Source organism: Eleutherodactylus coqui, chromosome 3 (assembly GCF_035609145.1).
Source record: "Eleutherodactylus coqui strain aEleCoq1 chromosome 3, aEleCoq1.hap1, whole genome shotgun sequence".
NCBI classification, from domain to species: domain Eukaryota; kingdom Metazoa; phylum Chordata; class Amphibia; order Anura; family Eleutherodactylidae; genus Eleutherodactylus; species Eleutherodactylus coqui.
The window spans coordinates 24,475,084-24,615,210 of record NC_089839.1 but is presented as its reverse complement, the minus strand read 5'-3'; the positions used below and the strand labels follow the sequence as shown (position 1 = coordinate 24,615,210).

The following is a 140,127-nucleotide window of genomic DNA, read 5'->3' as shown; positions in this document are numbered from 1 at the left end:
CAGTGACAATGGGACTCCCCGCGGAGACGAAGACATCCTCTGCCACAGCTGTGGCAGAGGATTGCTATGTTCTCTCATTGAATTCAATGGAGCCTGCAATACAGCCGGCTCTATTGAAAGCAATGGGCTGGCAGCAAGCCCTGCAGTGATTTTCGGGGAAGGGCTTAAAATATAAGCCCTTCCCTGAAAAGCATCCCAAAAATGTGTAAAAAATGTAAAAAAAAAAAAAGTATACTCCCCTCTCTGCAGCTGACGGGGCTCAGGCGCGTCCAGTCGGCTCTTCTCCTGCAATGCTATGAAGAGCTTTCAGCAGGCGGGATTTAAAAATTTTTTTTCGCCACGCGGAAAAAGCCTGTGTGACCGAGCCCTTAAGAGGATCCAATAGTAAATGACATTTGTGATACATTTGTTATACGGCAGGTTTTCTTCTGATCAGACCGTCTCTACTGATTTTTCTTTACATTTGCTTGATAATTACAATAAGGTTTCAGGGTTCAGGCTTTACAGTTTTCACTATCTAAGGCCGCCTGCAGAGAATTCTCGCAGCGGGGCCCGACGCGAGCATCTGCAGAGAGCAGCGTGGCACTCACCCGCTCCCGCAGCTCTGGTTCTTTCATGTGTCGGCTGCTGGGCAGCCGGCGCATGCGCAGAGCGGAGCCAGCGGCCGGGGAGTGACATTTCTGCGAGCCCCGCACGGAAATAGAGCATGCCTAACGCAATCCTATGGCAGTTTCCAGGGGCGGAAATTCCGCTGGAAATCCCACCGTGGAATTTCCGCCCGTCTGCAGGCGGCCTTACACTTATTTACAATAAAAGTGCCTTACAGCTTATAACATGGAGGGCAGGATCGACTTATATAACATTATATCGCTTTATTTCAGGCTTTTCATATTTTCAGTAGGGATTTCAGTTACATTTTATTGTATTTCATGATTTGATGTAATTTAGTGGATTGTTTTGTGTTTGTACAACGTGATATCAGCGCAGGAGACGTCACACCGCACAGGTAACAGTTGTATCTGATGTAAGGCACAGTTATCCGTTCTTCCATATTACAGGGAGATGTCTGCTGTAAATAGACTAAAGAATAGTTCTTCATCCCTCCAGTCCTCACACTGCAGACCCCATACAAGATACAGCTCAGGAGCGCCCCCCGCTGGCCGCTCTGCACGGATTAGTCATGTCACATCTACAATACAGGGATACAATGCTCCCTGCACCTTACGTTCCTGCGTGAAGAGGGTGAGTGGGGGTTGGGTTATTTGGGGACCCCCGATAGTGATGCCAGGAGACCATGAGACTAATGAGGGGTCAGTAAGCCATCCTTGTGCAGCAGATATTTACATCAAGGATGTGCGAATTGTACTGAATTATCTTTATATAGAAACCTGCACATCGGCTTGTTGGACACGACATATAGTTGTATTATGTGTCTCCTGTGAAGGAACAAGCTCAGGTTGGGCAGGACGGGGGCAGTTCTGGTCACTAACAGTGAGTCGTGTTCAGAAGTGCATGAAGACTTCTACAAACATGGACACAGTTTTCATGGACGACCGCCATGTTTTCGGGTCATTCCATACATCAGTGCCAAGAAATTCATCCATGTAGCTGCCGTCTTAAGGCCCATTCAGACACAACGATTATCGCTCAAAATTCACTCAAAAGCCATCTTGTGAGTGATAATCGTTGTCTAACTGCACTGACATGGAGCCATTTTTGTTAGGCAGTCGCTCATCGTTGTCTTTCAGCATGCTGAAACGATGAGCCTTATCATGGATTCACAGCGGGATACAGCTGATACTATTGTTTCAGTTGTGTCCCGCTCCCTGAACACAGGCATAGTATGAAGGACACAGCTGTCCAGCTGCGTTCTTTAAAACCCCGGCTCGGAGCACTCGGCCCCGCTTGTCTTCTGCATCCACCTTGCGCTGTAAATGAACACAACAATTATCGCTCAAAAGTTTGTTTTCACTTGTTGCAGAAAGCGATGTCAGTCAAATTAAACCTTGCTACATCTGTAAACAGGATGACAATGTAAGCGCTGCTACTGGGCGGGTCTGAAATAAATCCATCTCACAGTATTTTCTCCTTACTGACCTTTTATTGATTAAATCTATCAATAAAGTACATTTGGACAAAGATCTCACCTGTTGTCTTCCTGGCGCTGCATAGTGACTAATGCTAGAAGTCTGGCCAATTAAGTTGATGAACTGTAAGTAATAATATCTGAGAAACTACGACATAGTGGGAATAACTGAGACCTGGTTGGGTGAAAGCTGAGGCTGGGCAATGAATTTACAGGGTTACAGTCCGTTCAGAAGCGATTGTATAAATTACCTGAAAGCGCTGCGGAATAAGTTGGCGCTATACAAATAGCAAGATTTTTCAGAGCCCTGTGTGTTGCAGAGTGTTATGGCAGCAGAATGCAGTTCTAAGCTCTAGCTCACAAACTGAAAGTCGCGAGTTCCATCCCCGCGTGGTTTAGAAAACCGTCTGAAGGTTGACTCGCCCTTACATCCTTCCGAGGTCGGTAAAAGGAGTACCCAGCTTGGTTGGGGGGTTATAAATTACCTGAAAGCATTGTGGAATAAGTTAGCGCTATACAAATAACAAGATTTATTTTTATATTTTTTTAAGACTTTGAAAGGGGGAGGAGTTTGTTTTTATGTTAATTCCTGTTTAAAATAAATACTATGGGAAGATAAATGCGAGAAGATAAACGGGGAGTCTCTATGGGTAGAAATACATGGAGGGCGGGGGAAACAATAATATAATCCTCATAGGGGTTTGCTATAAGCCACCAAGTATGACAGAATCTACGGAAACCCTATTACTAATGCCCCTTATAGACAAGACGATTCTCGTTTGAATGATCGAGTGATGTCATCGCTAACTCTTTTGCACTCGGGGAGCCTGTTTAGACAAGCAGATCATTGTTGAGAATTATTCACTTCTCGTTCAGTGTTTCACATTCGTTTCACATTCTCAAGCGGGGAATGTTTAAACACAACGAGAAGTGAATGAGCGAAGAATGATTTTTATGCTGGCTGAAACGGAAAGACGAACGAAAAGTTGGATTCTTGTTCAGTCGTTGGCTCGGGTTTAAACCTAACAATTATCGTTCACTTTCGTTTGGAACGATAATCTTTACGCCAAAACGCACCTTAAGACAAATTGATCGCGCTGCAAAATGAGGTAATTATTATGGGGGACTTTATCTGGACATACAAGTAAACTGGGAAACCGAAACCTGCGGATCGCATAAAGGTAACAAGTTTCTTTCACTAGCTAAAAGATAAGTACCTTTCCCAACCTTTGCAGGACCCAACTAGAAGGGCGTCCATTTTGGGCTTAATATTAACCAACAGACCTGACAGAATAACAGGGGTGCGAGTCGGGGGGCTCCTGGGAGAGAGTGACCATATCATAAGAAATTTGGTTTATAATGAAGTTTTTATTAAGGTTTTGAGGCACATTGACATGGCATCATACCCTGAACATATTGCTATACTTACTCATTAACAAAACTTTGTAGAAAACATTAAACCAGAATCCTCTGTTACTCAAGGTATAAACTAACTGGTGGGAGGGTCTGCGGTTAAGACTAATAATCCTACCAATATCAATTAACAGCTGAATGAGCCCGGGGCAAGTCATGAGCTTTTAGAATAATAAGAAAATGAAAGGAGGGTGTAGAAAGGATAGGGAGAGTTAACAATGGATAGAGGAAGGGATAGGCTTCAGCGGCAGAACAGGAGTACAGCGTTTGTTGCAACACAACATAGTAGAATTGGTTAAAGGGGTTCTCCCGATGTCTGCACTTCTGTATGGCCATTACAATGCACTTTGTGTTGACGATCCCGTTGTCCCTGGATACGACAAAAGCTTGGCGCCGGGTTCTTCACCTGTCGGGCATGCGCAGAAGAGATCGTCGGTCCGTGAACGAGCCTGTTGTACTTCACGCATGCGCAGTTTCACGCTTCACTCCTTTCACAGCCGCGGCGAGGATCAGAAGCATCTAGCTGTGACTCAAGCGGCGGAGGGTAACTATAACTGTTGCGTCGACTGGTGGGTAGTGGTTGGTGCTGTCAATATGTTGAGGTAGGGGGGTACTGTCGCATTGGGGGTGCTGTCAATGTGCTGACAGGGATCAGGGGGGCTATCAATGTACTGGCCGGGGGAAGGGGGGGATGCTGTCTGTGTAATGGCCATGGGGGATGCTTTCAATGTAAGGGGGGGGGGGGATGCTGTCAATGTAATGGCTGTAGGGGGGGGTACTGTCAGTGTAATGGCTGGGGGGATTACGGTGCTGTCATTGTACTGGCCGGGGGGAGATGCTGTCAATGTACTGGCATGGCCAGGGGGTGTCGATGTACTGGCCGGGGGGGGGAGGATGCTGTCAATGTAATGACGGGGGGGGGCTGTCAGTGCAGTGGTCAGGGGACAGTGGGGTTTCATAACTTGTCACAACTTTTGGCTGAGGGGGTCTGTCATAACGTGTCGCACAGGGGTGAGGTGGTTGCCATAACTTGTCACAGGGGTGGCTGTCATAACTTTTTGCGGGGGGGTGGTGGGGGGTCTGTCATAACTTATCGCATGGGAGTGGGGGTCGGAGAGGGAAGTAGTATTACTGGCACTGCCACCGACTGACCCAGCCAGCCACCATACCCACCTAGTGTAATCCTGCCTGTGCAGGGAGGTGAGCTGTGACTATTGTGAATGGTGGGTCATGTGTTCTCTACATATAGGTGTCTTCTCTCCGTGTAGTCCTGCCTGTGCAGTGAGGGAAGGAAGTGAGCTTTGACTATTGTGAATGGTGGCTGCTGTGTTCTCTACATATAGGTATCACCTCTCAGTGTAATACTGCCTGTACAGGTAGGGGAAGATTTGAGCTGTGACTATTGTGAATGGTGGATCCTGTGTTACCTATATATAGATGTCACCTCTGAGTGTAATCCTGTATGTGCAAGGAGGGGAGCTATGACTATTGTAAATAGTGGATCCTGTGTTATCTACATATAGGTGTCACCTCTCAGTGTAATCCTGCCTGTGCAGGGAGGGGAGAAGGTGAGCTGTGACTATTGTGAATGGTGGCTCCTGTGTTCTCTACATATAGGTGTCTCATCTCAGTGTAATTCTGTCTGTGCAGGGAGGAGAGGAGGTGAGCTGTGACCGTTGTGAATGGTTGGGGTGCCAACAACTAGTCGTCATGTGCGGGTTGGGGTGCCGACAACTAGTCGCCATGCGCGGGTTGGGGTGCTGACAACTAGTCGTCACACGCACATGTCGTGTTACATGTCACGCTGGGGGGCAAGGGGGGCTGTCAGTGTTACTTGTCACGGGGGGAGGAGGGGGGCCTGTCAAGCAGGTATCCTTGTTTTAAAGCGGGACAGCTGTAGGAGATTACTCTCCTCGCTCTCCCCGCCCCTTTCTATTCACTTTACACAGCGGCTGTTCAGTACTGAACGGCTGCTGTTTACACTGAACTCTCATGGTTCAGGATTTTATCCTGTGTGTATAGACAGTCTCTCCAGGCCCCGCCCCCTCTAAGTACACTGTACAGCAGGAGAACATGCTGTACTGTAGAGGGACTTAGAAGGGGCGGGGAGAGACTGTAGATTAGTTCAATAGAGGTGGGCGTGTTGTGGGCGGGGCCAGAACAGGAGCTAAGCGAGGCCCCGAAACCCTGCTTTTTCATCTCTGTGTCTTGCTGTCATCGGGAGCGCGCACACAGAGGGGGGAGAGCGCAGGGCATTGTGGGAAGGCAGCACAACGGCGCCATCTTTGAAAGCTGCATTGAACATCAGATATCAAAGTAATAAACAGACATTACAGCTAATCTGCCTGCCGATTTGAGACCCTGTATGCTGTGTGTTACGATGCTTGGTGAAAGGGAAGCATCTTTTTTTTTTATTATTTCACCCTGTGTGGTGGGACAACCCCTCCGAGTCTATGCAGGTACAACACCTGTTTGGAGCCAGGTTTTCAGATTACTCGAGTTATGAAAGAGTATCCAAGCCGTCCAGATAGGAGAATTGTTTGATTTTGTTCTCATCATTTGCAGCAAGTTCTTCCATTTGAGTTATATGGTAGATGGTTTCCAGCCACATAATTCTCGTGGGGGGGGGTGAGGGGGATCTCCACAACTTTGGGATTGTCTGGCACATGGTTATAAGGAAAAATGTAAGTTTTTTCCCCTTTATTTTTAATATGGATAGTAGGGCAGCTTCTGATGTGAGGACTACTGAGTCCCTAAAGACCGCATTATATAGGCTGGTAATCTCCTGCCAGAGGGAAAAGAGCAAAGGACAGAACCACCAAATGTGTAGAAAATTACCTCTCCCCTGCGAACCTCTCCAGCAGGTGTCTGGGGTCTGAGGATACATCCTGGCTAGCCCTGAATGGGCCCAATACCATTAGCACAATATCTTGTATTACAATATCTTAGTTTCTTGAAATTTAGAGTAGATTGCAAGTGAATGCGTCAGTGTGAAGCACTTAGCCCAAACCTCCTCTGGGAAGGATTTCCCAAACAGTTCTCTACGCACCTCACCGTGTCAATACAGGTCTCCACTGCCAACAAAAGGTGACACAACACAGAGATCCCTGCCACTATGGACGTAGAGGACATACACAATTGTTTGAACTGGAAGATAGGAGAAGAGTTAAGGGCCCTTGAGAGCGAATAAAATGTCTAATTTGTAAATATTGAAACCATGCTCCAGTCCGGCTGTCCCCCCCCCCCCCCCCCCCCCACCAAATATCTCACTTAGATGGCGAATTCCCAAAGCCAAAACAATGTTTCTGATTCGTAAAGGAAAAGAGCCCCCCCCTAATCCCGGCAGGAAGGAAGAACCTCCCATAAGTGAGGTTGGATCCGGGTTTCCGACCAGAGGGGTAAGAATACCTGTTTGAGAGACCAGCCCGAAGCTGGTGGCAAAACTATTCCAAATGTCCAAGAGCTGACGCAGGTAGGGGGTCATCATTGAGATTTTTCGAGACACTGTAGGCAGAAGCCAAAATGAGCCATTTAGATGAGCAAGGGTGCTCTCACACTTTAGCTCAACCCAAAGTTTGGCGAGTCTGTTATGGAGGATGTCTAAAATGCAATCGCATATTGCAGCCTTGTGATATAAGGAGAAGCTGGGTAAGCCTCCCCCGTTTCCCTTCTGATGTATAAGGGTTATATTAAATCTCACCCTGGGCCTAGAACCTACCCACACGAAGTCAAGAGATAGTTGATGGATCCTAGCAAAATATGATTTGAGGAGTCTCCATGGTAGTGTTTAAAACAGGTATAAGAACTTGGGAAGGGAGTCCATTTTTAGTGTGTTGATTCTCCTAAACCACAATATGGTGAGAGGGCGCCACTTTTTAAGGTCCCTTCCAAAGCTGACAAGCATCGGTTTGAGGTTCAGGTCAAAGAAATTGCTAGGATCACTGGTAAGATTAACCCCTAGGTATTTAATGTATTCGCTTTTCCACTTCAAAGTGAAAGATGCTCCAAGAATTGAGGCCTCAGCAGGCAAGATTGCTATATTGAGGATCTCTGATTTATGGGCATTAACTTTGAAATGACTGACTCTACCAAAGCTCTCAAACTCCGCTAGAGCAACCAGGAGGGCAGTTCTAGGGTTTGTGAGGTATATCAAAAGGTCATCCGCAAACAGGACAAGTTTATGCTCGGACGTTTCTGTCCTTAACCCCTGAATATCGAGATTGTTCCTAAGGGCATTGGCCAGGGACTGCATCACCAGAACATGCAGAAAGGGGAACAGTGGGCATCCCTGTCTTGTTCCATTGTTGATTTTAAGAACAGAGGAAAGTGAGCCATTCACCCTCACCCAGGCCGTCTGGTTGTTGTATAGGGCCATAATCCAACTCAAGAATCTAAGGCTCAGACCGATCCTCCGCAGGGTTGACTCCACGAATCCCCAGTGAACCCTATCAAATGCTTTCTCAGCATCAACTGACAGTAGGCACATGGGTTTTCCAGAGACCCGAGCCCGCAAGATCAGGGAGACCGATCTGATTGTGTTTTCTCTTGCTTCTCGGCCCGCAACAATGCCAGATTAAGGCCGTAAAAACGGTTTCAGACGGGATGCCAGAATTTAGTGTCTATATTAAGGAGTGAGATAGGACGATAATTAGTACAAGGTGCAGGGTCTTTCCCTGTGATGGGGGATCACTGTGATTATAGCTAGTAAGGCTTGATATGGGAATGGGCACGATCTTGAAATTGAGTTAGAGGATTTCGATAGAAGGGGAACCAAAGGGTTTCCACGCACACCAGTAATTTTTAACGAGCTAGAAATTTCCAAGCTCTCCGGGATCTTTAAAGCAGTAGCAAAACACCTCTTCACAGTCTCAAATGAGTGAAACGCTTTCAGAGACCATTTAGAAGAAAAGGAACCTTTCTCCATCATATCCATCAAAGGTTTAACCATCTCCGAAAATCCACATATAAACTTTCAATAATAATTAGTGAACCCCAAGAATTTTGGAAGCGCCTTCAAATTGTCAGGCTGAACTCAGTCCAAAACAGCTCGGACTTTCTCTGGATCCATTTTAAACCCATCTGGGGTTATAACACGCCCCAGAAAGGTAATCTCCTGTATGGTGAAAATATACTTATCCTTTTTGGCAAAAACGTTGTTTTCATGGAGAGCTTGTAACATCTGTCTAACGTGCAAAATATGACAATCATAATGGGGGGAAAAAGAATATCATCCAGATAAACTAACACAAAATCCAATGAACTTCTGAAGTGCTTCATTTATGAAGGCCTGAAACACTGCGGGAGCATTAGTCAAACCGAAAAGGCAACACAAGATTTTCAAAATGCCCATCACGAGTGTTGAAGGCTGTCATTCATCCCCTTCTCTGATCCGTATTAAGTTGTATGCCCCACACAAGCCCAACTTAGAGAGCCAGCTGGCACCCATTAACTGGCTGAATAAGTATGGAATGAGTGGTAATGGATAAGGGTTGTGCTTAGTGATCTTATTATGTTCTCTAAAAACCAAACATGATAGAAGACCCCCATCTTTCTATTTAACAAAGAAGAGACCGACGGCTACTGGCAAATTGGATGGATGTATATGTCCCTTCCTCAGGCTGTTGGCAATATAATCCTTGAGGAACTGTCTTTCTGGACGAGCCAAGTTATACATGCGACTCTTTGGTAACTTGCAATCCAAAATGAGGTCAATAGTGCAACCCCCTCCCCATGATGTGGGAACTTATCTGCTGCTTCCTTAGGAAAGACGGCAACACATTTTTTGATGAATTCAGTCAATTCTTCAGCGGCAATATTTACTGACCTGCAACTCTGTCTACAGGAAAGCTTCCACTTAACAACGTCCCCCTTCTCCCAGTGCACCACCGAGTTGTACAACTTCAGCCATGGCAATCCCAACACCCCCTGAGTAGGGAGACTCCATGACACACAAAACTATTTTCTCCGTATGAAATAATCCAATTTTTGAACAAACATCAGAAACAAAAAAATGTAAATGTGGTTTATTCTGATTATCAGCACTTGGCCAAAAACGGTTGTTTTCTGCTGCAGTATTACTTTTAAGAGCAAACCAATCCCATCCATGTCTGTGCCTTGTCATATGTGTGTGTGTGTATATATATATATATATCCATGTCTGTGCCTTGTCATAAGTATGTGTGTATATATATATATATATATATATATATATATATATATATCCATGTCTGTGCCTTGTCATAAGTATGTGTGTGTGTGTATATATATATATATATATATCCATGTCTGTGCCTTGTCATAAGTATGTATGTTATAAGTGTGTATATCTATTCATGCCTCTTCAGATCTATTCCATTTCAGCCTGATGAAGAGCCCAGGAGGTTCACAAGCTGCTATAACATCATGTATTTTTGTTGGCCATTGAAAGGTATCATATCTATAAGATTACTTGGTTTCTCTTGTTGGGAACAATTACATTATGCAGGAAACTACAACTCCCGAAAACCGCCGCAACCCGGAAGTGCCTGCCGCCGCTCATTGGTTGTTAGTGTGACAGTTCGGACTTTCATTGGTTGTTAGTATGACAGCCGCAGCCGTGTGAAGGGGCTTGTTGTGATAGTCGTGAAAAGGATTGGCTGAAAGTGTGACAGAACGGACGGTGATTGGTTGTGGATGACAGTGTGGATTATTCTTCACCGACAAGAACTTTACTGATACTAAAAATTTTTAAACTTTATTGATATCCATTAAAAAAGAGCCAAATGCATATATGCAAAGAATGAGTCTTAAAAAACACACCTATCTGTCCCTGCGTTACTAGGACAGAACTGAAATGGCTATTATTAGAGATGAGCGAACGTACTCGTCCGAGCTTGATATTCGTGCAAATATCAGGGTGTTCGGGATGCTCGTTACTCGTAACGAGTACCACGCGGTGTTCCGGTTACTTTCAGTTTCCTCTCTGAGACGTTAGCGCGCTTTTCTGGCCAATTGAAAGACAGGGAAGGCATTACAACTTCCCCCTGTGACGTTCAAGCCCTATACCACCCCCCTGCTGTGAGTGGCTGGGGCGATCAGATGTCACCCGAGTATAAAAATCGGCCCCTCCCGCGGCTCGGCTCAGATGCCTTGTGAGTTAGCTGAGGGACAGTGGTATCGTGCTGGAGCTGCTGTAGGGAGAGCGTTAGGAATCAGTGTAGGCTTCAAGAACCCCAACGGTCCTTCTCAGGGCCACATCTAATAGTGTGCAGTACTGTGTTAGCACTGTAATTTTTTTTTTTTTTCAAAATTGGATCTGCAGAGCATTGCGCCCTGCAATAGGGACAGAAGTGGTGGTTAGGCAGGGAGAGTGTTAGCAGTGAGTGTAGGCTTCAAGAACCCCAACGGTCCTTTCTAGGGCCACATCTATCCGTGTGCAGTACTGTCCAGGCTGCTGTTAGCAGTGTTGCATTTTTATTTTTTTTTCTCAAAACCGGCTGTGCAGACCATTGCACCCGGCATTAATACTACAGGGATAGAATTGTGTAGGCAGGGCCAGAAGACATACATTATTCATTGAATAGACGCAGTGTGGCTTGTCCTTTGAAAAACAAGGGAAAAAATTATATTTCGCCTGCCTCTGACAGTCCTCAGGGCTCTGGGTACGTGTGTGCTGCGTGCAGAACGTTAAAAATAATCAGACGCAGCCAGCTACGTTTTACTGCAGGCTTGCGCCAATTTTTTTCCTGCATGGGAAATCCCTGATCTACTGTAGCGAATAACTTTGCATCACTGCAGTTCTCTGACACATTTGCAGGGCCACAACACAGTTATTAAACTTAGTAGTATTCATTGAATACACGCAGTGTGGCTTGTCCTTTTGAAAAACAAGGGAAAAAATTCTATTTTGGCTGCAGGCTTGCGCCAATTTTTTTCCTGGCTTGGAAATCACTGGTAATACAGCATGCTGAGGGGTAGGGGTAGGCCTAGAGGACGTGGACGCGGGCGAGGACGCGGAGGCCCAAGTCAGGGTGTGGGCACAGGCCGAGCTCCTGATCCAGGTGTGTCGCAGCCGACTGCTGTGCGATTAGGAGAGAGGCACGTTTCTGGCGTCCCCACATTCATCGCCCAATTAATGGGTTCACGCGGGAGACCTTTATTAAAAAATGAGCAGTGTGAGCAGGTCCTGTCGTGGATGGCAGAAAGTGCTTTGAGCAAGCTATCATCCACCCAGAGTTCTGCGCCGTCCAGTGCTGCAAATCCGAATCCTCTGTCTACTGCTCCTCCTTCCTCCCAGCCTCCTCACTCCACTACAATGACACATGCTCAGGAGCGGGAACACTCCCAGGAACTGTTCTCGGGCCCCTGCTCAGATTGGGCAGCAGTGGTTCCTCTCCCACCAGAGGAGTTTATCGTCACTGATGCACAACCATTGGAAAGTTCCCGGGGTTCGGGGGATGAGGCTGGGGACTTCCGGCAACTGTCTCAAGACCTTTCAGTGGGTGAGGAGGACGATGACGATGAGACACAGTTGTCTTGCAGTGAGGTAGTAGTAAGGGCAGTAAGTGCGAGGGAGGAGCGCACAGAGGATTCGGAGGAAGAGCAGCAGGACGATGAGGTGACTGACCCCACCTGGTGTGCAATGCCTACTCAGGACAGGTCTTCAGAGGGGGAGGCAAGGGCAGCAGCAGGGCAGGGTGCAAGAGGCAGTGCGGTGTGCAGGGGTAGAGGCAGGGCCAGACCGAATAATCCACCAACTGTTTCCCAAAGCGCACCCTCGCGCCATGCCACCCTGCAGAGGCTGAGGTGCTCTAAGGTCTGGCAGTTTTCCACAGAGACGCCTGACGACCGACGAACAGTGGTGTGCAACCTTTGTCGCGCCAAGATCAGCCGGGGAGCCACCACCAACAGCCTCACCACCACCAGCATGCGCAGACATATGATGGCCAAGCACCCCACAAGGTGGGACGAAGGCCGTTCACCGCCTCCGGTTTGCACCGCTGCCTCTCCCCCTGTGCCCCAACCTGCCACTGAGATCCAACCCCCCTCTCAGGACACAGGCACTACCGTCTCCTGGCCTGCACCCACACCCTCACCTCCGCTGTCCTCGGCCCCATCCACCAATGTCTCGCACCGCACAGTCCAGCCGTCGCTAGCGCAAGTGTTGGAGCGCAAGCGCAAGTACGCCGCCACGCACGCGCACGCTCAATCGTTAACCGTCAACATAGCCAAATTTATCAGCCTTGAGATGCTGCTGTATAGGGTTGTGGAAACGGAGGCTTTCAAAGCTATGATGGCGGCGGCGGCCCCGCGCTACTCAGTTCCCAGTCGCCACTACTTTTCCCGATGTGCCGTCCCAGCCCTGCACGACCACGTCTCCCGCAACATTGTATGCACCCTCACCAGCCCTCACCAATGCGGTTAGTGGCAAGGTCCACTTAACTACGGACACGTGGACAAGCACAGGCGGGCAGGGCCACTACATCTCCCTGACGGCACATTGGGTGAATTTAGTGGAGGCTGGGACAGAGTCAGAGCCTGGGACCGCTCACGTCCTACCCACCCCCAGAATTGCGGGCCCCAGCTCGGTGGTGGTATCTGCGGCGGTGTATGCTTCCTCCACTAAAGCACCCTCCTCCTCCTCAACCTCTGTGTCGCAATCTAGATGTGTCAGCAGCAGCAGGACGTCGCCAGCAGTCGGTGTCGCGCGGCGTGGCAGCACAGCGGTGGGCAAGCGTCAGCAGGCCGTGCTGAAACTACTCAGCTTAGGAGATAGGAGGCACACGGCCCACGAACTGCTGCAGGGTCTGACAGAGCAGACCGACCGTTGGCTTGCGCCGCTGAGCCTCCAACCGTGCATGGTCGTGTGTGACAACGGCCGTAACCTGGTGGCGGCTCTGCAGCTCGGCAGCCTCACGCACGTGCCATGCCTGGCCCACGTCTTTAATTTGGTGGTTCAGCGCTTTCTGAAAAGCTACCCACGCTTCTCAGACCTGCTCGTAAAGGTGCGCCGGCTCTGCGCACATTTCCGCAAGTCCCACACGGACGCTGCCACCCTGCGCACCCTGCAACATCGGTTTAATCTGCCAGTGCACCGACTGCTGTGCGACGTGCCCACACGGTGGAACTCTACGCTCCACATGTTGGCTAGGCTCTATGAGCAGCGTAGAGCTATAGTGGAATACCAACTCCAACATGGGCGGCGCAGTGGGAGTCAGCCTCCTCAATTATTTTCAGAAGAGTGGGCCTGGTTGGCAGACATCTGCCAGGTCCTTCGAAACTTTGAGCAGTCTACCCAGGTGGTGAGCGGTGATGCTGCAATCATTAGCGTCACCATTCCTCTGCTATGCATCTTGAGAAGTTCCCTGCAAACCATAAAGGCAGCCGCTTTGCGCTCGGAAACAGAGCCGGGGGAAGACAGTATGTCGCTGGATAGTCAGAGCACCCTCCTGTCTATATATCAGCGTGTTCAGGAGGAGGAGGAGGAGCATGAGGAGGATGAGGAGGAGGGAGAAGAGACAGCTTGGCCCACTGCTGACGGTACCCATGCTGCTTGCCTGTCATCATTTCAGCGTTTATGGCCTGAGGAGGAGGAGGAGGAGGAGGATCCTGAAAGTGATCTTCCTAGTGCGGACAGCCATGTGTTGCGTACAGGTACCCTGGCACACATGGCTGACTTCATGTTAGGATGCCTTTCTCGTGACCCTCGCGTTACACGCATTCTGGCCACTACGGATTACTGGGTGTACACACTGCTCGACCCACGGTATAAGGAGAACCTTCCCACTCTCATTCCCGAAGAGGAAAGGGGTTCGAGAGTGTTGCTATACCACAGGACCCTGGCGGACAAGCTGATGATAAAATTCCCATCCGACAGCGCTAGTGGCAGAAGGCGCAGTTCCGAGGGCCAGGTAGCAGGGGAGGTGCGGAGATCGAGCAGCATGTACAGCCCAGGCAGTGCAACAGTCTTTAAGGGCCTGGACAGCTTTATGGCTCCCCAGCAAGACTGTGTCACCGCTCCCCAGTCAAGGCTGAGTCGGCGGGAGCACTGTAAAAGGATGGTGAGGGAGTACGTAGCCGATCGCACGACCGTCCTCCGTGACGCCTCTGCCACCTACAACTACTGGGTGTCGAAGCTGGACACGTGGCCTGAACTAGCGCTGTATGCCCTGGAGGTGCTTGCTTGTCCTGCGGCTAGCGTCTTGTCAGAAAGGGTGTTTAGTGCGGCTGGGGGAATCATCACAGATAAGCGTACCCGCCTGTCAACCGACAGTGCCGACAGGCTAACACTCATCAAGATGAACAAAGCCTGGATTTCCCCAGACTTCTGTTCTCCACCAGCGGACAGCAGCGATACGTAAGCAATACGTAGGCTGCACCCGCGGATGGAAGCTACGTTCTCTCTCACCATCCAAAACGGGGACATTTCTGCTTCATCAATATGTGTCTAATATTCCTCCTCCTCCTCCTCCTGAAACCTCAGGTAATCACGCTGAACGGGCAATTTTTCTTAGGGCCACAAGGCTCACTCATCTAATTTGTCTAAACAATTTTTATGTTTCAATGCTCTTAAAAGCGTTGAAACTTTAACTTGAACCAACTTTTAGTTAAACTGGGCTGCCTCCAGGCCTAGTTACCACTTAAGCCACATTAACCAAAGCGATTAATGGGTTTCACCTGCCATCTTGGTTGGGCATGGCCAATTTTTACTGAGGTACATTAGTACTGTTGGTACACCAATGTTTTGGGGCCCTCACCTACAGTGTAATCATAGCAATTTCTATGTTCTTCACCTGCACTCATGGTACAGAAGTGTGTGCGGGGTTGGCCTACACTTTAGCTACATAAATGTAACTTGGGCCTTGGCTATACTGCAGCTACTGAAATGGAACTAAGACTGCGCTCCCACTATACTGCTGCTTCGGAATTGTTCCTGGGGCCTGTGTAGGCTGCTACAATGACTTAAATGGAACTAAGACTGTGCTCCCCCTATAATGCTGCTAGTGATATGTTAGTGGGGCCTGTCGCTAATGCTACGGCTGAAATGTTACTAATTCTGGGCTCTGCCTATACCGCTGCTAATGGTATGTCTCTGGGGTGTGGAAACAGAGGCTTCCCAAAGACATGATGGCGGCGAGGCCATTTCCCACCAACGCTGTTACTGTTAAGGTGCATATAACCACGGACACGTGGAGAGGACACGTAGTGCCTCCAAAACATCCCCCGCCACGGCCCACTTAATCCTGGCCACATTCCGAAAACCAACAAAATAAAACCGCGCTACTAGGTCCGCAGTCACCACCACATTACCACCAACGCGGTTACTGTTAAGGTACATATTACCAGTCTGACTGGGGCATGCAGTGTTGGCCGGAGCCCACCTGCATTAAGCACGACATTACTACCTCAGCTGTGTTGGGCAATGCAATGGGATATTTCTATGTACCGCCGGTGGGTTCCAGGGAGCCACCCATGCTGTGGGTCCACAGGGAATTATAAATGCATCTGTTTCCACTTGTAAAGAACCCCAGTCAGACTGGGGCATGCAGTGTGGGCCGAAGCCCACCTGCATTAAGCACGACATTACTACCTCAGCTGTGTTGGGCAATGCAATGGGATATTTTTGTGTATCGCTGGTGGGTTTCAGGGAGCCACCCATGCTGTCGGTCCACAGGGACTTCACAATAGGGAGTTGGACATGCCTGTGTCTATGAATTAAAAAGCCCGGTCTGACTGGGGCATGCAGAGACACCTTGACAGAATGAATAGTGTGTGGCACATAGGTTCCCCATTGCTATGCCCACGTGTGCAGCTCCTGATGTAGGTGGCACAGGATTGGATTTCTCATTGCTTCTGTACAGCATTGTGGGCTATCGCCCCGCCCCTTTTAAAGAGGGTCGCTGCCTAGCCGTGCCAACCCTCTGCAGTGTGTGCCTGCGGTTCCTCCTCATGGCAGACGCACTTCTAAATAGACATGAGGGTGGTGTGGCATGAGGGCAGCTGAAGGCTGCGCAGGGACACTTTGGTGTGCGCTGTGGGGGGGAGGGGGGCGGTTGGGCAGCATGTAACCCAGGAGAAGTGGCAGTGGAGTGTCATGCAGGCAGTGATTGTGCTTTGTTGGAGGTAGTGTGGTGCTTAGCTAAGGTATGCCATGCTAATGAGGGCTTTTCAGAAGTAAAAGTTTTTGGGAGGGGGGGGGGCCCACTCTTGCCGCTATTGTGGCTTAATAGTGGGACCTGTGAACTTGAGATGCAGCCCAACATGTTGCCCCTCGCCTGCCCTATCCGTTGCTGTGTCGTTCCCATCACTTTCTTGAATTGCCCAGATTTTCACACAAGGAAACCTTAGCGAGCATCGGCGAAATACAAAAATGCTCGGGTCGCCCATTGACTTCAATGGGGTTCGTTACTCGAAACGAACCCTCGAGCATCGCGAAAAGTTCGTCCCGAGTAACGAGCACCCGAGCATTTTAGTGCTCGCTCATCTCTAGCTATTATCATTACTTCTGTATATAGCCCAATCGTTTTTCCTTTTTCCAATACCCACACTAATTAGAGGTGTTATAGATAAATCAATTCTGATACACCACGTTGTGTTCAGAAATTTTGCTCTTATGTCACACTGAACCAGTGAGGTAATGTTATATTCATAGGGTATAAGCACTTGTTGTTGTGCTATGCAGGTATCAACAGTATCACACTTATTCGGAAGCCTGTATGTTTATTATTTTTGCAATCAGTTTTGCTTCACACGACTATGAGATTTTGTTTGTTTAATTCAATCCACAAATCTCTTAGCATCCAATAAATCCATCGACGCGTTTCTATGACATTGCATCAAAGTGCCATTTCATCAGGATGGACTAATCGTGTATATTTCAATTCGTACACCTGCTTTATTCAGATTTGATATATAACTTGATTTTGCTCATGAAACCCCATAGACCTGCACTGATGAAGTCAAGTCAAAATAATGCGCATCGGCATAAAGTAACTCGCAGATGCCTTATTAAACCCAATCATGTGGTTACTAAAATTCAATTGCGCTTCAGCATAAAGTAACTCGCAAATGCCTTGATGAACGCAGTTTTGCGGTTACTAGAGCTCAATGCTCCCTACTTCTCTTAATAAACCCGTTTTTCTTGGGTAGATATAAGTGTCCACACTTGATGACAGTGGACAATGCGTATATCAGCCCCTGCTTGTGAGGTTATGACATCTACAAGCAGTTTAGGCTGAGCATGCATCCGTTTTCACAGCAAGACAGCCCACATTTATGGGGCATAAGTAATCAGTAAAGAAGCCCACAGAGCTGCTCTGTCTCACTATGGTCAGGTTGGCCGCACGTTTAACATCGCAGCCAACGTGGCTTTAATCCTTTTCTTTGCTCCGTAAATGTGGGCTCTCTAAACTTCTCTGCCCCGTAAATGTGGACGTTATCAGCACTATCTACCGCTCAATTGGCGGTGCTAGGGAATTTTAGCCACATTAATAAGGGCTTTATCTGATTCCTTATGCCCCATAAATGTGGGCTGTCTTGCTGTGAAAACGGATGTATGCTCAGCCTAAACCGCGGGGTACCACATGGTGCACATAATATTACTGCACAATGCTTACATTATTACACTAATTTGTCCAATACTGCCATACTGGACCGCCTTAGCTCTGTCATGGCCTGCAAAATAGTGTTATATAGTGAACACATATTAGTGCCATATAGTGCACAAATAATACTATTACACAATGCTGAAATAATGACACTATAATATACCAAATAATGACCATAGACTAGCCATATACACCTACACAATACTACCTGCTGTACCAATTATCACTCTCATCGCCTGCAAATTACAGCCGCATAATAAACACATATTGTCATATGGTGCACAAATAACCATAGGCATTGTGCAGTAATATCATTACATCCCAACATGCCAACTAATAGTACCATACAGTGCCCACATAATAGTGCCATACTGTACCGCTGTAGCTCTGTCATTGCTTGCACAACACATAATAATGTCATATGGGGCATAATGATTCTACTGCACAGTAATTACTCCATTAGGTGATAAACAATAGTGGCATACACTGCCCATATAATACTGCCATTCAGTGCCTACATAATACTGCCTCACACTGCCCATATAATACTGCCATTCAGTGCCTACATAATACTGCCTTAGGGTTCTTTCCTATGAGTGCGTGTATGGCAATGGCATTTTTACATTTTCACGCCCGCTCCGTATAAGCGCCTGAATTGGCATTTTTCCACGATCACCGCCAGCGTTTTCTCGTCCATTCATTCAACCGCGAGCATTGTTTTTAGAAAAAAAATAGGCTGCACCCCGGAAAACCCTCGCTCTGCCAAAATCCTCGGGATGCCTTCCAGTGCCTATATAGAGGAACCAGTGAGCTTTTCGCAGTAAGCTTTTGGAGCTAAGCACCCACCCCATCCCCGCCCTTTGTTTATAGCAGCAATGGGAGGGGGCGGAGTGGATCTTAGCTCCGCCCCTGTTCTGCCACTCCCATTGGAAAGAGACGGAGGGGAGGAGAGAAGGGGGAGGGAGTTTAGCAGTCACGTTGCTAAACTCCCTCCCACCTCCCTTCTCCGGCCGCTGTCATTGGCTCCCATAGGAGTCTATGCAGCCGCTGACATATTCCGGCCGCGAAGATAGTTCCAGGACCATCTTTGCGGCCTGACGTAAAAGCGCCCGGCGCTATATTGGCCCGGCCGGGTGCTTTCACGCCAATCCAATGCATCAGATCGTAGTGTATATTGGCCAGTTGTGAGAACAGCGGCCAATATAGGCTCCTGGGAATAAAGCCTTAGGGCTTATTCACAGGAGCGTATATTGGCCACCGTTTTCATGCCCAGCCGATATACCCTACTATCAAATCTGTCTTCCCTCCCCCTTGCCTGACTCTCTGCCTCTCTCCTCCCCTCCGGCTGTTTGCAATGGGAGGAGGTGGAGCTTAGCTCCGCCCTCTCCCACCCCCTCCCATTGCTGGCTGCGGACAAGGGCGGGGTGGGGCCCTCACTGTGCAAATTTAGCTTTCACTGCCTGCAAATTACAGCCACACAGTGAGCCTATATAGCCATATGGTGCACATAACATTACTGCACAATGCATAAGTTGTTACATTATAGTATGGCAAGTAATACTGCCATGCTGTGCCCACATAGCACTGCCATTCGGTACCACCTTAGCTCTGTCATTGTCTGCAAAATATGGCCTGAAGTGAATACGTAATAGTGCCTTTAGGTGCATAAATACTACTGCACAATGCCAAATTAATTCTGCTATAATAGTGTCTTACACTGCCCATATAATGCCGCCATGCAGTGCCTCTGTAGCTTACATTTGTTGCAGAATAGTGCAATAATGCACAGATAATAATATTACTCCATAAGATGCCCACCTAATTACTGCCATTCAGAGCCTACATAATACTGCCATACTGTGCAAATATAGTTCCTTCATTCCCTACACATACTAGTCGCATGGGCTCATATACTACACAATGGAATAAATTACTTTCCACCCCTCCACCCCCCTTTGGGGTTGGCTACCTGGCTCAGTATTGGCAGAATTGCACAGTCATAACGGCGGCATAACGGCGGCATAACGGTGTAATGGTGGTTGTCTATAGTCTTATGGCACAGTTTTGGCTTTGTGCTGCAATTATGGCAGAATGGCAAAAATGGCGGGGTGGTGTAGTGAGGGGAGGAATGGCACAGGGATGGCGGGGTGCTGTAATGAGGGGGGTGATGGTACAGGGATGGCGGGGTGCTGTAATGAGAGGGGGGATGGTACAGGGATGGTGGGGTGCTGTAGTGAACGGGGGATGGCACAGGGATGGTGGGGTGCTGTAGTGAGAGGGGGATGGCACAGGGATGGCGGGTTGTTGTAGTGAGAGGGGGATGGCACAGGGATGGCGGGTTGTTGTAGTGAGAGGGGGATGGCACAGGGATAGCGGGGTGCTGTAGTGAAGGGGGGCGATGGCACAGAGATGCCATGTGTACGCAGCTCCCTGCAGCAATGTGGTCACAATCTGGAAAGTCAATGCAGACCTTCCTACCATGGGGACAGTAAGTGACGAGAAGTACACGATACAATATGAGTCACAGGGCGCTTTTTCTGGAGGCACGGTTACGTAGATAACTGCAGGTGATGGTATATCGGTGACAGTACCGCTCCTGTCCAGTAGATAGCAGTGCTAGACTGTATAATGTAGTTGTATGAAGTTCTGGATGTAGCAGAGCTGAGTCTGTCATTGCACAATGTATACTAGTTGTAATATCATCCTTCTGTGTCTCCAGGTTTCCATAAAGCCATGGAGGGGATTCATCGTTTGGTGGAGCTGGGGGGTACAACCCCGTGAAGGTGAGAATCCTGCAAGACCCAACATTAATACACTGTGATAGCTGCAGGCTGCCGTCATGTCACAGTGCGCTTTCTACGTTTTTCTTTAAGGAGTATTCCTATCTAGGTCCGCCGTGGCTGAGATGAGAATACTCCTTTGCACGCTGCGTCCTGCTAGCTGGGTCTATGACTCCTGACCGCTGCATACAGCGGGATAGTCGGTGGTCAGGCTTTCCTCCATCTGGTCTTGTTCTCCGGACAGTGCAGATTTTTCTCTGTTGACCGTGGAGACATATATACATCTGTGTCACACTTTGGATATAGAAGTGGCCGGAGCTGGAGACTGTCCCTACTGAGATAGCCAGCACCTCCAAGGTATGGGGGATGCCTTTATTTTTAGCTCTTATTTAGTGTGCTTTTACTTAAAGGCACAGTAACCCCTTTTATTGAAGATCAATAGATGTATGTATTTGCCGGGGTTATTTATAGTCGTCTCTTCACTCCTATAGATGACCTATATCGCGTCCTGGGGCTCCTGGTAATGAAGGTAATGATAGAACTATAGTGAAAACTGACACACAGTCAGATGAGTGGACATAACTAGATGGCATAAGCTTTTTGTTAGTAGTAAGCAAGGTGACCTACAGGCTCTTCATCAGTTGACATGTAGGTCACTCTTATTTTTCAGATCTACAAGGTTCCCGGCTTCCAGGGGTAGATCGGGCTCATCACATCCATGTCTGATCACTTCTACGGATCCTGTAATCGGCTGATGGGAATCTCAAGGTGTTTGTTTGTAGAGTCCTATGAATTTTTGAATGCAGATCTGGCTGTGATCAGAGTATATGAATTGTTCATGCAGATCTAGATGTAACTGGAGCAGAAGGAAAGTAAATGCAGCTCTAGTAATGTAAGAATTGTGACTGCAGCTTTGGATATTCCTTAAAGTGCTGATGCAGCTCTGGATGTGACTGCAGTGTAAGGGTGCGTTCACACGAGCGTAGGCGTATTTACGTTCGCACGAGCGCAGCGTATAATCGCCGGAAAGAACATTTTTCGCCGATCACGACCAGAGCTAGAAAGCGTATTTTCGTTTCTTCCTACTTTTCAAACGGTCTTTTCGGCCATCGAATATTCGCTGGCACGTATTTCGGCCGCGTATGTTCTGTTTTCTGCGGGTTGCCGTTTTTACGTGCCGTAAAATCGCCCATGTGAACGAATACATTCGAAACCATTGCCTCAGATGGTCACGTATATACGTTTGGTCGCAAAAACGCGCCATTTATGCGCTCGTGTGAACGCACCCTAAGAATAATGAATGCAGCCTTGGATATGCATGAGGTCCAGCATCTGATAGAAGTGTAATATTTGTAAATGCAGCTTTGGGAGTAACTAGAGTATAATACCGTATGTTAAATACCTTAAGAGAAGCAAGGCAACATGGTTGTTAAATTACTGGAGTTGAGAGAATGTGGATGCGACTCTGATGTTACAAGAATATAAGAATTGTGACTGCAATTCTGGCTACTACTTGAGCATATAAATTGTTGATGCAGCTCTGGATGTGACTGAAGTGTAAGAATTATAAATACAGCTTTGGATATGTGGTGTTAATGCAGATCTGGATGTAACTGGAGCTTAAAAGTTATTAACGAGGACCAGGATGTCATGGGAGTGTAACATTTAAAAATTGCAGCTCTGGATGTAACTAGAGCATATGATGTGATCTACCTGAAAGGACGTAAAGTAAAGCAATTTCTCATTTACTGGAGTGAAAGCAATTGGAATGTTATAATAATGTAAAAATTGTGACTGCAGCTCTGGATGTGACTGCAGCATAAGGCCTTAGTCAGACGGGCGTTTTTTCGCGCGATTTGCGGATCGCATGACGGATGCGCATCCGCAAATCGCGTGACCGGTGCGCGCAAGTCGCCCGCAAATCGTCCGAAAATCTGCTCCTAGCCGCGTTTCATTAGAAACGGGCCGGAGCTGTCCAGCGCATTGCATTCAATGGAGACGGCAATACAGCCGTCTCCATTGAAAGCAATGCGCTGCGGGCGAGCCCGGGATGAATTGTCGGGAAGGGCTTAAATATATAAGCCCTTCCCTGCAATTCATCCTAAAATGTGTAAAAATAAAAAATATATATATGCTCACCTTCTCCCGGCAGCCGGAGCTCCGCGCGGCCGTCCTGCAGTGGGTGTGAGTCAGACCTGTCCCCTGATTGGCTCAGCGCTGAGCCAATCAGAGGCATGTCTCACTCACACCCATTCATGAATTCATGAATGGATGTGAGTCAGACCTGCCCCTGATTGGCTCAGCGCTGAGAGGCAGCAGTCACTCACCCATTCATGAATTCATGAATGGATGTGTGAGTGAAACCTGCCTCTGATTGGTCAGGGCTGTGACCAATCAGAGGCAGATCATTCAGCAGGCGGGGATTTTAAAGCCCTGCCGGCTGAATAGTGCCGAGAAGCAGTTCCGGAGAACTGACAGCGGCCGCGGCTGGACTCCGGCTGCAGCGGAAAGGTGAGTATACAATTTTTTTTTATTTTAACACATTTCTGGATGAATTGCAGGGAAGGGCTTATATATTTAAGCCCTTCCCAACAATTCACCCCGCGCAGCCCATTGCTTTCAATGGAGCGGCTGTATTGCCGGCTCCATTGAATTCAATGGGCAAACATCGTTCTTCTCTGCCACAGCTGTTACAGCTGTGGCAGAGAAGAATGATTTGTCTTCTATATGTTCTCAATGGGGTCGGCGCTGCTGCCGCCGGCCCCATTGAGCGCATATAGAGAAGAGAACAGGAATCGCAGATCGCACATAGGTGCGATCTGCGATTTTTTTGTTCTATAATTTATCGGACGAGCGCATAAAAAGCGCTCATGTGTCCGATACCATTGCAAAGCAATGGTTTTATAAAATCACCGGACGCATGCGCATGCGCAAATCGCGGCTAAAAACGCCCGTCTGACTAAGGCCTAAGAGTAAAATGTGATTGTTCCCAGCAAGAGAAACCAAGTAATCTTGCAGATATGATACCATGGGAGGGGCGGGACATTAAGGGGTGTATTTTTTTAAATAGGGTTATTTGTGGGGGTATCTATCATTCTGACACCCATGAGCCTTTGCAATCTTGGCTTGGTGTAGGAAAACAAAATGTTCCTCAAAATATTAATAATTAATGTTAAATTTGTACGTCTCCTAAATGGTTTAAAAAAACCTTTTCCCAATGTGCTTCCAGAATAAAGCAAATGGATATATACCGTATATACCGGCGTATAAGACGACTTTTGAACCCCGAAAAATCTGCTCTGAATCGGGGGTCGTCTTATACGCAGGTAATACAAAAAAAAAAGTGTCAAAAAAAAACATCATTACTCACCTCCCCCGGCGTTCTGTCGCGCTCCGGCAGGCTGTCGCTCCCTCCTGGTCCCTGGCAGAGCATTGCTTTCTGAATGCGGGGCTTGAAATCCCCGCCTCCAGAAAGCTAATACACACGCCGTCAGCCAGTTACAGCCATTCAATGACATCATTGAATGGCTGTGATTGGCTGAAGGCGCACGTGTGTTAGCAATCACACCCATTCAATGATGTCATTGAATAGTGTGATTGGCTGAAGCCACGTGTGTTTTAGCCAATCACAGCCATTCAATGATGCCATTGAATGGCTGTAACTGGCTGACGGCGTGTGTATTAGCTTTCTGGAGGCGGGGATTTCAAGCCCCGCATTCAGAAAGCAATGCTCTGCCGGGGACCAGGAGGGAGCGACAGCCTGCAGCTTCGCCGCAGAACGCTGGGGGAGGTGAGTAATGATTTTTTTTTTCTCCACTGTATTACCGGCGTATAAGGTGAAAGTTGGGGGGTCGTCTTATACGCCCCGTCGCCTTATACGCCGGTATATACGGTATCTCATCACAAATGTGTACAGTATGTTTGCACATATTGGACATATTGCAGTTGAAAATGTGAAAAATTAAAAATTTGTATTTATTTTTTCCCAATTTTGGAGCTTTTAACAAATATACACAAATTCCAGTAAGCAGATTGGGGATACAATGGGTATGTTTCTGAACACAGGACAAACAGGGGGATCCATTTTGGGGTGAAAGTCATTATTCATATGTGTGCTGTTAAAAAAAACTGTTTTTAAATTGACACAATTGCCAAAAAATGAAGATTGTAATTTTTTCCTTCTGTTTTGCTTAACATTCATTCAAAAACTGTGGAGTCAAAATACACAGTACACCCCCAGATGAATTCATTAAGGGGTCTAGTTTTCAAAATGGGGTCATTTGCGGGGGTTCTCGATCGTTTTCGCTGCTCAAGGGCTCTACAATTGGGCAAGGGGCAAATACTCATGACATCCCTCAGTGAATACATTAAGAGGTGTAGTCTTTAGAATGGGGTCATTTGTGGGTTTATCTATCACTCTGACACCTATGAGCCTTTACAATCTTGGCTTTGTGTAGGAAAACAAAATGTTAATAATTAATGTTACATTTGTACATCTCCTAAGAAAAAACTAACGTTTTTCAAATGTGCTTCCAGAATAAAGTAAACAGATGGAAATATATATCTTATCAAACATTTGTTCAGTATGTTTGCACATATTTGAGATATTGCAATTGAAAATATGAAAAAAATGAAAAAACTTTTCAAAATTTTCCCAATTTTGGCGCTTTTAATAAATTTACACAAATTCTATCAGTCTATTTTTACCACCTAAAAGAAGTACATGTGGCGAAAAAACAAAGTCAGAATCACTTGGATATGCAAAACCTTTACGGAGTTATAATATGTTAAAGTAACAAATCAGATTTCCAAAATTTGGCTCCTTCACTAAGGGGTTAAATCTACAAATGGTGACCTAACTGTATGGGCTTCCCTTTGATAGCCTTACCTCTCCTGATGGTGAGGGGCGCTGCGGAAGGGGCCTACTGACATAAATAGCCTCCCTGGAAATTCTGATAATGGATGGTGTATGGTGGGGGGGTTTGATGGTACTTACCCCTCTTCAGCGATCGCTTGCTCTCTTTCTCCCCAGGGATCAGCACCGTCACTCTGCTGTAGTAGCAGCAACTCGCCACACGGGGTCTGGTGACTCTCCTGTTGGTTTCCTGACAGGAACCTGCAGGGCTCCGGACTCCTCCGACAACAGCTTTCACTGCTACTAACCATCTCCTCACTATCTGACGACTTTCTTCCGCCGGGCTGAAGAAAGGAGATCCGGTCGCGAAGGAGGACAGATCCGCAGCGTCCTGAGAGGTAAGTATATGGGATTTTCTGACCCCATGTCTGCAAGAAAGGAGGGACCCGCTGCGGGATTCTGCATGGAGAATAAGCACTGCCTGAATTTCCCCGTGGACATGAGGCCTAAGAGGCCAGCGGTCACAGACTACATTAATGGACCATCATACTCTCTAAACCTGTAAGACGAGTCCCACAAAGTGTCCCACAAAGAATCCGCGACATTTATGTACAAACATTCCGCAGTGAAATCCGCAGGTGATTCTGTTTCAGATTTATCCGCAGATTTCACGGATTATACTGAAAGGAATGAAATCTGCGGTGAAATATCTGCAGCAAATATAGCGCCTTCACACGGGCGGCAGAATCACGCCAGTCTCGCAACACACAAATATGAAACCTATTCTTTTGAATGCGGTCATACATGTCAGCGATGGTTTCCTGCATGACACAGCAATGTGATACGGGAAACATATGGCGGCGTGTTCTATCGTGTTCGTGCTCTCACATCGCAGCGCCCATTGGTTTCAAAAGCAATGGGGGAAACTGCGCGATTGTCTGCCGCGGAGGACTGCTTCTTCCCCGCAGTGATGCGACGCTATTTTTACATAAAAGCGCCCCGCATCCTTTGTGAATTGACATGGCGGGGAGCGCAATGTGAGGGCGGGATTCAGTTAGCCTAAGGGCTTCTTCACACGAAGTCCTTAGGCTAACTAAATCCACGCAAAATCTGCTTGCGCAGAGAATAGCGACGCGCTCTATCTCTGTGTGCACCAAAGGCCCCATAGGAGTCTATAGGGATACGCACCCGCCACCCGCGCAAAACTCTGTGATTTTGCAGGCAATTTGAAAAACCAGGCACTAATTAGGCTGCAGAGCCTTTTAAATCACAGCGTGGGTGTGTCCCGCGCCAATGTGAGCGGTCCCTGGCAGCGCAGAAAGTACAGTAAAAAGCGCTGATATGTGCGCAGTAGAGCAATGTTCATTGCGCAAAAAGTTGTGCTTTCGTGAGCGTTTCTGCGGTTACATTTTTGTGAAGAAGCTCTTAAGGCTCATTCACACGAGCGTATGCGCACTGAACAACGTTTTCTTTACATGAGCGTATTGGCGTATTTTACAGTATATTTTCCGCCCACAGGGCGTGTCCATTTGTGCGCAGCAAACAGACGCACCTCTTGAAATGTCTAATTAGTCTAATGAGTTCCAGATGTGTTCTCTTTCATCTCCTTGCACATTGTCCGCGCATTTGTGCTTCCGCATTGACACTGAAATTGCTGAAAAGTAGAGCACGCCACTTTTTTTTTTTGGCATGCGCAAAATATAGAAAAGTGAATGAACCGATGGAAATCAATGGATTCTATCGTCTTCATATCGCACGCGTATATTTTGTGCACGCTGGTACGTACGTGTGAATCTAGCCTTAGTGGAAAAACATCGGGCCTCATATTAAAACTGTGTAAAAGAAAAACTGTGTTTGCCCCTAGCAACCAATCACAGCGCAGCTTCAATATTACCAGAGCGGTTTCAGAAACTAAAACTGAGCTCTGATTGGTTGCTATGGGCAACAAAGACAGTTTTGTGAATAGACAGTTTTGTGAATAGACAGTTTTGATAAATGAGGCCGGTTGTTCTGTACTTAGTTGCAGAATGCTGGTGCGGCGCTCAACTGATATTCAACAACTAGTACACATCGTGTGACACCGGGCTAAACTACGTGAGATTCCAGGAATACTACAGAATCGGGTTGGTAACTATATGCAGCTATATGCCGCTACTGATGGATACATTTATGTATTGTACAGTGGTGGATATATGTTACTGACACTGGTAAATGTAAGCTTATTTCCAGTATCATATCTATGTAGTGAACTCCTTTCTGGTACTGTATCTATGAAGTAAGCTTGGCTCTGGTACCATATCTATGTAGTTAACTTTATTTTGATTTTGTTTTTATGTAGTAAGCTCAGTTCTGGTACTCTTTGTCTATGTTTTTGGCCCCCTGCACACGGGCAGAAATTCCGTGGCGGGATTTCCCGCAGAATTTCCGCCCGTGGAAGCTGCCATAGAATTGTGTTAGAAATGCAATCCTAGGCAGACGGCCGCGATTTGTCTGCGCGAAATCACGCGCAGAAAACAAAACGCGGTCTGCTCTATTTCTGTGCGGGGCTCGCAGAAATGTCACTCCTCGGCCGCTGGCTCTGGTCTGCGCATTCACCGTCAGCCGGCACATCACAGAGCTGGAGCCGTGGGAGAGGTGAGTGCCGCGCTGGTTCTTGCAGGGGCTCGGGTCGTGTCCCATTGCGAGAATTCTCGCAGCAGGATCCGACCCGGCTGTCTGCAGGCGGCCATAAGCTCAGTTTTGGTACTGCATCTATGTAGTAAGCTTAGTTATGTTATTGTATGTATGTAGTAAGCTTGGTTCTGATATTGTATCAATGAAACTCGATTCTGTTACTGTACCTATGCTGTAAGCTCAGTTTTGGTACTGTATCCATGTAGTAAGCTTAGTTCTGTTTTTGTATCTATGTAGTAAGCTCTTTTCCGGCATTGTATTTATTTAGTAAGCTCTGATTCTCTTGCTGTGCGCTTCTCCTCAATAGAAATCCATACAGTGTATGGGGTCAGGGGTATAACTATGAGAGATGCAGAGGATGTGGTTGCACCCGGGTCCAGGAGCCTTAGGGGGCCCTTAAGCTCTCTCCTTCCATACAAGAAGCCCAGTACTATAAATAAAGTATTATAGTTGGGGGCTCTGTTACAGATTTTGCATTGGGGCCCAGAAGCTTCAAGTTACACCTCTGTACGGGGTTGTTGGGGAAGGGAAGGGGGGGGGATAGCTGTCGATATTAAAGGGGTTGTCCCGCGGCAGCAAGTGGGTCTATACACTTCTGTATGGCCATATTAATGCACTTTGTAATATACATTGTGCATTAATTATGAGCCATACAGAAGTTATAAAAAGTTTTATACTTACCTGCTCCGTTGCTAGCGTCCTCGTCTCCATGGAGCCGACTAATTTTCGCCCTCCGATGGCCAAATTAGCCGCGCTTGCGCAGTCCTGGTCTTCTGCTTTTCTGAATGGGGCTCCGTGTAGCTCCGCCCCGTCACGTGCCGATTCCAGCCAATCAGGAGGCTGGAATCGGCAATGGACCGCACAGAAGAGCTGCGGTCCACGGAGGAAGAGGATTCCGGCGGCCATCTTCACCGGTAAGTATAGAAGTCACCGGAGCGCGGGGATTAAGGTAAGCGCTCCGGTAAGCTTTCTTTAGGTCCCTGCATCGGGGTTGTCTCGCGCCGAACGGGGGGGGGGGGGGGGGGTTGAAAAAAAAAAAAACCCGTTTCGGCGCGGGACAACCCCTTTAAGTGTTGGGCTTACAGCTATCTGCAGTGTATGGGGAGAAGTTTAACCTGACTCACCAATAGGGGGCGTGAGCACTAAACCTGCCTAGGACAGCATGAACCCTACATACGCCTTTATTTATCCATCGGCGGCGCTCTATGAGGGCTTATTGTTTTTTTGTGTGAGAAGTTGTATTCTTCAATGGTATTATTTAATATGCCAAATAATTTAATGAAAAAAACTTTAAAAAAATTGTAAGTGGAAAGAAATGGGAAAAAATGACATTCCGCCATCCTTCGGTGCGTCTTCTTTCTACGGCGCACAAACTGCAACAAAAGTGACCTGATAGCTTTGTTCTGTGGGTCAGTACGATTACTACGATATCAAATTTATACAGTTTTTAGAGTTGAGCGAACGTACTCTGGCGAGCTTGATGCTCGTTCGAGTATTGGTGTAGTCGATGAGCTCGTTACTCGAACGAGGAACATGCCGTGTTCGACCCCGCCCCAGTTGGCTCCTCCCCGCTGTGACGTGCTTGTTTTGGCCCCTCCCTGCCGCAGCAAATTTTTTGAGAGAGAGAAGGGAGGAGGAGGCCCACATACAAAAATGCTCGAGTCCCCCATTGTAGTCAATGGGGTTCGTTGCTCAGGTAGAGCTCTCAAATTTTCCGAAAAGCTCGACTCGAATAGCGCGGACCCGAGCATTTGGGTGCTCGCTCATCTCTAATACTTTTCTTTTTGCTGTATTACGTGTATTATTTTCAAAGAAATTTAATTTTTTAAATTATTTTCTGCCACCATTTTCTGCGCCCGATAGTTTTTTTATTTTTCCGTTGACATAGTTGTGCGAGGGCTCATTTCTTGCGGGACGTCCTGTAGTTTGCGTTGGCATTATTTTGGAATACATACGACTTTTTGATCATTTTTTAATTGCATTTTTTCTTGGAGACGGGGTGACCAGAAAAGCGCATTTCTGGCGCACTTTATTTTTTTCTTTCTGAAGACATTCGCCGTGCGGTAAATAATGCGTTACTTTGATAGATCGGACTGTTATGCAGCGATACCACATATGTATTATTGTTTAATTACTTAGATTATTTTATTACAAGTATGGCAAAAGGGCTTTTTTCTTACTTTTATTATTTTTTTTAATAATTAATAAAACTTTATTGTTCTAATTTTTCCTTTTTTTTCAGTTCCCAGAGGGGACAACAGCTTTTGCTACTTTTATCGCTTCTGCAATATGATGTAATGCCATAGCATTGACAGCACTGAGGCCTTTCAGAAGGCCCCCGGCTGCCATGACACCCTCACGGCTCCCTGCGATCTCATCGCGGGGGGCCGTACGGGACACCCAAATACCGTTTGGTGGATTTAAATGCCGTTGTCAGAATTGACAGCGACATTTAAAAGGTTAACAGCACCGCCGTACGGCACCTGGGATGTATGAAGAAAGATCGCCCTGCGATCTCTCCTCATATATAGACCGCTGACACAGGCCCTTAAAAGGCGTGTCGGCGGTCACGAAGGGGTTAAAACGCTCTCATTCAGCTTCTACTTTGTGCCCAACCCAATATTTTCCATGTTCTGAATGGGGACACTTTTAGAGTTTTCCAGGGCTGCTTTAAGTTCCCAATCCGCCCAGCAGAATACACAGGAGGTGCGGATCCTTCCATCATACATTCTCTCTGTAGGTTCCCCTCCGGGTTTTTGGCTCATAAATACGGATTTAAAATCCTGCCCAGAATCCGGCTGTGTGACAGCGGCCTTATGGGTAATTCAGCAGGTCGGCCATTATTATACTTGTGCACCTAATAAAGGCTGATATCTGCTGATATACTCATTTTGGGTGAGCAGCAGTATATCTGGATGTGTTTCTCATGCTCAGCACTAAACCTTCTGTCACACCCAGAATGTAACCGTTGCTATTGGTGATGCCCCTGATTAGGGTGAATGCCCATGGCCAGATTTTTACAGTGGTTCCCGTGAATTCCGCAGCCATTAGCTTCTATTGAACCTAATAGCTTTCTGCTGCCAATGCAGACATGGGAATTCTACCGTGAATTTCAGTGAGTGGGAAAACATGCAGTGTGTTCTATTTTCCACTATTAATATAACATTAATGTAGACCGCAGAAATCTGTGCGTTTTTCGGTTGCGGGCATGAGTCCTTAGCCCAGTTGTAAGCTGCCCCATAGCCCGGCCATATAGTGCCCACATAACGGCGCCACCTGTCAGAGTTTTCTTAAGTAATATACAATTCTCCTAACCGCTTTTGTGAAAAAAAGACATATAAAGTGTTAACCATTACAGGCCTATGGCTGCAGTGTCCCCATAACATTGATGGATGCCCTGCAGGTGGCTATGGTTTCCAAGAGCCTGACACAAAAGCTTTAGGGCGACTGACAAAAACACCTTTTTCCATCCCTGCCCCCCTCACCTGATTGCCTACCACACTCTGGAGGTCTCCTCTGTGTATTCCAGTCACTTCCCTGCAGTGCAGCCCCCTGTCTGATACTTATCAGGCATCATCTTGAGGCTGAGCTTTTCTTACTTTCAATCAATCCCATGATGCATCAGCGCTACATTGGCTGAGACTATACCATTTGTGTCTGCAGGGGTGATAGTTTAATTATCATTTATTTTGTATATTCACCTAAATACGCTACACTGCACAAGTATACAGACAGGAGGATGAGCTGTGATCTCCTCTATTATAGCTGTCTGGCAGGAGCTGTGTGATCTTCATCAGTAACTGTGGCAGGAGTCAGAGGCGTAACTATAGGGGATGCAGGGGATGCGGTTCCACCTGGGCCCAGGAGCCTTAGGGGGCCCATAATGCCTCTCTTCTCCATAAAGGGAGCCCAGTACTATGACTAAAGCATTGGAATTGGAGTCCCCATTACAAATTTTGCATTGGGGCCCAAAAGCTTCAAGTTATACCTGTGACAGGAGTGTTTGTGTAGCAGTGCCTCCTGTGGTAGATCCATGTAACAGCATCACACAGACTGAGAATCTGACTAGAACATGAACCCATAACCCTGAGTAGATCTGAGCGGTCAGAACTGAGATCACATGACCATCTGGGGAAAGAGAGTCCTGGAGCTTCAGAAAGAAGGAAATAACTAACCAAGGTAACACCAGGCGACGTGTGTATATATATATACTGGGGGATAGCTGCAGCACGAATTCATTTTTAAAAATCCCCGGAGTGGCCCTTTAAATCCTGACAGCGATGAGTAGTGGCGCTCGCTCAGCTCAGCTGGGATCCACATATATTCTGGCAGCGAGGAGTAGTGGCGCTCGCTCAGCTCAGCTCGGATCCACATATATTCTGGCAGCGAGGAGTAGTGGCGCTCGCTCAGCTCAGCTCGGATCCACATATATTCTGGCAGCGAGGAGTAGTGGCGCTCGCTCGCTCAGCTCGGATCCACATATATTCTGGCAGCGAGGAGTAGTGGCGTTCGCTCAGCTCAGCTCGGATCCACATATATTCTGACAGCGAGGAGTAGTGGCGCTCGCTCAGCTCAGCTTGGATCCACATATATTCTGGCAGCGAGGAGTAGTGGCGCTCACTCAGCTCAGCTTGGATCCACATATATTCTGGCAGCGCGGAGTAGTGGCGCTCGCTCAGCTCAGCTCGGATCCACATATATTCTGGCAGCGCGGAGTAGTGGCGCTCGCTCAGCTCAGCTCGGATCCACATATATCCTGGCAGCGAGGAGTAGTGGCGCTCGCTCAGCTCAGCTCGGATCCACATATATTCTGGCAGCGAGGAGTAGTGGCGCTCGCTCAGCTCAGCTCGGATCCACATATATTCTGGCAGCGAGGAGTAGTGGCGCTCGCTCAGCTCAGCTCGGATCCACATATATTCTGGCAGCGAGGAGTAGTGGCGCTCGCTCGGCTCAGCTTGGATCCACATATATTCTGGCAGCGAGGAGTAGTGGCGCTCGCTCAGCTCAGCTCGGATCCACATATATTCCGGCAGCGAGGAGTAGTGGCGCTCGCTCAGCTCAGCTCGGATCCACATGTATTCTGGCAGCGAGGAGTAGTGGCGCTCGCTCAGCTCAGCTCGGATCCACATATATCCTGACAGTGAGGAGTAGTGGCGCTTGCTCAGCTCAGCTCGGATCCACATATATTCTGGCAGCGAGGAGTAGTGGCGCTCGCTCAGCTCAGCTCGGATCCACATATATCCTGGCAGCGAGGAGTAGTGGCGCTCGCTCGGCTCAGCTTGGATCCACATATATTCTGGCAGCGAGGAGTAGTGGCGCTCGCTCAGCTCAGCTCGGATCCACATATATTCTGGCAGCGAGCAGTAGTGGCGCTCGCTCAGCTCAGATCCACATATATTCTGGCAGTGAGGAGTAGGGGCGTTCGCTCAGCTCAGCTTGGATCCACATATATTCTGTCAGTTGATTCCCATCAGCTAAACCCTCACTTCTGTCAGCATCACCAGGGCCGTATTTACACCGCCGATAGCGAGTTGTGTCCGGGATTCTTGTACGCGACTCGCATCACACGGCACACGGACACCCCGTCTCTGTGCTGCGCCATATGCGGTAGACGGCACAGTCACACCTATTATTATCATACGAGACTCACAAGACAAGAGGGGGGGGGATGGGATTGTTCAGTCTGCAAGAGAAACATCAACCCTGTAAGGAGCCCCATTGTAAATAATGGGGGCTGTTAATGAGCGTCTCGCAGCGCGTAAAACTTGTGTAATCAGCCGTGTAAATACACCCTCAGGCCGGGCTCAATGCGATGGGGCGGATACCACATGCGGATATCTGCAGCGGAAGACCAGCGATCCATCGTAAAAAAGTAATCACGAATGGTTGCAGAAGATGGCGGATGCGTGCGCTATTCCACACGTATGCACAGCGCATAGTCCATGCGAAAAAAAGATTGCAGACATGGAAACGACACCAGAAAGTAGTAGCACATCCCTCAGATGAGATAGCACTTGCTATTGGGTGACTTGGATGCGCATGCGCAGTAGTATCCATATGACGCTAGGGCTTTGATATTCCTGCGTAACTCCTGCAAGATCTGGGGGTGATTGCGCATGCGCAGCAACCCATTTTGACATCGGGATTGCGTCACCAGACGGGGGGGGGGGGGGGGGGGGAGGTCTTGTGTGAATAGGAGGATCTCGCAAATGCGTGTTAAACACTGTGGGAAGCCATGATGAGGAGCCTGGAAGTTACTAGGCTCTCACATATACCACATCCTGCCAATTGATGAACTGAGCGGAGAGACCTGGTACAGCTGAATATGGGCGTGTTTAGCAGGTGTGTAATAATATGTATACTTTATGTACATATATGGGATGACGTGTATGTGTGGTAAGCTTCACAAAGATCTTGGTTGGGATCTAAACGTTGCTGCGATGGACCTGGGGGAATAAAGTCAGTTTTATGTGACTAAGCAGTGCGGACGCGGCCTTTCTTCTCTTCACTTTTGGATGGTATGAAGGATCTGCGTCCAATCCTGTCAGAGGCGTCCGTGTACCACTGCGCCCGAATGTATGTTACATGGGAGTGCTGCAGGCGGACATTCCTAGGGCTTCTGTCCTCACAGATACGTCACATCCATCATCATTCCCCTTTATCATCGGTCAGATATCGCTTGTTGTCGCCGGATGGAACCGCGGAGCTCGCCGCGCCATTCTGTCCTCCACAGAGCAATGAGAAGCTGATGAGGAGAGCGACACAATGGTGGACAGAGGCGTTATTATTACACATCACCATGGTGATCACAGCGGCCCCCACAGACCCAGCAGACCTCCCTGGCCGGCTTACTCCTCATTATCAGCTCCTCACACCTCACAGACCCAGCAGACCTCCCTGCCCGGCTTACTCCTCATTATCAGCTCCTCACACCCCACAGACCCAGCAGACCTCCCTGCCCGGCTTACTCCTCATTATCAGCTCCTCACACCTCACAGACCCAGCCGACCTCCCTGCCCGGCTTACTCCTCATTATCAGCTCCTCACACCCCACAGACCCAGCAGACCTCCCTGCCCGGCTTACTCCTCATTATCAGCTCCTCACACCCCACAGACCCAGCAGACCTCCCTGCCCGGCTTACTCCTCATTATCAGCTCCTCACACTTCTCTACAAATCTCCATTATTTCCGGAAAATCCCAACATCTTACTTTCACTTTCTCCGCCGTCTAACCTCTCCGGCCTCACTCTGCCCGGCAACTGATGACCAGCCGCAGATTTATTTTACTATTGGTGGAGAGGATACCTTCCGTCCAATCAGAGCTGAGCTCCGCCTCCAGTCTGCGGAGTCACTGACTGACGGCTCCAGGTGTTTGTAGAAGTTCTTTATGTTCTCGTCACTCGGGGTCTACAATGTATCAGGATGAGGAAGATGTTCCCCCTCATTGTGCTTCTCCTTCACTTATCTGCGGTGTATTCTGGTGAGTATGGAGGAGATCAGTTATTATATCACTTATCTGCTGTGTATTCTGGGGAGTATGGAGGGGGTCAGTTATTATATCACATATCTGCAGTGTATTCTGGTGAGTATGGAGGGGTCAGTTATTATATCACTTATCTGTGGTGTATTCTGGTGAGTATGGAGGGGTCAGTTATTATATCACATATCTGCAGTGTATTCTGGTGAGAATGGAGGGGTCAGTTATTATATCACTTATCTGCAGTGTATTCTGGTGACTATAGAGGGGATCAGTTATTATATCACTTATCTGCGGTGTATTCTGGGGAGTATGGAGGGAGGGCAGTTATATGACTTATCTTCAGTGTATTCTGGGAAGTATGGAGGGAATCAGTTATTATATAACTTATCTGCAGTGTATTCTGAGGTATGAAGGAGGATCATTTATTGTATCACTTATCAGTGGTGTATTCTGGGTAGTATGGTGGAGGTTAGTCACCGAGACAGAAAAAATTCCCTGAAGGGAAATAAGTGTATCACCGAGGGAACCACTAAATAATACGTAAAATATAACTTTTATTACTGCACAATTAAAATATTATAGATAAGAGCGTGGTCGAATCTTTGATAAGTATTGTGCCTATAGTGACCACACGGCACCATATGTTAAGATATACTCCTTGGATAAATAGGAAAATTCATAAATTGTACTGACATATGTAAGTAACACGGTGTCAATACCACTATCAATAATATCTTAGTGCGTATACACCGTGTATATGTATCACCCGCTTAGTACAATAACTTACTTCAATCTCACACACTGGTAATGGGATAATTTGTATCCAATATGTGAAAGAGGTAACAATAAATAGCACACCATAAGGTGACAGGGTAAGTTAGATACACCCTTATAGTCACTTACTTCCAATAAATCTATAGTCCTCTATTGCATTCCCGATTGACAAAAACTATATTGGGTCATATGCACCAAACGATATTGGGTGATATATAGTTGCAAACGCCGTGATACGTGAAAGCAACAAGAGGACGTGTATGCTGTTCTTTCCTTATAGAGATATAGTGAAAAGGAATGGTATATTCATGTACCAATTGTACCAAACTTGAAATCCATCACTAGAGGTGTGAGTGATTCAATATTGGGGTTTAAACAAAGTAATTATCCAAGGTGTCAGTTCACTAAACCTTAGATCACTGACAATACTAATACATCATGCTGCTTACGAGTGCTTATACTTATTTTTATTATTTTATTTACAGCAGTAAAGCACTGTATAGTTACAACAGTGGTAACCTACAGTCATGTCCCTATAATTATACGGACAGACTAGGTCAATCTTACTGTTTGACAATCACTTTAGAAGGAGTGTCATGTATAAGGCAGGACTGGTTTGTAGTCCTAATATGCCTTAATGACCAGTCTCCTCACAACTATGCCTGATACTTGATTGCATCATAGATAATTTTAGCCCATCAAAATGCACTATAGTGTGCAGACCTCGGCTTTCTGCCTATTGAAGGTCGCTTTATTAAGTGCTAGATCACATAAGTCACCATCAGATCACATAAGTCACCATCAACGCGTTTCAACAGCTCATGTAATTAAGCTGTATCATCAGGATGGTATTAAGCACAGCAATCACAAAGTGAATTGCATAAAGAAAAACTGGCTAAGTATTAGTGCAGTCATTGATGTTTGAGACCACACCACTCAAACACTTGGCAAAGTATTGGTGCAGTTCTTGATGTATAAGACTGCACCACTAGAAAAATTGGCTAAGTATTTGTGCAGTCATTGATGACTAAGACCGCACTATGAAGCTATGTAGCAGAGTGAGCAAAGTGAACAGCCTGTCAGGCTGAACACAAATGAGCAGCAATGGTCAGTAGCCCGTTGACAGGGCTTATAAAGACCAAACCACGCCTTCCTGTATGGAGGGCTCGTCCCGCTAAGCCAATCAGCTTGATGTATCATCCGGCTCCGTTTAACCGAGATCTCGCGATAGTTGAGATCCCGCGCATGCGCAGATCCGCAGAGCGTCCATGATTGCCAACCAGAACACCGGAAGACGCAGCGGCATCAGGATACAATGCCAGACCTGTGCACGTAGTGCACAAGACAATACGGGGCATAGATCAGCCCAGAACAGGACAATATCTATTTAGGTGTTAGGTAAATAAAGCTTTTGGGAAATGGATAAGATATATAAAGAATGTATACCAGACATATCTTGTATGAAAGAAGGTAAGTATGTTACAGGACTAGTTACAATGCAACATGAATACTAACCGTTGGCAACATATAAGTGGAATATACTTTGATATTATATGTATACCACGAACCCATAACTCTGACACTACGGATGTTCTTAAAAAATTGGAGGATAGTTCTATCACCAAATACGAAACTGGCAAGCCTCGACGTTGAGGCTTTGTACAGTTCGATACCACACAATGGTGGACTTAAAGCCGTAGATTACTATTTGAACCAGAGGGGCACACATCTGAAAGAACATAATAAGTTTCTCATGACCCTGCTGTCCTTTGTCCTCACGAAAAACTACTTCCTGTTTGAGGGGAGGTACTTCCACCAGCTCAGGGGTACGGCTATGTAACCCCATACGACCTCCTAAAAGACTCCAAAATCCCGAATTCTTAAAGAAATGGGAATTGAAATCTACGCAGTCGTCATTACGCCTGATTAATCTCCTATTGGAGGAGGAAAAATCCACCCTAACACATAACCAAAAACGGTTGGAGGACCAGATAGAGTCTGTAAAACGCTTTCAGTCTGATCCGGAATTTTCAAACAAAGAGAAAAATCTGCATTCAAATATCGAAAAATTCACGAATCAGATAAAAGAAAGAAAACACCTTCAATTTAGTCGTGATCTCCTGGATTTCAAGGAGAATCGCGCATATACTGAACAAAACTCCAGATCGGAGACTGATATCAGCTCTTCTGAACAAGAACTATCAGAAAGCGACTATACATCCTCCAATCGCCCATACCAACGAAAGAATCGAAACCGATACATACATATATATATACATATATATACAAGTACTGTGTATCGGTATGTATATATATATATATATATGTATTTAAATATACTTCTTTCTGTGTCTTATAACTAACAACCAATAAATCCTCACTAAACGCATTCTGTATATTCTATGCTGTAGCATCTAATTAATCTGCACTATATACATCCCAGTCTCACTCATGTGTCTTCTGGGCAGTGCAGATCACATGACCGCTATTGCCATGGCAATCTACATTGCTTCTAATAAGCTATTCTTTTGAATGAAGCCGTTCATGTGACACAACAGAACGTCAGGACGTACCATATCACATGACTGACGTGATGACGTCACAGCGCTGCGCGCGCGTGCGCAATAGCGGATCACCGGTAGCGATCTTTCTAAAGTAAAATTTAAAGATCCATGTGTACATACGGGCAATCAGACTATGAGGGAGGCTGCTGCAACATTTGTCCTCACTAATACACCCAGTTTGAGCCAAACAGCAGATTATAAACGGACTTCTTTTCCCTGTTTTCCCTTAGATCTGTGGAGTTGTCCTAACCCCTCCCACTATAACATCTGATTGGCTGATTTTCCACACCAACCCCCTTTAGGGGAGGGCTTCTTGGTATATCAGTAGCAGCACTCTGGGCTCACAGACATAATGCCTGAGCTCACCATCAGAGCTCCAGGCTCTACCACTTTTGTTATTTTATCTGAATGTGTGTGTGTTGGATGCAGGTCTCATATCTAGGCAGCAAAGACACCGCTCTGCTTATGCTACTATGCGCTGCCTAGAGACCTTGATAGAATGAAAGGGATCTGAAAAAAGCTCTATGTAGCCTAGAACTCTATTTCTTTTTTGATAGACTAGTCCCAGGCTACTATATATCTATAGAGCTTATTATATGAACAAGTTGCAGACCGCTATTATTTCGCTATTTAGCGACCTTGTTCAAAGATTGGATGATGAACTAAGTATGGGTCCTGAATAATCCCCTACTTTCTAGTTCTGATCCCATTTCAATTCTTTGAGGTTAGTTGATGTGCAGTATTTCTCTATAAATCAGTATATCTCCTGCACATCTCCTAACTAGCCTGCATGACCACACCAACAAAAATCTGACAGAGATTATATAACCCTCTATGTCCCAATACACGATTGTGGTACTTTCTCAAAATCTGGCAGAAAGTAATTAACCCTTCGTGTCCCAAAACACGATTGTGGTACTTTCTCAAAATCTGACAAAGTATTTAACCCTTCGTGTCCCAAAACACGATTGTGGCACTTTCTCTTAACTCTTTGTGTCCCAAAACAAGATTGTGGCACTTTCTCAAAATTTGACAAAGTATTTAACCCTTCGTGTCTCAAAACACGATTGTGGTACTTTCTCTCTCTTTCTCTTGAGTTTTCAACTCAATGAACCTGTCATATCGTATGGCATAACTCATACAATTGCTCCTGATGAACTACCAACAATCCTAGTAGGGAAACGCGTTGAGCAGTAATTATTCCTGAGCAAGTAATCATATTTCTACGAGCAGTAATTATTCCTGAGCAGTAATCACCCTTTCACATAAAGAGAGGTCATCCATTCTTCTCTCTTGAGTTATGAGTTGTATATTGAGCTATACTTATACTAAAGAGAGCTTACCGTTCTTTCCAAATGATATGGACTGATACTACTCTGAGCCAAATACTTGAGGCACTTTTATGGTTTCCTCAAATCATATTATTGGCTAAGTAACTATCAAATCCTGTGATCATCAACCTATCCGAATGTGACCACTTTGTTACAGACGGTCGCTATACTGATGCGTGACACTTTTCTTATAGTTTATAGGTACTGGGGCCCCACTTTAGTGACCATTGGATTAATTAATCGCAAGTGACGACTAAACCAGTGCGATCTCCATAGGTTTTTTGAGCAATTTTGCTCCAGTACCAAAGTGTTCTTAGACTTATATCTGATACCCGTGGTTCTACTCATTAAATTACGGACTATCTGATGCATCACTAGCGACTCTTCAGTCTCGTCTTTACCATAGCCTAGGTGGGGTGATTCTAATAACTCCAATTACCCACCTATCTGTAATATTCTCTGTCTTTATGTTTGTCTTGTTCTTAGCCCAAGTCATTATTTTATGTTAGTCTTGAATAAAAGTTATATTTTAGTCTGTCTGTCACTGTGAAGGGCTCCAATTTGATTTAGTCAGACAAAGTTCTGCCCCTGTGATTATCATAAGAAATTTGGTTAATAATAAGTAAGTTTTTATTAAGGTTTTGAGGCACATTGACATTGTATCATACCATGAACATATTGCTATACTTACTCATTGACAAAACTTTGTGGAAAACATTAAACCAGAATCCTCTGTTGCTCAAGGTATAAACTAACTGGTGGGAGGGTCTGCGGCTAAGACCGATGACCCCACCAATATCAATTAACAGCTGAATGAGTCCAGCGCAAGTCAGGAGCTTTTAGAATAATAAGAAATGAAAGGAAGGTGTAGAAGGGATAGGGAGAGTTAACAATGGATAGAGGAAGGGATAGGCTTCAGCGGCAGAACAGGAGTACAGCGTTTGTTGCAACACAACATAGATAGTAGAATTAGTTAAAGGAGTTCTCCTGATGTCTGCACTTCTGTATGGCCATTACAATGCACTTTTTGTGTTGACGATCCCGTTGTCCCTGGATACGACAAAAGCTTGGCGCCGGGTTCTTCACCTGTCGGGCATGCGCAGAAGAGATCGTCGGTCCGTGAAGGAGCCTGTTGTACTTCACGCATGCGCAGTATCACGCTTCAGTCCTGGACAGTTGCGGCGAGGATCAGAAGCATCTAGCTGTGACTCAAGCGGCGGAGGGTAACTATAACTGTTGCGTCGGCTAGGGGGTAGTGGTTGGTGCTGTCAATATGCTGGGGTATGGGGGTACTGTCGCATTGGGGGTGCTGTCAATGTGCTGACAGGGATCGGGGGGGCTGTCAATGTACTGGCCAGGGGGAGGGGGTATGCTGTCAATATAATGGCCGGGGGAAGGGGGGGGGGGGATGCTGTCTGTGTGATGGCCATGGGGGATGCTTTCAATGTAATGGGGGGGGATGCTGTCAATGTAATGGCTGGAGGGGGGGTTACTGTCAGTGTAATGGCTGGGGGGATTAAGGTGCTGTCATTGTACTGGCCGGGGGGAGATGCTTTCAATGTAATGACATGGCCAGGGGGTGTCGATGTACTGGCCGGGGGGGGAGGATGCTGTCAATGTAATGACGGAGGGGGGCTGTCAGTGTAGTGGTCAGGAGACGGTGGGGTTTCATAACTTGTCACAACTTTTGGCTGAGGGGGTCTGTCATAACTTGTCGCACAGGGGTGGGGTGGTTGCCATAACTTGAAGCAGGGGGGGGGGGGCTGTCATAAGTTATCGCATGGTAGTGGGGGTAGGAGAGGGAGGTAGTATTACTGGCGCTGCCACCGACTGACCCAGCCAGCCACCATACCCACCTAGTGTTATCCTGCCTGTGCAGGGAGGTGAGCTGTGAATATTGTGAATGGTGGGTCATGTGTTCTCTACATATAGGTGTCTTCTCTCCGTGTAGTCCTGCCTGTGCAGCGAGGGAAGGAAGTGAGCTGTGACTATTGTGAATGGTGGCTGCTGTGTTCTCTACATATAGGTGTCACCTCTCAGTGTAAGCCTGCCTGTACAGGTAGGGAAAGATTTGAGCTGTGACTAGTGTGAATGGTGGATCCTGTGTTACCTATATATAGATGTCACCTCTGAGTGTAATCCTGTATGTGCAAGGAGGGGAGCTGTGACTATTGTAAATAGTGGATCCTGTGTTATCTACATATAGGTGTCACCTCTCAGTGTAATCCTGCCTGTGCAGGGAGGGGAGGAGGTGAGCTGTGACTATTGTGAATGGTGGCTCCTGTGTTCTCTACATATAGGTGTCTCATCTCAGTGTAATTCTGTCTGTGCAGGGAGGAGAGGAGTGACCATTGTGAATGGTTGGGGTGCCAACAACTAGTCGCTGTGCGCAGGTTGGGGTGCTGACAACTAGTCGCCGTGCGCGGGTTGGGGTGCTGACAACTAGTCGTCGCACGCACATGTCGTGTTACATGTCACACTGGGGGGAAGGGGGGCTGTCAGTGTTACTTGTCACGGGGGGAGGAGGGGGGCCTGTCAAGCAGGTATCCTTGTTTCAAAGCGGGACAGCTGTAGGAGATTACTCTCCTCGCTCTCCCCGCACCCTCTCTATTCACTTTACACAGCAGCTGTTCAGTACTGAACGGCTGCTGCTTACACTGAACTCATGGTTCAGGATTTTATCCTGTGTGTATAGACAGTCTCTCCTGGCCCCACCCCCTCTAAGTACACTGTACTGCAGGAGAACATGCTGTACTGTAGAGGGACTTAGAAGGGGCGGGAGAGACTGTAGATTAGTTCAATAGAGGTGGGCGTGTTGTGGGCGGGGCCAGGACAGGAGCTGAGCGAGGCCAGGAAACCCTGTTTTTTCATCTCTTTGTGTCTTGCTGTCATCCGGAGCACGCACACAGAGGGGGGAGAGCGCAGGGCATTGTGGGAAGGCAGCACAGAGGCGCCATCTTTGAAAGCTGCATTGAACATCAGATATCAAAGTAAGAAACAGACATTACAGCTGATCTGCCTGCCGCTTTGAGCCCCTGTATGCTGTGTGTTACGATGCTTGGTGAAAGGGAAGCATCATTTTTTTTTTTATTTCACCCTGTGTGTCGGGACAACCCCTCCGAGTCTATGCAGGTACAACACCTGTTTGGAGCCAGGTTTTCAGAATACTCGAATTATGAAAGAGTATCCAAGCCGTCCAGATAGACGAGAATTGTTTGATTTTGTTCTCATCATTTGCAGCAAGTTCTTCCATTTGAGTTATATGGTAGATGGTTTCCAGCCACATAATTCTCGTGAGGGGGGTGAGAGGGATCTCCACAACTTTGGGATTGTCTGGCACATGGTTATAAGGAAAAATGTAAGTTTTTTTCCCTTTATTTTTAATATGGATAGTAGGGCAGCTTCTAGTGTGAGGACTACTGAGTCCCTAAAGACCGCATTATATAGGCTGGTAATCTCCTGCCAGAGGGAAAAGAGCAAAGGACAGAACCACCAAATGTGTGGAAAATTACCTCTCCCCTGCGCACCTCTCCAGCAGGTGTCTGGGGTCTGAGGATACATCCTGGCTAGCCCTGAAGGGGCCCAATACCATTAGCACAATATCTTGTATTACAATATCTTAGTTTCTTGAAATTTAGAGTAGATTGCAAGTGAATGCGTCAGTGTGAAGCACTTAGCCCAAACCTCCTCTGGGAAGGATTTCCCAAACAGTTCTCTACGTACCTCACAGTGTCAATACGGGTCTCCACTGCCAACAAAAGGTGACACAACACAGAGATCCCTGCCACTATGGATGTAGAGGACATACACAATTGTTTGAACTGGAAGATAGGAGAAGAGTTAAGGGCCCTTGAGAGCGAATAAAATGTCTAATTTGTAAATATTGAAACCATGCTCCAGTCCGGCTGTCCCCCCCCCCCCCCCCCCCCACCACCACCACCACCAAATATCTCACTTAGATGGCGAATTCCCAAAGCCAAAACAATGTTTCTGATTCGTAAAGGAAAAGAGCCCCCCCCCCCTAATCCCGGCAGGAAGGAAGAACCTCCCATAAGTGAGGTTGGATCCGGGTTTCCGACCAGAGGGGTAAGAAATCCTGGTCGAGAGACCAGGCCGAAGCTGGTGGCAAAACTATTCCAAATGTCCAAGAGCTGACGCAGGTAGGGGGTCATCATTGAGATTTTTCGAGACACTGTAGGCAGAAGCCAAAATGAGCCATTTAGATGAGCAAGGGTGCTCTCACACTTTAGCTCAACCCAAAGTTTGGCGAGTCTGTTATAGAGGATGTCTAAAATGCAATCGCATATTGCAGCCTTGTGATATAAGGAGAAGCTGGGTAAGCCTCCCCCGTTTCCCTTCTGATGTATAAGGGTTATATTAAATCTCACCCTGGGCCTAGAACCTACCCACACGAAGTCAAGAGATAGTTGATGGATCCTAGCAAAATATGATTTGGGGAGTCTCCATGGTGGTGTTTAAAAGAGGTATAAGAACTTGGGAAGGGAGTCCATTTTTAGTGTGTTGATTCTCCTGAACCACAATGTGGTGAGAGGGCACCACTTTTTAAGGTCCCTTCCAAAGCTGACAAGCATCGGTTTGAGGTTCAGGTCAAAGAAATTGCTAGGATCACTGGTAAGATTAACCCCTAGGTATTTAATGTATTCGCTTTTCCACTTCAAAGTGAAAGATGCTCCAAGAATTGAGGCCTCAGCAGGCAAGATTGCTATATTGAGGATCTCTGATTTATGGGCATTAACTTTGAAATTACTGACTCTACCAAAGCTCTCAAACTCCGCTAGAGCAACCAGGAGGGCAGTTCTAGGGTTTGTGAGGTATATCAAAAGGTCATCCACAAACAGGACAAGTTTATGCTCGGACGTTTCTGTCCTTAACCCCTGAATATCGAGATTGTTCCTAAGGGCATTGGCCAGGGACTGCATCATTAGAACATACAGAAAGGAGGACAGTGGGCATCCCTGTCTTGTTCCATTGTTGATTTTAAGAACAGAGGAAAGTGAGCCATTCACCCTCACCCAGGCCGTCTGGTTGTTGTATAGGGCCATAATCCAACTCAAGAATCTAAGGCTCAGACCGATCCTCCGCAGGGTTGACTCCACGAATCCCCAGTGAACCCTATCAAATGCTTTCTCAGCATCAACTGACAGTAGGCACATGGGTTTTCCAGAGACCCGAGCCCGCAAGATCAGGGAGACCGATCTGATTGTGTTTTCTCTTGCTTCTCGGCCCGAAACAATGCCAGATTAAGGCCGTAAAAACGGTTTCAGACGGGATGCCAGAATTTAGTGTCTATATTAAGGAGTGAGATAGGACGATAATTAGTACAAGGTGCAGGGTCTTTCCCTGTGATGGGGGATCACTGTGATTATAGGTAGTATGGCTTGATATGGGAATGGGCACGATCTTGAAATTGAGTTAGAGGATTTCGATAGAAGGGGAACTAAAGGGTTTCCACGCACACCAGTAATTTTTAACGAGCTAGAAATTTCCAAGCTCTCCGGGATCTTTAAAGCAGTAGCAAAACACCTCTTCACAGTCTCAAATGAGTGAAACGCTTTCAGAGACCATTTAGAAGAAAAGGAACCTTTCTCCATCATATCCATCAAAGGTTTAACCATATCCGAAAATCCACATATAAACTTTCAATAATAATTAGTGAACTCCAAGAATCTTTGAATCGCCTTCAAATTGTCAGGCTGAACTCAGTCCAAAACAGCTCGGACTTTCTCTGGATCCATTTTAAACCCATCTGGGGTTATAACACGCCCCAGAAAGGTAATCTCCTGTATGGCGAAAATATACTTATCCCTTTTGGCAAAAAGGTTGTTTTCATGGAAAACTTGCAACATCTGTCTAACGTGCAAAATATGACAATCATAATGGGGAAAAAAATAAGAATATCATCCAGATAAACTAACCCAAAATCCAATGAACTTCTGAAGTGCTTCATTTATGAAGGCCTGAAACACTGCGGGAGCATTAGTCAGACCGAAAGGCAACACAAGATTTTCACAATGCCCATCAGGAGTGTTGAAGGTTGTCATTCATCCCCTTCTCTGGTCCGTATTAGGTTGTATGCCCCACACAAGCCCAACTTAGAGAGCCAGCTGGCACCCATTAACTGGCTGAATAAGTATGGAATGAGTGGTAACGGATAAGGGTTGTGCTTAGTGATCTTATTATGTTCTCTAAAAACCAAACATGGTAGAAGACCCCCATCTTTCCATTTAACAAAGAAGAAACCGGTGGCTACTGGCAAATTGGATGGATGTGTATGTCCCTTCCTCAGGCTGTTGGCAATATAATCCTTGAGGAACTTTTTCTGGACAAGCCAAGTTATACATGCGACTCTTTGGTAACTTGCAACCCAGAATGAGATCAATAGTGCAACCCCCTCCCCATGATGTGGGAACTTATCTGCTCCTTCCTTAGAAAAGACGTCAACAAATGTTTTGATTAATTCAGGCAATTCTTTCCTGTCTACAGGAAAGCTTCCACTTAACAACGTCCCCCTTCTCCCAGTGCACCACCGAGTTGTACAACTTCAGCCATGGCAATCCCAACACCCCCTGAGTAGGGAGACTCCATCACACACAAAACTATTTTCTCTGCATGAAATAATCCAATTTTTGAACAAACCTCAGAAACAAAAAAATGTAAATGTGGTTTATTCTGATTATCAGCGCCTAGACAAAAAGGTTGTTTTCTGTTGCACTATGACTTTAAAGTGCAAACCAATCCCATCCATGTCTGTGCCTTGTCATAAAGTATGTGTGTGTATATATATATATATATATATATATATATCTCCATGTCTGTGTCTTGTCATAAAGTATGTATGTCATAAGTGTGTATAAATATTCATGCCTCTTCAGATCTATTCCATGTTTAGCCTGACGAAGAGCCCAAGAGGTTCACAAGCTGCTATAACATCATGTATTTTTGTTAGCCATTGAAAGGTATCACATCTACAAGATTACTCGGTTTCTCTTGTGGGGAACAATCACATTATGCAGGAAACTACAACTCCCGAAAACCGCCGCAACCCGGAAGTGCCTGCCGCCGCTCATTGGTTGTTGGTGTGACAGTTCGGACTTTCATTGGTTGTTAGTATGACAGCCGCAGCCGTGTGAAGAGGCTTGTTGTGATAGTCGTGAAAAGGATTGGCTGAAAGTGTGACAGGAGGGATGGTGATTGGTTGTGAATGACAGCGTGGATTATGATTGGCTGGCTCAGGACGTGGTAGCGGAGAGTGAAGGCTCACGATGGCCGCGCAGCTCGGGAGGAGGATGGGTGTGCGGGCTGCTGCGGGGCAAAATACACCTCAGACCGCGGGGTACCACGTGGTGCACATAATACTACTGCACAATGCTTAAGTGATTACACTAATTTGTCCAATACTGCCATACTGGACCCCCTTAGCTCTGTCGTGGCCTGCAAAATAGTGTTATATAGTGAACACATGATAGTGCCATATAGTGCACAAATAATACTATTACACAATGCTGAAATAATGACACTATAATATACCAAATAATGACCATCGACTAGCCATATACACCTACACAATACTACCATGCTGTACCAAATATCACTCTCATCGCCTGCAAATTACAGACGCATAATAAACACATATCGTCATATGGTGCACAAATAACCTGGGTATTGTGCAGTAATATTATTACATCCCAACATGCCAACTAATAGTACCATACAGTGCCCACATAATAATGCCATACTGTACCGCTGTAGCTCTGTCATTGCTTGCACAACACCTAATAATGTCATATGGGGCACAATGATTCTACTACACAGTAATTACTCCATTAGATGATAAACAATAGTGGCATACACTGCCCATATAATACTCCCATTCAGTGCCTACATAATACTGCCTCACACTGCCCATATAATACTGCCATTCAGTGCCTACATAATACTGCCTTAGGGTTCTTTCCTATGAGTGCGTGTACGGCAATGGCGTTTGTACATTTTGACGCCTGCTCCGCCTGAATTTGCGTTTTTCCGCGATCACGGCCAGCATTTTCTCGTCTATTCACTTGACCGCGAGTATTGTTTTTAGCGAAAAAATACACTGCACCCCGAAAAACCCTCGCTCTGCCAAAATCCTCGGGGTGCCTTCCAGCGCCTATAGAGGAACCAGTAAGCTTTTCGCAGTAAGCTTTTGGAGCTAAGCACCCACTCCATCCCCGCCCTTTGTTTATAGGCAGCAATGGGAGGGGGTGGGGTGGATCTTAGCTCCGCCCCTGGTCTGCCACTCCCATTGCGGGGAGGGGAGAAGGGGGAGGGAGTTTAACAGTCACGTTGCTAAACTCCCTCCCACCTCCCTTCTCCGGCCGCTGTCATTGGCTCCCATAGGAGTCTATGCAGCCGCCGACATATTCCGGCCATGAAGATAGTTCCAGGACTATCTTTGCGGCCCGACGTATGTTGGCCCAGCCGGGTGCTTTCACGCCAATCCAATGTATCAGATCATAGTGTATATTGGCCAGCTGTGAGAACAGCAGCCAATATAGGCTCCTGGGAATAAAGCCTTAGGGCTTATTCACAGGAGCGTATATTGGCCGCTGTTTTCACGCCCAGCCGATATACGCTACTATCTGATCTGTCTTTCCTCCCCCTCGCCCACCTCTCTGCTTCTCTCCTCCCCTTCGGCTGTTTGCAATTGGAGAGGGTGGAGCTTAGCTCCGCCCTCTCTTGCCCCCTCCCATTGCTGGCTGGGGAGGGGGCCTTCACTATGCAAATTTAGCTTTCACTGCCTGCAAATTACAGCCACACAGTGAACCTATATAGCCATATGGTGCACATAACATTACTGCACAATGCATAAGTTGTTACATTATAGTATGGCAAGTAATACTGCCATGCTGTGCCCACATAGCACTGCCATTCGGTACCACCTTAGCTCTGTCATTGTCTGCAAAATGCGGCCTGAAGTGAATACGTAATAGTGCCTTTAGGTGCATAAATACTACTGCACAATGCCAAATTAATTCTGCTAGAATAGTGTCTTACACTGCCCATATAATGCCGCCATGCAGTGCCTCCGTAGCTTACAATTGTTGCAGAATAGTGCAATAATGCACAGATAATAATATTACTCCATAAGATGCCCACCTAATTACTGCCATTCAGAGCCTACATAATACTGCCATACTGTGCAAATATAGTTCCTTCATTCCCTGCAAAATACAGCTGCACAGTGAACACACAATATTGCCATATGGTGCACATATAATATTACTGCACAATGCCTAATTAATTATATCATATCCTGCCACATGATAGTACCATACACTGCAAGCCTAGTAGTGCCATACTGTGCCACTGTAGCTCTATCATTGCATGCATTATGGTGTCACACAGTGAACACATACTAGTCACATGGGCTCATATACTACACAATGGAATAAATGACTCCCCACCCCTTCACCCCCCCTTGGGGTTGGCTACCTGGCTCAGTATTGGCAGAATTGTACAGTCGGCGGTATAACGGTGTAATGGTGGTTGTCTATAGTGTTATGGCACAGTTTTGGCTTTGTGCTGCAATTATGGCAGAATGGCAAAATAATGGCGGGGTGGTGTAGTGAGGAATGGCACAGGGATGGCGGGGTGCTGTAATGAGGGGGGGTGATGGTACAGGGATGGTAGGGTGCTGTAGTGAGGGGAGTGTGGGGGTGGCACAGGGATAGCATGTGTACGCAGCTCCCTGCAGCAATGTGGTCACAATCTGGAAAGTCAATGCAGACCTTCCTACCATGGGGACAGTAAGTGATCAGAAGTACATGGTACAATGCCAGTCACAGGGCGCTTTTTCTGTAGGCATATTTATGTAGATAACGGCAGGTGATGGGATATCAGTGACAGTACCGCTCCTGTCCAGTAGGTGGCAGTGCTAGACTGTATAATGTAGTTGTATGAAGTTCTGGATGTAGCAGAGCTGAGTCTGTCATTGCACAATGTATACTAGTTGTATTATCATCCTTCTGTGTCTCCAGCTTTCCATAAAGTCATGGAGGGGATTCATCGTGCGGTGGAGTTGGGGTACAACCCCGTGAAGGTGAGATTCCTGCAAGACCCAACATTAGGACATTGTGATAACTGCAGGCTGCCGTCATGTCAGTGTAATATTTGTAAATGCAGCTCTGGGTTTAACTAGAGTATAATATCGTATGTTAAATACCTTAAGAGAAGCAAGGCAACATGATTGTTAAATTACTGGAGTTGAGAGAATGTGGATGCGACTCTGATGTTACAACAATATAAGAATTGTGACTGCAATTCTGGCTACTACTTGAGCATATAAATTGTTGATGCAGCTCTGGATGTGACTGAAGTGTAAGAATTATAAATGCAGCTTTGGATATGTGGTGTTAATGCAGATCTGGATGTAACTGGAGCTTAAAAGTTATTAACGAGGGCCAGGATGTCATGGGAGTGTAACATTTATAAATTGCAGCTCTGGATGTAACTAGAACATATGATGTGATCTACCTGAAAAGACGTACAGTTAAGCGATTTCTCATTTATTGGAGTGAAAGCAATTGGAATGTGACTCTGATGTTATAAGAATGTAAAAATTGTGACTGCAGCTCTGGATGTGACTGCAGCATAAGAGTAAAATGTGATTGTTCCCAGCAAGAGAAACCAAGTAATCTTGTAGATATGATATCATGGGAGGGCCGGGACATTAAGGGGTGTATTTCTTTTTAATGGGGTCACTTGTGGGGGTATCTATCATTCTGACACCCATGAGCCTTTGCAATCTTGGCTTGGTGTAGGAAAACAAAATGTTCCTCAAAATGTTAATAATTAATGTTACATTTGTCCGTCTCCTAAATGGTTAAAAAAAACTTTTTCTAATGTGCTTCCAGAATAAAACGAATGGATATATATCTCAACACAAATGTGTACAGTATGTTTGCACATATTGGACATATTGCAGATGAAATGTGAAAAAAATAAAAAAAAATATTTCTTTTTTTCCCAATTTTGAAGCTTTTAACAAAATACACAAATTCCAGTAAGCAGATTGGGGATACAATGGGTATGTTTCTGAACACGGGACAAACAGGGGGATCCATTTTAGGGTGAAAGTCATTATTCATATGTGTGCTGTACAGAAAAAACTGTTTTTAAATTGACACAATTGCCAGAAAAAATGAAGATTGTAATGTTTTCTTCTACTTTGCTTAACCCCTTAGTGACCAAGCCTGTTTGCGCCTTAATGACCAGGCCAAATTTTGCAAATCTGACATGTGTCACTTTAACATGGAAAAACACCAGAAAGGTTTTGCATATCCAAGCGATTCTGACATTGTTTTTTCGCCCCATGTTGTACTCCATTTAGGCGGAAAAAATAGACCGATAGAATTTGTGTTTATTTATTAAAAGCGGCAAAATTGGGAAATTTTTTTCAAAATCGTCATTTTTTCACATTTCTAACTGCAATATCTTAAATATGTGCAAACATAATATAGAAATTCTTGCTAAGATTTATATTTCCAACCGTTTACTTTATTTTGGGCGCACATTGGAAAAACTTTCGTTTTTTTTAACCATTTAGGAGACGTACAAATTTAACATTACTTTTTAGCATTTTGAGGAACACTTTGTTTTCCTACACCAAGCCAAGATTGAAAAGGCTCATGAGTGTCAGAATAATAGATACCACCACAAATGACCCCATTTTAAAAACTACACCCCTTAGTGTATTCACTGAGGGGGGTCATGAGTATTTTGACCCCACAGTTTTTTTTCAGGAATTAATTCAATTTAGAGGAGAAAAAGTAAAATTTCATATTTTTGCAAATCTGTCATTTTAAAGACATATTTTTTTCCTATAGTTTACATGAAAATGAGGATTTACACCCCAAAATGGATACCCCTATTTCTCCCGTGTTCATAATTATACCCATTGTGGCCCTAATGTTATGTCTGAGTCCACAACGGGGCCGAAAATGAAAGGAGTAGTCGGTGTCTTTCAAAACAGAAATTTTGCTTGAAGTCCTTTTAGACCCATAGCACACATGTAGAGTTCTTGAGCGCCCAAAACCATAGAAAACCCCCACAAATGATCCCATTTTGAAAACTAAGTCGCTGAAGGGAACCACTAATGATAAAACTTAACTTTTATTAATAAAAAGGTATTTAAAATGCGTAACTGGATGCTTGTTTTATTTTCTATGCAAACGACGAAGTGCCCCCAGCTATGCCAACCTATACCTGGGCTGGTGGGAGGAGACATCAGTTTTCAGCGAGGCAAATGAAGAGTGGCTACCGTCCGTAGACATGTGGATTCGTTTTATAGCCGACGTGTTCATTTTATGGACTGGGGAGACCGAGGACTTCTTTAAGTTCGTCAGGGAATTAAACAAAAATGACTTGGGCCTGTACTTCACGGCTGAGATACACCCAGAAACAATTGTATTCCTTGACTTGCGCATTTCCAAATTGGAAAATGGTAGCCTTGAGACAACGATCTTTTGCAAATCCACTGCCACAAATACATTACTACACTGGGAAAGCCATCACCCAGTTTCGTTAAAACGTGGGATCCCGAAGGGACAACAAATTCGAGTACGCCGTAATTGTTCATCAGACAATGACTTCTTACAAAAGTCAGATGAAATGTCCCAATGGTTCTTGAATAGGGGGTACCCTCAGGAAGTGGTATTAACAGCTAGTAATTATGTGAAAGGCGTTAAAAGAGATGAGTTTCTCAAGCAGAAAGATCGATCTGGTGGCAATGGCAAAATGCGGGTATTAGGTACCTACGATGACTGCTGTAAGGAAGTACGGAACATCTTGACCAAATATTGGCATATCCTTCACCGTGATACAGACATCTCTGAATATTTACCGGATAAACCTCTAATTACGTATAAAAGAGGAAGGAATTTGGGTGACCGGTTGGTCCATAGCCATCTGACCCCTGCAGTAACATCAACTACTTGGCTTAATTCTGACCTCCCTAAAGGCTCCTATCCCTGCTCTGGATGCAAGGCCTGCAGGTTTATGAGGCGCGGAGCATCATTTACCAGTTCATCTACAGGCCAAGAGTACAAGATCAGGGAGTTTATCAACTGCAGATCTACTGGAGTCATCTACAAGGCAACTTGTCCCTGCCCCCTCGACTATGTTGGCAAGACAATCCAACAACTACGTAGACGGGTGCTGGCACACATCGGCAACATAGTTCGAGGGCAGCATACAAGTTTGGCCACCCATATTAAAGAACATCACAATAACGACCCTAATATGGTAAAATTTCAGGGGATTGAGATTATCAGAGAAAACGGAAGAAGAGGAAACCGTAATCGAAAACAACTTCAGAAAGAGAGTCAGTGGATTCATCGCTTGGATTCGTGTACACCAAAGGGGTTAAATGAATGTCAACCGTTTGTGGCCTTCATTTGAGGTCTCTATATCACTTTCCATCATTAATATCTGTTGATACCTCGTTAATAGTGAAAAGACAACAATCACACATATGTCCTTTATTGGGGTGATAAATTAATTACATTTTTGTTCATATGTCTTAGGGTGCATTCACACGAACGTATATCGGCTCGGTTTTCACGGCGAGCCGATATACGTTGTCATCATGTGCGGGGGGGGAGGCTGGAAGAGCCCAGGAGCAGGAACTGAGCTCCCGCCCCCTCTCTGCCTCCTCTCCACCCCTCTGCACTATTTGCAATGAAGAGAGGAGGGGGCGGGGCTAATTTGCGCTCCTTAGCCCTGCCCCCATTGCGCCTCCTCTCATTGAAAATAGTGCAGAGGGGCGGAGAGGAGGCAGAGAGGGGGCGGGAGCCTCAGTTCCTGCTTCTGGCTCTTCCAGGCTCCCCCCCCCCTGCAGATGAGGAGGACGTATATCGGCTCGGCGTGAAAACGGAGCCGATATACGCTCTTGTGAACGCACCCTCACATAGTATCCTACCTCTAGAACACTGTAGATACCATCAAGGTATATCATAATTGTCACCTTCATGTGTTCTTGAAGATGGAGAAAGCTAGCAAAATTATCTCCCGTATTCATCATTGGGGATTAATTTAGCATCAAGGAATGCAAGTATGCATGTTATATTGCATAATTAAATTAAAAATTGATGTATTGCCTATATTGTTTAGGGTAGTTAATCAATAACAATTTAGGCTATCATGTGACTTCGTATATCAATATGCAATCATGCATAATCATATATAAATTGCTATTCCATTTGATACTTCTATGTATGTATATAGTTCTAGACCCCTTATTTACATTTAGTGAATTACTAGCTGAGGTCATCTGACTGATATTAAGTGTGATGAGACCGTATGTTTAAAATATTTCATCATTAATTGGCATTAAACATAATCTGCCTGGGTACCATCTCTCTGTACTGACCGTAATGCATATACTGTACCTGGATAAGAGATTGACATGGAACACATAAGAGTATTGCTATAATCCATTATACAACACGACAATATGATGGTATCAGCCCTGTGGGGACAATAATCCCTTTACTGGCGAGCGGCTCTCCTTCCAGTTGTCCGCAACGCTCTGTTGCCGTGGCGCCGTGACGCTGACCACGTCAGCAAGCGGCATCTACCGCTGGTTGGCAGTGGTTGGCGCGCGGCTCCGTGGTGCTAGTGCGCATGCGCGGACCGCCGTACCACCGCGATATCCAGCTGGAGGTGTGTGCGAGCCGCTGGTTGCTGATTGGAGCAGAGGGGTGTTCCCTAAATCAGGGTGGGCGTGGATTGTACTATATAAACCCGTTCAAAAGGGTTACTTACCATCTATGCTCTTAACCTAGCAGCCGTCAGGCTGCTCCTGCGTGCTCTCATTTAACCACCCGGATGAAGCAGTAAATTTATATTACTGCGGAAACGCGTTGGTGGCAGGCATATAAAGGGGAATGAACTTCATTATAACACATTAGTTCATTTCTCCTTCTAATATAGGGGAGACTATCCTTGCTTCTATATACAATAAAAGTTATCAGCATGAGATTAGTCCTCCTAGATGAGCTAGACAGCGATCTAATGGTCACAATAGAGCAATTAGCTCTGTGACTTTATGTTAATTACCTATCTTGAACTGGGCAATGTGTCAGGAATAGATCAGTATACAATATAGTCGAATGCTATTGGAATAATGCATTCATCTATAATGAGCATCTGACACTCTTACAGCAAGCTAGGGAGTACATACAGTATAATCTTATCGAACTGTTGGACTCAAAAAGCACATCTGGTCTTCTCTTACCTGCTTGCTCTAATTGAGTGTTGAGATTTACATTTCTAAACAATACTCTTTGGTGCATGTAGATTGTCATAACTGGTCACATTGTCAGCGGTTAGCTGGCCTGAATCAGGATATACTTACCATCATAGTATAGGATTGATCCTAGTGACAATTGACATTAACCACATAGCAACATATATATTGAGTAACATCCTTTTGTTGCTTGTAGTTTGCCATAAACTATCAGACCCAAGGGCCAATGATAGCTGATTACAATCAATATATACCTTTCATCATAGTATATTATTGATTTCAGTGTAAACCGGCATTAACTACATAGCATATATATCCAGCCTCTGGAGTTATACTCCATATTGGCTCAAGATATATAGTTTTTGTGACTGATCATACATCTACAAGTGACATTATCCCACTTCGTCGTTTGCATAGAAAATAAAACAAGCATCCAGTTACGCATTTTAAATACCTTTTTATTAATAAAAGTTAAGTTTTATCATTAGTGGTTCCCTTCAGCGACTTAGATTTTCATTCCAGTGGGAACTTATCTGCCTCGGTGATATATTTAGTTCTATTATGGCAGGCTTCCTTTCAGGAAGTATAAACACAACGCCTTGGCTCTTAGAAGCCAAGTCAGTGTTCTCTGAAAAAGAGATGGACTTGCAATCTCAAACAACATCCATAAATCAAGCGTTTAAGAACATAACAAAAGTTTATAAAGAATTCGTGAAATCTTGGTGGGAGGTGCAGGGGCTAACCAACTATCTATCAAATAAAATAGTATCACGTGGTTTACGCGTCCAAATTCTACCACCTATGAAACTAAGAACACCCACATTCATGAGCAAGTGGGAAAAGGAAGCAACCGAGAGCTCCCTCCGCCTCATGGATCTTCTCTTAGAAGAAGAAAAAATAATTCTAGAAAAAAATAGTAAAAGCCTGGAGGAAATGATCAAAGAAATACAAAAATATTCTGCTGGAACAGATTTTGAGAAAAAAGAGAACACATTGAAACTTACCATCGAGAAATATACTGGATACTTAAAGGGGTTCTGACACAAATAATGTTTTTATGCTTTAGCAGCCATTGTTCCCTGGTCTGCCTAATGGACACAGGGAACCCACGGTTTAATGGCTGCTAAAGCATAAAAAGATAACACTTACCTGTTCTTCTGTTGTTGTTGACATCGGGGGGGGGGGGGTCATCTCCCAGCAGGTGCTGTTCCTCCTCTTCTGTCTGCACGAGCCGCGCCGCTCCGGGATCGCGCGCATGCGCAGTGGAGAGGTGCCCTCTGACAGGAGTCAGGACGGGCTGCGTCTCCACTGCGCATGCGCAGCACTCCAGAGTTCAGCAGGACGGACGGGCCGCCCACAGTAAGCACTGTGCGGTCCATCCGTTGACCTCGGAAGTGCCTGACGGACGGACCAGAGCAGGAAGCGGTCTTTTTGACCGCTCCTGCTCTGCTTTAAAGGCACAGAAGAAGATGCCGGCTGGAGGGGACATGCCTGGCGATCGGGCCAGGCCAGGCAAGGTGAGTACAAATTTTTTTTTTTGATGTCAGAACCCCTTTAAAGGAACGAAAACACTACCAGTATACCTGAGACCTACGGGATTTCACGGAAAACAGAATATATGAAAATATATCATTAACCGAATCGGAACTAAGTTCCTCAGAAGGGGAATATTCCAACAATGAATTACCAAGAGGCGTGAGCTATAATGAAAGATATAAAGGTAAAGGTGGTAATCGATCTAAAGCCCGTGGTAGGGGTAGAGGAAGGAATAACACCAATGAGACCCATCATTTTTTAGGTCAGCCAATTTATCAGTATATGACTCGGAATCGCGGCATCCCCAATGCACCACAACAACACCAAGCTTGAATTCTTTAGGGACACCTTCTCTAAGAGATACAGAAGCACCACCCTCTATGGAGAATGAATTACAAATAATAAATCTATCATCTCGAATATTATCCAGTGATGAACAGGCAGTGATTAAGAAGGGTTTGTCATTCATCCCCACCAATAAGTTTGATTCCTTCAATTGGACCAAGGATGTAGCATTATTTCTTAGAAAGCTACGTTGGAGAAAATACTTCGTGGCTCAGGATAAAAAGAAATGTAGCGAACTGGGATTGGAGTATAAAGATATTGAGATAATTAAAACATTGGAAGAACTTGAACAGGAGGGCAGTAGGGATCCCAGCAAGGGCCCATTCACCCAACTAAAGCCTAAAAATACCATAAACCCCCCCCCCCCCCCCCGCTGGGTGATTCAGCCTGTATTGACATTTTTTAATCTATGGTCAATGATGAATTTCTAAACTTTCCAAAAAGAGGAAGTTCAAAACATCAAAATATGACGACAGCAGAGAAAAAGGCTTTGACAACTATTGAGAGAGACACTAGCATTGTCATTAAATCCTCAGACAAGGGGGAAATATTGTGGTAATGGACCGCGATCTCTACCGCAATATGTGCCTCCATATTCAGTCTACATACAGTCCAGCATGTTATACGCAACTTCACACTGTTGTCCGTCACAGTGCTCACAGCAACGCACACCGCTTCCTCCAGCGGACCTTCCAGGATGGTGACTTCGCCTCGACAGGCGATGAGCGAGGGGCTGACTACCCCGTCCGCTCCGTGCTTCCAGGTCCCTCATAGACCAGCACCAGGTCTACATAGACCTCAGGCCCCACAGGCCTCAATGGACCTAAGCGCCTCCGGCTTCAAGGACCCTGAGCTTGTGAGGGAGGGGACATTTAAACTGTGTAGCCGCACCCTTGCAGGTGCAGGTTAACTAAGCCAAACACAGTGACTGTGCTCAGAGGCCCCCTATAGGCCACTCTTGCTACTGCACTGTAACACATACTATGAGTAAAAGCTATTTCCTGCCCAAGAGCTGAAATAGATTGGAAATTTCCGCTCACGGGGGGAAAATCACAGCATGACGCGATTTTGTGCGGGCTACACACTGCCCGCTTCCATTGAAGTCAATGGAAGCCTTCCGACCCATGGCCATTCTGCAATCATTATTGCAGAATGGCCACAGGAACTGCGTCATCACCTTAGTGACGGAACGGCATCCTCTCAACTGCGCATGTGCGGGCGAGCGCTTCACCTGGCACATTGGCAGGAGAGGAGGCTGCGTCATCGCCATAGTCCTTCGCACTGCGCATGTGTTGCCCGGCGCTCTGGCCTGCACATTCACTGCAGAGGAGAAGACTGGCGGAGCAGTAAGCCGGGGTCACCAGCCGGGCACCAGGTCTAACTTCTCTGCAGGTATCCCGCATGCAGGGTCCGACCCGTCCGTGTGCAGGAGACCTAAAGTCTCATTACCTGTCATACGATGACGGCTAAACAATAATTCAAGCAATTAGGAAGGGTTATTTCCAGGTGCAGTAATGGTGCGAAAGGGTCAACAAATTCAAGCAGAATTGGAGCCAAATGTTTGTAATGGCCCATCATGATTCGTTGGCGTTTAAATTCAGCAGGGCAAGCAGGGGTTAACCTGCCCTGCAACCGAGCTATTAATAATCCGCCTGGTGACCAGTTAATTCTCATTGGTTGCTGGCAGATTCAGCCCTGATAGGACAGCAGCACAGATGAGCCGAGCAACCTGATAGGTTTTCAAGCTGTGAGGTGACAGAAGTGTGGAGACCTGTGATTGGACACCCGTTGCCTGGTTACACCAGAGCAGCGCAGGGGAGGAGAGATAATAACAAGCTGTGAGGTGACAGGAGTGTGGAGGCCTGTGATTGGAGCGCCCGTTGCCTGGTTACACCAGAGCAGTGCACAGGAGGAGTGACGATAAACAGCATGCGAACGCTGTGAGGTAACAGTTGGCCATAGGCCCCCTGCACACGGGTGGAAATTCAGCGGAAGGATTTCCCACAGAATTTCCGCCCGTAGAAGCTTCCATATGATTGAGTTAGAAAACGCAATCCTAGGCAGACGGCCGCGATTTGTCTGAGCGAAATCACACACAGAAAACAAAATGCGGCATGCTCTATTTCTGTGCGGAGCTTGCAGAGCCCCACACAGAAATGTCACTCCCCGGCCGCTGGGTCCGGTCTGCGGCATATCAAAGTGCCGGAGCCGCGGGAGCAGGTGAGTGCCGGGCTGGTCTCTGCAGGGGCTCGGGGCGGGTCCCGCTGCGAGAATTCTCGCAGCCTGATCCGACCTGTCCTTCTGCAGGCGGCCATAGGAGGAGGCAGGAGGATGAGGGCAGTTCAGTCAGGCAGTGCAGTCAGGGGAGAACAGAGAGAGGAGTCAGGTCCAAAGAGAACAGAGAGAGGCGTCTGCTCAGAGGAGAGCAGACAGAGGAGTCCGCTCAGAGGAGAGCAGACAGAGGAGTCCAGTCAGAGAAGAGCAGAGAGAGGAGTCCGGTCAGAGGAGGACGGAGAAAGGAGTCCGGTCAGAGGAGAATAGAGAGAGAGGAGTCCAGTCAGAGGAGAGCAGAGAGAGGAGTCCTGTCAGAGGAGAGCAGAAAAAGAGTCCAGTCAGAGGAGAGCAGAGAGAGGAGTCCAGTCAGAGGAGAGCAGAGAGAGGAGTCCAGTCAGAGGAGAGCAGAGAGAGGAGTCCAGTCAGAGGAGAGCAGAGAGAGGAGTCCAGTCAGAGGAGAACAGAGAGAGAAGTCCAGTCAGAGAAGAGTAGAGAGAGGAGTCCAGTCAGAGAAGAGTAGAGAGAGGAGTCCGGTCAGAGGAGAACAGAGAGAGGAGTCCGGTCAGAGGAGAACAGAGAGAGAAGTCCAATCAGAGGAGAGCAGAGAGAGGAGTCCAGTCAGAGGAGAGCAGAGAGAGAGGCGTCCGGTCACAGGAGAGCAGAGAGAGAGGAATCCGGTCACAGGAGAGCAGAGATAGAGGAGTCCAGTCAGAGGAGAACAGAAAGAGGAGTCCAGTCAGAGGAGGACCGAGAGAGGAGTCCAGTCAGAGAAGAGCAGAGACAGAAGAGTCCGGTCAGAGGAGAGCAGAGAGACGAGTCCGATCAGAGGGGAGCAGAGAGAGGAGTCTGGTCAGAGGAGGACAGAGAAAGGAGTCCGGTCAGTGCAGAATAGAGAGAAAGGAGTCCAGTCAGAGGAGAGCAGAGAGAGAGGAGCCCTGTCAGAGGAGAGCAGAGAGAGGAGTACTGTCAGAGGGGAGCAGAGAGAGGAGTTCAGTCAGAGGAGAACAGAGAGAGGAGTCCAGTCAGAGGAGAACAGAGAGGAGTCCAGTCAGAGGAGAACAGAGAGAGGAGTCCAGTCAGAGAAGAGTAGAGAGAGGAGTCCGGTCAGAGGAGAACAGTCAGAGGAGTCCAATCAGAGGAGAGCAGAGAGAGGAGTCCGGTCACAGGAGAGCAGAGAGAGAGGAATCCGGTCACAGGAGAGCAGAGATAGAGGAGTCCTGTCAGAGGAGAACAGAGAGAGGAGTCCAGTGACAGGAGAGCAGAGAGAGGAGTCCAGTCAGAGGAGAGCAGAGAGAGAGGAGTCCGGTCACAGGAGAGCAGAGAGAGAGAGGAATCCGGTCAGAGGAGAGCAGAGATAGAGGAGTCCTGTCAGAGGAGAACAGAGAGAGGAGTCCAGTGACAGGAGAACAGAGAGAGGAGTCCGGTCACAGGAGAGCAGAGAGAGGAGTATGGTCAGAGGGGAGCAGAGAGAGGAGTCTGGTCAGAGGAGGACAGAGAAAGGAGTCCGGTCAGAGGAGAATAGAGAGAGAGGAGTCCAGTCAGAGGAGAGCAGAGAGAGAGGAGTCCTGTCAGAGGAGAGCAAAGAGAGGAGTATTGTCAGAGGAGAGCAGAGAGAGGAGTCCAGTCAGAGGAGAGCAGAGAGAGGAGTCCAGTCAGGGGAGAACAGAGAGAGGAGTCCAGTCAGAGAAGAGTAGAGAGAGGAGTCCAGTCAGAGAAGAGTAGAGAGTGGAGTCCTGTCAGAGGAGAGCAGAGAGAGGAGTCCAGTCAGAGAAGAGTAGAGAGTGGAGTCCAGTCAGAGAAGAGTAGAGAGTGGAGTCCGGTCAGAGGAGAACAGAGAGAGGCGTCCAGTCAGAGGAGAACAGAGAGAGGAGTCCAGTCAGAGGAGAACAGAGAGGAGTCTGGTCAGAGGAGAGCAGAGAGAGGCGTCCGGTCAAACGGGAACAGGGAGAGGAGTCCAGTCAGAGGAGAACAGAGAGGAGTCTGGTCAGAGGAGAGCAGAGAGAGGTGTCCGGTCAGAGGCGAACAGAGAGAGGAGTCCAGTCAGAGGAGAGCAGAGAGAGAGGAGTCCGGTCACAGGAAAGCAGAGAGAGGAGTACTGTCAGAGGAGAGCAGAGAGAGGAGTCCAGTCAGAGGAGAACAGAGAGGAGTCCAGTCAGAGGAGAACAGAGAGGAGTCCAGTCAGAGGAGAACAGAGAGGAGTCCAGTCAGAGGAGAACAGAGAGGAGTCCAGTCAGAGGAGAACAGAGAGGAGTCCAGTCAGAGGAGAACAGAGAGGAGTCAAAGGCCGAGGAGAACAGAGAGGAGTCCAGACAGAGGAGAACAGAGAGGAGTCCAGTCAGAGGAGAACAAAGAGAGGAGTCCAGTCAGAGAAGAGTAGAGAGAGGAGTCCGGTCAGAGGAGAACAGAGAGAAGAGTCCAATCAGAGGAGAGCAGAGAGAGACGTCCAGTCAGAGGAGAGCAGAGAGAGAGGAGTCCGGTCACAGGAGAGCAGAGAGAGAGGAATCCGGTCACAGGAGAGCAGAGATAGAGGAGTCCTGTCAGAGGAGAACAGAGAGAGGAGTCCAGTGACAGGAGAACAGAGAGAGGAGTCCGGTCAGAGAAAAGCAGAGAGAGGAGTCCGGTCAGAGAAGAGCAGAGAGAGGAGTCCAATCAGAGAAGAGCAGAGAGAGGAGTCCTGTCAGAGGAGAACAGAGAAAGGCGTCCTGTCACAGGAGAACTGAGAGAGGCGTCCAGTCAGAGGAGAACAGAGAGAGGAGTCCAGTCAGAGGAGAACAGAGAGGAGTCCAGTCAGAGGAGAACAGAGAGGAGTCCAGTCAGAGGAGAACAGAGAGGAGTCCAGTCAGAGGAGAACAGAGAGGAGTCCAGTCAGAGGAGAACAGAGAGGAGTCCAGTCAGAGGAGAACAGAGAGGAGTCCAGTCAGAGGAGAACAGAGAGGAGTCCAGTCAGAGGAGAACAGAGAGGAGTCCAGTCAGAGGAGAACAGAGAGGAGTCCAGTCAGAGGAGAACAGAGAGGAGTCCAGTCAGAGGAGAACAGAGAGGAGTCCAGTCAGAGGAGAACAGAGAGGAGTCAAAGGCCAAGGAGAACAGAGAGGAGTCCAGACAGAGGAGAACAGAGAGGAGTCCAGTCAGAGGAGAACAGAGAGAGGAGTCCAGTCAGAGAAGAGTAGAGAGAGGAGTCCGGTCAGAGGAGAACAGAGAGAAGAGTCCAATCAGAGGAGAGCAGAGAGAGGCGTCCAGTCAGAGGAGAGCAGAGAGAGAGGAGTCCGGTCACAGGAGAGCAGAGAGAGAGGAATCCGGTCACAGGAGAGCAGAGATAGAGGAGTCCTGTCAGAGGAGAACAGAGAGAGGAGTCCAGTGACAGGAGAACAGAGAGAGGAGTCCGGTCAGAGAAAAGCAGAGAGAGGAGTCCGGTCAGAGAAGAGCAGAGAGAGGAGTCCAATCAGAGAAGAGCAGAGAGAGGAGTCCTGTCAGAGGAGAACAGAGAAAGGCGTCCTGTCACAGGAGAACTGAGAGAGGCGTCCAGTCAGAGGAGAACAGAGAGAGGAGTCCAGTCAGAGGAGAACAGAGAGGAGTCTGGTCAGAGGAGAGCAGAGAGAGGCGTCCGGTCAGAGGCGAACAGAGAGAGGAGTCCAGTGACAGGAGAGCAGTGAGAGGAGTCCAGTCAGAGGAGAGCAGAGAGAGAGGAGTCCGGTCACAGGAGAGCAGAGAGAGAGGAGTCCGGTCAGAGGAGAGCAGAGATAGGAGTCCTGTCAGAGGAGAACAGAGAGAGGAGTCCAGTGACAGGCGAACAGAGAGAGGAGTCCGGTCACAGGAGAGCAGAGAGAGGAGTCCAATCAGAGAAGAGCAGAGAGAGGAGTCCTGTCAGAGGAGAACAGAGAAAGGCGTCCTGTCACAGGAGAACTGAGAGAGGCGTCCAGTCAGAGGAGAACAGAGAGAGAAGTCCAGTCAGAGGAGAACAGAGAAGAGTCTGGTCAGAGGAGAGCAGAGAGAGGCGTCCGGTCAAAAGGGAACAGAGAGAGGAGTCCAGTCAGAGGAAAACAGAGAGGAGTCTGGTCAGAGGAGAGCAGAGAGAGGCGTCCGGTCAGAGGCGAACAGAGAGAGGAGTCCAGTCAGAGGAGAGCAGAGAGAGAGGAGTCCGGTCACAGGAAAGCAGAGAGAGGAGTACTGTCAGAGGAGAGCAGAGAGAGGAGTCCAGTCAGAGGAGAACAGAGAGGAGTCCAGTCAGAGGAGAACAGAGAGGAGTCCAGTCAGAGGAGAACAGAGAGAGGAGTCCAGTCAGAGAAGAGTAGAGAGAGGAGTCCGGTCAGAGGAGAACAAAGAGAAGAATCCAATCAGAGGAGAGCAGAGAGAGGCGTCCAGTCAGAGGAGAGCAGAGAGAGAGGAGTCCGGTCACAGGAGAGCAGAGAGAGAGGAATCCGGTCACAGAAGAGCAGAGATAGAGGAGTCGTGTCAGAGAAAAGCAGAGAGAGGAGTCCTGTCAGAGGAGAACAGAGAAAGGCGTCCTGTCACAGGAGAACTGAGAGAGGCGTCCAGTCAGAGGAGAACAGAGAGAGAAGTCCAGTCAGAGGAGAACAGAGAAGAGTCTGGTCAGAGGAGAGCAGAGAGAGGCGTCCGGTCAAAGGGGAACAGAGAGAGGAGTCCAGTCAGAGGAAAACAGAGAGGAGTCTGGTCAGAGGAGAGCAGAGAGAGGCGTCCGGTCAGAGGCGAACAGAGAGAGGAGTCCAGTCAGAGGAGAGCAGAGAGAGAGGAGTCCGGTCACAGGAAAGCAGAGAGAGGAGTACTGTCAGAGGAGAGCAGAGAGAGGAGTCCAGTCAGAGGAGAACAGAGAGGAGTCCAGTCAGAGGAGAACAGAGAGGAGTCCAGTCAGAGGAGAACAGAGAGAGGAGTCCAGTCAGAGAAGAGTAGAGAGAGGAGTCCGGTCAGAGGAGAACAAAGAGAAGAATCCAATCAGAGGAGAGCAGAGAGAGGCGTCCAGTCAGAGGAGAGCAGAGAGAGAGGAGTCCGGTCACAGGAGAGCAGAGAGAGAGGAATCCGGTCACAGAAGAGCAGAGATAGAGGAGTCGTGTCAGAGAAAAGCAGAGAGAGGAGTCCGGTCAGAGAAGAGCAGAGAGAGGAGTCCTGTCAGAGGAGAACAGAGAAAGACGTCCTGTCACAGGAGAACAGAGAGAGGTGTCCAGTCAGAGGAGAACAGAGAGAGGAGTCCAGTCAGAGGAGAACAGAGAGGAGTCTGGTCAGAGGAGAGCAGAGAGAGGCGTCCGGTCAAAGGGGAACAGAGAGAGGAGTCCGGTCAGAGGAGAACAGAGAGGAGTCTGGTCAGAGGAGAGCAGAGAGAGGCGTCCGGTCAGAGGCGAACAGAGAGAGGAGTCCAGTCAGAGGAGAGCAGAGAGAGAGGAGTCCGGTCACATGAGAGCAGAGACAGAGGAATCTGGTCACAGGAGAGCAGAGATAGAGGAGTTCTGTCAGAGGAGAACAGAGAGAGGAGTCCAGTGACAGGAGAACAGAGAGAGGAGTCCGGTCAGAGAAAAGCAGAGAGAGGAGTCCTGTCAGAGGAGAGCAGAGAGAGGAGTCCAATCAGAGAAGAGCAGAGAGAGGGGTCCTGTCAGAGGAGAACAGAGAAAGGCGTCCTGTCACAGGAGAACTGAGAGAGGCGTCCAGTCAGAGGAGAACAGAGAAAGGAGTCCAGTCAGAGGAGAACAGAGAAAGGAGTCCAGTCAGAGGAGAACAGAGAGGAGTCTGGTCAGAGGAGAGCAGAGAGAGGCTTACGGTCAAAGGGGAACAGAGAGAGGAGTCCAGTCAGAGGAGAACAGAGAGGAGTCCAGTCAGAGGAGAGCAGAGAGAGGCGTCCGGTCAGAGGCGAACAAAGAGAGGAGTCCAGTCAGAGGAGAACAGAGAGGAGTCTGGTCAGAGGAGAGCAGAGAGAGGCGTCCGGTCAAAGGAGAACAGAGAGAGGAGTCCAGTCAGAGAAGAACAGAGAGGAGTCTGGTCAGAGGAGAGCAGAGAGAGGCGTCCGGTCAGAGGCGAACAGAGAGAGGAGTCCAGTCAGAGGAGAGCAGAGAGAGAGGAGTCCGGTCACAGGAAAGCAAAGAGAGAGGAATCCGGTCACAGGAGAGCCGAGATAGAGGAGTCCTGTCAGAGGAGAACAGAGAGAGGAGTCCAGTGACAGGAGAACAGAGAGAGGAGTTCGGTCAGAGAAAAGCAGAGAGAGGAGTCCGGTCAGAGGAGAGCAGAGAGAGGAGTCCAATCAGAGAAGAGCAGAGAGAGGAGTCCTGTCAGAGGAGAACAGAGAAAGGCGTCCTGTCACTGGAGAACTGAGAGAGGCGTCCAATCAGAGGAGAACAGAGAGAGGAGTCCAGTCAGAGGAGAACAGAGAGGAGTCTGGTCAGAGGAGAGCAGAGAGAGGCGTCCGGTCAAAGGGGAACAGAGAGAGGAGTCCAGTCAGAGGAGAACAGAGAGGAGTCTGGTCAGAGGACAGCAGAGAGAGGCGTCCGGTCAGAGGCGAACAGAGAGAGGAGTCCAGTCAGAGGAGAGCAGAGAGAACAGATGTGAACAGACAGATGTGAACAGATAGAAGCTAATGTTGATCATTTAGTGAGTCGACCGCTGGACAGAGAAGAGGACGGTTACTCTACCGGAGAGTGTAGTGACTGCAGCGTGTAGGAGCCGGCGAGGAAAAAGTCACTTGTCACGGTGGCACTTACTAGACTCCTCCCCAGAGGGACACACGCAACTTCGGCCATAACTTTGCTGGGCCTCTTCCAGACACCCCTAGGATAGGAATGACCAATATACATGTAGTGGACTTTAGACTTGTCACGAGTGACGCCACTGTTCCCTTACTCACCAGAATAAACCTCGCCGATAATAAAGAGAGTCCACACACGTTTTAGTATTTAAGTACCTCAGTCCCTGGGAATGGTCAAGGCTTTGCAAAACTTTACTTGAAAGACTTGGACACTTCACAATTTAAAAACACACCGATGCAGGCAAGACAAAAGAAGGGAGGTCAGGGAGGAACTCAGGATGATGCCAGACCTACAGTCCTCGTTATCTGTATGGTGCCGCTCCTGGAAGGGGTAGGGGACAAACTCTCCACAGACACTCACTGGATAAAATACCTCTACACGGTGGTCTCGACTTTGTCCACTCCTCTCGCTCTTTCTCCTTTTCACTCTCTAGAACCACTTGGCATTGGGAACTTCATGAAACCGCTCCTCCTCTTTCATTATCTTGAAGGTACCCCGATGTGGCCGACACTCCACTCTACCAAGTTGTCATAGGGACGCAGTTGTCCGATAGTGAGGAGATGGTTAGTAGCAGTGAAAGCTGTTGTCGGAGGAGTCCGGAGCCCTGCAGGTTCCTGTCAGGAAACCAACAGGAGAGTCACCAGACCCCGTGTGGCGAGTTGCGGCTACTACAGCAGAGTGACGGTGCTGATCCCTTGGGAGAAAGAAAGCAAGCGATCGCTGAAAAGGGGTAAGTACCACCAAAACCCCCTTGCCATACATCATCCATTATCAGAATTTCCAGGGAGGCTATTTGTCAGGAGGCCCCTTCAGCAGCGCCCCCTCACCATCAGGAGAGGTAAGGCTCCAAATTTCCTTTAAGGTCTAACAGTCCACCAGAGACCAGAAGTCAAAGCCGTACCCAGGTACCATTACAAGGCTATCAAAGGGAAGCCCATACAATTAGGTGACCATTTGTAGATTTAACCCCTTAGTGAAGGAGCCACATTTTGGAAATCTGATTTGTTACAGGTTTTGCATATCCAAGTGATTCGGACGTTGTTTTTTTGCCACATATTGTACTTCATTTAGGTGGTAAAAATAGGCTGATAGAATTGTGCACATTTATTAAAAGCGCCAAACTTGGGAAAATTTTAAAAAAACATTGAATTTGCTGAAAAGTAGAGCACACAACTCTTTTTTTTGTGTGTGTGACCGAAATGCGTGCGCAAAATATAGAAATGTGAATAAACCCATTGAAATCAATGGATTCTGTTCATATCGCACGCGTATATTTTGTGCACGCTAATACGTACGTGCGAATCTAGCCTTAGAGGAAAAAACATCGGGCCTCATTTATCAGAACTGTGTAAAAGAAAAACTTTGTTTGCCCAAAGCAACCAATCACAGTGCAGCTTTCATTTTTCCAGAGCGGTTTCATGAACGTAAACTGAGCTCTGATTGGTTGCTATGGGCAACAAAGACAGTTTTGATGAATGAGGCCGGTTGTTCTGTACTTAGTTGCAGAATGCTGGTGCGGCGCTCAACTGATATTCAACAACTAGTACGCATCATGTGACACCGGGCTAAACTACGTGAGATTCCAGGAATACTACAAAATTGGGGATGTAACTGTATACAGCTATATGCCGCTACTGATGGATACATTTATGTTTTTTTTTACAGTGCTGGATATATGTTTCTGACACTGGCAAATGTAAGTTTATTTCTAGTAAGCTTGGTTATGATATTGTATCACTAAAGTAAGCGCGGTTCTGGTACTGTATCTATGTAGTAAGCTTAGTTCTGTTATTGTGTCTATGTAGTAAGCTCAGTTCTAGTACTGTATCTATGTAGTAAGCTTAGTTCTGTTATTGTATGTATGTTATTGTATCTATGTAGTAAGCTCTATCCTGGTATTGTATCTATTTAGTAAGCTCTGATTCTGCTGCCGTGCCCATCTCCCCAATAGAAACCCATACACTGTCGGCTGAGAGTGTATGGGGTCAGGGGTGTAATTGTAGGGAATGCAGAGGACGCGGTTGCACCCGGGTCCAGGAGACTTAGGGGGCCCGTAAGCTCTCTCCTTCCATACAGGAAGTCCAGTACTATGAATAAAGTATTATAGTTGGGGGCTCTGTTACAGATTTTGCATTGGGGCCCAGAAGCTTCAAGTTACACCTCTGTACGGGGTTGTTGGGGAGGGGGGGGGGGATAGCTGGCGATTTAATAAGTGTTGGGCTGAAAGCTATCTGCAGTGTATGGGTAGAAGCTTTCACCTGACTCACCAATAGGGGGCGTGAGCACTAAACCTGCCTAGGACAGCATGAACCCTACATACAGCCGTGGTTCCCACAGGCCGCTCCCCACGTCTTCGGACCTCACCTCAGCGCTGCCTCACTCAGCCGCAGGTTTATAAAGATTTTTCAGAATAGTATTTATACATATAACATAGCTCATATTTGGCGCTGCCCGTATATCACTGGTACAGCCGGCTATGGGCGTATTTTTCCGATCTCTCCTATTTAACCCCTTAGTGACCAAGTTTTTTTTCCGCTTTTCCATTTTCATTTTTTCCTTGCCCCATTTAAAAAATCGTAACTCCTTTATTTATCCATCGCCGGCGCTCTATGAGGGCTTGTTGTTGTTTTGTGGGACAAGTTGCATTTTTCAATGGTATTATTTAATGTCCCAAATAATGTAATGAAAAACTATAAAATAATTGTAAGTGGAAAGAAATGGAAAAAAAATGAAATTCTGCCATCTTATGTTATGCAGCGATACCACATATGTATTTTTGTTTATTTAGATTCTTTTATTACAAATATGGCAAAAGGGCTTTTTTTTAACTTTTATTACTTTTTTTTTTTAAATTAGTAAAACTTTATTGTTCTAATTTTTCCTTTTTTTTCAGTTCCTAGAGGGGACAACAACTTTCGATTCTTTTATCGCTCCTGCAATATGATGTAATGCCATAGCATTGACAGCACTGAGGCCTTTCAGAAGGCCCCCGGCTGCCATGACACCTGCACGGCTCCCTGCGATCTCATCGCGGGGGGCCGTATGGGACATCCAAATACCGTTTGGTGGATTTAAATGCCGTTGTCAGAATTGACAGCGACATTTAAAAGGTTAACAGCACCGCCGTGCGGCACCTGGGATGTATGAAGTAATATCGCCCTGCGATCTCTCTATATATATAGACCGCTGATTACAGGCCATCAAAAAGCGTATCGGTGGTCAGTAAGGGGTTAAAATGCACTCATTCAGCATCTACTTTGTGCCCAACCCAATATTTTTCATGTTCTGAATCGGGACACGTTTAGAGGTTTTTTCAGGGCCGCTTTAAGTTCCCAATCCGCCCTGCAGAATACACAAGAGGTGCGGATCCTTCCATCATACATTCTCTCTGTAGGTTCCCCTCCTGGTTTTTGGCTCATAAATACTGATTCAAAATCCTGCGTGACAGCGGCCTTATGGGTAATTCAGCAGGTCGGCCATTATTATACTTGTGCACCTAATAAAGGCTGATATCTACTGATATACTCATTTTGGGTGTGCAGCAGTATATCTGGATGTGTTTCTCATGCTCAGCACTAAACCTTCTGTCACACCCAGAATGTAACCGTTGCTATTGGTGATGCCCCTGATTAGGGTGAATGCCCATTGACAGATTTTTACCGTGGTTCCCGTTAGTTCCGCAGCCATTAGCTTCTATTGAACCTAATAGCTTTCTGCTGCCAATGCAGACATGTGAATTCTACCGTGAATTTCCGCGCGCAGGAAAAAATGCGGCATGTTCTATTTTCCACTATCAATATAGCATTAATGTAGACGGCAGAAATCTGTGCGATTTTCCGCGATCTCTTGCAGGCGCGTTTTGTTTTTAATCACGGTACTCCCGCGGCGTAAATCCACAGGCGTATCCTGCGACGGTTGTGGGCATGAGCCCTTAGTCCAGTTGTAACCTGCCCTCTATAGCCAGGCCATATAGTGTCCACATAACAGCACCACTGGTCAGAGTTTTCTTAATTAATTTACAATTCTCCCAATCACTTTTGTGTAAAAAAAATCATTTAAAGTGTTAACAATCACAGGCCTATGGCTGCAGTGTCCCCATAACATTGATGGATGCCCTGCAGGTGACTATGGTTTCCATAAGCCTGACACAAATGTTTTAGGGTGACTGACAAAAACACCTTTTTCCATCCCTGCCCCCCTCACCTGATTGCCTGTTACACTCTGTCAGTCTCCTCTGGGTATTCCAGTCACTTCCTTGCAGTGCAGCCTCCTGTCTGGTACTTATCAGGCATCATCTTGAGGCTGAGCTTTTCATACTTTCAATCAATCCCATGATGCATCAGCACTACATTGGCTGAGACTATACCATTTGTGTCTGCAGGGGTGACTGTATAATTAACATTTATTTTGTATATTCACCTAAATACGCTACACAGCACAAGTATACAGACAGGAGGATGAGCTGTGATCCCCTCTATTATAGCTGTGTGGTAGGAGCTGTGTGATCATCATCAGTAACTGTGACAGGAGTGCCTCCTGTGGTAGATCCATGTAACCGCATCACACAAACTCAGAATCTGACTAGAAAGTGAATCTATAACCCCAAGTAGATCTGAGCGGTCAGAACTGAGATCACATGACCATCTGGGGAAACAGAGGCCAGGAGTTTCGGAAAGAAGGGAATAACTAACCAAGGTGACACCAGGCGATATACATATATGTATATACATATATATACATACACACACCCACTGGGGGATAGCTGCATCACAAGTGAATAAAAAAAAAATCACTGGAGACCCTTTAATCCAGACAGTGAGGAGTAGTGGCGCTCGCTCAGCTCAGCTTGGATCCACATATATTCTGACAGCGAGGAGTAGTGGCGCTCGCTCAGCTCAGCTCGGATCCACATATATTCTGGCAGTTGGTTCCCATCAGCTAAACCCTCACTTCTGTCAGCATCACCAGGGCCGTATTTACACCGCCGATAGCGAGTTGTGTCCGTGATTCTTGTACGCGACTCGCAGCACACGGCACACGGACACCCCGTCTCTGTGCTGCGCCATATGCCGTAGACGGCACATTCACATCTACGAGACTTACAAGACAAGAGGAGGGGATGGGATTGTTTAGTCTCGCTGCAGGAGAAGAATCGCCCCTGTAAGTAGCCACATTGTAAATAATGGGGGCTGTTAATGAGCGTCTCGCAGCGCATACAACTTGTGCAATGTAATCAGCCGTGTAAATACAACCTCAGGCCGGGCTCACTGCGATGGGGCGGATTCCGCATGCGGCTATCTGCAGCAGAAGACCAGCGATCCAACGCTAAAAGTAATCACGAATGGTTGCAGAAGATGCCGGATTCGTGCGCTATTCCACACGTATACACAGCGCATAGTCCATGCGAAAAAAAGATTGCAGACATGGAAACGACACCAGAAAGTAGTAGCACATCCCTCAGGTGAGATTCTCTGCTTTTCTATGTTTTCTAATACTTTATTCCAAGCGATTACGCCGCTCATACGTAATGTTTATTGTGTACCGGCTGCGGGACACATGTATCTATCGACTTCAGTGGAGGCCGGCTGCGCAGAATCCGTGTTAAAATGCTGCGATCTTTCTTACGCAATTTGGACCTGTGACTCTAAAGGAAAGTGTGAAAATACATGCATTTCAATGCCTGCGTTTCATCGCGGATCCTCCGTGCAAATTGCGATCACAGAATCTGCAATTCAGATCCTGTCATGTTAGACCAGCCTGGGGGTCCGTCTATACGGGTCGGTCTGCTGGGGGTCCGTCTATACGGGTCGGGTCTGCTGGGGGTCCGTCTATACGGGTCGGGTCTGCTGGGGGTCCGTCTATACGGGTCGGGTCTGCTGGGGGTCCGTCTATGCGGGTCGGGTCTGCTGGGGGTCCGTCTATACGGGTCGGGTCTGCTGGGGGTTTTGTCTCACCAAAGGTGTTTGTGATGTTTTCCTGCTGCTGCAGATTTCTGGCAGATATTCTGTATATCCCGTCCTGTATGGACGCTCCCTGAGGAGGGCGCCATTCTGCAGTTCTTACACGCTCTGCTATAATGTCCGTCTCTATAGCAGCAGTTAGCTGCAGTACTTGGGTACTGCGGTGCGGTGACATCTCATCCTACGGCCGCTGCTCTCTGTACAGGACATTACATGGATGTCAGCGGTGATTATACAGTAAATGGCGTCTTCAGCGATGAATATATCTCCGTGGTGACGGCGGTGTCCGTCCGGCTCTGGTCACACCGCTGTCAGGCTTCTGTTCTAAAAGTGAAGAGAAGAAAGGCAGCGTCCGCACTGCTTAGTCTCATAAAATCGACTTTATTCCCCCAGGTCCATCGCAGCAACGTTTCGATCCCAACCGGGATCCTTGTCAAGCTTACCACACATACACGTCATCCCCATATATATACATAAAGTATACATCTCAACACGCCCATTTTCAGCTGTAGCAGGTCTCTCCGATCGGTTCATCAATGGTTCTATGCGTAATAAAAGTAACTTTCAACCACGAACTGTAGATCCAACAATTGAGACTTATATTAAGTTTGTCAAAAACGGCCTCAGCCACCTGCGCTCCCGCAGATTCGATTATACGCACCAATTGAACCTGACTGGAGGAGAATTGAAGGTGTTGCATAGCCTGAGAGCGGATCCATCTATTATTATTAAACCTGCCGATAAAGGCGGCCCTTATGTCATCATGGACGCGGCTGATTATGATTGAGAGGTCATGAGACAATTGGACGACAGGCAGGTGTATGAGCCATTGAGAGGAGACCCCATGACACACTTTCAAATTTCATTGAAAGATATGTTGGAGGAGGCATTTGCTTCCGGTATTATTGATAAGGCACTTAGAGATTTTCTCTATATAGAACACCCGAAGGCCCCGTGGTTATACATACTTCCTAAGATACATAAATGATTGGATAAACCACTGGGTAGACCTATTGTGTCAAGCATTGGCCCGCGTGTTAGGAAGTACGCAGTCTCGGCACGCTCATATATCAGGGATACTAATGATTTATTAGAGAAGTTGGAGGGTGTAAATATCACTGAGGATACCATCATAGTTACCCTGGATGTGACATCGCTCTACACCAACATCACACATGTAGGGCATTGGAGGCGGTCCATGAATGTTTATTGACTCGTGTATGCCTTTTTCCTTGGCACTTCTGGAGTTTGTCCTCAATAATAACTTCTTTGTATATGACAATAAATTTTACCGACAGCGCCTTAGGGACTGCAATGGGGTCCAATATGGCCCCTACTTATGCCAACATATGCATGGACCATGTAAAAAGAACTTATATCTACACCACACCACTCAGGCATTGATGATATCTTCAAGTTGTGGAGAGGAGGGACGGCTGATCTGTCGGTATTTCACCAGTTGCTTGATAACATTTCTATCTATCTTCTTCAACAGATAAACTTGCTTCCCTGCATGTTCTGGTTATCAAGAACGGTGAGTCATTAACTACGGATTTATATTCTAAACCTACCGACAGAAATAATCTGTTACATTTCTCCAGCTGCCATCCCCACAACATGTTAGAACCGTTAACCTTGCAGCAGCCAGCTCCTCAGGATGAGGAGAATTACGAGTGAGGAACATGTAGATAGAAGACTGGAAGACATGAGTCAGAGATTCCTTACCAGGGATTACCCGAAGGAATTGGTTGCAGTTGTCTCTACTAGAGCACGGTCCTGTTCTAGTAAAGATCTTACGACCCCTTAAAGTAAAAACACCAACCCCCCCACATACCCTTCATTACCACCTTTGGACCTATGAGTGGACGTATTGCAGGTATTTTGAGACAATATTGGTCCATAAGTCTACTCACAAGTAGAGGGGTTTCGTGTGTGCCCCCCCCCTAATTTCTTTATTTTTTTTCTATTTTTCAGATTGTGATTCACATTATTAAATAAATTCTAGATTTATAAAAAAATGTGTTCTTAGTTTTTTACTTAAAATCATATATAAGGGACAGCGCTGCAGCTCTTGCAACTCAAATGTATCAAGTAAGGAAAAGAACAGGACTTACCCGGTGTCAGTGGGATGACCTTGGATATAGGTCCCCCATTGACCCCTCCACGTCCTGGTCTGCGTGTCACAAAACCGTAGATCCAACAAAACCAACAAACACTTCATTTAGCCATTTATATCTAAAAATCAGGGGCTTACATGTCAGCGCACCAATTTCCTTTGCCGGGACGCGTCAGATCTGAGTGGATACCACTTCCAGGTATCGTGAAAGGGCGGGTGACGTACCCACGCTCACTGCCGTGTACACCTCATACCGTGGAGAGCACGGGCCACCACTTCCGGGTGTCGTGACAGAGCCTGTGACGTGTACACCCCTCCTGGAGCGCAACGGCACGTACAAAAGGAACGCACATGTCACTCATACAGCCGGGATCTCTCACTTCATATGGGGGAGTGTCTACTTTGTCCTGCGGACACGGACTTTCTCACCAAAGGCAATTGGTGCGCTGACATGTAAGTCCCTGATTTTTAGATATAAATGGCTAAATTAAATGTTTGTTGGTTTATTGCACTTGATAAAGTCGCAGCGAAACGCGTTGTACCAGCCTTTTAGGGAATGAAACACCGTTGTTGGCATATCTCGGGCATCACACGAGGTCTTTTCCTATTGGAGCGCCGAGCCCCCTTTTTTCTTTGGTTTCCTAGTTTTTACTTAGGCTTCTCTGCTATTTTTTAATTATTTTTCATCCTTTACTTTTTGTGTTGGGATTTTTTTGATAGTGAGCGAACTGGGATATTAACCCCCTAATATCTGAATATGGTTTATGACAGGGATTTATATACAAATATAAAGTCATAGGAGCTGGTATAAGGCTTCATTCCCACGGCGAGGCGACCCCCAAAGACGCCATACTCACCTTTCCGGATGCACAGTGCGTCCCGTGAGGCGAGCCAGCGTGCATGCGCAGTACAGCGCACATTGAGCCAGCAGTGCAGGATGACCGTGGGCGGTGACGCGTAATTACGCGATACTTTTGCTGTGCTCACAGCGGAAGTATCGCGTGACGGACAGCTTCCATTGACAACAATGGGAGCCGGTCGCGCGTTTTCCCGTGGCAATTACAGCATGCCGCGGCTTCTATCACACTGCGGAATTTAGCTGTAGAATTCTGCAGTGTGAACATTGAGCTATTAGGTTCAATAGAACCGAATAGCTGCAGGATAAAGCTGCGGATTTTCGCTGTGTGAAACGCGGCAGAAATCCGGCTGTGGGAATTAGGCCTAACTGACCTCCGCTAGTATACAAACATTGAGCTGTATATTGGGAGCTTTGCCATACATCCCCTTGTCTGCTCTGAGATGGGGTACATTCTTAGCTTTTGTACAGACAGTATGAGTGGCGGTCTGCGCATGCGCGGCTCCTGATGATTCTTCCTATATCCCATTAAATTGCCATTGATATAGCGCCTGCTGTGGGCGTTATATCGTTAGCAGAATCTAAAGTATGTTGGCGGATGAGGTATTTGTTATTTTCTTGAGCTCTATTTGCCCTTATCTCTAAGGGTGATTATATGTTCTGGGTTTCTTCAGAGCTTGCGCTGTGGTAACGCGGCACTGCCTATCGGGTGACTTGGATGCTCCTGTGCATGTGCAGTAGTATCCATATGACGCTAGGGCTTTTGATAATCCCGTGTAACTCCCGCAAGATCTGGGGGTGATCGCGCATGCGCAGCAACCCATTTTGACATCGGGATTGCGTCACCAGACGGGGGAGGTCTTGTGTGAATAGGAGGATCTCGCACATGCGTGTTAAACACTGCGGGACGCCATGATGCGGAGCCTGGTAGTTACCAGGCTCTCACATATACCATATCCTGCCAATTGATATGCCATTGATGAACTGCGCGGAGAGACCTGTTACAGCTCAAAATGGGCATGTTTAGCAGGTGTGTATTAACCCTTTCTAATCCACTGTCTGACCTCTGAAGACATTATGATTTAAGGCTGTACAGCACTGATGTTGGAAGACATCCGTCGGGGTTCTCTTACTATATATTGCCACCTCTCTGCTGTCGGAGCCTATCCAACGTGTCACCTCATGCAGTACTGGCTTTAGCCAGCATATAGCGCCATTGTATAATGGCATGAAAAGAGTAAGCCCCCTAGGAAAACCAGGATAGAAATTGGATTAGAAAGGGTTAATGAGATGTATATTTTATGTACATATGCGGATGACGTGTATGTGTGGTAAGCCTGACAAAGATCCCGGTTGGGATCAAAACGTTGCTGCGATGGACCTGGGGGAATAAAGCGGGTTTTATGTGACTAAGCAGTGCGGACGCTGCCTTTCTTCTCTTCACTTTTGGATGGTATGAAGGATCTGCATCCAATCCTGTCAGAGGCGTCCGTGTACCACTGCGCCCGAATGTATGTTACATGGGAGTGCTGCAGGCGGACATTCCTAGGGCTTCTGTCCTCACAGATACGTCACATCCATCATCATTCCCCTTTATCATCGGTCAGATATCGCTTGTTGTCGCCTAATGGAACCGCGGAGCTCGCCGCGCCATTCTGTCCTCCACAGAGCAATGAGAAGCTGATGAGGAGAGCGACACAATGGTGGACAGAGGCTTTATTATTACACATCACCATGGTGATCACAGCGGACCCCACAGACCCAGCAGACCTCCTTGCCCGACTTACTCCTCATTATCAGCTCCTCACACCTCACACTTCTCTAGAAATCTCCATTATTTCTGGAAAATCCCAACATCTTACTTTCACTTTCTCCGCCGTCTAACCTCTCCGGCCTGCATATTACCCCATTCAGCCGGATTTCTCCGGCGCGGCTGATGCAGCCAATCAGCTGGCTGGAATCGGCACCACGTGACGTGCACGATGAGCTGTGCCCGCGCGTCACGTGACCTGTGACGCCACCGAGCCTTTGAATTTGCCCGCGGATTCTGAGCACTATTCATCTACAGAGGAAGCTGATGGTTGGACGCCTTTTTTTAAATTTACAAGGTGGGAGAGTAAGATTTGTGCGATACGTGTGGTGAGTACCCACCTGAGATTTGTGCGCTGTGCGCTACGTGTGTAGACGCGGTCACCTGAGATTTGTGCGCTGTGCACTACGTGTGGAGACGCGGCCACCTGAGATTTGTGCGCTACGTGTAGAGACGCGGCCACCTGAGATTTGTGCGCTACGTGTGGTGAGTACCCACCTGAGATTTGTGCGCTGTGCGCTATGTGTGGAGACGCGGCCACCTGAGATTTGTGCGCTGTGCGCTACATGTGGAGACGCCACCCAAGAATTGTGCGCTACGTGTGGTGAGTACGTCACCTGAGATTTGCGCGATGCCACCGGACTTTTTTTGCAGATTTGTGCGCTACGTGTGGAGACGCCACCTGAGATTTGTGCGCTACGTGTGGTGAGTACGTCACCTGAGATTTGCGCGACGCCACCTGGCGCGACCTGACTTTTTTTGCAGATTTGTGCGCTACGTGTGGTGAGTACGTCACCTGAGATTTGCGCAACGCCATCTGACGCGACCTGACTTTTTTTGCAGATTCGTGCGCTACGTGTGGAGACGACACCCGAGATTTGTGTGCTACGTGTGGAGACGCCACCCGAGATTTGTGCGCTACGTGTGGTGAGTACGTCACCTGAGATTTGCGCGACGCCACCTGGCGCGACCTGACTTTTTTTGCAGATTTGTGCGCTACGTGTGGTGAGTACGTCACCTGAGATTTGCGCGACGCCATCTGACGCGACCTGACTTTTTTTGCAGATTCGTGCGCTACGTGTGGAGACGACACCCGAGATTTGTGTGCTACGTGTGGAGACGCCACCCGAGATTTGTGCGCTACGTGTGGTGAGTACGTCACCTGAGATTTGCGCGACTCCACCTGGCGTGACCTGACTTTTTTTGCAGATTTGTGCGCTACGTGTGGTGAGTACGTCACCTGAGATTTGCGCAATGCCATCTGACGCGACCTGACTTTTTTTGCAGATTCGTGCGCTACGTGTGGAGACGACACCCGAGATTTGTGTGCTACGTGTGGAGACGCCACCCGAGATTTGTGCGCTACGTGTGGTGAGTACGTCACCTGAGATTTGCGCAACGCCGCCTGACACGACCTGCCTTTTTTTGCAGATTTGTGCGCTATGTGTGGAGACGCCACCTGAGATTTGTGCGCTACGTGTGGAGAATACGCGACCTGAGATTTGCGCGACGCCATCTGACGCGACCTGACTTTTTTTGCAGATTTGTGCGCTACGTGTGGAGACGACACCCGAGATTTGTGCGCTACGTGTGGCGAGTACATCACCTGAGATTTGCGCGACGCCACCGGACTTTTTTTGCAGTTTTGTGCGCTACGTGTGGAGACGCCACCTGAGATTTGTGCGCTACGTGTGGTGAGTACGTCACCTGAGATTTGCGCGACGCCATCTGATGCGACCTGACTTTTTTTGCAGATTCGTGCGCTACGTGTGGAGACGCCACCCGAGATTTGTGCGCTACGTGTGGAGAATACGCGACATGAGATTTGTGCGCTACATGTGGTGTGTACGTCACCTGAGATTTGCGCGACACCGCCTGACACGACCTGCCTTTTTTTTGCAGATTTGTGCGCTACGTGTGGAGATGCCACCTGAGATTTGTGCGCTACGTGTGGAGAATACGCGACCTGAGATTTGCGCGACGCCATCTGACGCGACCTGACTTTTTTTGCAGATTTGTGCGCTACGTGTGGAGACGCCACCTGAGATTTGTGCGCTACGTGTGGTGAGTACTTCACCTGAGATTTGCGCGACGCCGCCTGACACGACCTGCCTTTTTTGGCAGATTTGTGCGCTACGTGTGGAGACGCCACTTGAGATTTGTGCGCTATATGTGGTGAGTACGTCACCTGAGATCTGTGCTCTACGTGTGGTGAGTACGTCACCTGAGATTTGCGCGACGCCACCTGACGCAACCTGACTTTTTTTGCAGATTTCTACGCTAAGTGTGGAAACGCGCCACCCGAGATTTGTGCCGTACGTGTGGAGACGCCACCCGAGATTTGTACGCCTTACTGCAAAATTACGTGTGGAGAGGATCCTGACGTTTGGACGCGTTTCGAGAAGAATTTCGCTTCGCTCGGACACCATCTGACATCACTCAGCGAGGTAAGCTGCTGCATCTACCAAAATTTTCATCGCGTGCATCTGCTCATATGTGCATATTTGGCGCATATTTGCAGGTTTTCGCTTGCATCTGCTCATATGTGCATATTTGCAGGTTTGCGCTTGCATCTGCTGATATGTGCATATTTGGCGCATATTTGCAGGTTTTCGCTTGCATCTGCTGATATGCGCATATTTGCATGTTTTCTCTTGCATCTGTTCATATGTGCATATTTGGCGCATATTTGCAGGTTTTCGCTTGCATATGCTCATATGTGCATATTTGCATGTTTTCGTTTGCATCTGTTCATATGTGCATATTTGGCGCATATTTGCAGGTTTTCGCTTGCATATGCTCATATCTGCATATTTGCATGTTTTCTCTTGCATCTGTTCATATGTGCATATTTGGCGCATATTTGCAGGTTTTCGCTTGCATATGCTCATATGTGCATATTTGCGTGTTTTCGCTTGCATCTGTTCATATGTGCATATTTGGCGCATATTTGCATGTTTTCGCTTGCATATGCTCATATCTGCACACTTGCAGGTTTTCGCTTCCATGTGCTGATATGCTCTCCGTTTTCCACAGGACGACTCGTGTGGAGAGGAACCTGACATTTGGCTGCGTTTTGTACAACGTACGGAACCGGAGATTGGTGTTTTAGGTGCTGATCTCACATTTGCCGCCCGCCTTTTGGAGAGGACGACTCTTCTGTGTAGTGCACGGCTGCTGAAGGCAATGCGCGTGCACGCTGTGTAGTCACCTGGTGCTGAAGAGCCAATCAGGTGGCTCTAATTAGCAGCGCTGCTTAACCTAAGCAGTTAGTGCTAATATGCAATGGGGTAATATGCCTCCGGCCTCACTCCGCCCAGTAACTGCTGACCAGCCGCAGATTTATTTTACTATTGGTGGTGAGGATACCTTCCGTCCAATCAGTGCTGAGCTACGCCTCCAGTCTGCGAAGTCACTGACTGACGGCTCCAGTTGTTTGTAGGAGAAGCTCTTTATGTTCCCGTCACTCGGGGGCTCCAATGTATCAGGATGAGGAAGATGTTCCCCCTCATTGTGCTTCTCCTTCACTTATCTGCAGTGTATTCTGGTGAGTATGGAGGGGATCAGTTATTATATCACTTATCTGCAGTGTATTCTGGGGAGTATGGAGGGGATCAGTTATTATATCACTTATCTGCAGTGTATTCTGGGGAATATGGAGGGGATCAGTTATTATATCACTTATCTGCAGTGTATTCTGGGGAGTATGGAGGGGATCAGTTATTATATCACTTATCTGCAGTGTATTCTGGGAAGTATGGAGGGGGATCAGTTATTATATCACTTATCTGCAGTGTATTCTGGGAAGTATGGAGGGGGATCAGTTATTATATCACTTATCTGCAGTATATTCTGGGGAGTATGGAGGATGATCCGTTATTATATCACTTATCTGCAGTGTATTCTGGGTACTATGGAGGAGGATCAATTATTATATCACTTATCTACAGTGTATTCTGGGTAGTATGGTGGGGGTCAGTTATTATATCACTTATCTGCAGTGTATTCTGGGGAGTATGGAGGGAGATCAGTTATTATATCACTTATCTGCAGTGTATTCTGGGGAGTATGGCGGGGGATCAGTTATTATATCACTTATCTGCAGTGTATTCTGGGGAGTATGGCGGGGGATCAGTTATTATATCACTTATCTGCAGTGTATTCTGGTGAGTATGGAGGGGATCAGTTATTATATCACTTATCTGCAGTGTATTCTGGTGAGTATGGAGGGGATCAGTTATTATATCACTTATCTGCAGTGTATTCTGGGGAATATGGAGGGGATCAGTTATTATATCACTTATCTGCAGTGTATTCTGGGGAGTATGGAGGGGATCAGTTATTATATCACTTATCTGCAGTGTATTCTGGGAAGTATGGAGGGGGATCAGTTATTATATCACTTATCTGCAGTATATTCTGGGGAGTATGGAGGATGATCCGTTATTATATCACTTATCTGCAGTGTATTCTGGGTACTATGGAGGAGGATCAATTATTATATCACTTATCTGCAGTGTATTCTAGGTAGTATGGAGGGGGTCAGTTATTATATCACTTATCTGCAGTGTATTCTGGGGAGTATGGAGGGGATCAGTTATATCACTTATCTGCAGTGTATTCTGGGGAGTATGGAGGGAGATCAGTTATTATATCACTTATCTGCAGTTTATTCTGAGGAGTATGGAGGGGATCAGTTATATCACTTATCTGCAGTGTATTCTGAGGAGTATGGAGGGGATCAGTTATATCACTTATCTGCGGTGTATTCTGGGTAGTATGGAGGGGGTCAATTATTATATCACTTATCTGCGGTGTATTCTGGTCAGTATGGAGGGGGATCAGTTATTATATCACTTATCTGCAGACCCCGGATGTAATAATCGCAGTATTGGCCACTGTGTGAGCGAACACTGGGGTCCAGCTGCTGCAGAACATCTTGATGAAGCAGACAGAAGCTACTTGTAAATCATTACGGTTTGATATAAAACTTTCAAAAGAGGTTCTGCAGCAGGGGCAGTGTTTCCTAGACAGGAAATAACACCAGCTGCCTCAGAACCTCTTTGAGGAGCTATAAGGTACCATGGAGCGCACATTATATCATGTATAGAGCCCCCTTGTAGTTCTTCTCTGTGCGGCGCGGTGAGAGACGAAAACATAAAATGTACAATACAGAGAAAACCACATCATGTAACATCTGCTGCATCTCACATTCATGGCTGGGACCCTGTCACCTACAGGCTGTACATACATGACCGAGGCCCTGTCACCTACACGCTGTACATACATACATGACCGAGATCCTGTCATCTACATGCTGTACATACATACATACATGACCAAGACCCTGTCACCTACACGCTGTACATACATACATGACCGAGGCCCTGTAACCTACACGCTGTACATACATACATGACCGAGACCCTGTTCCCTACGTGCTGTACATAGATACATGACTGAGGCCCTGTAACCTACACGCTGTACATACATACATGACCGAGACCCTGTCACCTACACGCTGTACATACAAACATGACCGAGACCCTGTCACCTACACGCTGTACATACAAACATGACCGAGACCCTGTCACCTACACGCTGTACATACAAACATGACCGAGACCCTGTCACCTACATGCTGTACATACATACATGACCGAGACCCTGTCACCTAGACACTGTACATACACACATGACCGAGACCCTGTAACCTGCACGCTGTACATACATGACCGGGACCCTGTAACCTACACACTGTACATACATGACCGGGACCCTGTAACCTACACACTGTACATACACACATGACCGAGACCCTGTCACCTATACATATATACATGGTAACTCTTCCTGTGATTGTAGTATATGGCGGCTTTACATCAGTGTAAGCGCGGTGTATTTGCATTGTAAAAGACGTGCTTTCACGTGTGTTTTTGCACATATTACTGTACTTTTTGCTCTCGCTGCGTCATTCCACATGTGCGACGGACACAGCCGCAGCCCGATTCACATGGCTATTCAGTCTAATGAGGTCCACATGTGTTCTTTCTTCCTCAAAATTGTGCAGCTGTGCGGGTACTGAGTGTGAATTTGTGGGGCCTTCAGTGAGCAAATGTGCACAAAAATACAGCATGGCGCAAAAACAAGTAATGAGAATGAAGCTACTGAGCTCAGTGGGTTCTATCCTCTGTGTATTGTGTGTGAACACGCTGGTGTGACTCCGCCCCGTGTGTGATATGTAACACTCTGTATATCTCTCAGACAGTCACTCTCTGCGCTATTATATGACGGGGGTCTCGGCTCCGGGGTCCGGGATACCTGAGTTCTCCATAGTTGGATATGTGGATGATCAGGAGATTACAAATTATAACTCAGTCAGCCGGAGGATGTTACCGCGAGCGGAGTGGATGAAGAAGGAGGGACCCGAATACTGGGAGGCAGAGACACAGAGATCTAAGGGAAGTGAGGCTGCATCCAGACATAATGTGAGGACAGCGATGGAGCGCTTCAACCACACTGGAGGTGAGAGACATATATACTGTATATACTAGTATACACCGGACTGTATACACATTCATATACACAGGGTATACTCTATGTGCACTGATATACACAATACACACAAAAATCCAGAATTCCAGAAAAAATATATCGCTCCTGTGAATACATTCACAGTAAATAATGCCTCCTCTCACTGTACGAGGTCTGTCCATATTGCAGTCCAACAAACCCGCGTGATAACATCCCCCTGTGGGGTGTGACCTCCGAGCGCCTCTGTGACTCTGGTTTACAACAGATTACCCCAGTTTCCTGCGTGTGAATGGCGGTGAGCCGCTGCCGCCTGGTATAGTCACATGACCTTCCCAGCGGTAACCGTAACGCGGGGGTCCTAATGTGAGCCGAGGGAGGACAGAAACCTCTGTGGAGCAGAAGGACATGTATTCCTCACCACTACAGAAGGATGGCGCTATGTGATGACGCTCCCCCTCCGAAACGCACAGAGACGTTCACACGGCTTCACTACATTTAACCCATTATAGCCTGCGGGTCAGTGAAACGCTACGTAATCAGCCAGTTTTTGGACTAAACCGTGGGCTCTGGCGTTACATGTGATCCACCATTATTGTATCAGTCGGTAGGTCCAGGCACAGCGCAGATCCGTATGTGGTGACCGCAGATCGTCCGCAGCGAGTTCCGGGCCCTTATAGTTAGTGATCGCCTCCATGATTCTGCAGATTTCCTGCGTACGATGCGGAGTGATAGGTGTGAGGACACGGGGCATGTAATAAGTCTCCTTACAGTATTACGCTCCTCCTCAGACTACAAGGAGGCAGTTATATAATAATGTACAGATGTGGGGGCATTAACCCCTTCCTCACCTCCCCCTGTTTCTCTTCTGGGCTTTCCATTACATCTATCAGTTATAGGGAACATGGCGGTTACCTGCCCACGTGCTGTATGTGGGCGGAGCCATCCACTATTACACTGGCCTGTCAGTCACATGACTAGGGATGATGTAGGGTTATATAATGTGTTCAGCCCACTGAACTACAACAGGTAGCTGGCGGGCATGCTGGGAACTGTAGTTCACACACAAGTGTTCGCACCCGGCTGTTAATAAGCCGTGTTATAGACTGTATATAGTACATGTGAAGGACACGTATAACATCACATGAGGGACCTGTGTATATAATATGTACAGTATGTGTCACACACCTGTATATTACATGTCACCCACATACACTGCACATATGACCGGTACATTACATACGTGTTCTGTATAACATGTTCTGTCTGCAGGTTTCCATACCATCCAGCGGATGATCGGCTGTGAGCTGGATGATGACGGCAGCATCAGAGGATATGAGCAGTACAGATATGATGGAGGAGAGTTCATGGCGCTGGACACACAGACCTGGACATACACGGCCACCATGAGCCAGGCGCTGATCACCACACAGAGATGGAACAGTCCGGAAGTACGAGAGGGGGAGAGAGTGAGGAATTATCTGGAGAATGAATGTATATACTGGCTGAAGAAACATTTGGAGAACGGGAGAGAAGAGCTGGAGAGGAGAGGTGAGGCTCATCATCATGTCACACGTATGTGTGATGTATGATATGTGTGATGTATGTGTGTGATATATGATATGTGTGTGATATATGATGTATGTATATGTGTATGTGTGGCGCTCTGGACATCATACATCTCTGTACATGGTGGGTTTTCAGCTTCGGTGCAGTCACAGACCTTTTCCTTTTCACCTTCCTAGAACCATAACTTGTATTCCCCGGCGGACGCCGCCGTACAAGGACTTTGTTTTAGCGAGATGATTTTTATTTTTTCCGTAACCGCGCCATTTTAAATCCATATAAAACGTATTGTATAACTTAATAAAGGGGTTTTCCATGAAAATACTATTGCTGCGCTCTCCTAGGATAGGCCATCAATAGTTGATTGTCCGAGGTCCTGCGCTCCGGCACCCGCTGACAGCGCCGGTATACACTGGGGTCGGAGCGGAAGCCACTGATCTGACCCCTGTGTAGTGGCCGACACTTGTAACTGCAGGCTGGGGGCTACATCTGCAATTACAAGCGCCGGCCACTACACAAGGGTTGGAGCAGTGGCTTCCGGGCGCACACCTCTTCATGTATTAGGGGCTTCCCAGCACCTCCAGGCACCTACTCAGAAATGTGCGCCAGGTCCGACCCGCTGTACATTTATGGCATCATTTACACTAGTTTCTAGCGTAACTTACACCTAAATCTGTTGGGCCAGGGCACACCCCCCGGCCAGCAAATGTTTGCTGTTTTTTTAATGTCTTTTTGGCATTATAAATGTCCCCCAATGAACTTTAGAATATTCCTCCTGTGCTGACATCGTCCTGTTCCTGCACCGCTGATCTCTGGATAAGCCGCCCGTCCTCTCTGTGTGATAATGTGGATTATGATACGAGGCTCTTTTCTGCCTCTTGTGGCTTAGATATGGAGCTGCAGCGTGATTTATAAGTTTATTAGTGTATTTATTATAAAGAGATATTACAGTCCCCGACAGCGGGGACCACAGACCGCCGGGGGGAGCATCAGGGAGCGCAGCCGACACCCCCGATAGCCAGCAGCGGGGGCCAAAGACAGCACGGAGGAGCATCAGGAAGCGTGGCCGCCGACTCCTGTTGCCGACAGTGGGGAGCGCACACACCGCAAGGGGGAGCATCAGGGAGCGTACCCGGCAGCATCTTAGAGTGACAGCACCCTGACCCCGCAGCCAGGGTTCAGAGGCTGCTGTGCTGCTGGAGCTCCGGACCCCACTGGTGTCACCTGGCCTCGCAGGTCCGCTGTCACACTACTTCCCTGCAGACTTCCATGTACGCTAGAGGCTAGCCCCGCTCTCACATTACCCGGGGAAGGGGAGTTGACTGCTTCACAGCTGTCCGCACACAGCCCAGCGGACAGTCTTTACCCCCCACTTCCTCCGCAGGCGACCTACCCTCTGCGCACCCGGCTGCCTCCGTGCAGCCCCGGCAGATCACTGCAGATGGGCTCTTCACGCAGCCGGTATCTGTGCATCTGCCCTCTGAGTCGCCATGACTGGCCGACGGTTAGTCTCCTGCTCGCTCCCCTGGCCTTTACTGCTGTATCTTGGCAGACAGTCCTAAGCTAGGGGCATGACGGGAGCGTTCACTCCTGGTGACAGCCGTCACACCCCTAGCTTCCGGTGGCATCAAGATACACCAGAACCATACAGAACTCCAAATTATTACCAAACAAAACTTTATATATTATTCTAGGAAGCAAGTTGTAGAACCCAGCAGACATAGCAGCTCAGCTGTAGTAGACCCAGTCAGATACCATCTCTACACAGTGATAGTGATTACAGTGCGGTTACCTCCAGTGGTTATAAGGGACGTCTGGTTTGGTTTTCTTTCCTATATATGAGCTCAGATCGCCATGAAGATTTCCTCCAGCCAAAACGCTCTGTAGACTCTCCCTGTTGTGTAACTACTCCCTCCTCTCAGTATTCCATCATAGTAATAGCACCCACACTAAATAAGTGCCCCTCTGTGGCCCCATTTAGTAATTGTCCCACCCCCAAACCTCTGGGTGGACATCACCATTCTTACAAGCAACTTCTTTCTCACTCATGCTGTCAGTAGTGCCGGACGCAGTGCGATCTATGCAGAGGATAACCTGACTCTTCCCCCATGTTTTAGTGTAGGAGATGCGGGAGGGGAGGACGTTATCCTCTTCATAGAGTGCCTTGTGTTCGGTACTACTGACAGTGTAGGAGAAGAAGCTGCTTGTAATAGCATTGACTGGACAGTCAGGAGTGGGTCTTAACAGTTTGGTGGTAGGGTGGCGCTATTCAGCCCCATGCCCACCCCGGCATAATTATTTTTGGTAAAAGATAATTATGGCCACTGGAGGTTTATGTCCGGCACCCCTGACACTTCCAAGCTGGATTCGGTCCTTGTTGCAGGGTCTCCAAGCCGTTACTCATCCAGATAGTCCCGGTAGTCTGGCTGCTGATGCTGCACTGGGCCGAGCTGCAGTACCCAACAGTCTGAACAGGAGTCTTGCAGTAATACAGGCTACAATCAGGGCCGGCAGCACAAGTGTATTAACGAGGTCCGGGCTTAACATCAGGGCCGGCAGCACAAGTGTATTAACGAGGTCTAGGCTGATCATCAGGGCCGGCAGCACAAGTGTATTAACGAGGTCCTGGCTGAACATCAGGGCCGGCAGCACAAGTGTATTAACGAGGTCCAGGCTGAACATCAGGGCCGGCAGCACAAGTGTATTAATGAGGTCCAGGCTGAACATCAGGGCCGGCAGCACAAGTGTATTAACGAGGTCCGGGCTGAACATCGGGGCCGGCAGCACAAGTGTATTAACGAGGTCCAGGCTACAATCACGGCCGGCAGCACAAGTGTATTAACGAGGTCCAGGATGACCATCATGGCTGGCAGCACAAGTGTGTTAACGAGGTCTGGGCTGAACATCAGGGCCGGCAGCACAAGTGTATTAACGAGGTCTGGGCTGAACATCAGGGCCGGCAGCACAAGTGTATTAACGAGGTCTGGGCTGAACATCAGGGCCGGCAGCAAGTAATAATAAAGTCCAGAGTCAGAATGGTCAGAGTCAGGCGAGGATCAGCACCAGGATATACACAAATGGGGGCTTTACAAGAAGTGGCAGTAAGAGAGCAACTGATTAGGCATTGTCCATAAAGGGGGAGGATGTATAATATAACAGGGAATGGCTGGTGATTGGTGGGGGATAGGATTCAGGGGCGCACATTAGCCTATGGGCAGAGGACTGGGAGTCAGAGGTGCAGCGTGGAGCATGCAAGAGGTGGCTGACTGCAAACCTATGAATAGATGAGCAGCAGCGACGGCCTGCCATGACAGCTTATTACTGGACAGGTGACAAGCCTACCTGCCATCGTGAACTACCTATAAGGTCTAAATCTGCGTAGCCCAACACTTTTTTTCCATTCATCGCACAGCAATGCAGGAAACAAGTAGTGGCATGTCTTATCTTTGGACGTGCCCTCGCGTCGCCCTTTGAAAACAACGAGGCTGGCAGCATCACACTACGTGCTAGGTGCATGCGGTGCCGTGCGAGGTTTTCCCATTTATAACAATAGGAGAAACCCCGCGATCCTCCGCTGCGACTGATCGCTGCTTCTCTGAAGTGATACAAGGCGGTTTTGAGCTAAAAACTCCTCATATCCGAGGGGAAATCACATGTTGGTGAATGTGATATCGGGCCACACAGGATTCACTGCCCGATATCGCACCCGTGTAAAATGTCAGAAACCCAACAGACCCCATTATAGTCAGCGGGGTCCATTTAGTGCTGGTGAGTTCTATCATATGACGGTTTCGTTCGGCTACTGAATTGCATTTTTCTTTTCTCATGATGGGGATGTGAACAACCTTTTTTCTACATATGTTGTTTTATCCCCCCAATAGTCACATTAAATGTGGAAAAACCCTCCCGAAAATTGCACTTTAATAATGGACACAGAAGATTTGGGTACAGCTGCTGCCACTAGGAGGCGACACTAAGCAAATAAAAAGTTAGTCCCTCCTACCAGCTACATCCCTCTTGCAGGCACTGAGCTACATCAGTTTGAGCTTAGTATTCGTAGGAGGCCGACCTCCTGATCTGCGGATCTTCTGTCTTTTTCTTATTTTAGTTTATTTTAGGAAGGGGAAGAAGGAAAAGAAGGTCTTGAGGAGGAGGAGGAAAGCTTTGAAAGGAGAAGAATGCTGGACCGAGAGCCACAGGGTGTGGAGCTTAAGCAAGCCATGCTCAGGCCGAGAGTAGTCGGCTCTTTGGTTTAAGATGAGTTGAGTAGAATGAAGAGGTCAAGCACTGGAGGCCAGAGCGGAGAGAGTCTTTTTCACCTGCGGCTGGAGAAAGCACAGACAGGGCAGACCCCACGGAACTAGGAGAAAAGCGGCCATGATCAAATGTGCCTGTGGTAGCGGAGTGAACTTGTGCCTCAGGATAGGAGCAGTAAAGGAAGGACTGTTAGCTCAAGCTATATCTGAGAGGTTTGTGACTAAAAACTGCATTCGTAAAGTTGAAACGGTTATGTTGCTATGAAGATGCCCAGTAAACTGTGTGCCTTCGGTTTACTTTAACAACCCTTGTTTGGACTCTTTATATCATCATTTGCGACCAGAATGATGCATCAAGGAAAGGTGCTGGCGTCACATGAACATTTGTATTGCAGCGCTGATCGCTGCCATTATCCCTTTTGCCACTGTGCGCAGCCAGGCTAGGAGGCGTCTGGGTGCTCCGGGGAGGGATGGCAGAGCCATCAGTGACAACTATCTTTATTTTTCACTCGCTGTCTCCCCCCTCCCACGAAGGTCTGCGCTCGATTGCCACATATTTAGGCCACAACAGGGGCTGGCCCTTTGGTTGATGCGGCAAGGGGGCGAAACTTCCCTTGCTATGTGAGTTCGGTCTTTAAACAAGACTTGGCTCATCACAGCGCCCACTTAAAACCACACGCATATCGCGGCACTTCCTGGCTTCTGGTCAGTCTTCTCATGCCGGAACTAGTCATAAGACGATGGTCCGGTACTTCACACTTTCACCAGCTTCAGTAGCCTTCATCAGAGTGATGGTAGCTCCACGGGGTTCAGCAGGATTCTCATTTTGTTTACACCTCTCATCACCAGCAACCATCATTTCAATGATCACTGGCCTAAACCGGGTAACCTCTACCCTAAAGGGCATTATTCTTATTTGAGAGGAGCTATACAGAGCTGGACCATCAGATGAGCCCAGTGCCCGGCGGGCAGATGTCCCTGTACACCATAATTGCCCTGGGCTACCACACATAGACTATACCCTTACTACTACTAGTAGGAATAATAGTGTCACAGCCAGTATATGCCTACCAGCAATGCCCTGTTATGGCATCAAGCAGCCACATTACTCCCTTCCATAGGAGAAGTAACTGAATTACAGTGAGACTCCAGATCCTCCATGACTATACAATTAAACGTCAGGGGACAAGTAGTTACCAGCTGGTCATGACAATCATCCTCGATCTCATTACCCTCTTTTACAGGAGGAGTATTCAGCATGATTGGTCAATGATGACCACCGTCATTCATCACATTTCCCCCAACCGTAGGAGGAGTAATAGTAAGCTGTGTGACTATTTCAGTATCGCACAGGGCCAGTCAATCATAACAAGCATCCTCTATCTCATGACCCCATACTATGGGAGGAGTAATGGTCGGACTACGGGTCTGGATTTTGCATGATTCAATGATGACTACTGTCATTCTCCACTTGACTCCCTTCCATAGGAGGAGTAACAGTAAGATGTCTGACTCTCCGTCTCTGTATCGCACAGGTTCAGTCAGTAGTGACAACCATTTTCATTACCCCCTTTTACGGGAGGAGTAATGGTAGGACTGTGGGTCTCCGTGTTCTGCATGATTACTGGATGAGGTCTACTAGCATCCACCATATTACTTTCTTCTATAGGAGGAGTAATAGTAAGCTGTGCGACTCTTCCTCATATCGTGGGTCTGGTCACTCATGAACGTTATCCTCTATACTATTACCCTCTCTTATACGAGGACTAATACTAGGACTGTGAGTCTCAGGTCCCCCATAACTACTCATTCATGACTGCCATCTTCCACCACATTACCCCCTTCCATAGGAGGAGTAATTTTAGTGACGGCTGACTCTGTGTCTCTCCTGCCTCGGTCTGGCACATATCCAGTCTTTAACAACAACTGTACTCTATCTCATTACACTCTTCTGAAGGAGGAGTAATGGTAAGGTGAGGGGTCTCAGTTCCCTATTGGCCATGGCTATGAAGTTCATCCTTACACATCCGTTGTATGGGGAGAGCGATGGTAGTTCTAGAAGACATTGTATACCTCATGACTACCCAATGTCACAACCATCATCCGCCTCATTGCCCCTAATTAGATGGGGTCAATTTCTTACTGCATTAATCCTATGACTCTCATGATTATATCATCATGAAGATGGAACAATACCTCTGCAGCGCCACCTATTGGATAGCGGGATTCTTTCAAATCAATGTCAGACCCTTTAAACAAGTCTTTAAAACAATGATTGGGAATTGAAAGCCAAGCCAGAAATTCCTAAATGTGCAGCTGTTTTTTGCCCCTCATCCGTGTGCGGTAGGTTCCTGACTTGGGTCGAAAGGGTATCATCTCTACATAATAATGTACAGGTAGTCCAGGTGCTCCTCATCACCTACTATAGTCAGGGGTATTACAGAACTCATGGGGCCCCATTACAGAACGGTACTGGTGTAGAGCCCCTAGGTGTGTGGAGACACCTAGGAGGTGAGTGAGAAGGCTTAAAGGCCATACATGCTCCTCTGGGAAATATATGCAAATAAGAAAGATGGAACAGTAGGTGGCGCTGTACAGATATTCACACAACTAGAGTCCCTCCTTTAGGAGAGAGGATATCCCTCCAGATATACAATCATGACAAACAGCGGCTATCACATTATTCCTCTATGGCGGTGCTGTACAATGCCGTCTCAATCATATATGATTACAGCAGATGTCGGGTCCCCTCACTAAGTATTCACTGGGGCAAAGTTATAGAATGTCGGCCATCATGAGCATAACTGCCCGGTTATCGGCTGCCATCTAATCATCTTTAAGAATAAGATGCCTAAAGGCTCATGCCCACAACCGTGTTTTCACCGTGAATTACACATGCTTTGCACGCATGATACGTGGTGAATGGAGGCAATGAAAGTCATTGGACCCTCATTGCTCCATGTACACCGGCGTGTGGGCACTGCATATCAATACACAAGAGAAGTAAATAGCAGCATGCCCTATTATCTGCGTATCGATACATTGTCCATACACAATACATTGTGTACAGGCAGCATTTCCATACGGATGTTCAGAGCGGGAAATTAAAAAAAAATTAAAAATCATTCTGCAGATGTCTGTGACGTGTGATTTGTGGGCATGCGCAGTGCCATACTAGGCCCGTACCTGTCTCTGCCAGCAGAGTGTATGGACTGCGTATGTGTAAATCGCTGCAGCATGAGCCCTTATAGCTCTTCTGTCCCTTATGCATCGCAGTGTGAGGCGGCCGCTCTTCTCCCTCCTCCTGAGGGGCACCTTGGTATTTTATAGAAGCTACTGAGGAGCAGACCTACAAATAGTGGGGAGGAAGATATTTAGGAGCAGAGGAGGTGTAACAGAGGGTCTGCTGGAGGCAGATGATGTCCGGCTCGGTTGTGAGATATTGTATGACGGCCTTTCTTCTTTTGAATGGAGGGGTTAAACCCTATAACGTTATGAGATAGTATTATGACTATTATAGAATGAGGGGGGAGTAAACCTAATTATTATAAGAGGGGAACGGAGACCATCAGAGCTCTGGGCTATAATATCCCTATGTGTGGGAACATAGTCAGACATGACAGAAGGTCATGTTGGGGGTCTCATTCTTTTCCCTACGGCAGGTGGTCAAGGCTGTCTGTCGTTCTTTATTTTGGGCGTCTGTCCAGCGCCGGAGTCTTGCCAGGAACTCCTTCCCACTGGAAGTGGTCTGGCGGTACTCTGGGACCCCTCTATTTAACCGACACTCTGAGGTAACTGTGGCATACAATCCCTCAGGTAGTTGTTGGCATATGGCCATCTGTTCCGTCATACACAATCGGATACATCTCTTGTTGCCTAGGCTTAGGAGCCCTGCAAACAAAACATGTCTCCCTGTGTTCTGGATTCTGTTGTCCGCAGCGAGGACAGTCCCAATAGGGCTTCCTTTCTGAGGTACAACTCTGATAGTCAGGGAGCGCATTTCCAGAGGCAGGCAGAACCGGATACATCCTGGCTGGATTGGGCACCGGGGGTGCATACACGAATATGCCATCATCCCTCGGTTCGCAATTCCAGCGTTCTACATTTACCTTTTTACTATATTTTATTATCGCTTCTATTCCTTTTTCTAGACCCGCATCTCTGATATCTTTCATATGCTTTTTCCCGTACTGTTGCCAGAACTCATAGTTAAAGGTTCCCGCCTTCCTAAGTCCTATCTGTTTATATACTTTATAAGCTTGCCTACAAATGTCCTTCCCTTCCCCTTCTCTTATTATCTCGATGGGTGTCAGGAAAGTCTCAGACTGTTTGGACCCCATTCTGACTATGGACTTACCTCTTGATTTACCACTATCACACAGTATTGAGGATGCACACAGCTTCCTCTGGGTAAATCTGGCGGTCACACAGACCTTTTAGTCCCTTCTGCCAAGTCCGCAACTGGCAGGACACTTATTAGTACTATGGACTTGTTCCCTGTTTTTACCTCAATCACACAGTATAAGGATGCACACAGCTTCCTTCGGGTAAATCAGGCGGTCACACAGACCTTCTAGTCCCTTCTGCCAAGTCCGCAACTGGCAGGACACTTATTGGTCACACAGACCTTCTTACGGGGATAGGGGGGACCACGGCTTGCCTTGCTGGGCGGCTTTAGTAACCTTATAACAAATTACAGCTAACATTATGAGTCCGGCAGTTAAAGCAAGAATAAAAGCAATAATTTCTATAGCAGACAGCATGGCAATCTTATCTCATGGGTTCTTCCGTCTAACACGGTCACTAAGAACACAAAATTACAGGCAGAAGCATCCTATATAACATGCAGCGACTAACCTCCTGTCAACACGGGACTGAAGTCAGGGGAGACCGGAGCTGGAAAATGGCAACTCAAGGGCTTACCTTACACCGGTGTTTTAAGTTCTGGGGTCCCACAACCTCTAGTCCAGTCGGTCGGCAGGCGGGGTCGTCAGGTATCGGCTGCAGGTAAGGATTTGGCTTCTGCTCCACGTTGGGCGCCAAGTAATGTTGGGGGTCTCAAGGGGACCCTTCAGCTGATGCTGTCTGCTTCCCAATTAGTCTGGACATGCGAGTACTCAGAGGATTCAATGGACAACCACACCATATGTAGTAAACCGAATGAAATGCCTAGTTTATTATAAGAAGCTCAGAGTTTATATAGGAATTTGCTCATGCAGGATATGATAAGTAACATCTCAGTACATTGTCAAGGTCAGTGGAACATTTGTAAAAGAACAACTCATTATTAATGTGTCCTTTAACAAGTTACAAAGACGTACATCCACATACTGTGATTAAAACTTATTTGGGCGCATAACCTTGAATGTCTTCCCAGGACGGGATGCAGATTACAAAGCATAATTATTCTGTGAAATACAACTTATTTTTCTCTATTAAAACATAAACCAGAATTAACCCCTCACATTTATTATGTAGTACAGTATTGGGTTAGTAGGCCAAGGTAGTCCGAACTGAGCGTGCCTCTAGATAAATATGAAGGGCGCACCCGGTGTCTGGAGGGGGGAGAGCAGCACGTTTCTCTGCCCCCATATCGGTGCATTATACAAATGTATGATGTAGAAACTAGGAAACCCAATAGTCTACTGGGGTAAGGGGCTAACTCACCTCTTGTTCTAGGAGGGCGGGGACATACTGTAAGTACTGTGTCCCCTTACTGATAATGACATCAGATACTTAGAGGCCTGTAACTAGTCCAAATCTAGTGTGTTATATATCTCTGTGAGATCCATATGACTAATTATGATAAGTGTAACATTAAGTCCATCAGTCTAATAGGCACTGAATATATTAACAAACACAATCACAGGAAGCGGCCATATAATTACCAATGTACTAATACAAGAGGGCAGGTAGAAGCACCACATCCCTCAACATGCAGACAGCCAGACTGCTATATGGAGGGGCCACCGCACAGGTGAAGGTACTGGTGAACAACCACACACCCCTCCTTATACTGAGGGGGGCGCTGCTGAGTACTATACCTGCACACAGATATGGCATACACAGGTCTGGTGCACTACACGTACTATGTGGCCTGACACAAGAAAGAGTCCCCAGAATGTAAGTGACTCACTACCGCCCCCATGCATGTTATTCATATGCCCAGTTACTGGAGGGTCGGCTCTCGTTCTTACTGAGCGAAGATGTTTAGATGCGTCGTCTTAATTCTTGTCATTTCATATTCTTCACTTTGCTTCTCAGTTCAGCCAACGGTGAAGGTATCCGTTCAGCATAAAGATGGCACCTTGATGCTTCACTGTCATGTGTTCGGATTCCATTCCAGACATGTGGTTTTGAAGTGGATGAAGAACGGGGTGGATTACGTTCCCACATATGAGACCACACATGTCCTCCCCAATCCTGACGGCACCTATCAGATCAGGGTCAGTGCGGACGTGATGCCCGGCGAGGACGACAGTTACTCCTGTTATGTGGATCACAGCAGCCTGGGGGCGCCGCTGAACATTGTGTGGGGTGAGTTGTATCCTTACTGGCTGGATGATAGAAGACTATGGAATATGTCATGACTGGTGATCACTACTGTGATATATAATTATATGATCTATTGATCGATCACCGGCATCTCATTAAAGGGAACCTGTCACCTCTGAACAGCGCCATAAACTAAGTTATGATGCTGTTTGAGGAGGTAATGGCGGAGCCAGGGGATGTAATCTTTTTATAATTACCCGCTCCCCTCTTCCCGCTCCGTCCCCCCAGTGAAGGCCACATACAGTCCGAAACTCTGACTCTTTTCAGAGCACCGTGCACATGTTGTCCTATAGAAGTCCATGGAAGAGCACACAGCAGTCTGAAAAGAGTCAGATTCTCAGCCCACGGGTGGATTTCACCGAGGTGGTAACATCAGAACAAATTACCCACTGGAGGCGAAATCTACAACAGACTCCAAGGTTCGCTCTGTCCCTTGGTCACATGGCCAGAAGAATGCATCACTTCCTGCTATTCGCCCCGTGGGTCACCCTCCGTCTCGCCCCGGCTGCTTTGTGACATAGCAGTCGTATTGCCGCACATGTCATCTGCATCTGTTGTGGCTGTTTTGACCATTAGTAAGGATGTTTCTAGAGCAGCACTGATGGTTACGGTACCAGCAGCAGTGTCTAATGACATGTGGGGGATAGGACTGGTGTTGGGGGAGAAGGACCTGCGAGGAGACAATGCAGCGGTCCGTCCTCCCAATTAATGGGAAACAGGTAAAGAGTTCCACTACTGATCCCTTCCCTATTTTAGGGGTCCGATAATCCCCTGAGTTCTAGACATAAAGTTGTGACATTTTACCCTGATTGTGATATCATTGCAGAAAGTTATCTTATGTTAACCCATTTAACCCCTTGAGTGGCGGGTTTCCTACCACCCTGTCGTGCCCACCAGGGCAGGTTTTTTAAAATGGTCTAATCATTGAATTTCAACTAATTTTGCAGTTGTGTCTCAAGAGCCATAACTTTTTCATTTTTCCATTGACATGGCCATATAAGGGCTTATTTTTTGCGGGACAAGTTGTGATTTTTTTTAAACAGGGGGGAGGAAAAAAAGAAATGGGGAAAAAAGAAAAAAAGGGGCCATGTCATTAAGGGGTTAAATAATGTATTAACTTCCTTCTCTGGGTCATTACGACGCATGGATACCACATGTGTGATTGTATTTTTGATTTTTTACAAAGTAAAGGGAGACAAGTGTTTTTATTATTTTTTTTTAATAATTTTTAACCTTTTTAAAAAAAATTTTTTTTTTTGTCCCTTTAGGGGACTTCCACAGGGACCCATCAGGACCCCTGATCACATTCCAGGGGTCCGATGGTGACAGCCCTTTACATGCTGCAGTGACAGCCCTTTACATGCTGCAGTCACATAGACTGCAGCATGTAAAGGGTTAACACAGCAGAGATCGGAGGTTTTCTCTGATCTCTGCTGTAAGAGCAGGTACCTAGCTGTCCTCTCACAGCCAAGCACCAAGCTCTCCCTGCCACAGAGACCATCGGCTTGCTTCTGACAAGCCGATGGTCTCTATGGCAACCTGTAAACAAAGCAGGAGATTGCCGATATGCCGGCAATATCTTCTGCTGGTTTTTCAAAGCCCTTGCACTACTCTGTGTGGGTCTGTGCAGGCAGAGCACACTGTCACTGCTTGTGGCATTGTGCTCTGCAGCTCCCATAGTGATACATAGCCCGGAAATCTTCCGGGCTATGTCACTATGAGCAGTGGAGCTCGTCCCGGAAAATTTCCGGGCGTGCCACTCAAGGGGTTAAGGCCCATTTAAACACAACAATTATCGCTCAAAATTCGCTCAAAAGCCATCTTTTGAGCAATAATCGTTGTGTGTAAATGTGCCCATCTTTCCCTGTTCGGCCGAACGATGGAATTCAGTTCTGCCTGAAAACCATCCTTCAGCAGAGCAGCTGATAAGACGGACTGCACACTGTGCTCTGCCTGGGAGAGCTGATAACAGCTGATTGCTTTGTCTCATCTGTTCTCAGCTGTCAGCCCTGACGCAGAACAAAGCAAAAGTAATCAGGGAACAGCGGGTGGTCTGTTTCCTGATTACAGCTCCCAGGGGCTCACACACTGCTACTTGATACTAATGGGGATTAGTACCATATAGTAGTTTATGCAAAATGATCGCTCAAAAGACATCTTTTTTTTTTTTTAATAATTGAATTTTTATTGACATTTTTTCAAAATAAACAACATTTTACAGTTTTAAGGAGGCACCTTAATAGGTGAGTAGTAATCATAGCTGAATTGAGGTTCAAACATGAACATAAACAAAAACATATATTATTATAAGGACATAGCAACACAAAAAAAACCACAACAACGGAGGTTCATTTCCATGTTTAAGGGGATGATTGTTTTAGGGTTCTATTAACCAGTCATTACGTTCTAGAGTGAGTTCGGGGTTTGAGAGCTGTGTTTAGGATAGGGCCTCCTTTTCATTTATTGCTTGATTCCCATCCTCTCTATGAGGGGGTTCTTGGTTGTGTAGTCTAGCCAAGTTGCCCAAAAGGATGTACGGGGGTGTTGGGAGACAAATCTACGCGAGTAGGCTTCCTCTAGGTGGAAGGTGAGTTCCACCGAATTTCTAACCTCTGATATAGAGGGAGCTTCTTTTGATTTCCAATGTTTAGCTATTGCTAGGCGTGCCGCTAGGATAATGTGTGAGGTGATAGCTGAATAGAAAGGGGATCATTTATCTGTTTTTAAGAAGCAGAGAGCCAGGATAGGGTCCGGGGGGACGTGCTGGTTTGTAACGGAGTGTATTAAATTAAATACTAGGTTCCAAAAGGACCGAATGGTGGGGCATAGCCACCACATGTGAAAGTATGTACCTTTTGCACCGCACTCTCTCCAGCAAGCCTCCGAGGTTGAAGGGTTCATTCTGGCTATTCTTGCCGGGGTGAGATACCAGCAGAGAAATATCTTCTGGGAGGATTCCCAGTGAGAGATGCCATGTGAGATCTTTTTGGTCCATGAAAGCGCCCGGCTCCACTCCTCCAGACTAAAGGTTTGTTTGAAGTCAAGCTCCCATAGAGTCATGTGGGTTGATTTAGTTTGGGCGATCAGGGAGAATGAAGATTCATAAAAGGTGGATATGCCTCCCGAGACCTCTGTTGATAGTGAAAAGAATGTGAAGGCTGCTTTGGAGAATATGGGCTTGTGGACATCTATGGATTGTAATGCATACCTTAGTCTTAGGTGCGAAAAACCTAGTTTATTGGGGAGTTTATGTATCCTACCTATTGTGGGGAAGTCCATAATGGACCCTTCCTTGTAAAGGTCTCCAATCTTTTTAACTCCGAATTTCTCCCAGGTCCCGTATTCAAAATCCGGGAGGGTGGAAGATAGAAATCTCAGTGGAAGGAGTGAGGCCGGCACCTTTTCCGAGGTTGAGGAAACTAATTGTTTCCATATCTGGACTGACGCTTGAATGCTTGGTAGGGGATGGAGCGGGAGGGGGTAGCTCCTAGAAGGGAGATCAGGGGGGCTCCCAGAGTTGCTGCTTCTATGTTTACCCATTTCTTGGGGGATGCAGGGATCCACCAATGTTTAATTTGATCCAGTGTAGCTGCGGCGAAGTATCTCTTAATGTCAGGGGCTTGCATACCTCCTAGCTCATATGGTTTTGCCAGAGTTGAGAATTTAATTCTGGCGTGTGCTCCTCCCCAGATAAATTGGTTGATGAGAGCTTGAAGTTTTGATAGGAAGTGGGTGGGGATCGGGATAGTAACCGTTCTGAAAACGTATAATATACTCGGGAGAATCATCATTTTAGCCGCAGCTATTCTGCCAGCCCATGAGATGAAGGGTTTGCGAAATTTACTTAAAATGCTCGGGATGCGATGTAGGAGTGGTGTGTAATTTTGGGAGAAGGTTAAGGAGCTAGGGTATGTTATATTGATACCTAAATATGGCAGGGAGCCCTTACACCGGGGAAAGGGAAAGGATTCTGAGATAGACTGCGTAGTCTTAGCGTCCAAGCCTAGGTTTAACATTTGAGATTTGGTGTCGTTGATCTTATAATATGAGATTTTGCCAAATTTGGTTAGAGCAGTTTGGGCTTGTCTCAGGGAGGCTACAGGATTTGTGATGGCAAAGATAATGTCGTCCGCATATAATCCAATTTTGTGTTCCTGTAAGGCTATTTTGATACCCTGGATATTTTGGTTAGCTGTGACCGTTTCCGCTAATGGTTCCATGATCAGGGCGAATATTAGGGGCGACAAGGGACACCCTTGCCTAGTGCCGTTGGAAATAGGAAATGGGGAGGAGAGGCATCCTGAAGAGAGGACCCTTGCGGTCGGTGCCGAGTACAGAGACAAGATGGCAGACTTGATGGGTCCCGAAAGACCGAACTTTCCCAGGGTGGCTTCCAGGAATCCCCAATGTATGCGATCGAACGCTTTCTCAGCGTCTAGCGCCAAGAGCAGGGCTGGGGTTCTGTTCCTTTCTGCCACCCTGACAAGATTCAGGAATCGTCGGGGGCCTGTCTTTGGGGGACGAATCCAACCTGGTCTGTTGCCACCAGAAGGGGGAGGATCGAGAGAAGTCTTATGCTGAGAAGTTTTGCGTATATTTTAACATCTGTGCTCAGGAGGGAAATGGGGCGAAAGTTAAAAAGACATCTTTTGAGCGATCATCTTTGCGTGTAAATGGGGCTGTTCTCTTATCTGAACACAACAAAGTCCATTGTAAAGTAATTCAAAGTCGCATTAAGAGTGAAGCTAAAGAAAGACCCGTCTGTATGTATATCCCAATGAATCTGTTCTTGTTGAGCGTGGCCTCGGGCGTTATTGACTCAGGATCTAGTAAACTAGTCAGAGTTTAAAGGCCCATTTAGATACAATGATATCGCTCAAAAGCCATCTTTTGAACATTAACCCTTTCCAATCCACTGTCTGACCTCTGAAGACATTATGATTTAAGGCTGTACATCCGTCGGGGTTCTCTTACTGTATATTGCCAGCCTCTCTGCTGTCGGAGCCTATCCAACGTGTCACCTCATGCAGTGCTGGCTTTAGCCAGCAGATAGCGCCGTTGTATAACGGCAGAAAAAGAGTAAGCCCCCTAGGAAAACCAGGATACGAATTGGATTGGAAAGCGTTAATCGTTGCATCTAAACGCACACTGTTCGTGCACTATTCGTTCATCATTCATTTTTAGCAAGCTAGAAATTAGAAATGAGCCTTATCAGTGATTTTCTCAGCGGGGGGCACTGATAGCATTCTTTCAGCAGGTATCCTGCTAGGACTTCCCAGCGGGATACTAACTGAAAGCTCTTGAGAACAAAGGAGCTGTCAGCGCTCCTACTGTTTCTCAGAGCTAGCAGCTCAGCGGGACACTGCTGGTAACTGTGACTACATAGCAGCTGTTTGCATATACAAAACAGCTGTTTTGTTCTCGGCATTAACAGCAGTGTCCCGCTCCGCCTGCATAACTCTTTTAGTAGCTAATTAACTACTTAAGGGCGCCCACCCACTGGCGATTTTTTTTTCTTTGCGTTTTGCGTTTTTTCTCAAGAGCAATTAGAATTGAATGTACTCCTGTCCACTGGCGTTTTTTTTTGCGTTGCGTTGCGTTTTTTAACATAGGAACTGTCAGTTGCATATGTGTCCTTATTTTTCTCCTAATGCACCCATGAAAGTCAATGGAAATTAATGGAAAAGCCGCGAAAACGCCGCGAAAAACGCTGTGTTTTTCACGCACGAAAATCGCAAACACCAGTGGGTGGGCGCCCTTAGAGTTGTGCAAAGATGATTGCTCAAAACTGTCACTCAAACTATAGTTTGAGCGATCATCTTTCAGTCTAAATGCACCTTAGCTCCTTACACCCCATGAGATACATGTACAGGAGGGTTCAGAAAATACCTGCGAAATCACTGTTTTTGGTAGAAGTGATATTTTTACATAGCAAGTAAGTGTGGCAGAGTAAGGGCCCCTACACACTTGTGTTTTGTTAGCGCTGCGTTAACGCAAATGTCAATGGGACTTTCTAATGTTAACAATGCATCGCACAAAAATCGCAAAGCACAAATTTGCGATGCGTCTTTAATAGAGATGAGCGAGCGTACTCGTTTCGAGTAATTACTCGATTGAGCACCGCGATTTTCGACTACTTCAGTACTCGGGTGCAAAGATTCGGGGGGCGCCGGGGGGAGGTGTGATGGAGCGGGGGGTAGCAGCGGGGAACAGGGGGCAGGCCTCTCTCCTTCTCCCCCCCACTCCCCGCTGCAACCCCCCACTCACACACGGGGCCCCCCAAATCTTTGCGCCCGAGTACGGAAGTACTCGAAAATCGCGGTACTCGGGCGAAAAAGGGGCGTGGCCGAGTAGGCTCGCTCATCTCTAGTCTTTTACATTAGAAAGTATTGTGGACCCGCTCCTGGTTTGGGCAAACAAAAAACTGAACATGAAAACTGCCGTGTGAAAGTGCCCTTAGGAGGCGGCGCTCATTCTGAGTAACTGAATTACTCATTAAAAGGGGAGTTTTCAAAAATAATAGCAGTGAGGGGTTAAATTGGTGAAGTCATTAAATCTGTGGAATACCAGGGGTTAATGTTGGCCCTTATTTAAGGTAGGAGGGCGGCAAATGTTGTACATGTTGGTTATAGTGAGTTTCCTTCTGACATTCTGGTGAACATGAGGCGTTCCAGACGTTGTTCTGATGAAGGACGGACTTTGATTAAGAAGTTGATTGGAGAAGAAAACCATCCAGAGAAGAGCAGCAGATTACAGGCTGCTCCGCTAAGATGGTCTCAAATACCTGGAAGTGAACCCAAACCTGAAGGACGAGGAAGGAAGCGGGAACTACTGTTCATATGGATCGAAGAATAGCCGGGATGGCAAAGACTCAGCCGATGATCACCTCCAGAAAGATCACAGAAGATCTGAACTTCCCAGTGACTACGGCTACAATCAGAAGACAAATAAGTGAAGACAAGTTACCACCAAGAACTCCCCGCAGAGCCCCTGTGTCGAAAAAAAAAAACATCCTGAAGAGGTTAAAATATGCAAAGGAACACAGACTGGTCTAAAGAGAAATGGGGCTACATCGTGTGGACTGATGAAAGTTACATTGTCCTCTTTGGGTCTGGTGGCCGCAGACATTATGTCAGATGACCCCCGGCACTGAATTGATGCCACAGTACACTGTGAAGACAGTAAAGCATGGTGGTACAAGAATCATGATATGTGGATGTTTGTCATACCGCGGTGTTGGGCCTATTTATCACATACGAGGGATCAAGGATCAGTTGGAATATATCAGAATACTTGAGAAGATCATGTTGCCCAATGCTGAAGAAGAAATACCCCTGACATGGGGGCTTCAACACCACAATGACCAAAACACAGCAGTAAGCGAACAACATCTTGGTTACAGACAACAGGCTTGCGGTCATGGAGTGGCCGGCCCGATCCCCTGACCAATCACATAGAGAACTTGTGGGGGACATCAAAAATGCAGTTTATGATGCAAAAAAAAAAAGAAGCAGAACTGTGGAATATAGTCCAATCATCCTGGACTAGAATACCTGTCCCACATCCCCAGTCATATTGACTCATCAGGTAGCTACCTTCCAATAGGTGGCGCTGTGGAGGGTTGTTTCATAACTCATTTACATAGGTTTCTCCCAGAAGGATTACATGGCCCATAAGACTCCATAGACCCTCATGGTGCTCTCTACAAGGAAAAACATTACCCCTTGGACTGACGGTCCACAGAATACACACTAAGGAGGACGTCTTTAAATGACGTCCTTTCAGTCATTGTGTCATTGCTATATAAACCCGATATGCAACTAGACTGTAGTTTGCTTGAAAAATAAGGTTGTAGCCTTCGAGATGTTGCCGGGATCCTTTTCTTGTTGTACATGTTACATCCACCATATCTACTTCTTGTCTGGAATGAAAGGATTGGAAAGAGGCCTACAACATCTGATATTACATTCTTATCGCAGACCAGGATTGGGGGGACTTATAGATCTCTGTGTCCCCCGGTGATGACCGTTCCTATTGTTACACATTATTACCGCCCCACACAGCATATAGCAGCGATGGATTTTTCTTCTCACTTTATGAAATATATCTATGTTCAGCCTTTGATTATCCTGCTGTCTACAATCGAGGTCCCATAACCCGGGGATTTCCATTGACGCTCTCCGGCCATCTTTCTTGATGGGATTATATGTCTGAGGTTTTGTGATTGCCTGCGTGGACCATAGGTGAGGTGTTCTGTCATCCGACAATTACAGTCATGTGAATGGGCCATAAGAGGGAGTTGTGTGAAGAGATATAAACCTAGATCCTGCACATGTATGTGATACTATTACACTACACGTATGTCGTTACTACAGCGGGGGAGACTCTCGTGTGCATCTCTGATACATGAAGCTCTCAGTATAATCCGCAGCTCATCGTTACCCTTCTGTTTTCTAACCAGGACCTCCGAGTCCCTGGGTGACACCGGTGGTCGCCGTTGTGGTGGTCGTCGCTCTTGTTGCTGCGCTTTTTGGAATTTTCCTATATAACAGTAAGTATCAGTATAGCGCTATATTCACACCGCCGGATACATGTGGTGCTGAAGAAAAACCGGGAGCAAAACCCTTTAGAAGCGAAAGGTGATCACGGATCCCTCACATTGTGCGCTATTCAAGGCTGTGGAGATGGATGAGAATACAACAAGCAGATGGATTTCATGTAGATCATCAGTCCGTGTGAAACATCAGCCTAGTGAATACCCTCATGGACTGTTATGGGGTTGAACATACAGTTATATGAATGGGCCCTTATGTTTTCTTGTGATGCGAGAGCGAGTGAAAAGACATGATTATGAAACCAATGATTTTCAATTGTTTCATACCCATTTTGCGATTTTCTTTTTTTGTCAACCCCTTGCAGCATAGAGAAAAACTCAACGATATTACTCAGTGCTTTCAATGGGGCCAGTAGCAGCAGCGCCAGCCCCATTGAAAACATAGGGAGTACATCGTAGACTTCTGCCACAACTGTGACAGCAATGGCAGAGGATTCCTTCATCCCCACAGCTGTGGCAGAAGTCTGTGATGCTATCCTATTGCTTTAAATGGGGTCGGCACTGCTGCAGCCCCATTGAAGGCAGTGGGTTGCAGGCAACCCCCGCAGCGATGATTTTCGAGGAAGGGCTTGAAATATAAGTCCTTCCCTGAAAATCATCCCTAGGTGTAAAAAATAAATTAATACATTTTACTCATCTAAAAGAGCCATCCAGCTTTTCTCTCCGGCCCTGGCAGTCATCTTCTGTCTTCTGGAGGCCAGGGTTTAAAAAAATCCCTGCCATCAGAAGGTTCTTGTCTCATTGGCTGAGCGCTCAGCCAATCACAGGCAGCGTACAGCCATTGAATAACAGCTGAGCGCTGCCTGTAATTGGTCACAGCACTCAGCCAATCACAGGCAGCGCTCAGCCGTTCATTGAATTCAATCCCCGGCCTCCAGAAGATGACTGCCGGGGCTGTACAGAATAGTCGGACGGCTCTTCTAGGTGAATACATTTTTTTTTAAACTTTTTTTTTACAGCTAAGGATGATTTTCAGGGAAAGGCCTATATTTCAAGCCCTTCCCTAAAAATAATCGCTGCGGGGGTTGCCTGCAACCCACTGCTTTTAATGTGGCCGCAGCAGTGCCGGCCCCATTGAAAGCAATGGGATATCATCTTGGACTTCTGCCACAGCTATGACAGCTGTGGCAGAGGATTCCTTCATCCCCGCGGTCTCACGCATCGCAAGAAAATATATCGCTAGTGGGTAGGCACCCTTAGTGTCAGTAATAATGCAGTGCTGCGGCTCTCCCATACAGGGTCATGTGTATATATGTAGTATATATATTGGGGCAGATTCACTATTGAAAATGTGCGACTATTTTGTGCAAATTGTGCTACAAAAAACAGTCTTGCATGCTTTGCATCACAATTATCACCTTTTAGACACTTTGGACCTCATCCAAAAAAGGAGCTTGGCTTTATGGCAAAGGGGTGTGGCCAAACTGCCATAAACTAATGTTCATTTAACATCTAATAAGAATCTCAGGATTCTCATTTACACGAGCGGACGAGGCGGTGACGTCATCAGCAGCCCGTTCACACTCAGGCAGTCTATTTAGACAGGTAATTATCGTTGGGAATCGTGGACTTCTCCTTCACTTATCATTCAGTGTTTTCTCATTCCTATGAAACATAATAAATGATCGGTGTTTAACCGCAACGAGAAGCCAACGAGCCGACGATGATTTTGTCAACTTGTTCACTTTTGTTTGAATGATTTTTGGAATGATGGTCATTCTGTCTAAACGCACCTTAAAGGGGTTCTATCAGTAAAGAAAAAAATTCTATACTTAGCCTAGCAGGGAGTGCCGTGCTATTACAGAGACTGCTCCTGCCCGCTGTCTCTGCAATAGATCAGCATTCCTTCAAAGATAGTGAGCGCTACATCAGAGGGACATGACCTTCACTGACCTGCAGGAAGAGGAATGCGAGGAATGCCCAGCTTCATAACAAGGAGAAGAGTATCCGGCTGGCTGGAGGTGAGGGGACCTCGGGGACTGGAGAAGATCAGTGAACAGAAGATGGCGTAAGGAGTCTGGCTGGGAAAGAAAACATAAGTATAGAATTTTTTTTAAATGACAAAACCCCTTTAAGCCAAAATAAGTGTTATAAGGTCAGACAAAGGAGTCTAAAGATGAGCCGGATTTCTCACCCATGAGCCACTATGATAAATCTGCCCCTCCTCAGACCCCGGTGCGCACATCAGGCTTAGTTTGTACTTCATTCCTCGGGATCAAGATAATCAACAAAATATCCTAAACGAATAAAAGCCCCATCTGTCCCCCAACATGATGGGGGGGGGGGGGGGTGACCGAACATTTTCATAAGAGTTGGCTGATTGTTCCCAGCATTCCCCTCTCATCTGTCACCAATTATAATGGACTCTTCAGGTTTCCTAATTTCATCTCCTCTTCTTATTTTAGGAAATAAAGCCGGCTACAGGACGGCCAGCAGTGAGTATTCTGTGTCTGCGGCTCCGCTGGGGGGTCTCACTATTGGTGATGATGACTGATGTGCTGTTAGTGGTGGAGTATGGAGGACAGTATATGATGTATATGAGAGCGGCTGTGACTGCGGCTCCGCTGGGGGTCTCACTATTGGTGATGATGACTGATGTGCTGTTAGTGATGGAGTATGGAGGACAGTATATGATGTATATGAGATCGGCTGTGACTGCGGCTCCCAAGTTGTGGAGACAGTGAAGGGTATTGTTGGCTTCCATTCACGTCTATGAGAGATACAGAAAGACATCGAACATCCATCCTGTTACTGTAATCTGATTCATCTCTGGTCGCGGCATACAGATGGGTATTTCCATATCAGCCAGGGCTGACTGAGATGACAATACCCCTTTAAGTGCAATTTGATAACAATCCTCAGTTAAAGGCCATTTTCTCTCGGCCAAGAAAATTGTGCGAGATTTGTGTGTTGCGAGACGCACAAATATGAGCCTCATTCTTTTGATTGGGGTTATACACATGAGTGTTTTTTGTTTTGTTTTTTCTCGCATCACGGTGTGAGGATGTGCTGCGATTGTTTTCCCATCTTGAGGCGTCCTATCACATCTCCCATTATTTTAATGGAGCGAATGGCAGATTCACGCCACATGTGCTGCCAGGTCTCCTCATTGAAAATAATAAGAGAAACTCCGCGATCCTCCACCACGGCTGTCAGCTGCTGCAGAAGATTGCTACTTCCCCAAATTGATGCGAGGCGGTTTTGACATAAAAACGCCTCCCATCTGCAGTGAACTTCCATGTTAGCGAGTGATTCACAGCTCGATATCGCACTCGCCCATGTGATATTAACCATATTGCTGCACCACGGACATCACTGTAGTATGGGAGCCGCCTCGGCAGATTTGTTGGGTAAAGTCACGGCCGGCCAGATATTTCCCCACCGAGGTCAGGAAAATACTGTGCATGAATGGCTTGTGTCCGCCAGATGGGGGGGGCTACTCTAAGTGTATTTCACACGGGTGACTGCGATATCAGGTCTTGAAACTCGATGCAATTTTTGTGTCAAATGCCTGGCATCACCGAGCCGCGTCAGAGGATCGGCAAGTGTTCCCAATTGTTTTCAATGGAACCCTCGCATCACACTCACATGCACTTCACACGCTAAGCACATATAACTTCACAGCGGAACGTCTCACCTTGCCGCCGGTCTCTGCTTGTATGTGTCCTGTGTGAGTTGGCAGGGAAATACTTACGTCCCACCACTCGGTCAATGTGGGTACACTTGGCTCAAGAACATATGCTTGTGGAGGAACCTGGACGCACCAATGGTAAGTATTTCCCACTGCTTTATTGAATCGTTGTGCCCAAAGAAACATAGAAAGACGCGTTTCTATCGAGTCTTGTTCACTGCTGATAAAAAGCGTCATCTCCTGCGCATTTACATACTAAAACCAATTAAATCCAGGCGTTCATTAACCCCTTATTGTGTTCAACCGAATCAATGCTGATTCCTTCCTCATAGATAAAGCAGCAGATCCATTAAAAGGGGGTTGTCCCGCGAAAGCAAGTGGGTCTATACACTTCTGTATGGCCATATTAATGCACTTTGTAATGTACATTGTGCATTAATTATGAGCCATACAGAAGTTATTCACTTACCTGCTCCGTTGCTAGCGTCCTCGTCTCCATGGTGCCGTCTAATTTTCAGCGTCTAATCGCCCGATTAGACGCGCTTGCGCAGTCCGGTCTTCTTCTTTTCTCAATGGGGCCGCTCGTGCCGGAGAGCGGCTCCTCGTAGCTCCGCCCCGTCACGTGCCGATTCCAGCCAATCAGGAGGCTGGAATCGGCAATGGACCGCACAGAAGAGCTGCGGTCCACCGAGGGAGAAGATCCCGGCGGCCATCTTCACCAGGTAAGTAAGAAGTCACCGGAGCGCGGGGATTCAGGTAAGCACTGTCCGGTTTTTATTTTTAACCCCTGCATCGGGTTTGTCTCGCGCCGAATGGAGGGCTATTGAAAAAAAAAAAAACCCGTTTCGGCGCGGAACAACCCCTTTAACATGATAACATATCCGGGACTTATTAGATTATTTAACCCATTATTACCCAAAAATACATATAAATGATTCGTATGACCCCACATTGTAGAGACATCGGGTTAAAGTGCTCAGACCCATTATGATATCCTGAGTGCTGGATTACTGCATTAATGAGATATCATTCGTAATTCACCATAGTGCATTAATAATGTGTTACATATATATAAACTCTAACAATGACATCAGATCATCCGCTGTCTCAGATCTTACTACCAAAAATCATAAAGGATCCAACAATAAAAAATAGCCAAAAAATCATAATAGCAAAATAATAAATGTGTCCAAAACAAAACCTCATCTCACAAATGTAAGATTCCCACAACCTCCAATATATTGTAAACTAACCATTAGCAGTAATAAAGCAGTGGGAATACTTCTCATTGATTCACACGCTGTGCAATGCTTTTGTCAGGCCAATGAAAATAATGGGCGATGTGTTCCAAGGGAACGGACATGAAGGACGGACACGAAGGACGGACACGAAGGACGGACACGAGGGACGGACACGAAGGACGGACACGAGGGACGGACGTGAAGGAAGGACCTGAAGGAAGGACCTGAAGGACGGACCTGAAGGACGGACCTGAAGGACGGACCTGAAGGACGGACCTGAAGGACGGACCTGAAGGACGGGCACGAAGGACGGGCACGAGGGACGGACGTGAAGGACGGACCTGAAGGACGGACCTGAAGGACGGACCTGAAGGACGGACCTGAAGGACGGGCACGAAGGACGGGCACGAAGGACGGGCACGAAGGACGGGCACGAAGGAAGGACACGCTGCGATTTTTAAAAAAAAAAATTTTCCGCACCAAGATTCAGGGAATATTCGCTGATGTGTAAGACCCTATTCAGAAGAATGGAGTTCATACTCATGTGAGATTCTCTCGGCCGTGTGAAAGCCGTCTAAGTCTCTATCCTCGCACCACAGCTCGGTCCGCTGCACATCTCCAGTGAATCCATAAGAAAATCCGCATGTTACTCCTGATTGTGTTACAGATTCACCCGAGATTTCATCCCATTACATGGAAAGGGGTGAAAATGTACAACAGAAACTGACAGATCTTCAATACCAACTCGGCTGCTCTTGTATCTGCTGCACATTTTACCTGTGCAGATCCGCAGGTAAAATGCATATCAATTCTGGCACATATGGGCCCACCCTAATAGTGGCTCACACTCAGGAGCATAGAGGGGGGTCCGAAGTGTAGAACCTCTCTATGAGCTCCATATGTTCCAATATGACATGTGGGCAGGACTTGTCTTCATGAGTTCTTTAGAGAAAAAAGCAGACTTGTTTCTCTAATCCTAAACAGTGCCACACTCGCCCACAGGTTGGATGTGGTATTGCAGCTCAGCCACATTCACTATAATAAAACTGAGCTGCAGTACCAGACAACACATGGACCGGCGCGGCGCTGTGTGTGGAGAAAAGCTGACATACTTTCTAATCCTATATGATCCCTTTTAATTTTGCATAAATTGTAGTAACTTTGTAAATTGTTTGCCTTACTTATCTTGTGAAGTCACATGACCGTCCGCAGAACGGAGATAATCGCTGTCTGGGCGAAACAAAACCAGAAGGATTTTCTGCCATCCATGAATGAGGAAAAAATAAAATAATAAACAATCTGTACAAAAACTGTAAATAAAAGAATTTACAAAGTTCCTAAACTTTACATTTTAGCTGTGAAACATTAATGTGGAATGTCGCTTTTACATAATTTCCTATTTTTCACCTTCAGAAACATCATCTGACCCTAATAATACCGCCAGAGCCTAACGGTGAGTGATAATGTCTTATATAAGCGCTGCCGCCATGTAATGAGATGTGGAATGTGCTGCTGCATAGGATATCCAGGAAAGCTCTGTATGTTTTTGGCTTCTTTCACACGAGCCCATATCAGTCAGCCAATATGTGCTGTGATCTAATGCATTGGATTCCAATACATCAGATCACATGGGCGTGTTCCTGAGACGTAAAAGCATCCAGCAAGGCCAATATACCGCAGGGAGTTTTTACATCGGGCCCAGAAGATAGTCCTGGAACTATCTTTTGGGCCGGAATATGTCTGTCACTGCATGGGCTCCTATGGGAGCCCATGGTAGCGGCTTTAGGTGGCAGGGAGTTTAGCCTTCCCAGTGCAGGCTCACCTCTCATCTTCTCCCCGCTTGTCCTGTACAATGGAAGGGGACGGGACGGAGCTAAGTGTCGGCCCGACCTGCCTCCTCCCATTGATGGCTATGCACAAGGGGTGGGGCGTGGGCGGAGATAAGCTCCCGCGCACTTTCAGCCCCTTGTCTATAGCCGTCAATGGGAGAAGGTGGGGCGGGCCACCGCTTAGCTCCGCCCCGCACCCTCCCATTGCAAAAAATGAGCCGGGAGGAGACAAGAGGTGAGCCTGCGATAGAGAGGGAAAATGGGCGAGGGCATGGTGAGCTCGGAGCATATGCATCGGGCCCCGTGCCGTGTGAACGGGCGCACTAGCGTTAGATTTGTACGCCCATTCACGAGCTTCCACGCCCCAGATAGAAGTGTATATTGGCCAGCTGTAAAAACGCCGTCCAATATGCGCTTGTGTGAAAGAAGCCTCAGACTGAATTATAGACGTTCAGCTGTTGGAGGCGTCTGCTGACAAGATTGTTGACAGTTTCCAATGAAACCAACACTTAGTGTGATAACAACTCAGGACCGGTGCGAAGCATGTGATATAATTCTATCTACAGCTCTGTCCATTATATATAAGCTATATACAGCGCTGCTCTGAGCCGTCGGGTCCTTTACAATATGTTGGTTCTTACTTCCTGCTGTAATAACACTCATGTAATATTATACTGTATTGTCTCCTGTTCTAGAAGGTTATTGATCATTTAGGGTATTATTAGCCCCGTACAATGACCTCTGATGGGGATGTTCTCTACTATTCTCTCATTACAGAACCGGACAAGTTTTCTTCTGGGATCCAACAATTCTCCCCTATAAATCTGTCATTATTTCCTTGTGTGATATAAGAGGATCCTGCCGGATACAAGAATCTCAGTCTGTTCAGCCGAATCCTCGTATATAACGGCCTCTCCGGCAATATCACCCGCAGGAACATCTCCCAAAGCTGAAGAAAGTTGAAGTTCCTAAGTTCTGCCACTTCTGTCCTCCATAGAGGTTACTCTACTGCTGGGATTTGTAGTGTTCACTGAGCGTCCAGCCGGCGCCTGACGGGTCATTGATATGATGGGACGCTGATGGAAATATTCATCTGATGACTTCCTAATAACCACTATGTGCCGTCAGGGTGTCACCGGCGGTCCCCACTGTCTGGGGACATATCAGAAGGAGGGGTAATTTCTCTGTGTGGAAAGGTCTTTAAAGAGGCTGACTTAAAGGGGTTTTCGCAACTTGACAACCTTTGACCATCTGCTCTGCTAGAACATCTGGATGTCATAGAAGGCGGCCCCTTAGGGCTGTGGAGACCACGTCAGGTTGTGGGTGGAGTCGATAAAAATATTCCAGCTCCAACGCCAACACTGGTCAGTGGTAGTTTCAGCAGCCAGACCCAGGAGATCAGCTTTCCTGGAGAACTATCAGGGCTCGGTCACGCAGGCGTTTTGACGCACTAATATTTTTGCACATAACTGATACGTTTAAAAATTCGAGTGACCGAAGCGGGCGGCACGCAGGAAAAACCAGACCGAGCCGCGTTTTTCCGCTCAAAAAGATCGCAGCCCGCTATCCTATGCTGTGGCTGTGACAGCTGCAGCAGGGGGATCCTTGGATGTGAAACCCATGGATGCTATCACATACAGGGCTTTTACCTGTGGTCAATGGGGCCGGCTGCAGCTGTGGCGGCCGCATTGACATTCAGAGAACATAAGGATCCTCTGCCACAGCTGTGACAGAGGATGTCTTCATCTCCACAGGGAGTCCCTTTGTCACTGAACACTGTGTCAGTGTCCAGTGATAAAGGGATTCTCCGCAGAGATAAAGACATCCTCTGCCACAGCTGTAGCAGAGGAGAGCAGTGTTCTCCCATTGAATTCAATGGAGCCAGCAATACAGCCGGCTCCATTGAAAGCAATGGGCTGCCAGCAAGCCCTGCAGTGATTTTCAGGGAAGGGCTTAAAATATAAGCCCTTCCCTGAAAAGCATCCCAAAAATGTGTAAAAAAAAAAATCTATACTTACCTCTCTGCAGCTGCCGAGGCTCAGCCGCGTCCAGCCGGCTCTTCTCCTGCAATGCTGAGGAGCTTTCAGCAGGCGGGGATTTAATTTTTTATTTTTCCCGCGCGGAAAAATGCCCATGTGACCGAGCCCTTAAGAGGATCCAATAGTAAATGACATTTGTGATACATTTGTTGTTCCTCCGGTTCTCTTCTGATCAGACCGTCTCACGTTCTGCTGATGTTTCCTTTACATTCCCTTGATAATTACAATAAGGTTTCGGGGTTCAGGCTTTACAGTTTTCACTATCTAAGGCCGCCTGGAGATGGCCGGGTCGGATCCGGCTGCGAGAATTCTCGCAGCGGGACCCGACCCGAGCGTCTGCAGAGAGCAGTGCGTTACTCACCCGCTCCCGCAGCACTGGTTCTTTCATGTGCCGGCAGCCGGCGCATGCGCAGAGCAGAGCCAGCGGCCAGGGAGTGACGTTTCTGCGAGCCCCGCATGGAAATAGAGCATGCCTAACGCAATCCTATGGCAGTTTCCAGGGGCGGAAATTCCGCTGGAAATCCCACCGTGGAATTTCCGCCCGTCTGCAGGCGGCCTTACACTTATTTACAATAAAAGTGCCTTACAGCTTATAACATGGAGGGCGGGATCGGCTTATATAACATTATATCGCTTTATTTCAGGCTTTTCATATCTTCAGTAGGGATTTCAGTTACATTTTATTGTATTTCATGATTTGATGTAATTTAGTGGATTGTTTTGTGTTTGTACAACGTGATATCAGCGCAGGAGACGTCACACCGCACAGGTAACAGTTGTATCTGATGTAAGGCACAGTTATCCGTTCCTCCATATTACAGGGAGATATCTGCTGTAAATAGACTAAAGAATAGTTCTTCATCCCTCCAGTCCTCACACTGCAGACCCCATACAAGATACAGCTCCGGAGCGCCCCCCGCTGGCCGCTCTGCAGGGATTAGTCATGTCACATCTACAATACAGGGAAACAACGCTCCCTGCACCTTACGTTCCTGCGTGAAGAGGGTGAGTGGGGGTTGGGTTACTTGGGGACCCCCATAGTGATGCCAGTAGACTATTAGACTAATGAGGGGTCAGTAAGCCATCATTGTGCAGCAGATATTTACATCAAGGATGTGCGAATTGTACTGAATTATCTTTATATAGGAAGCTGCACATCGGCTTGTTGGACACGACATATAGTTGTATTATGTGCCTGCTGTGAAGGAACAAGCTCAGGTTGGGCAGGACGGGGGCAGTTCTGGTGACAGAAAGTGAGCCGTGTTCAGGAGAGCATGAAGACTTCTACAAACATGGACACATAGTTTTCGTGGATGACCGCCATGTTTTCGGGTCACTCCATACATCAGTGCAAAGAAATTCATCCATGTTGCTGCCTTCCTTAGGCCCATTCAGACACAACGACTAACTGCACTGACATGGTGCCGTTTTTGTTAAGCAGTCTCTCATCGTTGTCTTTCAGCATGCTGAAACAATGAGCCTTATCATGGATTCACAGAGGGATACAGCTGATACTATTGTTTCAGTTGTGTCCCTCTCCCTGAACACAGGCGGGGCATGAAGAACACAGCTGTCCAGCTGCGTTCTTCATACCCTGCTCGGAGCCTTTAGCCCCGCTTGTCTTCTGCATCCTTCGCTCGGAGCGCAAGGTGATCGCTCAACGTTTGAGCGATCACCTTGCGCTGTAAATGAACGCAACAATTATCGCTCAAAAGTTTGTTTTCACTTGTTGCGGAAAGCGATGTCAGTCAAATTAAACCTTGCTACATCTGTAAACAGGATGATAATGTAAGCGCTTCTACTGTGCGGGTCTGAAATAAATGCAGTATTTTCTCCTTACTGACCTTTTATTGATTAAATCTATCAATAAAGTACATTTAGACAAAGATCCCACCTGTTGTCTTCCCGGCGCTGCATGGTGACTAATGCTAGAAGTCTGACCAATAAAGTTGATGAACTGTAAGTAATAATATCTAAGAAACTACGACATAGTGGGAATAACTGAGACCTGGTTGGGTGAAAGCTGAGGCTGGGCAATGAATTTACAGGGTTACAGTCTGTTCAGAAGCAATTGTATAAATTATCTGAAAGTGCTGCGGAATAAGTTGTCTTGGCGCTATACAAATAGCAAGGATTTTCGGAGCCCCGTGTGGTACAGAGTGTTATGGCAGCAGAATGCAGTTCTAAGCTCTCGCTCACTATCTGAAGGTTGCGAGTTCCATCCCCGCATGGTTCAGAAAGCCGGCTGAAGGTTGACTCAGCCTTACATAGTTCCGAGGTCGGTAAAAGGAGTACCCAGCTTGGTTGGGGGGTTTTAAATTACCTGAAAGCATTGTGGAATAAGTTAGCGCTATACAAATAACAAGATCTTTTTTTTTTAAGACTTTGAAAGGGGGAGGAGTTTGTCTTTATGTTAATTCCTGTTTAAAACAAATACTATGGGAAGATAAATGCGAGAAAGATAAACAGGGAGTCTCTATGGGTAGAAATACATGGGGGGCGGGGGAAACAATAATATAATTCTTATAGGGGTTTGCTATAAGCCACCAAGTATGACAGAATCCACTGAAACCCTCTTACTAATACCGATTTATAAACAAGACGATTCTCGTTTGAATGATCGAGTGATGTAATCACTAACTCTTTTGCACTCGGGAAGCCTGTTTAGACAAGCAGATTATTGTTGAGAATCATTCACTTCTCATTCAGTGTTTCACATTCATTTCACATTCTCAAGCTGGGAATGTTTAAACACAACGAGAAGTGAATGAGCGAAGAATGATTTTTATGCTGGCTGAAGCGGAAAGACGAACGAAAAGTTGGATTCTTGTTCAGTCGTTGGCTCGGGTTTAAACCTAACAATTATCGTTCACTTTTATTTTGACCAACTAGAAGGTCGTCCATTTTGGGCTTAATATTAACCAACAGACCTGACAGAATAACAGGGGTGCAAGTCGGGGGGGGGCTCCTGGGAAAGAGTGACCATATCCTAAGAAATTTGGTTTATAATAAGTAAGTTTTTATTAAGGTTTTGGGGCACATTGACATTGTATCATACCATGAACATATTGCTATACTTGCTCATTGACAAAACTTTGTGGAAAACATTAAACCAGAATCCTCTGTTGCTCAAGGTATAAACTAACTGGTGAGAGGGTCTGCGGGTAAGACTGATGATCCTACCAATATCAATTAACAGCTGAATGAGTCCAGTGTCAAATCATGAGCTTTTAGAATAATAAGAAATGAAAGGAGTGTAGAAGGGATAGGGAGAGTTAACAATGGATAGAGGAAGGGATAGGCTTCAGCGGCAGAACAGGAGTACAGCGTTGGTTGCAACACAACATAGATAGTGGAATTGGTTAAAGTGGTTGTCCCATTGTGAGAAGTGCATGTCTGCACTTCTGTATGGCCATTACAATGCACTTTGTGTTGACGATCCCGTTGTCCCTGGATACAACAAAAGCTTGCCGCCAGGTTCTCCACCTGTCGGGCATGCGCAGAAGAGATCGTCGGTCCGTGGACGAGTCTGTTGTACATCATGCATGCGCAGTATCACGCTTCACTCCTGGACAGCAGCGGCGAGGATCAGAAGCATCTAGCTGTGACTCAAGCGGTGGAGGGTAACTATAACTGTTGCGCCGGCTGGGTGGTGGTGGTTGGTGCTGTCAATATGCTGGGGTGGGGGGGTACTGTCGCGTTGGGGGTGCTGTCAATGTGCTGACTGAGATTGGGGGGGCTGTCAGTGTACTGGCCGGGGGAAGGGGGGCATCCTGTCAATGTACTGGCCAGGGGGAGGGGGGATGCTGTCAATATAATGGCCGGGGGCGTGCTGTCAATGTACTGGCCGGGGGAAGGGGGGGATGCTGTCAGTGTAATGGCTGGAGGGGGTGCTGTCAGTGTAATGGCTAAGGTGCTGTCATTGTACTGGCCAGGGGGAGATGCTGTCAATGTAATGGCATGCCCAGGGGGTCTCAATGTACTGGCCAGGTGGGGGGGGGGGGGGGGGATGTCAGCGTAGTGGTCAGGGGATGGTGGTGTTTAATAACTTGTCAGAACTTTTGGCTGAGGGGGTCTGTCATAACTTGTCGCACAGGAGTGGGGTGGCTGCCATAACCTGGGGTGGGGGGTGGCTGTCATAACTTTTTGTGGGGGGGTCTGTCATAACTTATCGCACGGGAGTGGGGGTAGGAGACGGGGGTAGTATTACTGGGCTGCCACAGACTGACCCAGCCAGCCACCATGCCCACCTAGTGTAATCCTGCCTGTGCAGGGAGGTGAGCTGTGACTGTGGTGAATGGTGGGTCCTGTGCTCTCTACATATAGGTGTCTTCTCTCAGTGTAGTCCTGCCTGTGCATGGAGGGAAGGAAGTGAGCTGTGACTATTGTGAATGGTGGCTGCTGTGTTCTCTACATATAGGTGTCACCTCTCAGTGTAATACTGCCTGTACAGGTAGGGGAAGATTTGAGCTGTGACTATTGTGAATGGTGGATCCTGTGTTACCTATATATATAGGTGTCACCTCTGCGTGTAATCCTGTCTGTGCAATGAGGGGAGGAGGTGAGCTGTGACTATTGTAAATAGTGGATCCTGTGTTACCTACATATAGGTGTCACCTCTCAGTGTAATCCTGCCTGTGCAGTGAGGGAAGAAGGTGAGCTGTGACTATTGTGTATGGTGGCTCCTGTGTTCTCTACATATAGGTGTCTAATCTCAGTGTAATTCTGTCTGTGCCGGGAGGAGAGGAGGTGAGCTGTGACCATTGTGAATGGTTGGGGTGCTGACAACTAGTCGTCGCACGCACATGTCGTGTTACATGTCACGCTGGGGGGAAGGGGGGCTGTCCGTGTTACTTGTCACGGGAGGAGGAGGGGGGGGGCCTGTCGAGCAGGTATCCTTGCTTCAAAGCGGGACGGCTGTAGGAGATTACTCTCCCTGCTCTCCCCCAACGCTCTCTATTCACTTTACACAGCGGCCGTACAGTACTGAACGGCTGCTGCTTACACTGAACTCATGGTTCAGGATTTTATCCTGTGTGTATAGACAGTCTCTCCTGGCCCTGCCCCCTCTAAGTACACTGTACAGCAGGAGAACATGCTGTACTGCAGAGGGACTTAGAAGGGGCGGGGAGAGACTGTAGATTAGTTCAATAGAGGTGGGCGTGTTGTGGGCGGGGCCAGGACAGGAGCAGAGCGAGGCCAGGAAACTCTGCTTTTTCATCTCTATGTGTCTTGCTGCCATCGGGAGCGTGCACACAGAGGGGGGAGAGCGCAGGGCATTGTGGGAAGGCAGCAAAGTAAGAAACAGACATTACAGCTAATCTGCCTGCCGGTTTGAGCCCCTGTATGCTGTGTGTTACGATGCTTGGTGAAAGGGAAGCATCATTTTTTTTTTTTTTTATTTCACCCTGTGTGGCGGGACAACCCCTCCGAGTCTATGCAGGTACAACACCTGTTTGGAGCCAGGTTTTCAGATTACTCGAGTTATGAAAGAGTATCCAAGCCGTCCAGATAGGAGAATTGTTTGATTTTGTTCTCATCATTTGCAGCAAGTTCTTCCATTTGAGTTATATGGTAGATGGTTTCCAGCCACATAATTCTTATGGGGGGTGAGGGGGATCTCCACAACTTTGGGATTGTCTGGCACATGGTTATAAGGAAAAATGTAAGTATTTTTTTTCCTTTATTTTTAATATGGATAGTAGGGTAGCTTCCGGCGTGAGGACTACTGAGTCCTTAAAGACGGCATTATATAGGCTGGTAATCTCCTACCCAGGGGCGTAACTATAGAGGATGCAGGGGATGCGGTTGCATCCGGGCCCAGGAGCCTTAGGGGGCCCATAAGGCCTCTCTTCTCCATATAGGGAACCCAGTACTATGAGTAAAGCATTATAGTTGGGGCTCTGTTACACGTTTTGCATCGGGGCCCGGGAACTTAAAGTTACGCCTCTGCTCCTACTGGAGGGGAAAGAGCAAAGGACAGGACCACCAAATGTGTAGAAGATTACCTCTCCCCTGCGAACCTCTCCAGCAGGTGTCTGGGGTCTGAGGATGCATCCTGGCTAGCCCTGAAGGGGTCCAATACCATTAGCACAATATTTTGTAGTTAGTTTCTTGAAATTTAGAGGAGATTGCAAGTGAATGCTCAGTGTGAAGCACTTAGCCTATACCTCCTCTGGGAAGGATTTCTCGAACAGTTCTCTTCGCACCTCACCGTGTCAATACGGGTCTCCACTGCCAACAAAAGGTGACACAACACAGAGATCCCTGCCACTATGGATGTAGAGGACATACACAATTGTTTGAACTGGAAGATAGGAGAAGAGTTAAGGGCCATTGAGAGCGAATAAAATGTCTAATTTGTAAATATTGAAACCACGTTCCAGTCCAGGTGCCCCCCCACACCAAATATCTCACTTAGATGGCGAATTCCAGAGGCCAAAACAATGTTTCTGATCCGCAGAGGAAAAGAGCCCCCCCCCCCCCCCCAGCCTAATCCCGGCAGGAAGGAAGCACCTCCCATAAGTGCGATTGGATCCGGGTTTCCGACCAGAGGGGTAAGAAAACCTGGTCGAGAGACGAGGCCGAAGCTGGTGGCAAAACTATTCCAAATGTCCAAGAGCTGACGCAGGTAGTGGGTCATCATTGAGATCTTTCGAGACACTGTAGGCAGAAGCCAAAATGAGCCATTTAGATGAGCAGGTGTGCTCTCACACTTTAGCTCCATCCAAAGTTTAGCGAGTCTGTTATGGAGGATGTCTAAAATGCAATTGCATATTGCAGCCTTGTGATATAAGGAGAAGCTGGGTAAGCCTCCCCCGTTTCCCTTCTGATGTATAAGGGTTATATTAAATCTCACCCTGGGCCTAGAACCTCCCCACACGAAGTCAAGAGATAGTTGACGGATCCTAGCAAAATATGATTTGGGGAGTCTCCATGGTAGTGTTTGAAAGAGGTATAAGAACTTGGGGAGGAAGTCCATTTTAGTGCGTTGATTCTCCTGAACCACAATGTGGTGAGAGGGTGCCACTTTTTAAGGTCCCTTCCAAAGCTGGCAAGCATCAGTTTGAGGTTCAGGTCAAAGAAATTGCTAGGATCACTGGTAAGATTAACCCCTAGGTATTTAATGTATTCGTCCCTCCACTTCAAAGTGAAAGATGCTCCAAGAATTGAGGCCTCAGCAGGCAAGATTGCTATATTGAGGATCTCTGATTTTTGGACATTAACTTTGAAATTACTGACTCTACCAAAGCTCTCGAACTCCGCCAGATCAACCGGGAGGGCAGTTCTAGGGTTTGTGAGGTATATCAAAAGGTCATCCGCAAACAGGACAAGTTTATGTTCGGATGTTTCTGTCCTAAACCCCTAAATATTGAGATTGTTCCTAAGGGCATTGGCCAGGGACTGCATCACCAGAACATGCAGAAAGGAGGACAGTGGGCATCCCTGTCTCATTCCATTGGTAATTTTAGGAGCAGAGGAAAGCGAGCCATTCACCCTCACTCAGGCCGTCTGGTTGTGGTATAGGGCCATAATCCAACTCAAGAATCTAAGGCTCAGACCGATCCTATTCAGGGTTGACTCCACGAATCCCCAGTGAACCCTATCAAATGCTTTTTCAGCATCAACTGACAATAGGCACATGGGTTTTCCAGAGACCCGAGCCCGCAAGATCAGGGAGACCGATCTGATTGTGTTTTCTCTTGCTTCTCGGCCCGGAACAACGCCAGATTAAGGCCGTAAAAACAGTTTCATACGGGATGCCAGAATTTTCTGAAACAATTTAGTGTCTATATTTAGGAGTGAAACAGGACGATAATTAGTACAAGATGCAGGGTCTTTCCCCATGTTGGGGATGACTGTGATTATAGCTAGCAAGGCTTAATATGGGAATGGGCACGATCTAGAAATTGAGTTAGAGGATTTTGATAGAAGGGGAACCAACAGGTTTCCACACACACCAGTAATTTTTAACGAGTTAGGAATTTCCAAGGTCTCCGGGATCTTTAAAGAACCAACAAACGCAGACCCAATTTAAAGGATGGTTGTTTAAGCTTGATGCTTTTTGTAGACAAACAGACAAAATCACCTACCTGAAAACTAACACCCTCTGACTGACTATCATCTGCTACCCTCTTGTAGCTTCTTACAAATCTTTTAAGATTTCCCTGGACTTCCTCCAAAACTGCCTCGAGAATGAATGAGAATTCATTTTCTTAGGGCACCTCCGATATTAATTTAGCAAATTAATCAAAACACAGATGGAAAACATAATTGCAAAATAAAGGAGATGTGCTCGTTGACTATAAAGATCTATTGTTCAGAGCAAATTCTGCTAGAGTTAAATACCCTGACCAGCATATAAGAAACAAAGCACAGCAAGTACTGTTTGAGACTCTGGTTACACCTCTGTGTCTGACCGTTAGTCTCCAGATGGTAAGCAGAAGAGAAAGACAACTGTATACCTATCTGGTGACACACAAAATGACAAAACCCCGATACAAACTGAACACCCCAGTCAGAGACAATATTTGATGGTACCCCGTGTAACCTAACGTGAGCTATGGACAGCTTAGCCAATCTTTTAGCATTAGGCAGACTAGGCAGAGCAACAAAATGACACATCTTGCTGATTTGATCAACTACTACCCAGATAATAGTGTTTCCTATGGAGGGCATCAAGTCAGTGATGAAATCCATGGACAGATGAGTCCCAGGTCTCTCATGTATCGGTAGGGGCAACAATTTCCTGACTGGGAGATTCCGAGGCGATCTGGCTCTAGCACAAACTTTGTGCGAGTAAACAAAACAAAAAATATCTCGTCCTAAAGTTGGTCACCAAAAGATTCTATTTAACAATCTTTGAGTAGTGTTAATGCCTGGATGACCTGCCAGAACAGAATGATGCATTTCGAAGACTACTTGAAGCCTCAAATGTAAAGGAACAAAAAGTTTCCCCTTTGCCAGGCCTGCAGGAGCCAAATCTTGTGCTTTATGAATCTGCTCCACCACCCCTCCGGACAGAATGGAGAATGAGATCACCGGGACAAAACTCTTAGAGAGAGTATCCACACTGAAATTCCGACTACCAGAATTTATGTGACCACAAAATCAAAACGAGAAAACAACAGCGACCACTGTGCCTGTCTTGGGGGAAGTCTCTCCTCCGACTCTAAATATATCAGATTTGTGTCACCTTGTGATGAGCCCCATCAATGAGATGACGCCACTCCTCAAAGGCCCATTTAATGGCCAGCAACTCTCTCACCATAATGAATCAAATTGATTCCAGCTCCATTATCTAAAAAAAACTGTCAACGGACAACTACGCTCAGTAAGAAGTTTTTCTGCGGGAATGACCGGCCAAGAAGATGATATCCAGGCAATTTGTGGGCTTAGAGGGAACTTCATCTTAACCTCAGGGCTAACTAGTTTCCTAACTGAGATCCCTGAAGGATACACCTGAACGACGTGACCTGTACGGCTTCAGTAGAAGCAGCGAGCTCTGCCCCTTTACTTCCCCCTTCTCTCAGCTCCACCAGATAATGAGTCCAAATGCATGGGTTCATCAAGATCAGCAGATTCTACGGATGTGGCCAAAGATTGCTCACTCGTCCACTCTCCAACTTCACGACCAATCCCTATGGCTAATGACATGGCTTCATCTAGATTTCTAGGTGCAGGATATGAAACCATTAGGTCTTCAATTTTGTCACATAGCGCAAAGCAAAATTGTCTCTTCAACACAGGGCCATTCCACTGGATTTCGCTTGCCCATCAGCGAAACTTAGTGCAAAAATCTTCAATGGATGACTTTCCCTGATGTAGACCCCTAATTTTACCTTCCGCCAGAATTACCCTATCAGGGTCATTGTAGATCAACCCAAAGCAGAAAAAAAATCTCCATAGATAATAAAGCCTCAGAAGTGGATGGCAATGAAAAGGCCCAAGCCTGACGGTCTCCCTGCAACGTAAAAATCACCACCCCTACCCTCTGAGGACATGGGGCGCAGTTTGAAATACAACTTGCAGGATTCTTTAAAAGCAAAAAAACTCCTGCCTTTCACCAGAGAGCCTTTCACCAGAGAACCAATCTGGCAAGTCCAGGTTAAGCTCCTTCACAAAACCCATTCTGCCCAGCCGTTGTTACTTATCTTCTGCAACCTCAATAGCCAGAGAAATAAGTTAGTTAGACAATGCCCCAATGGGATCCATGGAAATGCAAGGCAGAAACAAAACCCACTGAGGAAATGTACGGCTATTTATTATGTTGCGTCTGAGTGACGCTACCGCACCACACCCAGCAGAGACGCAGGGCAGCGTTCACACAGAACCACAAAAGCGCACCCAATATAATGCTGAGAAAGACTGCATCACTTCAGGTAATAGAAGATGGAGAAACTTGCCTCTTACTAGTCAGCAATATGGGGAACCCCTGCCTAAATGCATCCTGGTAAGGACGGCCCCATGATCTTCATCTAGGAGCTGACTATTCCTGAGAAGGCACATAATGATGGCACCCACACACGTGCTTAGTGTGTGATCTGTGATGCTGGGAGTGGACACACCAGGTATGGAGCCTGCCTGCCAATTATGAGGTGAGACACAAAGGGGCTGATTTAATGTGGTTATTAATTGGTTAATGTGGAGCACTATGTTTGTATCTATGTGGGTGTTTTCCAGTGTATGTTTATGCTTGACAAAGACCACTTGTGTCGAAATGTCGCATTTTTATGGAGTTACAATAAACATGATGGGTTCTCCTTTTTAAACTTTAAAAAAGTGAAATTGAGTTCCTGAGTGCCGCTCCTGTCTGTGTATGTTGGATTGGATCTTGAAGACTGGGGAGTCGACGGTCGCTTTTGGTTGCAGGCACCAGCTGCTATATTACTTCCCCCACTTGGTTGGGATACATGGTGTGCTGCTGACTTCTCTACTGTGTACTAGGACTGAGAAGGCACCTGTAGGGAGGCACTAAACACCGCAAACACAACTGTGCAAACACTAGCAAAGCAAAAGGAAAGAAAACAGCACTTATCTGAATGTAGGTAGCTTTCACCCAGGATAGAGGCTCCAACCACTACCTCCAACAGAACTGAATAAGCAGCAATGGACAAGGAGGGGTAAGAATATAAAGACCTCCTCACCTGCTGATAGGTAGCACAGAGAAGGAACCACACCCTCAAAACCTCTCTCACAGGTAGGACTCTCAGCTAGAATACCAGCATACAGGTAGTAATAGCAGCCAGCAGCCCCCGCAAAATGTGTGTTAACCAGTGACCTGCATAGTGGCAGAGTGACTCGTCTGTCCCTGAATCGTAGCCAACATGCCACGACACCATCACAACCGACAAGCCGTGTCAGGTGCCTCCTCTTTAATGGCTGTGGCTCAGTGGTCAACACTGTTGTCTTGCAATGCCGGAGTCCTGGGGTCAAATCTCACCAAGAGCAACATTAAAGGGGTTGTCCCGCGAAACAAAGTTGGGGTATACACTTCTGTATGGCCATATTAATGCACTTTGTAATGTACATTGTGCATTAATTATGAGCCATACAGAAGTTATTCACTTACCTGTTCCGTTGCTAGCGTCCTCGTCTCCATGGTGCCGTCTAATTTTCAGCGTCTAATCGCCCGATTAGACGCGCTTGCGCAGTCCGGTCTTCTCCCTTCTGAATGGGACCGCTCGTGCCAGAGAGCTGCTCCTCGTAGCTCCGCCCCGTCACGTGTGCCGATTCCAGCCAATCAGGAGGCTGGAATCGGCAATGGACCGCACAGAAGACCTGCGGTCCACCGAGGGTGAAGATCCCGGCGGCCATCTTCGCAAGGTAAGTAAGAAGTCACCGGAGCGCGGGGATTCGGGTAAGTACTATCCGTTTTGTTTTTTTTTTTTAAACCCCTGCATCGGGTTTGTCTCGCGCCGAACGGGGGGGCTATTGAAAAAAAAAAACAACCCGTTTTGGCGCGGGACAACCCCTTTAACTTTGAAAAACTCAATACAGTTACCTCTGTTCAGCTTTGAACCTACAACTCCAGTACTAAGCCACTATGCTTGTTTTTTCTTCTCTACAGAAGGAGAAGAAAGAGAATTATAAAGGACAGAGGACATCAGCAAAACTGAGTCCGTGTTTTTAGATTTGGAGTTATCTTCACAAGTTGGGAAAATAATAGAAATAAAAAACCAAAAAAACCATACCAACAGTTACTTGAGTTTCTCCAGTTGCCATGCCAAGCACTGGAGAATAAACATCCTTTTTGGCAATTCCAAAGAATTAGGAGAAACTGCTCCTCCACAAGAACGTATGAAGAACAATCATTAAAATTAAAGAGAAGGTTTAAAGAGAAGGAATATCCCCAGACCGTGTGGAATCGGCCTACCAAAGGGCATTAATGGAGAAGACATCTGGAACACTTGGAAAACGACCGGATCCCTACAATAAAGACCAAGGAAATTCAGCATCATTTATTACCAAGTTCAGCACACAACACCATCTCATTAAAAGAATACTAAATAAACATTGGGGAATGCTAAGAAGCGACCCATTCTTGAAGGATGACATTTAAAGAACCCCAAGGGTTAACTTTAGAAGAAATGAGTAATTGAAGAACATTTTGTCACCATCCTGCCCATAAAAAAAGGTTCCTGAGACACTAACTCATGATATGTTTCTAATAAAATCAGTTGGCGTTTATAAATGTGTCCATGACCTCATAGTTGCATAGTTATACAACAGGGTAGAAAAAAATATGTCAACCGACCAGGAACAGAAACCCACTGAGATCAAAGAATTTTTGAACTGCAGTTTGCAATTTATCATTTACCTGGTTGAATGCTCCTGCGGTGTGAGATACGTGGGGCGAACCATGAATGCACTAAGATCTAGAGTTAACAATCATAGACTCAATATTACAAAAGGATACACAAAGCATAGTGTCTCAAGGTATTTCTTGGAGAAGCACAATAGCGAGATGCGAGATCTCAGTGTAACGCCATTGGAACAAGTTTTTCCCAAATCATTTTCCCGCTTAAGAGCTCGCGAAATATTCTGGATATTCAGGTTAAATACGTCGGTTCCAGCAGGACTCAATGAGGTATTGGGAAAAATATGAAAAAAATGTTAAATAAGTTTATAAAATATATATATATAATAACAACACCCATATACTGATTATGCAGTGGACATGTATTATTGGGAATGCATTCAGCAAGGAATGGTTGTGAGTGTCATTTCATTTATGAAAACCCATATGTGTATACTAATTATTCTTATTTTAACCTCTGTGTGGATACCATTTTGACAATTTTTATCTAACCAATTTATTACCCTTTTATTATGTATTTATGCATATTAGCATCATGAATGTTTTTATGAATTTTTAAAAAATATTTTCTCTATAAATATATATCATTACGGACCTACCAGCAACCTGTGATAATATCGTGGATTTCATTATATGAATGTGTATTCTATGCTCAAAAAAAAAAAAAGATATATATATATATCATATTAATTATGTACAAAGGGAGAGAGATTTATAAAAATTCATGTATCACTAGTGTTCATATACCAGGGTGATTATTAGTCTATTTTTTTAGTTAATTTGTGTATATTTAATCATGTTTTAATGGAGATTTTTTTTTAATGCAATTCTAATGTCCCGAGCGAAGGGGCCTCTTAATTACGTCACCCACCGTCAGCGGCAGTAAATGAGTGGACGCACATACGTTACTAGGATGGACACCTCTCCTCTAGTCCATCAGATGTGATGTCGGAATGACATGATTTCCCCTCTTCCCCGTCCATCCAGCCGGTGCGACTCGTCCCGCTGTAACAACGTTCTATTGCGCTTCATTGTCCTGTGTCGTATACAATTACTTGTAATTTTTTTATTACTATTAGCTTGATAAAGGCGTGCAGTTCACACTGAAGTGCATTGCCATTTAACCCCTGTAACATGTACCAAAAATAAAAGAGAGTAGTTCCACCCTTACCAGCTATTGGAACTCTTTGGAACCAATTGAATAATTACTTCGGTCTTTAAGGAAAACAGCGGGATCTCTACCTCCCTAAGTACTTTCTATATTTCCTAATAACATTGCTGGAGCGCAGATGCCATTGTCTAATCCTCTGGAGGAAGAGGAAGTAGGAGAAAGAGGAAGAAGAATAAGGAAGAAAAGGCACAGTGACTTAGTCATTAGCCCTGTTGCCCTTCCTCTGGGGTCCTAAGTTCAAATTTGACTAAGTACAACACCTGCCTGAACTTTGTATGTTCTCTTTGTGTTCTCCTCCAGAGAAGAAAGAAGGAAAAACAAGCATGGTGGCTCGGTTCTTAGCACTGCTGGAGTTGTAGGTTTAAAGCTGCCCAAGGGTGATGTCTGTATTGGGTTTTTATGTTCATTCAATCTGTGGTGGCTTAGTTGTTAGCATTGCCATTCGAGGGCTGCATATGATACGCCGATAAATACAGCATGCTGCGATTTATTTCTCCTGCGAACCATACACAGAGTGAAAGTCCATTGACTTTCATTGCCACTATTCACCGCATGTTATGCAAGGGAAATACAAATGCATTTGGTGACAATACGCCCGTGTAATGAGCCCTAAGCGATGTATGCATGTAGTTTTTCAAAGTTGATGTTGCCCATAGGGTGCATCAGAAGAGGTCTAGGGGCGCATGACGAGAACATTGTTCTTCCCCTTTACAAGTCACTGGTCAGACCGCACATGGGATATTGTGGACAGTTTTGGGCACCGATATTCAAGAAGGACATATCAAAGCTTGAGCGGGTACAAAGGTGGGCAACTAAAGTAATAAGTGGAATGGGTGGACTACAATACCCAGAGAGGTTATTAAAATTGTGGTTATTAAGTTTAGAAGAAAGACGGCTGAGGGGCAAACTAATAACTATGTATAGATATATCAGGGGACAATACAGAGATCTCATCATCTATTTATATCGACTGTAACAAGGGGGCGCCCTCTACATTTAGAGGAAAGAAAGTTTCTACACCAAAGTAGAAGGGGTTCCTTACTGTAAGAGCAGTGAGACTATGGAACTCTCTACCTGAGGACAGGTGTTAGCAAATTCGATAAAAGAGTTTAATAGGGGTCTGGACAACTTTCTTTAGCATTACAATATTACATACTAGCTGATATATCTGGCTTCACCTGAGTTAATTTCATACAGGTGTTTTATCTGTTATTCGCATGGAAAATTTTATGAAGTCGTGGTTACTTCAGAGGAATAAAATATGTATACACATAGAGAAGCATTACATTCTCCTCAGACTGCATGTACCAATGTCCCTCCTCAGAATGTGCTAATTCTCTCACTCTCCTCACTTTTTCCCCTTAACTCCTTAAGGAAGCTGCTCTTTTTTTTATTTTCATTTTTTCTTTCGCCTTTTAAAAAATTGTAACTCCTTTATTTATCTATCAACGTCGCTGTATGAGGTCTTGTTTTTTGCGGGACGAGTTGTATTTTCAATGGTACTGTTTAATGTACCATATAATGTACTGAAAAACTTTTTAAAAATTCTAAATAGAGTAAAATGACAAAAAACAAAACCGGCATTCTGACATCTTTCAGTGCGCCTTGACAAAATTGAGATGATAACTTTATTCTATGGGTCAGTACGATTACTACGATAAGAAATTTGTATCTTAATTTTTTAAAATTATTTTCTGCCGCCATCTTCTGCGCGCAATAACTTTATTTTTCCATCGACATAGTTGTGTGAGGGCTCATTTTTTGCAAAACCTCCTGTAGTTTACGTTGGTACCATTTTGGAATACATACAACTTTTTGATCCCTTTTTATTGCATTTTTTCTGAGAGGCAGGGTGACGAAAAAGTGCTTAATGGTGTTCTTTATTTATTTTTTTGGTCAACGTTCACAGTGCAAGATACTTTGATAGGTCAGATGTTTACAGACACAACGATATGAGATTTTTATGATTTAGATGTTTTTATTATAGATGTTGCAAAAGGGTGGTGATTTAAACTTTTATTCCTTTTTTTTTTTTATACCAATACTAAAGCTTTAGTGATCTTATTTTTACTTCCTTTTTTAGTCCCCTTGGGGACCACAATATGTGATGCTTTGATCGCTCCTGCAGTATGATGTAATGCCACAGCATTACATCATACTGCGATCTGACAGGCAGTCTAACAAGCCACCCCACGGGGATAGCTTGATGGGCATTCTGCTTAGGCATCCCTGGGGCCTTTCAGAAGACCCCCGGCTGCCATGACACCTGCACGGCTCCCTACATCATGAGGGGCTGTATGGGACCCCCAAACATCTTTCAGGGGATTTAAATGTTGCTATCAGAATTGACAGTGGCATTTAAAGGATTAATAGTGCTGATCAGCCGGGCGACTGATTAAATCTGTGGCCCGTGGATATCAGCTGTAATAAACAGCTGATGCCCACGGTGTACGAAGAGAGGTTTCCCCGGCAACCACTTTACTTTTCCTATTCACGACCTAAGCAATGGTCATGCCAAATTTCACGTTTCTGTGGTACAGATGTGGGTTACTATTACATTACATAGGGGGTCACTTACTTTTGCACTTAGAATTGAATAATAAAGTTGTGACCCTTTTACGCTTCCTACTTAGGACCTAAACAATGGTTGTGCCAAATTTCAAGTTTGTACGACACTGAGAAGTTAGAGAATTAAATTAGGTACATTACATAGGGGGTCAGTTACTTTTGCACTTGCAATTGAATAATCAAATTGTGACTCCCCTTCTCAGGTGTACAAATTTCACGTTTGATCTACATCGGGAAGTTAGAAAATTAGTGGCGAGTCAGTCAGTAAGTCAGTGCTTTTGCCTTTATATATATAGATTGTTACAGAAACGACTGTGGGCCCACCAACCGGCCTGGCTTTGGGCTACTCCCGGTGTGGCTGGCAGCTGACCGCTGGTGGTCAGATCGGAAATCTAGCCCTTTGCTTTTAAGGGAGATGGGGGTACCCCTGCCTATAAGTGGGGTTGGCATCCTGATAAGAACGGCCCCACTGTCTTTCTCTCAGGCCTGACTATCCCTAACAGGACACCGGAGAGAAGTACAGGACTGACAGCAGACAGATGTGTAAAGATATGATTACAGGCAGGGGATCTATGCTGAGTGACTGAGGCAGGATCACACCAGCTAGCATACAAGACAAAGAGCAGACTGGGAAGACAGTAGTAGGGAGGCTATGCAGGATGACAGAGCTATACATGCAAATGGGATAAGGTGCAGAGACAGGGAGGCAACCAATAAATGTAATACAGATACAAGTCAGACAGAAAGAACAGAGATAGGAAGGCAATGCTGAAAGACAGAGCCAAAACTTGAACAGGAAAGGAGCAAGGGCGGGAAAAACAGAAGTACAGGGACAAGCAGACAGATGTCAGAGACAGATGACCTAGGAATGCTGGATGTCTGAAACAAACACACAACAATACTGAGGCAAAGAGAAAGTACATCAGCCAAACTTAAATAGGAGAGAAATGCCTATTAGCCCTGTAGGTAAGCTGAGAGCAAGGGAACTGGTTAACTTCTTCAATGCTGGAGGAAAACAGACATATAGAGTCCACACACACAGGAGGAGCAGAGCAATGCTTGCATCTGCCCGCAACCACAAGAGGGTAGCAGACCTAACAGGTTATAGTCACTAATTGTCAAATTGGAGTTTGGATTTTTTTTCCCCCTTAAATGAGGAAGATTGGCTTCTACTTCTTTGGGTTTGCCTTCCTCTGGATCAATATTGTAGAGTTAATAGGATAACTGGATGGACATATGTCTTTTTTCAGCCTAACATACTATGTTACTCCAGAAGGACATACCAGAGCTTCAGTGGATTCAAAGATGGGGAACGGGACTACAATGCTTATCAAAATTGAAGTTATTAAGTTTAGAAAAAGACAGCTGAGGGGCGACCCAATAACTATGTGATTTTTTTTTTCCCCTAAAATGAGGAAAATTGGCTTCTACCTCATGGAAGGCAGGAAGGGGGGGGGGGGGGGGCATTTTCTAGAACAACATTGCAGGATAATAGGCTGAAATTGATGAATTGTGTCTTTTTTTAGCCTTACATACCATGTTACTAAATCCCCCAAAATACCTCTGAGGTGATTGTCCAAAGTACATTGAAAACTGTTCCTCCAGAGGGGTTATTTTCTGGAAGAAGAGGACAATATATACAGTACATAGGATATAAGGGGACTGAGAATGTGCTTTAGAGCAAAAGGTTTCATCTCTCTAGATAATGTATGCAGAATAGAGATGAGCGAACGTGTTCGGCTCCGCCCCTTTTCGCCCGGACACCGAACTTCGCGAGGAATTCCGTGTTCGGGCGAAAAAAGTTCGGGGGTCGCCGTGGCAGCGCGGGGGGTTGCGGCGGGGAGTGGGGGGGAGAGGGAGAGAGAGAGGGCTCCCCCCTGTTCCCCGCTGCTGCCGCCCGCGCCGCCGCGCCTCTCCCCGCCCCCCGGCGCCCCCCGAATACTTACGCGCGAACACGGAAGTCCTCGGAAAAGCCGGTGTTCGGGTGCGTAAGTGTTCGTTAAGAACACGTTCGCTCATCTCTAATGCAGAATATATCAGGACTCTGGATGACAATTATTTGGACGCTGTATGACCCTTTACATTGTGCAGTGCTGGACTATTTTTTGGATGTTATCATTATAGAAAAAAATGAAACCCAGCAGATGTGACGCGATTTACATAAAAGTGACACATTTGTAGCAGTAAATGTGCCCCAGTGTGTGTGAGATAAAATAGTGACCATTGAGGAAAATGTTCTTTTCTTCTGTAATTACACCTATGTACACAACATCAGCCTCCCCCAGCTTAAAATCTCTGATAACAGTGAGAACTAGATTGTCTCCATCTGCACAGTAAATGTAGGTGTTTATGTAGATATTTTTTAGCTCATTCATCACGTAAAATGAGAAGTTAATTATCATTAATCGCTTTTCTGCAGGGATTATATATATATATATATATATATATATATATATATATATATATATATATATATATATATATAGTGAAAGTCCTCATTGACCGACTCACTGACTGACTCGCCACTAATGCTCTAACTTCCCAGTGTCATACAAATGTGAAATTTGGCACGACCATTCTTTAGATCCAAAATAGGAAATTTAAAGGGGTCACAACCTGATTATTCAATTCTAAGTGCAAAGTAAGTGACCCCTTATGTAATGTAACTAATAACCCATGTGTACTACACAAATTTTGAATTTGGCACAAACTTGCTTTACACCCTAATTAGGAAATTTAAAGGGGTGACGACTTGATTATTCAATTCTAAGCGAGAAAGTAAGTGACCCCCTCTGTAATGTACCTAATCTAATTCTCTAATTTCCTGGTGTTGTATAAACTTGAAATTTGGCACAACCTTTCTTTAGGTCCTAGATAGGAAAAGTAAAGGGGGTGCAACTTCAATATTCAATTCTAAGCATGAAAAACTGTGCAAAAATCTGTGATACATGAGTTCTCTTCTCAGAAACCATAAAGCCTAGGGAAAGGATTTGTATGCTAAGGAGAATCTACTTCACCTCTATGTGTATATACTGAGGAGAATCTAACACTCGTTTATGTGCATATACTGAAGAGAATCTACCTCACATCTATGTGTTGTGGCAAGCTGGGTTCACTCACCTGTGGATCGCCGACATCTCAGTCCGGAAATGGGCAACACACATGTAGAAAACACTCCAGAAGACAGAATTTCTTTAAAATTTGCGCCTGCCAGCATTTATTCTACAGCAAGCATATGTACATATGGATACAAGATGTGATACGGCAGGCATAAGGGCTCTAGTACCCTGTTATACCTTCTCTAGATTGGATACAAGATGTGATACCGGCAGTGATGGAGGCTCTAGTACCCTGTCGTTCTGCGTCTAGGTTTGGATACAAGATGTGATACAGGCAGGCATGGAGGCATACAGGTTCTGTACGGTATGCTGTGGCATATGGCCCCTAAGATCATGCAGACTTGAAGGCCATTGAAGTTGGCATCCCAGATGGTGCCATACATGTTCTATTGGTGATAAATCTGGCAACCGGGCAGCCATGGTAGTGTGACAATGTTGTGGAGACATTCCCCTTTTGTGTGCGGCCAAGCATTATCCTGCTTGCAAATGCCTCTTGGAAGCCACCATGAGAGGAACACGTGGCTGAGAGATGTCCTGAACATATCGCTAAGCTGTCATTGTCCCTCATACCACTACTAGGGGGGACCGACTGTCCTATGCATTGCTTCCCCCCCCCCAGACAATCACACCATCAGTTGGTGCAGTGTGCTGCTCCACAGCAAAGGCAGGATTGAGGCGCTCACTCCGAGGTCTCCAGACATGAGCATGGCCATTGTCAGCGCCCAAACTACACCTGGATTTATTACTGAAGACAACCCGGTTGCACTCTGTAGCGTCCAGTTTCATCTTCACGACACCACTGCAAATGGAGGCAAGGGGGGGTGTAAAAAGCCGTAGACATAATGGGCACCGTGAGACCAAATGTCCAAGTACTTGGAAATGGTTCATACAGACACCAGAGTATAACGATGGCACCATCTGTATCTGGATGGCAGACAACAAAACAATTGGAACTGCTCATACTTGTCGGATGATCCTCTCTACTGGTGGTCTGTCGAGGGGGTGCTGAACCCAGTTGCCTTGTGTGCCCTCATGTATTTTGTTGCATTTTTGGATCACAATTTTAAAAAAAACCACTTAAAAAATATTGCATACGGTATTCAAAAACTATGTGCGCTTTTAAGAAATTGCATACAGTATTAAAAGCCATATGTGGACTTAACCAATACATACATTTTTTTAAACCAAATGCAGATTTTTTAATTGTGTGTAAAGTGTCCTTGTCACTGTCCCTCACCCGGGTGTCTAGGGGGCGTGCTTCCCTGTCAGACCTTGTGACGGACACAGTCTGGTCCACACCGGACCTCAGGCTCTCAGTTCCTGACACTGCCTCTGCAGCCTCTCACTCTGGCTTTCAGCCTGGGACTGAATGTGTTTGGAGGTTTTACCTCCTCCAGACACACTCATATATATGTCCCTTCTGATTAGCATGCAGAATGCCTGTTTTCATGACCACTGCAAGCCCTTCCATGAACTACTTTGTCACACATATCACCTCCCACACACACACAACAAAGGTCATAGGCCTAATTATAGCCTTTGCCCCTCCGGGGTCAAAACTAGCAGATCTCCTTATTTTTGCTAGTTTTTCCTGTTCTATACCTGCCACTTTCCTAGCTGCCACCTGTCGACCTTGCATCTCTTGCTGCAACTCATCTTCCTCATGTTCTTGCTTATTCCTGCTTCTTCAGTTGCTTCTCTTCATGTCCTTATGTAGAATTTGCCTCTACTAATTCTGTTTTTCTCTGCAACTTCTTTTACATGATTTTCTTCACCTGCACCTTCTGCAGCCTCACCTTCTGCCTTCTCCTTGGTCTCTTGTGTTTCAGAGGATCGCTCACCCCCATCTGTTGCTCAGCCCTTATCTTCTCAGTGTCTTTACTATTGTTTACAGAGTGATTTCTTCCCTCAAGACTTTTTCAGCTTTTACAAACTGTTCACCTGTAACGCCCAGGTCACATTCTACGCATAATTTGGCATGTTTTACCGCTTGTATCTTATTTTTAAGATTCTCCAACAGGGTCTTCATTCCTTCTACTGGTTGCTGGAGCACTCTCTTAAGCTTTTTTTGTACCAGAGTTGTCTTTTTAGTATCCATCTCGGTGCTAATCCAGTCTTGTATTTCCGTGTGCAGCCGCTTGTTAAGCCATTCTGTCTTAGCCCTTATTTCAGAGGTCTCTTCCAAGGCACGTACCAAGGAGAGCGCTTTGACTTTTTTTGCCCTAGCCCTCTCTTCAGCTCGCTCACGTTCATTGGCATATCTTGCAGACATGATTTTCTCTACAGTAAGCCATACATCTTCTGTTTCTTCTCTCAGTTGGACACCTTCAGATGTCGGTGGCCAAGCTCCATACTAATATCTTCTAATGTCTGCTGAAGACTCATTATAAACTTCTCTAATTTGTCATAGCTGCTCTTTCTTCATGCCATTGATTTACAGCTTCCAATTCTTCTATGATTTTGCGCTTTTGTTCTCCAACAGAGACCCAGCATGCAGTTATATTCTGAAGTATTGTAATCTGCTTTAACAGGTTTTTCTTCATTTCTGCATCTCCCTGCAACTGCTTGAGGAACATAGAAATAGGTAAAATGGACTCCGTGCCAAAGGTCTTGTATTTAATGCAGCAACCGTGTATAGGCTGCTACTGTGGCCTATAGATAATATCAGTGGCTGAAAATCATAAAAAAGAACGGTGCACAAAAAAACCCAACTCTGTTGGAGCTATGTTGTTAAGTGTGAGGTAAGAAACACGCCACCTCAACTCATCCCAATATGTGTTAAACAAATATAAATATCTGCAACTAGTGGACTGCAGGCACTCACCATGAATACAAGGAAGCCTGTTAGTCAACAGGGGGATGCCTTCCAGAGAAGTCCTGTATAGTGGTGTTGTCCCAATTTGCACCCCCTGAAGAGAGGGAAGTCTGGTGTGAGCTGATCCTCACAATCTTCATTGGGGGTGGTTATCACTGCATGATAGGTGCAGGACTAAAAGAATGCACACTGGAACTAACTCACAAAAGCACACACTGCTCCAAGCCGGAAGCAGCGGTGTGAAAGAAGACTGATGGCTAAAGTGTGACGTCACACGGCTGACTATGATGGCCGCCGTTGCCCAAAAAGTTCCTACGCATTACGAAGCCTGAGACTGGCTTCTTCGTCAGGGAAAGAACAATGCTTGAAGAACATATTTCTCTTATCTTCCATTCTTTTCAGGTACTGTATGTACTAAGATCAAACTTCTGACTAATTTCTCCTTGCAAGAATTTCTGAGACTCTTGGGTCTGTGATTCCATTTCCACCTGCAGTCTACTTGGCTTCTCAGACAGCTGTCTGTAACCTATCACCTTCTGCAACCGTTACTTAAAGCTCTTAAAGCTGTGCATCTACCTTTTGGCTCTTGTCTTCAGAGTCACGCTTGTCTTGCAGAAGTACCTTTATTTCACTGTTCAACTCATTCCGCTCCCTTTGCAGAGCCTGTTTAGTTTGCTCCAAGTGTTTGGACAGTTCCTCCATAACCTGAGCATGATTTTGTTTAAGCTCCCAGATTTGAGCTTCATGTAGTTAAGCTTTCTCAACTAAGTGTTGCTTCAACTGGGTTACCTCTTATTTATGGAGTGCTTCTTGGGCTTCTTTGATGTCCAGCATATCTTCCAAGATCCTTGTTAGTTTATCCGTTTGGCTGCAAGCAGTTTTCTCCAATTCTAGGTTTTCCTTGAGTTCCCTTATCTGAGAATCCAACTCATCATTTTTCTTGGCTAACTGCATTTTCAACTCAGCAATTTGATTACACAAATCTGTAGAATCTCTTTCTGTCTTGCAACGCCTCAGCTCTAACTCTTGGGCTGTCATTCACATTTTTCAAAGCCCAGTTCACACTGCATAGCTTGTGCTTCCAGACATAATCTGCGATCAGTTTAATTTCTGAAGCATTGTATCTCTTCGTGAGTTTTTGAAAGATATCCATTAGGCTGGGTTCCCACGGAATGGAAATCCCGTGGAAATCTTGCGGTTTGGCCACACCAAAAAACCACAAGATTTCTGCGGGATAAGTGCTGCTTCAAAACCCGCGGCAGTTTGTCCCGGGTTTTGGAGCGGTTCGGTCACCGGCAGAGGCCCCAACGTAAAAAAAAGAATTGACATGCTTAGGCTGTCAATTCTGTGCCACAGTGCTGGCTCAGTGCGGCCTTGCTGCCCCGTGTGGACGAGATTTTTGCAAAAGCTCATCCACATGGCTGGTTAATCCCAGGATTAGGAGCCGCAGGCGGATTGGATGCACAGAAATTCTGCATGGAATTTCCGTGGCAAATCCTTCCCATGTGAATCCAGCCTTAGGGCTCCTCCCCCCTTGCGTTTTTTTAACGCTGTGATATCGCTGCGTTTTTTTAACACGATTGTCAATGGCACAAAAAGCAAAGCACAAACTTGCGATGTGTTTTTAACATTAGAAAGTTCCATTGACAATCACGTTTAAAACAAACGCAGTGACATCGCAGCGTTAAAAAGACGCAAGTGGGTAGGAGCCCTTATAGTTCATTTTCTTCTCAAGTCTTCTAAGTTTTGTTCACACTGAGCGGTTTGCTTTTCCAGCAACAACTTGTGATCAGCTTCAGCCAATCTTCTAAGGCACTTATTCTCCTTTAAGAAAGTCAACTTTCAACTAAGTTGCTTCTTTGAGAGCATCCTCTCTCTCTGGAGTCTTCCTTTCTCCTCTTCTATCAATAGCCTTTGCCTCTTGGCTTTTTTTCGAACTAGACAAAACTTGACAATTTCCTTTTCCAACTGCGCATCATATCTTCTATTCACAGCTTCACAGGCATCTTCTGCGCACATATTGGCCTCCAGAAGAAAAATTGTGCAAACTCGCATCTGTACAAGTTCCTCCTGAACTCTGACCAACTGTTCATTCTCTTTCTCATCTTGGACCACAAGGTCCACAATGAAAACATCTTCTGTCTTACTAGAAGCAATCTTCTTTCTCTTTTTCTTCTTCTTTGCAATTTTACTATCTGTAGTCCCAACACACATTTGGTTGCTACTAGAGATGAGCGAACGTGCTCAGCCCCGCCCCTTTTTCGCCCAAATACCGCGATTTTCGAGTACTTCACTACTCGGGTGAAAAGTACTCGGGTGCGCCGGGGGGCGGGGAGAGGCGTGGCGGCGTGGGGGGTAGCAGCGGGGAACAGGGGGGAGCCCTCTCTCTCTCCCCCCCACTCCCCGCTGCAACCCCCCGCGCCGCCACGGCGACCCCCGAATTTTTTCGCCCGAGTAGTGAAGTACTCGAAAATCGCGGTATTCGGGCGAAAAAGGGGCGGGGCCGAGCACGTTCACTCATCTCTAGTTGCTACTAACAACTACGTCAGTTTCACAGGAAACTACATTGGCTACACTTTTCTCATGTTTGCCTTCACTTATAGTACTACATACATTCTTTTCATTATTTCTACAATTTACCACTGGAGGCTAGAGATGAGCGAGTATACTCACTAAGGCACATTACTCGAGTGAGTAGTGCCTTAGCCGAGTATCTGCCCGCTCGCCTCTAAAGATTCGGGGGGCGGGGAGCAGCGGGGAGGAATGGAGGGGAGATCTCTCTCTCCCTCTCTCCCCTACGCTCCCTTCCGCAACTCACCTGTCACTGGCCCCTGAATCTTTAGAGACGAGCGGGGAGATACTCGGCTAAGGCACTACTCGCTCGAGTAATGTGCCTTAGCGAGTATACTCGCTCATCTCTACTAGAGGCAGATTTGAGCTAACTCCCACATGGGAGGTGGCTGAACTTCCTATAATAGCCTGTTCAGACTCTGCCTTCACCTGTGTAGATTGGGGAATGCTTCTACAAATTCTAGACATTTTATAGACAGAACCAAACATTCCACAATCTTCCTCACATGAGACTTCTGTGTCAATAGAAAACATTTTGAGGGTCAGAAATGCTCTTTTCTCCTTAGGGAGAGCAACTATATACTATAAACTAAGTGAGGAGACTCAAATGGCCATGCACGCTCCTCTGGGTAATATGCAAATAAGGGAAGTTGTGGAGGATTTATTCCATCTCCCTTATAAAACATTTTGAGTAACACGTTTTTAGCAATACAGTTTTCAGACATGTTTTCATTAGAGGTTAATGCACACTGTGCGGCTTTCACTGCGCCATCCTGCAACGAAAACATCATGCAACATTACATTTTTGTCAGTGTACTCTGCAGACAGATCTCCCTTAGACACTAGTGCACACTGGGCAGTTTCCACTGCATCAACAGGCAAGGAAAATACATCCTGTAATTCCCCTGACTTTGTCTTATTATTATCATCATTAACTCTTGTACCATTCTATCTATCCAAAATAGATCCAAGGCAAACAATACCCCCCCCCCCCCGCCCCCCGCGCTCCAGAACTCAGGAAGTTCAGCTTGTTATTTACTAGTCTTTTCATTTTTATTGCAACGCGTTTCGGCGGTACATACCCGCCTTTCTCAAGCAATACATACATTCTGCACAGAAAACTCATCTATATAAACACAATTAAAAATGTCTTACTTGCAAATACCTGTTCTCGGTGGACGCCGTGCCCGGTGCCATCTTGGTGTCATGAGGTCATCTCACGTGACGCAACACGTCATTCTCGTCACGTGATTGAATATGTCATTACATTCATTCATAAAAACGGGGCTGTATACTACAATCATCTCACGTG

At 46.6% G+C, this 140,127-nt stretch overlaps 1 protein-coding gene and 1 long non-coding RNA gene across 9 annotated transcripts; both read left to right on the top strand.

Annotated features, from left to right (window-relative positions):
• Positions 1 to 35,719: 35,719 nt before the first annotated feature.
• Positions 35,720 to 113,460, top strand: LOC136620513 (class I histocompatibility antigen, F10 alpha chain-like). Of its 8 annotated transcripts, XM_066595333.1 has the most exons (8): positions 80,878 to 81,036; positions 83,754 to 84,014; positions 85,293 to 85,571; positions 96,107 to 96,379; positions 104,859 to 104,948; positions 107,417 to 107,446; positions 111,297 to 111,336; positions 112,490 to 113,460. In XM_066595333.1, the coding sequence occupies exons 1-7, from the start codon at positions 80,979 to 80,981 to the stop codon at positions 111,332 to 111,334; spliced, it is 1,029 nt and encodes a 342-aa protein (XP_066451430.1). In that variant the 5' UTR covers positions 80,878 to 80,978; the 3' UTR covers positions 111,335 to 111,336; positions 112,490 to 113,460. The 8 variants fall into 8 exon arrangements, with proteins under 8 accessions (XP_066451429.1, XP_066451430.1, XP_066451435.1 ...); XM_066595332.1 differs by lacking the exons at positions 80,878 to 81,036; positions 111,297 to 111,336 and adding an exon at positions 35,720 to 35,872; XM_066595338.1 differs by lacking the exon at positions 104,859 to 104,948.
• Positions 78,559 to 79,153, top strand: LOC136619709 (uncharacterized). The gene is made up of 3 exons (XR_010791003.1): positions 78,559 to 78,638; positions 78,777 to 78,860; positions 79,032 to 79,153. It is a non-coding gene; the product is annotated as an uncharacterized lncRNA (long non-coding RNA).
• Positions 113,461 to 140,127: the final 26,667 nt, after the last annotated feature.

Bases quoted from the DNA above. Each gene is read 5' to 3' on its own strand.
- LOC136620513 (XM_066595332.1), top strand. From the start codon at position 35,815: ATGAGGAAGATGTTCCCCCTCATTGTGCTTCTCCTTCACTTATCTGCG. The intron at 85,572-96,106 runs GTGAGGCTCATC...TTTGCTTCTCAG, and splicing joins AGAAGAGCTGGAGAGGAGAG to TTCAGCCAACGGTGAAGGTA. The intron at 96,380-104,858 runs GTGAGTTGTATC...TTTTCTAACCAG, and splicing joins GCCGCTGAACATTGTGTGGG to GACCTCCGAGTCCCTGGGTG.